This window comes from Pempheris klunzingeri, chromosome 6 (genome assembly GCF_042242105.1).
Source record: "Pempheris klunzingeri isolate RE-2024b chromosome 6, fPemKlu1.hap1, whole genome shotgun sequence".
NCBI lineage: Eukaryota > Metazoa > Chordata > Actinopteri > Acropomatiformes > Pempheridae > Pempheris > Pempheris klunzingeri.
This window is the reverse complement of record NC_092017.1, coordinates 23,731,475-23,875,653: the sequence shown is the minus strand read 5'-3', so window position 1 is coordinate 23,875,653 and position 144,179 is coordinate 23,731,475. Positions and strand designations below refer to the sequence as shown.

Sequence of the window (144,179 nt, the reverse complement as noted above, 5' to 3'; positions counted from 1 at the left end):
TATTAAGATGTGAATCATTTATTTCCCCCCAATATAAAAACCTAATTGAGACTCCTTTAGGACTTCCATTATTCATCTCTCTGCGAGCTCTGGTCAGATCCCAGATAGGCTTGGATTCCAAAGATCAGTGTAATTACAGTGTGAAGAATGGCCAACCGATGCATCAGACAGAAGTGATTTTCTCCCAAGGTCCTGTGTATTATTTTGCTCTTTCATTCTTAAGCCTCCCCTCCATACCAGGTACCTCGTAGATCACGCAGCTGCAGTGTTACTCTGCTATTATAGAGCCTTACCTTCAATAGGTTTCATTTTCAGAATAACAATGGACTTGTGGCCAGTTTCCAGGTTCCAGTGCAACTACAGAGTAAAGCGTGTTTATTATCTCCCATGCAGGCAGTGGGTTTAGTAGATATTAGTCTGCTCTTATCAATGGGAGGCACAAAGAGCTTCAGGCTGGGGTGAGGAAAGGAGCAACGTGTGATCTTTACCATTGTGACACTGGACACAGGCCTTTTCTGTGCAGGGCATGACAGACTTACAGACAGTGTGATCTTTTGCTTATCAGTGACCTGCTTCCAAAAACAACTCACTTGAGCATTTCCTGATCACTGCCCAAAGTGAATATAACTTCAAGTCCTTCGCCAAAGAAGGAAAAGAATATGGTTTTGGAAAAGATTGACTTAAAGGTGAGAAGAAACCAGCGTGGATTGCTGTTGGGAGATGGGGTGTCGACATCACAGTCTCTGTGCGGCCAACAACCTTCCAAACATCCGTCCTCAATGATGCAAATGCTTCCTATTCTGGCTCCCATATCAACAATAACTGTGTCCCCCAGTTCCTTCTTGGATAATATGTGAGTTCTTTTCTCTGCTCCATTATCTTTACACGGTATGTCTATTGTTGCTATAGCAGCTTACATCTCTGAAGGATTAAATTCACTTTTATTTCTTTGTTTACCCACAAGTGACATGAATTTATTTGATGACTCTTTGAAAGGGTATTGATTTTTCCTTCATGTATATACATAAATATGATTTTTTTTTTTTTTTCTTTGTTTGAGCCACATCTCTGATGTCGGTGATCTAGGAAATAGAATGCTAGTGTTTTCCTTCTGCTATTGAATAGGAAAGATAAGACAGGATGGTGAGTGCAGCAACTGAGACAAGGTTAGAGCAGCCAGATGTGCTTGTTCAATGCAAAAAAATTCAGCTGTGATAAAACATTAAGAAAATATCATCAGAATAACAAGCACCTCTCTATGTTTATGTTTCTTAGCACACAGTTATTCTTTTTTTTCTTTATTCCAAAAAAATGATGGTCCATTCATCATAATCTGTTGCCTTCTGCACAAAGGCACAGATGGAAGCAAATATTGTCAGCGTCATCCAAAACACTGTCCTGAGTTTCACTGTCTGTTTGATGAATGAGCCTATTTGATGGTCTGCTTCCGTATCAGTTTCTCTCTGGCTGCTGTCTGTTTGTGTGTTTACATGTATGTCTTTCCGTCATTCTTCCTTAATATGTTTATGGTTCCCTGCCGATCTTGCACCAACTGTTTGTTGGTCTGCTCGTGTGCTAGTCTGCCCACGGGTCTGCCCTGGTTTCCAAAAAGAATAAAGTCCCACGTCAAAGGAAATCACTTTGACAGGCAGATGGCTTTGAAATCCTCCTAACGACCCTCTTCTGCTCCTCCATACTGCTGACCTTTCACATCCACAGTATCAGCACTTATTCTGTCAGAACAGCATTTTTACCGAGCATCCTGTTTGGTATAGTGTCAGAAAGAAGAGACAAAAAGGGTAAGAGACAAAGGCTACACAGACACAGGAGACAAAGGAACTTTCACTTCTTCAGCCCTTAAACAGGATTCATGGTGGCTGTTAGTTGATTAAAGAAGAGAAGACCTGAGGACAGGACAAAGTTGACCTCAGAGGGGGCTTCAGCATAATACCTGTGCTTTGTCCCGCTAATCTGTGCCTGACACTAGACGGCTCGCACAGACTGTCAAACTAAACTAGTCAGGATGTCTACAGATGCTCAGCAGGATGCCATATCGCTAGCATCACAGGTCCCTGCTGAGTGACAGTTTTTCTCCATGGATTCATTTGATCTGAGAGTCTTATTTGATTCATGTCCTGCACCCTGGGTGCTTGAATAGGAGGTGTCACATCTGTCCTACACATGAATGGGTCAATCATTTTGAGCTGTTGTCTTTTAAACCTCAAAACCAATCTCCAGTTGGACATTTTTGCAGTTTCATAGCCACCGTTTGTATCTCCTGGCAAAATGCAGGACCAAGTCCAAACTTTTGAAAGCAGATATTTTTGTTCTGCAAATCTTTCACACGTGAGTAGTAGTCAAACGGGCTGGCTTGGATGCTGAAGTCTCTTACAATTAGACAGTCTAAAATCTTTCCACTGAAAAATGTAATAACTTCCCCTTTCCTGAACCTCCCCAACAGGAGGCAGCTAATGGTACTTCTGGATTTACTGACCTAATATCCTTTACAGCCAGTTGCATATGTTCATCACTGGCCACCCACTTTGTTTTTTACTTCTTAATTTCATGTGTTGTATGAGAGTGAAAATAAACCTTGCAAGAACTGAAAAGAGCAAAACTTTTCAAACTTTCCAACCGGTGGTCAAATTTCCATTAAAATATATAGATGGGAGATTTAGTACAAACTGACCAAACGTTCACCATTGAGACAGAAGCCCTAATTGTAAGTTTTGAAGTGCTTGAAAGCTACTTCCTGCTTCTGTGTCTCTCTCGCATTTCCTTTCTTGTGAGACTAGCACACTGAAACGTGATTGCGTGGTGAAACTGAAATGTTTTTCTTGAGAACTTCAAGTCCTGTCGCTCCATGCAAGCCCTGAGAAATCCTTTATTTTTTTTTTAAAGCAGCAAATATTTAATCACAAGTACAACCTCATTCTCTGAGTATGCACAGCAACTCTCTATGGAAGAGCGCACTCTCCAACAGCATAATGTATGTTGTATCTGCATTCAGTCCATATACCTCTTCAAGGGGATAGTCAGCAGTGGTCTCAGAAGGATTAATTATAAACCCTCTAACAAAACAATCTGATGAAAGCCTGTCAATCTGTCTGCTTGTCTCTCTGATTCGCTGCCCATTTCTCCTCCTCATTAGAACAACACAAGATAACACAAAAGGAGCTGAATTGACTGTCATGCTAAATCCATATTTTAGTCATGTTCGCGTTGAGAGGCATTTACTATATCGTTGACTGGAGTCAGACTTATTGATGCGTGTGAACATTGCTGTAAGGGCTGGAGCTCAGGGAGAAGCCACAGAGAGGGTTCACAGAATGATTGTGCTGTATCTGTTATTCTTTAGAGTCTAATGATATTCTGTACATCAGGAAAACACGCACTGTCTGCCATCCTGCCGCCGTCCTCTGCAGCCTTGAGCGCACTCGCAGCCACCACTTCATAACACTCTCTCATTGACATTCATTGGAAATGTTTGAGGTGGCCCCCTTTTGCTCGATAGTTTCACAGCAACAAGCTTATGAATTCAGCATCGGTTTTATAGAACGACTCAAACACCGTTATTTCGATCTGCTGGAGAGTCTTTCGTGTGCTGTTTGGAGGAACCAAACATTAAGCTACAGGAATATTGATGTCTCAAAACAGCATCTGGTATATCTGCGTTTACTCTAAACTCTGGTGCATGTGTCAAGTGGTGATCTCCATCTAGCCAGGAACGCTCCTCCTGTGAGATTCCTCTACTTAGAATTACACTCCCATGCCGCTAAGCACCCCAAGGCATCCTAATTGCTCAGGGTGCCTTCATCTCTATGCTTTTCGTGACTTCTGGCTAAAATATGATGAAATAGACAGTGAATGCACTTACAAGGAAGTCAAAAAGCTGGTGCTGGAAAATGTGATTTGAATTATGTGGAGCAGAAGAGGTGCAGAGAATGTGAGAGGCCATAGGTTTGACTGCAAGGCAAGGCTTTGCAATTTTCTATCAGGATAGATTTCCAGGGACTTTACTACAATTTATGAATATTTTACTTTTCATTTTCCTCGGTGTGTCATGGCCCTGTTACATGAGATTTCTGTTAGCAGGTGTCTTACTGTGGTCATGCTCTCTTATTATAAGCAGATCAAGTATTGTACTGGATCACGTAATCATCACTTAAATGTCTTCACATGTCGACCAGGTTTTATCCACGATTTAGTGGAGTTTTAGTTATTATGTATAAGCAAACCCTTCCATAATAAAGAGTCATTTTGTTGTGTCGAATTATCCAAAAAGTATAATAGATAGTCGCTGTAGTTTTTTTGTTTTTCTAGTTATAGTCCAATGTAAATCTATTCATACTTTTTCTATTACGGGCACATTGTGCACGTACCTCATTGTGCAGCCTGCTGATCATTGCAGGGTTACATAACAAGTATGATCAAATATTTATAGTAATAACAGTCAGTATACTTATGTGGAAATTGGAGTTGGTGTATACATATTTGTTTAATTTATCACTGCACCAATAGGTTGTATCTTTAGGTAGCTGCACTACTGTTTATATTATTTATCTTATTTAGAATACACCAACAAACTTAATCTGATATACATAAGCTTACACACGATACTTTGTTGGTAATATTTTGGTGTCCACACGTATACTTACCCCCAAACAGACAATTTAAATATATTAAAGGATACTATATATTGGTATATATTTATACATTCATGCATTTCATGTGAAATTCATAAGAACTGTTGAAAATGGTGAATACGGGAAACACACTGTTAAATTATTTACAGTTAGGTGCATTAGAATTTATATGAAACCGTTATTGGAAACAGCTCATTACTAACAGGTAACAGGATTCACATAGATTTGTTTGTGTTGAATTTCAATAAACATGCATTTATTCATCCAATTGTTCATCATTTGAAGCTTCCACTAAACAACATGTATACAGGAAAGGGACTTTTCATTAACACAGTAGCTACAAGGTGCGTCCTACTTCTAAACACATGTACTTAAATATGAAGTGATGTATACAGTATATTATTTAGATGAGTATATGTGGGATAGTATAGTATAGTATCAGTAGTATAGTATACACGAAGATAAATTGCTCTAACTGTGTCACATGTAGGCTAAAGTCTATTTTTCAGCTGTTGTCCCTGTCTTTGTATTTGTGGCAGACAGTTCCTCTGCTTGTACCTGTGCTTACTGCCTCCTTGTTCCTCTAACTATTTTTACCCCCTCACATTGAGACCAGTTTCCATATAACATGGCAAAGAAGGCTCTTGTCAGAGGCGAGACACTGGCATTGTGTTCAAAAGCAACGGCTGCAGGCGAGATCTGGGAGCTCTGACTGGAGCTGTGAGGAAGAGCGGATAGAGAGGAACAGAAAGAGCTTGTATTTCCTCTGTCGCCAGTCCCAGCTGCTCCATGCAACATATGGACAAAGGAAACAAACAAGACCCTGCAGAAGAAGGTCAGTAAGAGCAAACATTTAATTTTGGTCTCTTCCACACCAGTAAATATGGTCAGAGAAGTTATTTGAAGAATACAAGTTATTATTGGATGATAGTGAAGCTGGATGACCTACTGTCATGAAGTACTCATGAATATATGAGTGTTATATGGATGATGATAACTCAATGTGGCATCTATTGGCAGGCTGTATGTATTGTAGTAACTCTTTTAAACCCTAGATGCCATTGACAGATGAGGTCTGGTCATAGGATTGTGATTGGCTAACGAGGTTAGGCCAACCGAATGAATGAACACATATGTATAGGGAACTGTAATGACCTCTACTTTATCTGGGAGATGTTTTTCTTTTTCTTAATCAGATCTTTGGACCTAAGGGACTCACCTTTAACCCTTATTTTTTTTTTTCCCCCCAGTTGATGATCCCTGTTGCCCTCCCTGAGCTCTATGTCGCTGAGGAGACCTGGAGGGAGCTTGACCTTTTTTTGAGGTCTGGGAAAAATGGAACTGTCTTGCAGTATGAGCTGACCTTTTATCCTGAGATCTCCTGTTTGGACCTCATGCTGCCGAGTTCCCCTTAAAATATTTTGGTGACTCATTCAGCAACAATCGAGCGCTGCGCTGTCTGTAGCTGCTGAGTGGGTGTGTGTAATGGGAAGTGGTGAGGGGGCTCCCAGACAGACCTGGCCAACTTCTAATTACTCCCTAGGAGGGATAACACCGAACTCCTACATGTGTATCTTAGTGTGTGAGTGTGTGTGTATGTGAATGTGTGTGTGCAACACTAAATGAGAGTCTGGGGAGTGGGGAGTTGGATGTTCTCTTTCTCCCTAAACACTTTGAGGTTTTCTGACTTTCTAAAAACAGACTGGATGTTCCGCTGTCCCACTAATGGCAGTGGACACTTTTCTCTCTTGGATAGTTGCCAGTGGCCATGCACAAAGGTGAAAATAACAGCAAAATATCCCATGGATTCCTGTGGGTATCACTGTAAAAATGCTGGTAAGTTTGAGTATTAAGTCCTGCACCTAAAGATTGCCACTAAAATGGTAAACAGAAAGGGCTGGAAAGAGAAGTAGGGAGAAGGAACGAGGACACACAGAATAACTGTGATACTTTCATGCTGAAAACCTATAAGGATATCAGTCAAAAATATTTTCTTGTTTTCTGTTTTGACTAAATGCAGATGTACAGTACGTTAATGTTTGTCTCACTGGCACCGCCTGCTCAGTTCTGCTTGGCCTGTTGACTTTACAACGAGACAACAGCACGCACATAAAAATAACCTCTCTAGGCTCTGGGAAAGTAGAAATTTATATGTCAGGTAAATAGTTTTACGGATGCGTCTTTTATAATGGTGGTGTTTGTGTAAAATGCTTTTTGGACAGCTGATTTTGTTGCAGTGCAGCATTTGGCCACAGTGAAAAATTGGCAGCCTTGATCATTTAATAAATCCATCATTAAAATCAAATCAAAATCCATAAATTCTTCTTTTAGTAAAAGAAAATGTACTTTTAATCCTGTTGATGTTGGTGAAGAGTTCTCATTTGTTCGTGGACATGGCACCCATAGATGTCCAGTGCTCACTTGATGTGTATTTTATCTTTGACAAAAACAAGTCTGCTAGTTTTTCCCAAAATGTGTGTTGTGTATTATTCCAAATTACATTAACAATACAACTGGATTTTAGTTAGTCATGGTCATCATTTTTTACCTGTGATACCTGCCAGACTCTCTACTGTACCTGTTTATGGAGATATACAGAGCAGTAATTTGTCTTGACAAGCATCTACCCTGCTGAAGTGTCCTTGAGCCAAACTCTGACTTCCCTCTAGTTCTTGGATGCTGATGTGTATCTGACCACTGCTATAGCTAAAAAAAACCTTTATGCATTATCATCTTAAAGTAAAGATAAGCTATAACAGACCAAAACATTTCAAGGTTCTGTCCGGATATGAAACATAATGTTGGCATGAATAAGAACTAAAGTTCACGATTTTAATCACACTTAAATACGCTTAATCTTGCTGCTGCTGCAGTCTTAGCTGGGTCTTCTGTGATTGAGCTTTCTTGATCTCACTGGGACTAAGTAAAATTGAATAGAGGCTTAATCAACTATGAAAAGCCAGTTAAACAGCAATGTCAGACCAAATCCATGCCGAGAAGTAAAAGGATTTTGTTGTCCGATTATAATAATATGTGAGCTCCTAATTGTTCACTCTCACCGTTTGTCTGTAGACTCGACTGCTTTCACGCTTATCAGAGCCTCCTGGGGAAGGCGCTGATTAATCTGCCTGCCCACAGCGAGAGTTTATCTGTTTTTTTGGGGGTCATTTCTTATCTTGTATGATGGTGCTCCAAATCACAAGGGCATACTGAGGACAAGTGGACGCTACAATAAGTCATGTCCAGTTAAAACACAAGCACCAGGTTGATAAAGTGTTGAGATGACTCTAACGCTGACATCCTGGCCATGAGTTCTTCTGTTTGGATCAACTCCAACAAACATTTTTCATTCATTTGTTTTTGGATCTCTTTCCATTTCTCTCCTTTCTATTAATATACGATGCTCTTAAACCCAATATTGTGGATGATCTGAACTTATACATGTTTAATTTTAAAGGCTATACACCTGTGTACATCTTAGCTCTTGGAAATTAAAAATGCAATTATACTCTAGTTTAAATCTGTATCAGGTGCATATTAGGAAACACATTTAGGTTCCATTTGAATATATATTCAAACAAGTCTCAACCAATCGTCCTTTTCCCCAATGAGAGTAAGAGATTACATGTATGAATGTTTTTGGTACAGAGGTCCAGTTTTGCTGAGAGATAATAAACTGAGAACTGGTTTAAACAAGATGAATCAGCAGTAAAAAGTTTCAATCTCTGTTAATATTTTAAGCTGAATCAGATCATCAATAAAAACACACTAAGAAAGAAACATTAAGTTCACAAGTGCTTACCGACTTAGTTACCTTAGTTTTCCCTAAGGTTTAGTAGACAACGAAAACAGGGCTGTTAGATGGTATTAATATATAGATATAGATATACATGAATACATTTATATTATTTATTCATATCTAGGCTATAGTTTCAGCGGGAGTGAGAGTGATATCTTTTTTATTCACAGAGTTGAGGCAACTGCAGTACTATGTTCTCTATAACAAATAAAGGTCAAGAAAATGTCATTGGGCTTCCATGGGATTTCACTGGATACAGCACGAGTTAAATTAAATTCTCCCCAACTGTTTGTCTTTGAGTGAGACACAACATATTGAAACATAAATATATCATTGAAGGTCCTTCTTATTAGCTCTGTCCTGTAGGGGAATCTACCCCATTGTTTTTGCTGAAGCGATGTTTCCCAAAGCATTTCAGGGCCATTCACAGTGGTTTGTACATATCCTGTGAAAAAGCCTTAAGAATGATGTCTATACTGGATTACTTTGCACCTCAAAACTCATTTTCAGTGCCAATGCAGGAGGCAGTGTGCCCTTTATGTGGCACTGTTGTGTAGCACAGCTGACTTTCCTGTCATAGACCTGCAGTTAACGTTTCCCCGTTTTATTAACCCATCATCCACACCCACTGCAGATGTTACCAGCCCATTAAACAGCAAGTTATCTGTTGTTGTGCCTGCCATTACAACACTTCAGAGGGGGCCTGCTGCACCTCCCAGTGGGCCTGAAGGTGCAAATCACGTCATATTATCAGAAAGCCTGCAGCAACAAGCACAACTTTACCAGATCTTTGTTGTCATGGTACCAATTATAGACATTATTATAGTTTATTATTATGAAACTTTTGCAGTTCAGTTAAGTTTTGGCAATACTTCAGGAAGTGAAGTTAAGTTACAGATGTGACATAATCTAAATCAGTTAGAATAAGTCCGTTCCTGAGTGAAAGTCCTGTGTTTGACCCATCCAACTACCCTGTTGCCCTCCCTACTTTACTTTACTAAAGGCTTTACTTAAGACTTTCTTATACTATGTCACTAGACCTCCTCCTTTGCTTTGCTTGGAGTTTGGGATTTTACTTTATGTTCACATGTCAGATTCCATATTCACAGATATGACTAATCTTGAACAAGATCAGGAGATCTTTACTGTCATGCAGCACATACAGTAAAATGCAAAGTGTAATATGGAGAGCACATTCTCCTACCTATAGCTCATAGAGACACATACGAGTCTATTTGAATAAGCTCCGCAGCCCAGATCACTGACACCAACTTCACCTGATGTAGCACAACAATAACCCTTAAGAGAGAACCTTCAACTTCAGTAACTGTCCATAAATCCACAGATAAACGTCAAAAATGGTTCACACTGTTACCTTGAAGCATTTATTCCAAAACATTAACCGAGAGAGCGTTCTTCATCACAGTAAATTACTTTTGTTACTGCCGCTCCTTTTCCATGGGACTCTGCTTTGAGCACATCAAGCCCAATAGTAAACAATGCTCACACCTCCCCACAATGCACCTCTCCTCTCATAAAGCGGTGCACCATAACAGTTTGAAATATGTTTATATAAACTCAAGCAGTGGAGAACATAAATTCAGGAGCCTGAAATGTATCATGGTGTGAAAAGTCAGAGTATGTGTACGCGTATGCAAAATCCTTATGGGAAATAATAAATAGGCTGGTTATAAATAATGACCATAGTCAGCTTTGTAGACAGTCATACTGGATTTGAAAGAAAATCCATTTCATCCCTGCCATTAACATGCACCTTTGAACATTTGAATTGGATTTATCTATGGCTTAACCACTTTATTTAAATCCAGATGTAAATGCACTAACTGGCCCAAATATGCACACATAAAAATGGTTTCTTCTTTCTACTCAGCTGCATTGCCTTATTTTTGGATAGTTGTACCCCTGTTGCAGCTAGAAAACTACATGCTGGTTGGTTGTTTAACAGCACCCACACAGAGACACCTCTGTTAGTCTACCTGGCAAATGTCCTATTTGCAACATACCAGAATTGGGGACCTCTTGTGATTTGAACCCCCACAAGGATAATCTCTGGATATAACTGAAACATAATGGGTCTCTATGCCGAGTAGCTATTGAGCTTTTTGAATTTGCTTGCAAAATGCAAATCCAATCTGTCTTTAATGATTTCCATTGCAGCCTTGAGATAGAAAACAAAACAAAAAAAATCTGACAAATACTCTGAGGGCCAGATTTTCTAAGAAAATGGCGCTCCAAATGTGCACTGTGGCTTTCATTGAGTTTGCAGCTGCAATCTATTCAGGCCTGATTTACTAAGGCAGCAGCTCATTAGGCAGTCAGCTCCTGGACTGCACCTGGGCCTGAACCTCCAGACGCACTCTGCAAGTGACAGAAAACTCATGAGTGCAGTTCAGAGGTGGGAAATCAGAAAAGAAATGATAATGTGGAGATCTTGATTACAAAATATTTACTTTAGCCTGGGAAAACGTCTACCTGGGAAAATGGTTACTATTACTCAAAATATATTATAAACGTAAGCATAAGTTGACGCATAAGATGAATTACAGCGGCATGGAGAGAAAGAAAGGTGAGGATGGATATTGTGTTGATATGGATGTTATTGGTGGAGTAAATGCAGCCAAAGGCAAACTTAAATGTCTTTATACAAAGAAAAGTTAAGATGCCACCTGTAGTGTTTTTACAGTTCTTTGATGGTCAAGTTCAACTTCGACTAATACAAACCTCACACCTGTCCGCTACTTGTTTGCATTACATTAATCAGATATTGTGTAAATTTGTAATAGCATGATAGTTTCATGATTGTTCCCAAATCAGTTTTTAATGTACGTATGTAAAGGCCTCAATGTTGCCGTAAATCTGGCCCTGAATGTCCTGTCTGCAGAAATATATTAGACATTCACCCAATCTCTTTGTCTTTTGAATGATTATTACAATATGAACGTAGATTTAGCACGCAAGATCACTCACCAGAATATGGTCATCAGCCACTGACCTTAAATCAACACATGATGAGTTGCTTATCAGCCAAGAGAAAACTGGCAGCGAGACACAAAGAGGGACAGAGAAAGAGAGAGAGCAGGTATTTGAAAATTTGAAGAGTTGCTCAGTGTATTTTGATAAAGCTGGCTGAATGTGAGAGGAGCTCATGAATATTGCATTGGATCCTATGACTCCATTAAGTGTGATATATGCAACTTTTGAGCCAGCCAGCATGAAATGATGCAGTTTCATGCGGCTTTAAAAGAGTATTTATCATGTTCATATCAGGGAGGCCGTCTGCAAGGTAGGGCTGTTTAGCAGGTAGACGACCACAAAGATAGGCTTTGATGAGCCAGTTAAGAGCATAAAATTTCTAGCAACACAATAAACACTTGGTAAGAAATGGTGGTGAGGCTCTGTGAGCTTACATTAAACTTCTGCGTCCAACAGAGAGGTACAAACCCAAGTGAAAACAGAGAGGCAAATCTGCATCTATTTTTCTAGCACTTTTCTGACTTTTGTGTCATCAGGTGACATCAAACATCCACACATGATATAAAAATATTGTGCTTGGAATAGTAATTTGTGTGTGGTATTAACTTTAGAATTACATCCCCTTGTTCTCCATCACTGAAAAATCCACAAGCTATGAATATGTTAATAATTCTAATCAAATTCAAAGGTCTGAAAAACAGAAGACGACTCCTACCGCACGGAAACGTCTATTCTCAGCATATTTGCAGTGGAGTGGTCGTGTTTCCACATCACTCTTGGACCATGTTTGGCCTCCAAACTAGTTGTGTTGTTATGAAATTCCTCTTGTCCACACACGCCTTAAACTCAGCCTTAAAGTGAGCACAAAGAAGCTCTCCACAACTGCAGCAGATGAATGCGAAAACAGTCTTCTAGTGTCATGCACATGAAGGTCAACCATCACAGTGAAGTAACAATAAGTAAAACATATTTTCAAGTTGAAGGCGGGCTTTGATGTTGATGAAATATGTAGACCATACATTTGAATTATGCATGGCTGTGGTTGTTATTACTAATAATAAACCATGAATCTATGTATCATTTACATAGTACATTTGAATGCACACCCTGAGCCATTTTGACACGGTTGATGCATTTAGCTCATCCACACAGTAGCTCAGTCAGTGTTCTATCAAAGCAAAACAAAACAAAAACAACTGAACTGTACAAACTGAGTAATTAAAGTTAATTTCACGCATCTGCAGTTTGTGATCCAGCAGACACTGAGGCATTAATCATAATTAGTTGAGATGCTCAGATGCCCTCCAGACCTATCAATCAGCAGGCCACCTCTGGCCCCGACGCTGAGCTGCAGAGTGTTGTCTGCACTGCTGAGCAGGTCATGAGCTGTCAGCAGCCGTTCATTGACAAGTTTAATGCCATGGGCAGGAAGAAAAGGGCAGCAAAAACTGTCACCAACCTTTTCCACCCAGGCAACCACCTGTTTGAAAAACCTTCCTCTGGGAGACAGGAACCGTCCGGAAAGACCAAGACCACCTGCTGTCTCCGAAGCTTCTTGCCAAGAGCTGCCACCTCACTGAGCCCTCCAAGGATTCATCAAGTACAAGCCCTCACATCCCTGTCAGTTAGCCTTGTTACAGTCACAACTTATTTCATGCCATAAATTATTACCCCTTTTGTGAACAGCCTTGCATTACTTACTGTACAACAGCAGGCCCCTGGTGGGAGGCTTGTAGTCAAATTATATTTGTGTGCTGTAAAGAACAGAAAATTAATGAGACAGGTTCATTCCTTCTTGTTTCTCTCAGTCACACATGCATATCTCAGCTATATTGCATACCTCTGTAAATAAAATCTATAACCAGGTCATATAATGCAAAAATAATACAACAAAAATCTGTTTCCCAATTAAAAATATGAATCACCATGAAGATGCTATTCTCTAAACACAAAGATAAATGAGAAAATGTGTATGTTCTGTCAGTCTGCTGCTTACAGCTTTAAAATACAAATAACTATATGGACCAGTTGCAAATTAGCAACCAGGAAGTTTGGTTAACATGCATAATGCATAATGCTAACAACAAAGAGAACCTTGAGAAATCCCTCAGGAGAGTTAGGAGACCAGTAACCTGGAACAAAAACTGCAAATGCAAATAAACACGGCCACAGAACTCTTACTTAACCCAACAGTTTGTAACCATACAGTGAAAACAGGAGCCCTACCAACCCATTAACATCATAAGGGAGCCTTCAAATTAGACATGATGAGTAAAGTGCCATCATTGCCTACAGTACGTATGAGAAGCTAAGCTAGCTCAAACTGCCTTAGCTGCAGCATATGAGAACAAGTAGTGATCTGACTTTGTGTGGATTCATCCACACTTGTCATCACATACAGAATAAACGCTGAATTGAGATTGTGGATTGCAGCACAGAGCCAGTGTCCAGGAAATGTACTGTGCTATAAAAGGAATAATCGATTGTTTAAATACAGCCAATGTTCCTTCTTTACCTCTCTGAATCGAATTGAATACATTTTTATTCTAAAGTGCATTCTCCAGTGTTCACAGCCAGACTTTTGAATTCATGGATTTGAAAGAAATCACATATATGGTATAAAAACTTTATTGCTTTTCATAACTGGTATACAGATCTTTTTATATCCTGACAATGATACTGATAAAGATTCCTGGTTTATACTCCCTGGTTTAAAATTCTCATTCTTTTAGCATTGCAACTATATTTCAAAGAAAGCACACAGGAATACTGTGCTGTGCTGCACACCAGGAACACTGTTTTGATCTTGCTCCACCTGTGGACTTGAGCACATTTCACAATAGAGGAGTTGAGTTATATCTCAACAGGGAATACCGCTGGTGTATTCGCTGGCAGGAGCCTGCTGAGGCCCATCCCACTGTTTCATTTCTTGCCCCAGATTGAGTTTCTTGCTGCCATTAAAGCAGCTATTGAGGAGGAAACAGAGTTTCTTCTGTGTGGTAGGTTTAGTTTCCACGCATAGTTCATATCTGTCTCTGCTGGCTGTCATGTATCCATCTTGCAACAGCAACACCTATAATGGATGTCACAGTTCAGACATGGTCTGAACCAAAGGTCTCTCTGAGTCTCAGTAAAATGTATCTCGATAAAAATAAAATGTACCTTTACTTCAGGCTGTGACTGACTGCTGAGTTTCATATACAAGTGAACATGAAGATGGCAAGTTTCCTAATAATGGATAGAAGAGCTGATCATTTATGAGACCATCTTCAAAAAATTAATAAATGATAAAAAAAACAAACATCTCTTGTTGCCTACCTCTAGCTTTGTAAGTCAAAATCATGTTGCTGTGCCAGTGATTAATATTTTATTGGTCCAAATGATGAATGCCATCTTAAATCAAAACAACAAATTGCTTTTAAAATTCACTTGATAGAACATTTTGTGTCTGTGCAGCTAATTTACTATAGTTGATGCACAAATAACCACTGCTTTCTTTACATTGACTTGTTACATCTTACATCAGATTTTATTCAAGAGAAGGCAAAGACATTCTGGCTGTGTAGGTTACTGTGCCAGAGACAGAATATAAACAATGTGACAAAAAATCACATATCTATAAATGCCTTTTCTTTAAAAAAAAGAAACAAAACCTGACCCCCAGCTCTTGATTATGAGGCTATAAGGTTACTCCACTACTTGTACACTGGACGGTCAGTAAAAGATTCACAACAAAAGATTTATTGAACAAAAAAACCTGTCTATTGAGTCAACTTACAGAGTAAATAAGAGCTCTGAATCCCCCGCCCCCACGCATTAATGATGCATTTTGCCAATTATTTTGAAAAAAAAGTTTCTAATGGCTTTATTTTACTTAAGAGAAATGCGTTTTGATAAATGGGGCTCATTGGTTATAAATACAGTCAACTCTATATGCTTATTGTTGCCGCTATTGATTGCAATGATGGAGCTACATGTTAACTTGTTTTCTAATAACCAACGCCCAACCCAGGACTTGAGCCTGTTCCATATCATATTCAGTCTTATCAGGTTGGGTAGGACTTGAAAGAGTCTGTTTGTCAATATATTTAATACCGAAATGGATCAGGGCGGACTGGCTATGAGCTCTAATCATTTAGTGCATCAATGAAGGTGAAAAAGGCTTTTTTTGGTGAGGCAAAGAAATGTAAAGTGCAGGAAAGTTTTGTTTGGGTTTAATTATCCTCAGGTCCCTTTTGGCGTTCTCTTAATCGATGCACATCAGAGTTCATTTGATTTTGAATCTGTGAGGACATCTAAATAAATAAGGGGAGTGTTGCTGGCCATGCAGTTTGAAGTGCACACCAACAATGAAATAATAGATAGTTGAATGAAACTCAGCATGTTGTAAACGACATGTTACTTTGAGCAGCGTGGTAAATGCAGAGCTAAATATTCAGACATGACATGTTGACTAAAAAAAGAATATTTACCCAGAGAGATCAATCAGCCACAGTGTTTGGTTGCGGCAAAATAACCATCCAAGGAAACTGTTTTCATAAATGTTAACATTTAATTTCGGAGGTTCTCAACAGCTCATCAGGCCCCCACTGAAACTGCACTTTGCTTGAAATTGTAATGTTTCCTTCAATTCAGCTGAAAAAAAAAAGAACCAAATCATAGACAAACAGAACAGACAACACGTCTCTTCAGTCAGGCTGAAATTATTACTCTTGCTGGAGGAAATCGTCCGAGTTTTCAGCAGGAAATATGGATGCGCTGCTTATGAGGACAAGGAGATGAGCAGGATGTATAGGTATGTATGGATTCCAGGAAAACTCTTGGCCCAGTTATTATTCTTATAGGCAGCTGGTAGAAAAGCCAAAACCATCAACACCAGTGACGGGGGAGTTTTGAGCATCCCTGTATATATAAACAATATATATGAAATAATGATATGCATGACTCTTTGTGTGCATTTTTCGGCCTGGCCTGTCTATGTGCCTATTTTATGTTGGTATGTTTACTATCAATCATCTCTGTTTGCATTCTCTCCAGGTATTTTGTTTATAAATGTTGCTCAGCATTTGACAGCACAATCTGTAATAACTCTGTTCCAACTGGCTTTTGTATTTCCATCTGTCTCTTTGAGTAATTCACAGGATGCAGTCATATTCTACTTTGCTGACAAGCGACTCAGACGCCTGCTGTGTCATGTGCTAAGCTTCATGGATTTCCAATGTAATGCCTAATTCTGCTAATGCAGCAGAAGAACACCAGGACCATGTGTGCTGTTCCACAAGGTACAACAACCTGCTCCAAACTATCTTTACAAATGCTGAGAATGTTTCAATTCTGCACATAGTGGCTTTAAACTTTACACAAATCTAGACGAAGCAACAAAATTAGTTAAAACTGAAAACAGCAACCTTATTTTAAAAATTGTCCAATCAAATAATGCAGCCATTTGTAGTAAAAGATGAATCAGTTGTCTTGTTTTAGGCGTCTAATTAGACACCTTCAAATAATTCCGCAGCTTCACCTGCTCCAAGACTTAATTCAACACAGGTGTCCAGCAGATCACATGCAAAAGAGGTTTAAAGTCTGGTTGAAAAGCATCAGCAGTAAGAATTTACTAAATATAAGTCCAGGCAGATATTGACTGTTTTGAATGAAATATATCTTTGGTGTATTTTGAAGAAAAGTTACAGTTGGAAATGTTGGTCATTGTTTGCAACAGTGTGGAGAATCAAAGACGAGAGGCCACTGTTACACCTCCAGGGCACCCTGACAGCCCTGACACCTCATTTCAAGTCTTGTTCCACAGCACTCCTACCCTGCAACTCTTGGCCTGAATCCAGCATCAGTTCTATGTCCCAGCCCGAACTCTCACTTAGAGCTCTTACACACTTCTATTCCTCAGGCTGAGGCTGCTGATCAGCCATTTCATTACACAGAAAACTACTACACACTCACAGGTTTCTTCCCAAGTTTCATCTAGAGCTGCAGCCCTCACCTCTGGCCCTGCACTCAAACCACTCTGAAGGGACTCATTCCTATAGGCCTCACTGCTAAGCCTGTTTTTATTTTCCTCTCTCTGTAGCCATAAAAGAATCTTTTCTATTGTCCCTCATCATCACAGGTCAAGCAGAGAGGAGATGGCACAAGAGTACGTATTATTTGTCCCTGGACTGTAAAAACTGTGCTTTTTTTTGTTCTTGGTAGTTTTACACAAACTCTATTTCTTCAGAATCTGAAGGTCCCAGATTTTTCCTTTTTTTTGTGTGAATATGTTTTATTCCATTTATATAGCAGTCACAATGACATTGTAGGTCTTACTATACATAGTGCTTCATGCAGGCCTTGGCCTTGAATTGTTTTTAAATGTTTGCTTTTTTGCACCATTTAATGTATCTGATGATTGTGTTTGGTGCTCAGCCATGTTTGTAAGAATAACGACCTACCTCACCGTCAATGCAGCCAAAATTATTAATACAAATTAAAAATTGTTGATAGACCGAGACAGATTATAAACAGGACAGGTAGGGTAGATTCATTTGTAATATAGGATTATGAACCCTAATAGTATTCCCAGGAACTAAACTCATAAAAGATACATAGATCGTTTATTAGCTACATGACCAAGATGGACTTTGGTTTTGGTACAGTATGTTATGTTATGGTACAGTATCTGCTGCACAATACATACATACATACATACTCTACATACACGTGGAGGATGATCATCTTTTCTTCCTTTATGGCTCAGTAAGTATGTAAATATTCAACTGAAGGGAGTGATGTTTGACTGCCCGCGCTGCTGTACCATAGAAATAAATAGTGATAATAAATAAGTCATAATACAAGCTAACACCGCCATATTTTATTATTAGGAAAGCCAATTAGTACAATTTAGTCATAAACATCTTTTCTACCTCTTTCTTTATATTCTTTATCTTCCTTACAGACAAATAAGACAGTTGGGCAGATGGCACAAGCTCCCTCCATTAGCAGAGAAAAGGACAACTAAAGGTGATTCAGACTTCCCTGGACATGAGAAACCAGATGTGCTCTGTGGTCTGATAACAGGTTCACGGTTAGGGCATTCTGAAGCTTTTTGGTTTTCTGTGATGGACAGGTATGTCAGCAAGCCCGAGGGAGGATTGTTTCTGTGTTTCTATATTTTACTCCACAGAGGAAAGACAGTATTAGACAGGACAGATGAAGAGAGGGCTGCAGCTGTGGCCAAGGCTGCAGTGGACCAAATCATACTTCCATGTACTATTGTTGTTGTCGTCGTTGTAGTTTATTTGATGTTCTGATGTGAGGTCGTGTGGGGGATTCATTTATCATTATTATTATTATAAATAAAGCAGCAGCTTCGTTGATATCTAATTTGGGCTTTTGATTGTGATGATTCTCCTGATGCAGAATCGCATGAGGGTTTCCTGAACAGGTACACAGTCCCACTAATAAATCCCTTATCCTGCATACATTCCCTGTCTATCATACTTGTATCTTTCATATACCTGTCAGGCGTCTTGATCCCTATGTGAGCGCACAGTCCCTCCTCTAGAACCTGAAGGTCTCTTTCCAAAACAAGAGTTGAGTCTTTATAATTAGTTCGGTGTTTTTCCACCGAGATGGAAAAACTGAAAATTTAACTCTTTGTCTTGGTGGATTTTATGACAACTTTGGTGATTTGGTGTTTTCGTGCTACAAATGACAGCGAGCCATTTGGAAATAACTGAACATGAACGCACATAAAATGTCGTTTACAATCAGAAACAAAAACACACAAAAATAAAGTTGCACAAAGCCTGTTGGGAGCTGTAGTAGTTTACCTGCTTTAGTGACATGGGACAACTCCAGCTGGTACTCAGTTAGACTGCAGAGCACCAACCATCGCCACCACATTAAACATACTAAATACTAATAAACCAGAAGAAGATGAAGAAGGAGGGATTATAAAGATTGATAACGGGACAAGAGAGACGAGTAGAGAAGAGGAAAGACAACAGGAAAGAGGAGTGAAACATAGTACCCCTAGGCTGTTGGTCACATTTTAAGATTAATAGCTATCAATCAATAGAGCTGATATGACTGCATTTTGTATATGAATACTGTACCAGTTTGTGCAGGCAGTGGTTCAGTTCTCATCTTTACCAGTTTGGAGACCAGTCTATGCGACTCTCTTCCAGTTTGCCTTTATTTCAGTCGGCCCCCACAAGGTGTCTGAATCCAGGGTCACTCATCTGTGCACAGCGGAGGAACACACAAATAAGCCTCACAGTCAGACTGGATGGCCATTTTGGTACCACTCAGACATCATCTTTTTAAAAAAGCAATCACTCATCTCTGCTGTTTTATGCAGCAAACACTTCTTGAGCAAGAGCTGCTTCGTCAGAAACACAACAGAGGAGCAACTGAAGTGTCTGTTTACAACCAGCCGACCTGTTTTAATAAAGAAATCAATCAAAAATGGCTGAGTACTACAAGTACTTTTCCACGCATCTTGTGCAATATCACAGCGATTACCTGCACTTTATCACCACTCATTTTGTTTTCTTACTACTGCACGATACTTGCAATATATAATGCATACAGTATATTATGTATTTTTTCTCACATTGTTATATTTGCATTTATTTTTCAATTTTGTTATATTCCTTGTTTTTGCAATAATTCTGTTAATGACACTTTATTTCACCTTTTCTGTCTCCCTAACATGTGAATTTCCCTGGTGTGGGATAAATAAAGTTTCTTATCTTATCTTATCTTGTCTGGTTGAGAGGAAAGGCTAACTGTCCATGCCCACAGGCGACATCCAAAACATGAGCGGCCTCTCGACTCCTGTTGAAGATGTGATGCTCACGATTAAATATCTAAACCCAAATCCCACGCTTTAATCAGCAGTCAGCAGGTTCTTACAGGTAAGACTGTGAAAAAGAGAGGTAATTAGAATGAACAAGTGTGTTGTGTACACATCTGTGAAAGAGGGACAGGATGAGAACCAAAGAGACACTGTGTATGAGGAAACTAGCGAGAGGTGACATTCAGCCTATTGCCACTGAGAGAATTGTATTTTGCAATTTGAATACATTAAATGGTTTGTTGGAAAATGGGAAACATAAGCAGGATTTGTTCAACTAGCCAAGCACTATGCATACAGTACAACATGTAATGGCTCCCCTGTCATCCTAGATGACTAGGTATGAAATGCTGTTCCTCTGGGTGCGCAACATAAAGTGCCGACACAAAACAAAACAAATAAAAAAACCCTGTAAAGAGTCATTAAGGGAATGTAGAATATTAGAATTGTTAAAAAAGTGACGGCACTGATGAACCATTGAGTGTTTGTGTGTAGGTGAAATAGTTAAAACAGGTTCTGTGAGGATGAACTTAATGTCTTGAACTACAACAACAGGATCTAAAGAGTGAAACATGTTGGCTTTTCAACGACTTAACATTTCTATAAAGGCTTTTCATCAGTTCCCTCCTCGTTGCTGTATTTTTACCTTTAGAGTACCTGGATTGTCTTTCGATAATAGTGCTCTGTTTTAGCTGTTTTCTACAATCAAACATCACACATTTTTGATCTATATCTCTATTATATTACAACCCCTCAGTTCTTTTCATAACATCAAAACCTAATTAATTATAGTTTGCAGCCCATTTGTCACAGAATGTAATCACCTCCTCTCCATCACACTCTCTGAGACTGAATCGTCACATCTTCAACACTTCTGGTTGAGACTGACATGTTGATTAAGTTCAACTTCAAACCTGGCGAAGACAGGAGACACAGTGTATCCTGGATCGGTGAGTTTGAAATGACACTGCACCCAAAAAGATTTGAAACTGTCATCCCCTGAAGAGTGGCTGAAGGTGGCTGTAAAAAGTTTGAGAAGTTTTACTGGACATTTTGATGCCCTAAAAAAGTGACCACTGCGAAACTGAAGTTGATCCCCAACAAGACAAAGGAAACTACAAATCGTGCTCCAACACATTTAGATAGCTCTCATCTAATGTCTATCAATAAGCAAAAGGCTTATTGCATGTACACCACCACCCTCATAGAATATATATAAATACATATAAAATTTGCATCCAGGAGGTAAATATAACACATTCACATAGACTCACCTGTGACTGAATGCACTGATTGTAGAAACAGATCCTGGGGGCTCCCAAGCCAGATGTATAGCCAAGTATATCATTTTTTTCTTTACAAGTTTATTTCGTTAAACTGCTGTAGGTAATGTTACATATAGTCAATAAAATGTCACTACTGGCATTGAAACAATCACACAAAACTTATGTTAGATGTAGTGGAAAAATGTAATTACTGGACAAACAAGCTTGTCTCCCTAAAAAGTACAGCCAATATATAACTACAAGCTGAACATTTTACTTTACCCGACTGGTTGCTAAGCTGTGATTTTGGCTTCAACGCTTGTTAACAGGTTTTGTTTAATACCCTCCTGAGATTCACACTCAAAGCACGTATTTGTTCCACCTAATTCCTGCATTTTTTGATGTTTTATGCACCAGTGGTCTGACATTTCACTTGAACTCCAGAATCCAGCATTTGTATTGACAGAGCTGGGCGTCTTCTGGTCTGCTGTCCTTCCACTGAGATAGGGTGGAAACTGATTATTAAATAAATGAGCAAAGGCTTTCTTTGAAAAAAACAAAACCAAACAAATAATGTAAAATGAAGAAATGAGAAAACATTAGAATCTGGTAAAGCAAGTTCCACTGACCCATAACCTAATTGTTTTAGATTGGGACACAAGTTTAGAGGCTTCAGAGGACTCAGAATGCAGCATTGCTGTGATTTAATTAACCATATTTAACAGTTATGCAACCAGTATTCCACAGAAATGTTTAATAATTACATGCTAAGTTGGAATGACATGAAACTGTGTAGGGCAATGCTGCTCATCCACCACTGTGGTTAAGACTGGATTTCCATGATAATTTGAGCAAACATTCATGGTCACCCAAGGATGAATTCTTATGACTTTGGTATTGCCAATCACATTTTTACTTTGTCTAACACTTTGGTTCATGATCACATACCTGCAAAACTATATGCTGTTGATTAGTGTCTGTAATGAGCTGAATAAAAGCCATGCAATTTTGAATGAATGTTGTGCATGATTCTAAGGTTTGTCACATGAGAGAGAATCAGGCCAATGTGGGCCAGACCAAACAGATGTGCAGTTTCTGGTAAGAAAATGGTACAAAAAGTGTTGTGCTTGTTTTATACCATGTGGTTTTGACAAAATAAAGACTAATTTGTCGGATTTTCCAAAATCCCAGAGTGCCTCTTCAATGCACAGCTGTAAACGTTACCCTCTGCTAACCTTTATGCTGCACACTCAAAACAAAAAAAGACAGAGCCCACCATAACTGCAGAGTGTAACCATGATTTCATGTATAAACACTTGCCGTCACTTTAAACATTGAGTCGGTCCCTGCCACCTCACCAATCACTATGTAAGTCACTCAAGTAGAGAAAGACAGCAGGCTATAATTGATCAGGGTTCAAGGGTACAATCACGCTTCTCAGCCATTTATGTGTGGATACTGTGCTGTATGCGTTACAACCAGAAGCACGCACAAGAAAACGGACTCAAATGCTCGACAAGAGGCAAACAGATGGTAATAATGTGCAGTTTATTGTTAAATATGATCAATAAAGACAAGGCACCAAACACAGACACAATCCAAAAAATACTTACTGACTAGATTGTAACACTCAAGACACAAACACTGACTAGCAGGCTGGACCACTTGATGCAAGGGCACCAGACGATCTGGCACAGGACATGGTGAGGGGCAGACAATATATACAACAGAAAAGGGAGCACAGGTGGAAACAATCAGGGAGGGGCAGACGATCACAGGAGGGGGAAGCACACAAGGGCAGGAAGTCAAGGGGCCACGATACACCACGATAAAACAGGAAACACATGAACTAAAGTTAATAAACTTGACGAGACTAAACAGTATGATTCTAGCATTAGAAAACAGGCCATCATAGAGCGAGAGCTGGGCACAGAAAATCGATGAAATATGAAGCAGCATGCAGATATGTAAATTAAAAGGCAGAACAATAACACAATAGTGCATATGTGATTATCTGTGCAGACACTTCATGCTTAAATGATTTCTGATGTGAAACATGGATAATGCCATACCATCTGCTAAAAAGTTCCTGGGAATTGATGTCAGCCTCTGTGATTAGAGGGAGAATGAAATCAAAACATAGCAGCCTCCCAACTACGACTGGGAGAGTGGAGAAAATGGAAAATTGTGCAATGAGGATGAAATTAAAACTGATCTGGGCAACCTCGGCTCAAATGTGGTTAGTTCCACATATAAAACAAGAATTTTACAACTAAGGGATTCCCTGGGGAAATGAGGTCTGTCAAGGCCGATATTAAATCCACACTTGAGGCTGACCACTTTGTTGGTTAAACATTTGGGATTTCAGTTTAACAGCAAGGTGGACCCCGGAGGAGACTCAGGAGAGCATAAGTGAATCCAGCATGGAAGAGGTTCAGTTCAAACACAGAGGCTTAAAATAGAGGTGAAAGAAAAAATTAATGCTTATGCGGTACATTAGTAATTCAAGAACATTTTTGTAACCTTATCCTAAACCTTTCTGACTCTGACCACATTTTTTTAAACACTGCAGTATGCACAGTTTATATATACAGTACTATCTGTTGGTGGTGCATGCCATGTAGGGGCTTGTCCCTCCATGAAGGTTCATCCTCCTCTTCTGCATTATAGAGTTTCTGCTGCCTTCTGGATCTTGGGTGTTTTATCCTGGACGGTGGACAGTCCCTAGACTCACTTAGTGTACAATCTGGGGTGCTGGACATGGGATGAAAGCCTTCATGCATTATGAGGAGCTTTCTTGTCATTATATCAACTGCCTCTATCTCCTCTTCCAGCTTGTTATACCAGCAGGGTATCTGATGACTGACAGGGCATATGTGTTGATGGTTCGGACCTTGTTCTTCCCATTCAGCCAACTTTTCAGGACCTGTCGTACTCTGTAGGTATTTAGCTGGTGCTGACTTCCTTGCGGCCTCCTCATGCTTACCATTTGCCTAAAGGATCCAAATGCATTTGAAGCAGTCCTGAACATCTGCAATCCTGCCTTCTCATAGTTCGACCCTCTTAGTTCTTATCTTCCTTCTCTTCGATACCATCCGACCATCCTCATCCACTCGAATGACATTCCAATGTCGTTGCTATAGATCCTATTGATGTGGATCACTGAGTTGACGTCTTGCTCATTCTTGGCATACAACTTGATGTCATCCGTGTAGAGGAGGTTGGTCTCCGTAGCCACTCTTTGAGATAATCTGGCTGAAGGGGTTAAGGCCTATGCAGAACAGCAGCGGGGAGTGCATCGCCTTGGTGGGCGCCGCACTTGATGGTAACTTGTGCGATTGGCTTCGAATTGGCCTCGAGGCTCTTAGTGTCCTACTGATGTTATACATTTCCAAGCATTCCAGTATCCTTCTGTGTGGCATTAAGCTGTAGGCTTTCTTGCAGCCATCCAGGCGGTGCACAGGTTGGTCTGCCTGGTCTTGCGGTCTTAGGTGAGTGCTCTGTTGAACAGTAGCTGGTGCTTGGCTCCCCTGGTATTGCGACCTATTCCTTTCTGGGCAAAAATGAATTTTAATTTTAGTTTTATTTTTCTTCTGTGATGATGGAGAGAGAGAGAGAGAGAGTGAGTGAAGTGAGGAAAGTGTGTGTACGTGTATTTGTGTGTACGTGTGTGAGATAAATGGTCCCAAGAAATGAGTCTCCCGAGATTTATCGACATACTGATTTCTCTGAAAATCATTTCTCTCTGCCAACCTTTAATGATTTGACTCCAGACTCAGCGGGGAGATGGAAGATGAGGAATTAGAATCCCGAAAAGGAGGAAATCTGCATAATGAAGTTAAACGAGTGCTCTGAGGCAGAACGCTACCTATGACCCTTCCCTCCGTCGTGGGTAACAAGAGAAGAGGGACCACAGATGAGAGGGCCAGCGAGCAGCAGTCAAAGTGAAAGACACATCCTCCATGTTTCTTTTCCTCAGGCTTCCTTGAGGGTTTGGCACACTAGTTTGATGAGGAAGCTTCTGTTGGTAAGATATCATGCTACAGATAAACATCTCAGAGAGAGTTCATCCAGACATGAGGTTGTGGAGTGGTTGTGTTCTCTATTGCATAAATAGCAGCCTTCAGTGTTTCATCTGCTCACCTGCTTCATGTTCTTATCTCCTCTACATCGGGAGAATCCAGTGAGGAAACTAAGCGACCTCTCTCTTGTTGGTTACAAATATATGAACTGACACGCAATTTTGGCCGAATTGCTTGGACGTATCTACCCTCAATTAGCTGGCTCAGATTTTGACCAAATTTGATAACCACAGTGTGAGAATGCTAAATGGGTTATACACATATGTTGTGTATGATCTGCCCCATTCTGTATGTGCAAAGTGCAAAAGGCACAGTGCACAGATTTTATTTAGCAGATATCACGTTTCACACATTTTTTAAAAATGTTATCCTGAGTCCTAATATATACTGTGTACATTAATTGTTTCTTCTTGACTGAGGCGCCACCTGAAATCTTTAATTTGAATCCCCGTTTTTTACTCAGTCAATGTATAAAATGATTTTTTTAAGGACAATCTCTTTCGTGACAACAAGACTAATGTTACAAGTATGAAAGTCAAATGAACTGATTCAACTTTGAAAAGTCAAACTCACCGAGCAATTATCGTCTGGCAAGTTTTAACCCCCTGGGCAGCTTTTTGCGTGCTTTGGGCCTGGCAGTTGGCCTTTGATAAGTGTGCTGGTCGAATAGAGAAATAATTACCGCATTTGCTTTCACTGTACACCCTGACTGGGGACTTCTAAGCAACACTCAGTGGGAGTGGACTTTGTGTCTGAGCCAGAGAAGCAGAGAGAGAGGAGCAGGATGGGGTCTTCAACAGCAAGCTGCACAAATTCATGCTGACAATGATGTGAAACTCACTACATTGTTACCGAATGGAAGCGTGATTACAAAGAAAGTCTAAACTTCACTGCCAAAGAGCAAACTGCGACTTGGCAGACTACACTGCTGGTTACTGTTTCACCTATAATTAATTCACGACAAAGTTGTTCTCGTTTATTCTGTCTGTATGACATAACTAGCACTAATTCTAAGATTCAGCGCTACACTGCTAATGAAATCTTTATTTTAGAATTGCGATGTCATCTGACAAAATCAACAGAAATACAACATTTCTGCTGTGCATTCGACTATTTTGGCATTTAAAATGATTGATCACAGACAGCACACAGACCCTGACCTTCACTTGGCTGGCTCATGTCATCGTTTTGCAAAAGCCCTGTTTGCCCTGAACACACTGAAACGCCAAGCTGGTGTTTTAAGACTGAAGTGTATGAACTTCACTGCTTGTGGTGACAAGCAGGGTGACAGATGTCTCATCATGAATGCGTCCAATGCAGCGTGTGTTGAGTAAACATGTACAGTGGGGCAAAAAAGTATTTAGTCAGTCACCAATTGTGCAAGTTCTCCCACTTAAAAAGATGAGAGAGGCCTGTAATTTTCATCATAGGTACACTTCAACTATGAGAGACAAAATGAGAAAAAAAAAAAATCCAGAAAATCACAATGATTTTTAAAGAATTTATTTGCAAATTATGGTGGAAAATAAGTATTTGGTCAATAACAAAAGTTCATCTCAATACTTTGTTATATACCCTTTGTTGGCAATGACAGAGGTCAAACGTTTTCTGTAAGTCTTCACAAGGTTTTCACACACTGTTGCTGGTATTTTGGCTCATTCCTCCATGCAGATCTCCTCTAGAGCAGTGATGTTTTGGGGCGGTCGCTGGGCAACACGGACTTTCAACTCCCTCCAAAGATTTTCTATGGGGTTGAGATCTGGAGACTGGCTAGGCCACTCCAGGACCTTGAAATGCTTCTTATGAAGCCACTCCTTCGTTGGCGGGGGCGGTGTGTTTGGGATCATTGTCATGCTGAAAGACCCAGCCACGTTTCATCTTCAATGCCCTTGCTGATGGAAGGAGGTTTTCACTCAAAATCTCACGATACATGGCCCCATTCATTCTTTCCTTTACACGGATCAGTCGTCCTGGTCCCTTTGCAGAAAAACAGCCCCAAAGCATGATGTTTCCACCCCCATGCTTCACAGCAGGTATGGTGTTCTTTGGATGCAACTCAGCATTCTTTCTCCTCCAATCACGACAAGTTGAGTTTTTACCTAAAAGTTCTATTTTGGTTTCATCTGACCATATGACAGTCTCCCAGTCCTCTTCTGGATCATCCAAATGCTCTCTAGCAAACTTCAGACGGGCCTGGACATGTACTGGCTTAAGCAGGGGGACATGTCTGGCACTGACAGGATTTGAGTCCCTGGTGGCGTAGTGTGTTACTGATGGTAGCCTTTGTTACTTTGGTCCCAGCTCTCTGCAGGTCATTCACTAGGTCCCCCCGTGTGGTTCTGGGATTTTTGCTCACCGTTCTTGTGATCATTTTGACCCCACGGGGTGAGATCTTGCGTGGAGCCCCAGATCGAGGGAGATTATCAGTGATCTTGTATATCTTCCACTTTCTAATAATTGCTCCCACAGTTGATTTCTTCACACCAAGCTGCTTACCTATTGCAGATTCAGTCTTCCCAGCCTGGTGCAGGTCTACAATTTTGTTTCTGGTTTCCTTTGACAGCTCTTTGGTCTTGACCATAGTGGAGTTTGGAGTGTGACTGTTTGAGGTTGTGGACAGGTGTCTTTTATACTGATAACGAGTTCAAACAAGTGCCATTAATACAGGTAACGAGTGGAGGACAGAGGAGCCTCTTAAAGAAGAAGTTACAGGTCTGTGAGAGCCAGAAATCTTGCTTGTTTGTAGGTGACCAAATACTTATTTTACCGAGGAATTTACCAATTAATTCATTAAAAATCCTACAATGTGATTTCCTGGATTCTTTCCCCCCATTCTGTCTCTCATAGTTGAAGTGTACCTATGATGAAAATTACAGGCCTCTCTCATCTTTTTAAGTGGGAGAACTTGCACAATTGGTGGCTGACTAAATACTTTTTTGCCCCATTGTATATATGCACATATATGCATCTGTTGTCTGAAAGGGGCATTCATTTCAGTAGACAGTCTGACAGTCAGCATGGTCCTATCCAGACTGAAACAAATAAAATAATCTGGGATCCATAATACCTCAAATTTATTTGAAAATATTTCTAAGCTCCAAATGGTTAGCTATAGTCTCAAATATTCCTTTATTTGAAAAACATACTTGGCATTGAAGACATGACTGTCTGTGGTTGCTGCCATTGCTGCAAAGAGGGAGGTATTGGTGTGCTCAGTTGTTTGCCTATGCAGTATCAGTTTCTAACAGTTTGTAAACATGTCATTTTCCCTCTAAGAGCCTACACTGAATAAGGCTTCTGGGTATAATTATAATTTGTTGGTTTATACTGAAAGATGCATTGTTGGTGTTTCATATCACAGGGTTACTTTCCCACACAAGCTAATATTTGCGTCTCAGTGGTGACATTATCAAAATATGTAAATAAACAGCTTTAATTCCTGTTCTGTGAGGCTTTTCCTGAGATCTCCTCTTCTTTCTTTTCCTCACTAGGGTTTAATAGAATGTTTTTGTGTTCCCCAATAAGGATGAAATATGTTAGTTGTCATTTTCACATCTTGTTTAATGTATTGTGTGATAATTTGATAAGCAGGCGGGATCTTTGTACCTACCCAAAGTAAATTCCAACTGATTGTCCGAGAGGCAGATAGTTCAGGCAGTCAATCAGGTGCAGTGACCTCCTGAAAGTGCACATGACAACCTATGAGGCAGAAATTTGGCTTGCTTCTAATGTTAGTTGTGTGAAAATGACTAATTGACAAATTAATATGGTATCAAATACATGGAACTAGTACAGATCACAGAAATATGTGTGTCCACTTACCTCCAGTGGTTTATGTGGATCATTCAAGACTCCCGTGGACCAAATGTAAATATGTTATTGAAATATCTTCAGTACTGTGAAAGCTTCTGGTGTTATGGATCTGTTTATAGACCATTTGCAAATAAAAATTCCTATCCTGTTTTTTTTGTTACATGTAAGGACCAAATATACTAAATGCAGGAAAGTTTGCCCTCCATCCTATCTATTGAGTCCACTTTCAAGACAAAAACTCATGGCCAAAGGAATTCTGGAAACTCCAAAGCCTTGTTCATCAGTTCCTGTCAAGCTGTCCATAGAGCTATCAAAGCCCTGCGGAGCACTGAACTGTGCCAACTCAGGTCAAAACCCAGGAGACTGCAGCTGCAAACAACAAATCTAAACTGCAGCAAGGCCATGAACCACAGAGGGAGATGTTGGAGGCGGAGGTAACAAGCTCCTTTATTTTGTATGTGCATTCAACGGAACCGTGGCTGAACAAGAAGCCCAAAGCAAAAACAACTTTCCTTTCAAGTTCAAGGTGGTTTCCAAATGGTCTCCCATGGCATTTTGATCATCTTTTCAGGCAAATTGAGGCTCCGCACTTGATTATTTAGTTGTGAGTAAAAAGAAGCACAAACAAGAATCAATCTGAGATGGAACAAGGTTGAATAATTAGGCATTTAGTAGTAAAAAAAAAAAGAGGTGCAAGGCAGAGTCACTCATGGATGAACTGCATGAATGCTCTGAGCCCTCAATAAGCATAATGAAGTGTGAATGAAAAGGAATTGCTAGTTTTACAAATTCTGTTATCAGTGGGTCACACCTGTGTGTTTTAATTAATTCTGAGATAATCATATGGATTTTGAGTCCTGACAACAAATCTTGAGTGGATATGTTCCTTCTCACACACATACATCACATCACCCTCCCTTTATGACATTGGGGAGATGCTCTGTGTGATTTAGCCCTCTGTTTACTGCTTGGTGAGTGTTCAGATCGCAGTATTATAACACTCAAAGAAACAATGAGGCCATATTTTCACCCCGCTCCTCTCAAGTGTCAGAGAAAAGGAGTCTAAACAGGGGACCTTTCTTGATTTGCTGAAATGTGTCACTGTCTCAGAGAGTTCAAAGCCTTGGAAACTATTAATCCATCACAGGCTTGGCTCCCTGGTCCCTCCGCTCTGACCTTGGGCCATAAACAGCATTACTGATGTATTACAGGAGCAGAGGCTGAATAATTACACGGAGGAGTTGAAGGAGCTTGACGTACAGCACAACAGGCTGTATGTCAGCGTAGATGGGTATAAACACTATATGTTATTTGAATCTAGATAGGCCTACAGATGTGATTCAGTGAGGGGTACAATCACAGTGTGGGTGATGATTATTATGGGTCTGGAGCAAAAAAACAAACTAGATGGTTTAGGAACCATAAAAATCACACTGCAAAGGAAAACACTCCATGAAATTGCTCAACCGAAAGACATGATAGATGTAGACATATAAATATAGAATACCTGAGCACATTATATGTATGACCAACCAACAAAACAAACAAACAAGTTAAATTTTAAATGTTTTCATGCTTTATTGCTACAGTGGTTTCAACATCAAACTGTGTTCTCTGCAAACTTCTAGTATACATAGAATTAGTTTGCTATCACCTTTTTAAACCGTATGTCTCTTTACAACATTAAATATCTAGGATGACCCATATTCTAATTGTTATAGGGATTGTATTTTTTAAGTGGGGTTATATGAGGTATTTACCCAGAGTCAGTGCATTACTTTGATGGCAGTCGGTTCAACTCCAGCAGGCAGGCGTCATGGACGATAAGCAATGCATGACTATGGACGGGCGCGGCAGTAAATTTTATTAGCCATGTAAAAGAAGGGCCCACCTAAAAAAATTGACATCAGTGTAAGTCTACGCTAAATTTAGAATATTTTCACAGCTTTACCTTCCATCAGACAGCCTCTCTGACGGACCTGAAGCCGTTCTCTCACTCTCTTCATCCTCTTCGAAGCAGCCAGCTTCCATTAAAAAAACAAACAAACCAAAAAAAGTAATGTGTGCATACAACCTCTGTTCAAAAAACTCTGAATTATCCTAACCTTCTTACCATTTCATTCATACCTTCTCAATATCTGCTTCGTCATTGGCAACTTCAGGCTGTTGGAACTGCAGTGATGTAACAAACTACTTACTCTTATGTAAAATACATAAAAGAAAAAAAAATTGTCAACTCCGTCAGCTCTTTGTGTGATCATTGGCAGAGTCTTATTCTATTGCCAGCTAATACATCTTTAAGTTCCCAATGAGCTTCATACTCGTTTTTGTTAGTGTGTGTGTGTGCTGGTGAGCAAGTGCACATCCAATTGCAGCATTTCTGCATACATATTGATGTGACCTTCTTCTCCACACGCAGACAGAAAGAGCAGGAGCAGCATATATTGTTCAATCTGCCTGATGGCGAAATTAAATTCTTCAGCCCCACCTGGGCCAGCTTGCCTCTACAGCTGTGCCTCCATGTCTGAACAAATTAACCAAACAAATTCACCCTGACTTATATATTTATTTATGGTTGTCTGTGGCTGCTTCTCTGACATCTGCTCCAGCGATGCCACGGCTTTAGGAAAATCAGAACGGACGACAGGAAAAAAACAAACATTGAAAATTCATAGCAATGATAAAATATGTATTATGGAGCTTGAAATTGTGCTTCTAAAATTCATCAAAGGAGATCTGATATCAGTTATTGTAAAAATTTTCATGGTGACCTTTTTCGAATGTGGGTGACACTATATTTTTTGTCATGTACTGGTATAATTTCTTGTTTTCAGACCTGTCAAAACCAAATTTAAGAAATATTGATTCCTATAAAATTTTGCTGAGAGAATCTGATACCGATATCAAAAAAGGTTTATCAGCTAATGCACATTTTGACCCCTACTGGCACCCAATTTTAGCCAAATCTGACTTCAAAGTGTATCTTCCAACATATGATTTCATGGTCTGGTTGACTGAGGTCCCAGTGCAGTGATCAAACTTCTGTTATGCACGTCCAAGACACATATAGTAAAGCTCTTAAACAGAAATAATTGGATTTGATTTATCTAAATACAGCCAAATAGCTGGACCCTTTTTAAAAATTTATGAAATTAAATTTACAAACCACTATTTCACCCTAACAAGTGTATAAAATGGCGATGTGGAAACAATGTAAATAGGGGTCACTCACAATGATGCACCAACAAGGATCTCCTTAATCAGCAGCTCCCCTTAGCGATGCTTTAAGCTGCCCAGGACAGCTCTTTTCAGTGACAATAGCAGACAGACAAAGTTAACGGCTAGCTGGTGAACATCGTGGAGCATTTTGCAGCTTAGGAGCCAGATAGTTTCTTCAGGAGCTGGCGGATTTGTCAGGAGGTCAAAACCAGGACTCCGGATGAATGATGTTGTTGCTCTGTAACTGCAGAAGTATAAATAAGCAACTGTTTGCTAACAAGTTAATCATGTCAACTTAAATGATGATGATATGTGAATGCTGTATTTACAACTTGTTTCCGTTGCTCCTAAGTAGGAGAAAATCAATTTAAGATAAATTCACCTATTCCACCTGCTCTATTTTCAAGACTTTTAACAACTTTCTATAAACCCTCCATTTGAAGTATAATGGTTCACATTAAACTGTCCTTGGAGCTATGGAAGGTTTGAGACACACTGAACTGTGTCAACTGAAGTTTAAAACCCTTGGGACTGAAGCTGAAAACGACAAATCAAACCACAGCAAGGCCACGAGCTACAGTAGGAGACAGTGGAGGTAGATGTAACAAGCGTTTTACTTTTAGACATGAAATCATCTGCATATCTATTCTGTATGTATACGTTATGTGGCTAGTTAAAAGTATGCTGTCTAGACCTGCTCTTGAGATAACGCTGTTAATGAATTGCCGCTATAGAAATAAAGATTGATTGATTGATTACCATTGACCATGGGAGCACAGTGTCCTTTTTTCAGCTTCCTTTTTTCTCAAGCTCCTTGAAAAGTTCCTGATTTAGACGAGATCTGCTGCTAAACAAACATTACAGGTTGTAAAAAACAAACAAACAGACAAAAAAATGTTTTATAGAAGATGTTTCCACTGTCTTACTGTCATACTTTGTCGTCTAACTTGTTATTAGCCTGTGAAAAGTCCTGTCATAACTACAAATTTCTGTATTTCAAATGCAATTTTAATTCTGTTTAAAATAATTCTAAAGAAGACAAAAATACAGTTCAATGTTAGTCCTCTGTAAAATGATAATAATAACTCCTTTGTATTGTGTTTTTGTTTCAAAAATAGTTTTTGCCCTGGATATAGACCTCTCAGTGGGATAAATGGAACATATTTCTAAAATACCTCCCACAAAAAATGAGTCATTTTGTCTGAGAAAGTGAGCGACTCAGTGCATAATTTATTGGAACAAAGCGTATGTTATCTGAATATAAATCCAGAATGAGCCATAATTGTACTGCATATCCACACAAACATAATATATCTTAATAGTTCTTGATGTGCAAAAAAAAGATTAAAAAGGTTGCAAGGTTGTTGTTCACTCCTTGTCCTTGCTTGTGCAAGTTCAATGCTTGACACCTATAAGACACAATGTTCAGAGTCGGAGAAAGATGTTAAGGTTGGCCAGTATGACCTTTTCAGTGCATCACAAGCAAACAACCGAGCAGCTGTCGCACACCCGTGCTGTATGTCACTGCAAAACATTGAGTTTCCATCATCTGTCAAGACATGTGGAGGCTGGAGGGGTGAGACTGAGGTCCTGCTGACATCCTGTGAGATGAAATGAGGCGGTGAATGGTCTGAGGGATGAACTCTGACTGTTTTCACGCAAAATATCAATAAAACATGAGGTGTTTAGAGACTTTGTGTCTGCCAGATCGCTTTTATTTATGGAGCTTCCTCTGCATAGCGCTGCTGAAGATCTAATCAGCGGAGCAGCAAAGCCCAGTGATCTATGTCTGTACTCTTATCAGATCACTGAAGGGGTGAGAGCTGGCTGGGCAGGGACGAGGCCTAGCAATGTTCCTAATTAATAATCTACACTGTGCAGATGTTGCGGTGTCAAAAACCAACCAGTGCTTTTAACCTCATCCCCGTACGCCTTCTTCCTCACGCTTATCTGGCAGGGTGATAAGAAACAAAGGTGATGCTGAAAAATGTTTAAGAGAAATTAATTTACTATCAATCGCTGATGCCCCAAGGTGGCTTGGTGGTGATAACTGATATGTATCCTGATGTATCAGGGGGAATATTAAACCGTCTTGAGGAAGCATGCAGAGAGGAGACTATGGAGGTGCTGAGATAGGTAATCTTGAAACTCCCCCCCCTCATCTTCAGAATACCCTCCAGATGTTCCTGACCACTGATATGTCTCCAAATTAACTTGCATTGTTCTGATCAAGAAGCATTGTTCTGATCAAAAACTCTAACCCTCACGTTTCTTATTCTTGATAACATTGCTTGATGGCAAAGTGAATAATAAATGAGGAATGGTGTCCCCGGAAAGTCACAAATCTCAAGTTTACAAAATTTCAAATCTGTATTGCTGCACCACTTGCTCTGTGCATAACACAACAGACACAATAATTTGCCGCCATGAAAGCCACATTGCTATGCCTAATACATTTTCCGGAACAATTATGATGGATACAAGCTGACAACAGAGGTCTACGATGTCGTTTATAATCAGGTGGGTGGCCATTCTGTTTTCTGCTCGTAGCGCTGCAGTCTCATCAGATCACTAATCAGGGAGAAGGCCGCTGGTAATTATCCAGCCCACCCCCAGAATGCAGCAGGAAACAGCAGCAGAGAGTCAGCGAACTCTCCGCCTGCCTCTTCCCTTACCGCTGATTGCTGCTGTTTCATCTGCGTGGAGAAGCATTAATCAACTCTCCTCATTCAGGTGAGAGCCCATTTATTCATAACACTTGACACCAACCTTGAGTGAGTGGTGTGTTAAATTGAATTATCATTTCAGTGAGCTGTGGAATGCTTTCGCCCACATGTTAAATTAGAGACAAGTAGAAATCCTAATGGTATTTAGGTCATTTTGAATCATATAAGCGTGCAGTGATACTGATAAAAAAAAAAATTCTATTCAAAAATTATGGTAGATTTTAAGGAAGCTCTAAGGGATTGTAAAATAATCTGTTGGGCAAGTAGATTGAAATTCATTCAGTGGAGCTGAACCCTCAGGAATGTCCTGTTAGAGTGATCAAATGGAAAAGAACTTTGAACATTAAAATGTCTGCATGTGAAGTACCAAAGCGAGCAATGACATGCATTGAATACACAGAGGTCCACTTTTCAAACTTCAAAGAACTAATCCTAAAGCCTCTCTCCATGTCAAGAAGACAGGGTTTAATTTGTAGATGGATTATCAGATGAAAAGTCCCACATAGTCTAACTGCAGCAGGCTCAGACTCCCTCCATTATTAGAATTCAACCCAGTTCTTTATTTCAGTGCCACTTAAGTAGCTTCTTCATTCTGGGAAACAATGAAAAAGAGAAATTTGAGAAGAAGAAGAGAGCAGAAGGAAAATTTGTTAGCAAATTTTTACCCATAATTTCCAAGTCCAAGTATGATGGTGGCTAGAAAGTCTTTTGAGGAGGAGTTCAGCGGAAAGTAACAATTATTTTTCAGTTAAAGCTGTTAAAGCTGTCCAGTGTTGTGTCAGGCACTGTGACATTAGAAATAAAGAAGGAGATAAATATACACATCACTTGGGAGTTGAGAAACAGGGAAGAGGAAAAGAGGAAGAAGCTGGAGTCACTGAGATAGATGCATTGGAACAATTAAGAGAGTACTGCAGCGCCCCCGCCCCCGCCCCCTCCCTCCCCTTTTGTTTTTCTATTTCTTTCATTTTTTTGTTCTGTCCAAAACACATCGGCAAGAATCCTCCTCTGGATATTTGGCTTATTCTGTTCCGTGCCCAGGGAGCTGCTGATGAGAGGCTTGAATGACTCCCACTGGGTAAATAAGATTCCCAGAGCATTCTTCATCATCTGATGAGGTCCAGAGGGAGAGTGGCTCCTCTGCATACTAACCACAGGAGAGATGAGAGAGTGAACAAGCACATGGGTGCAGTGGCTTGAGTCTGAGCTTCATTTCAACAGGTCGCTTACCCCTCTGAGACTTCACAGTGCGTCTGTCACACAGAGGTATATATTTTGTTATGTGGCAAAACATTAGACTACTGTGGGTCTAACTCTAACTATACTACTCTAACTACATAACATGCCAAGCAAACCACTGGTGTCCACTGGGTCAGTGGATTCTTCGAACAGCACCCTGCACACACAACTGATGATCAGCTGTAAAAATAAAACGGCCTCTTCAGTGTAACCTCACTAGAATAAGGCCAAACCAGAAACAACATGAAAATCGGACAATTAAACAATAACGGCAAACAATAACTGTAAAGTCTGTGGCAGGTACAGGAAGCATTACTAGGCTGTGCAGAAGTTAAATAAACTGCTACTTTAACAGCAGAATAAAACATTATCAAGGCAACCAACACAGAGCAACACCTGCATGCATCTGTTAGTCACACAACATTTTGGGGGTATTTGTATATTTATTATATCTGGTTGTGCAATAAATCTGTGATTAATTAAGGTAGATTTGATCTGGACCATGTCGAGGTACAATAATGCTGGTAATAAAAATAGTAATAATCCATATTTACATAATCCTTCATTTCAATGTATCTTTATTTGTGCATTGTTGTCCTGTTAACAAACTCCTGACTCTGGACTCTGGAAACTCAAGCTGTAGCGTTAATGTCAAGTTCTCCAGAGAGTCAGTGCAGTGTCACTGAGGCTGCAGACACGTGGCAGCTTCTTCTCTCCTGCGGCTGCAGCTCCTTAATTTTTGAGCCCATCAATCCAAATTAGATTAGTACAGGTCACAGAAATGACTCTGTAGGATGGAAAACTAGCAAAAAAGGGTGAGGGACAAAGATCCAGAAACACACAATGTCCACTTCATTTAGTGTGATCATACCCCGAGTTCAAATTACCCCCTTGAAAGGGAGTTTAAGTACCTGTGGGGTGTATGGAGAATACTGTATTATTAATTTTTTTGTAAATTTCTGCTACAATGGACACTATCAGCTCTGCACTCCCCATGGTTCTGTTACAGGATAATTAGATGTCATCTCCCTCTGTACATCTCCATTTTTAGTCTGTCTTCTTCAAAGCAGGGGGCTCTATTAACCCCATGCACATAATGAGCAAACAGTAAAATGCTTTAGATAGTGTAATCTTTTTAGGAAATCCGTGTTATTCATGACACTGGTAGTTTTTAAGTGAACTGCAGTCAGGACCCTGTTGCACGCCTGTGCTGCACTGCTTTGTCCAGAGAAGGCTGCAGTTGTTCTCCACATCTGATCGTTAGTCTTTGTGCTGTTTACTGATGTCACACAATATCTAAGTGTTAGCATGATTAGCATGTTTAACAGAATGCCACCAACCAATGTTGCTCAGTGCACCTTTCTGGAAATATGATAAAAACATTAAAAAATGTCACGGAGTTGACAAGATGTCCGTTACGCAGCACCAAGTTTGGCTGTGACTGATCTGTGTCAGTATTGTTTGCCACAAGCAGCTGAATGTCCAACTCAGATCTAGTGACAGTGGAATAATGTTGACCTTTGCACACTGATGGTATACAGAGATTCATCCACACAGGTGCTTTCACTCTGGCTGATCAGACCTCTCTCAGGACTCCCAGCAATTCCATCCATTGTCTATACCGCTTATCCTTAAAGGTCGCAGGCAGGCTAGAGTCAGTCCCAGCTGGCTTTGGGCAGACGAGGTGGGGTACATCCTGGACTGGTTGTCAGCTAATCGCAGGGCCAACACACAGAGACAGACAACCAGTCACATTCACACCTACAGGCACCATTTAGAGTCACCAATTAACCTAGGGAAGACAGAGTGCCCAGAGAAAACCACAGAGAGACAGACAGACCCCAGGTTCAAACCTGGATTTGAATCTGGGACCTTCTTGCTGTAAGGCAACAGACACCGCGTCCAGCAGCTCCAGCCAACTTAAATCTGAACACAGGTCTGATCAGAATGAGTGAAAACACCTGTGTGAAGGTGCAGGGCCTTTGATTGACTTCCTTCGGTGTTGACTCGGGTCAGTTTTGTTGATGTTGTTATGGGTTTAAGACTCATTAGTATTAACAAACAAATATCAAGTCATTGAATGCAATAATAATTATACAAATAAACGCACAGTGATTTGTGTTGGTAAATCTGTGTCTGTGCCTCGAATTTATAACTTTGAAGAGATACTTATATTTGAAGGTCCTTTTGAGACACAAAACCCACAAACGCAGGGAGCCTGTGACTCGTGTCTCATAGAGCACAATGCACAAATACATTGAGAGGAATTTGTCCCTTTAACCCATCATTTGAAAAAACTGACTTGAAAGATATATAACATTCATGTTTCACTCTGTCTCACCCTCTAATTTATTCATCATTTGTCAATGAACACAAACATATTGTTTTTTTATTTTTACTGTGCCTTAATAAGATTCACAATGATTAAATCCATTTGCAAATGATTAACTGATTAACACAGAAATGTATTTATAAATATCAACCTATTCGTGTGGATACTTATGAGACTGTTGTATTGCGCCATGTGTCACACACAATTAACAAACACAGGGAAGACCAAGTCCTTTCCAGTAGATGGTGGTAATGCAGGATTTATGAACACCAACCACTGTTAAACTAACAAAGAAAGACCAAACCAAGCGCCATCCTGTGAAGTGAAGGGGCGGCAGCAGCATGGCTAGCTAACTAAGTGCTACTTCTTTGGAAATGTGCTGTTTATCACAAAGATCTGTTTTTTATTCACACTATTAATATGAAAAGTCAGATATTTATCCAACTAGTTATGAACACAACCCAACGTACTCTCCATCATACTCCTTTGGAGCATCAGATGGACATCTTGACTCCCTGCCAGTTATCAAATAATAAGGAGGATGCCAGGTTGTGAGCTGTCTTTTAGTCCTCGGTCTAAACATTGTGAAAATCTCTGGGCAGTTTAGCTCCCGGCTGTGACAATGGTGCTGAATCAACTGGATTTCCCCCCTTAATAGGGTACCTTTCTTGCCTTACAGCAAGCAACATTTCAAGTGATTTCACTGTTGCAGACAAAATGTGTTATACCTCAGTTGATCCTTTAAATGAGGCTGCAAGGTACGGCTACATTGCTGAGTTGTCGTTGTTGGTGGTTAAGTTGCTCTGGGTTTAGGGTTGGGGTTACATAATGGGCTGTCGGACAAAATGGGCCTTCAGTCAGATGGGACCTTTTTCAGACTATTGGGGTTTCAGAATATTGGACCGTCTGAGCAAAAGCATGGCACCTATCTATTATGATGGTGTACAGGATAAACTATTGGTGATATTACTAACATATCTGGTCGTTGTAGCATAGCGTAATGATAGCAATGACAAGACATCCCCTGATGAGTGGAAACTCTAGTAACATGGGTCATGGGACGGTCGATCCATCTCTTTGATCCAGACTAAATATCTTAACACATACAGGATGGATTTCCATGAAATTTTCTACAGACCATTAATTGTTCCCACAGGATGTTTACTAATGAATTTGGTGACTCCCTTGGCACCATGAAGCATTTGTGGTTTTGAGAGGAATGTGTTGACAGCCATTGCCGTGAAATTTGGTGCAGGCGTTTATTCATTTCCCTCTCAGGAATTGCAATGACACTTTGATGACTTTGATTATCAGCCTTACACTCTCTGCACTTTTTTTCTATTGAGCTGAGTTTGCATATATTTGCATATATTGCAATATATTTGGTAAATATCAACATGTTAGCACTGTGACTGTGTGAGCTGGTCAACAAGGCTTGTAGATTGTGGGGGAGTTTGTATTATAACCTTGCATTGCTGAACTGCTCATAATTGCAGGCGTACGGTCTGTGGTCTGAATTTGTATAGTGCCTTTCTAGTCATTTCGACTACTCAGAGTGCTTTTACATCACATCTTCATCAACCCATTCACACATCATTCATACAGGAGGAACCTAAGTTGGAGGAGACTATTCTTTCACACACATTCACACACTGAAGCTATGCTTGGGGTTCAGTGTCTTGCCAAATTCAGCTCCCTCTAAATTCAGCGCAGTTGCACATTTGTTTATTTCCACTGCAGAGCTTTGAACAAATTGAATTGATTGGGACGAAGTTCCCTGACAAGGTAATTCTGACTTGTCTACATAATGGTCTGATTGTATTTTTGTTTTATGCGTCCAATAAAAATGACTTTAGTTCTTTGTCAAAGATTTACCAGCACTGCCGTAGCTTTTTGCTTATAAGTTATATAATAAGTCCTAATGCTAAACTTTTATTGGTGATTTGATTTATTTTCTTCATTATTTTTCCAAGGCTTAGATAATATATATTGCTGTTGATGAGAATGTTTAGTGCAAGAAAAGTTTTATCACAGTTTTATCTGTTTAGATTCTATTGAAATTCTCTCTGTTGTTGACTCTTACGTTCTGCTTCACCACTGTGAATTAACCCCGGCTGCATTTCAAGTGTCACTGCTGTTTCTGTCTTCAACTTCCAACTTTTGGAATTAGTAGTGAATTTCTTCATCACTCCTCTGTGTTCACTAAAAGTTGCTTTAGTACTTTGTTGAAGATTTAAAAGTACTAGTTACAAATTAGGACTTATCAACTAGTACTAGTACTAGTTAATAAATCCTAGTAATAAGCTTTTAATGATGACTGAGATAACACATATTCAATAATACATACATACATATTCACATCTGTTGAGCGGATTTCTTACTGTACAGAAAGTTTTATTACAATCTGGTGTTTCTGAATCTGTCTTCAACCTCCAACTTTTTCGTCATCATAGAGAAATACTTCTCCTGGATGTTTTTCGTTTTAGTTATTTAGTCAGATGCCTTTATCTCCTTTTTGCAGACAAGAACATATTAATACCGATTAATAATGTCATGTAGTGCATAAAAAGAACCCTCCCCTGAAAAGTTTAGGAGGAACAATAATCTGTGATGTAAATTTATGTTAATTCAATTTGCTCTAGAGACGGAAAGTGTTGCTGTGTTTCAGCTTCATTTAACAGGGAAACAATAGACCTCAGCTGCCTCTAAACACTGTTTTTCCACCACATTTTCTGCTATAGCAATGATTCTTTTTTTTTCTTCAACAGGATTTGAATTTGCTCACAATCCATGAAAATTTACTTTAAGGCCATCAGCGATGATTATGGGTAAATCCAACAGAAATGCAGGTCAAAATATACAGTAACGCATTTTCTGTAGTTGTATCTATTGGCAGCATTCTTACATTCTTCATTAAAGTCAAGGCCTAAAGGGTTCCACCAGTAGACTGATACAAATTAGATAGATAAAAAGCTGCACATCACTTCAGTCTGATCAAAGACTCAAGTCTCAAAGCTAAACCTACAAAAATCGAAAGCGAGTAGTTATGAGCTATTGTGCCAGTAAAGGAGGGTTTGAACAGTTCATATCATCTAATTCCCTCAGTTGGGCCCAGAAGGAAATTTATTACCCTTTAGCCCTTTTAAGCACCAGAGAATAAAGCCCACAGCAGACTTATCATGTTCAAACCATGTGAGCTGCTTCCAACAACTGGATCCACAGTAACAACAAGCAGCTGTTGCAGGACATGCGTTACATCAATACGAAATGTACATCTATGCTAAGTAGGTGCAATTGTTGTGCAAGTGCTTAAATTGATCAGCACATAGCTATATGCAAATGTACACACACATGGAAACACACTGTTCAACTTAGTATTTGATAAAAAAAAAATATATATATTATATTATAATGGAGAAGGAGTTTGCAGTTAACCAAACAACTGTAATAAAGAAATAAAATGAGCTTGTTTTGAAGAAATTCACTCAGACTACAATTATTTACAAATTCAGCATTGTTATATTATTGTGGTTACAGCTGTTCACTTTAATTGCGCAGGCGCTTGTCAGCACAAAGTATGGAACAAAAATGGACCATAACTACTTAAACGTTTACAAAACCGCAGCTCATAAGATAATTTAAATATGAAACTGTGACTACATGCGCACTGGTATTGGGATTGTGTGACTGAGACATGACTCATGTAAACACCTTGATAGTTTAATGCTGTCAGTAACTCTGTCAGACATGCTGAGTCAGGTACTAGTCACATAATCGCAGGATGATTTGTAAATGTAAACACCATGCTGTTTTTGAAGTTGCTATATTTCCTCACAGCACTTTGATTTTGTTCATTTCATTTAAGTGAAGTTAATTGAAGCATGTCTTCAGCCATACTTGAATGAGTTGTTATACATGTGAACAATAGACATTGTATAAAAGGAACAATACTTGTCAACTACGCTGACATTGGCCAGAGTGGCAATTTATCTTTGACAACCAGTCACGCTGGCAGAAAGACGATGAAAATATGTTGCATGCACTCACTTGTTAGTGCCCACCAGCCAAAGTGTGTGATTATAAAAGCCTCCGTCGTGCATCTACAGGGTGCTCGTACTTGAAGCGCATGTACACCTGGTATAAACATGAGATCTGAGTCTGGATAATGACATCCAATCAATGGGCCTTTATATTTACACCTGGTATTATCAAGTGTTCTCCTTATCTCAATCCTCCATCATACAGCCATAGTGAAGGCAAACTTTGATTGTCATTGATGGGCATCATTAATCTAGGAGGTAGCAGGCCTTCTCGTGCAACTTTTGCTAGACAGCTTAAATTAGCAGGCAGAAGCAAAGTTAGGTAATTTTTCAACTTGCTGAAGGATTTCTTTCTTAAATGTGGTATGGGCAATTTTTGAGATTCATTCTGGAGGCTTTATCAGTTCTGCTGACTGATGAGAGTCAGTAGAGACAAAAAAGTTTCAATTTATTAGTACTAATAAAACTTTTTGGATGAATGGTGAGGTGCCTTCAAGAAAAACAGTTTTGTCTGTGCACTTCTAGAAAGAGTAATATGTTGGACCTTCAGGATAAACACACAGAGTGTAGCAGTGTGCTGTGATTGCCCTCTTTATGAAAGTGGCCATGTGCATGGACACCTTTAGTGCTAAGCAGTCATTGCCCTGGTGATTTTGCTGTACATTTCTGGTCAATCACAGAGTTTTCTGTGGAGCTCCTTTCATTATTCATGCATGGTGGTAATAACGGCTCCCATGAACTACCCAGGAAATGTAAAATGCATCGCTTTATTTAAACCACAGGAAGCTATCAGACAGCAGGTGTTTAGAGGAGCAAATGTAAATGTTCCCCTGAACTGTATGAACTGAATGGATAGGATAGGATAATGTTGCACGTTACTACTTAACCATAAAAACATCTTGGCACCAGAGTTGTGTGAGAGAAACAAAGAACAAAAAGCTTAAGTCAGCAGTAATGAGTGGAAATCATTGAGCATTAAATCATATTAAGATGGAGAAAAAACATTTTCTTCTTCTTTTTCTTTTTTTTACTTCCTTTAAAATCCCACCAAGGAACCAAAGTTTTGCAGAGACTGAAATAAATAACCAACATTAAAGGGATGCTGATTTTTGACAGGCTTAACTGTCCTCCACATCGCCTGCACCAAGAGCTCCCTGGAGCTCCCCATGCAATGCGTCATCTGGCAGACTGCTGGCTCTGTGGATAATAGTAAATCAACAGGAGTCATTTTATTGTTAGGTCAGTTACTCAGTCCTCTCCATGTCCATTAAAGGCATGTAGACAGGATGGGCGAACCCCTATGAACCCCCCCAGCAACCATGCACAGGTTAGCTAGTCCTCTGGTCAATGCTCTCGTTGCTCCTCCTGAATCTGTGGCTGCAACAGTTGGTTGGAGTCTCCTTTCCAGCTCCCCGGAATAAACTTTCTTATACTACCCACATTGTAATGATACAAAGCTTATAGCTTACAAAGCAAATTATCCCTTTAGTAAATGGATGGCTGGTTTTCACTGCATCATTTATGTCTCATTGTCAGCTTCTTCAATTCCTTCTATTTCCTGGTCTGATTATCTCATAGTCTACCTGTCAGGCAAACACAGATTAGTGCCTCAGCAAAAACATATTAAATGTCTGCATAGTGAAGTAAGTGACAGTCTGTGTTTTATAGTCAGTGCTGCGAGAAGCTTCACTGTTGAAAGCTACTTAGAGAGTTTCTGTGTCAGCTACTCACTGCAGGTGGTGCAGGCAGGGAGCAAAAGTATAAGAAATATCTCGGTTTTATTGTAAAGCTTTTATTTGTTTTCATGATAATAAAAAAGCACAGCGAGTAACATAAAAGGCTTTCTGACTAACTCAAAGACAAAGTATGGAAGTTAGGTTTCTAGAGTGGCTTTATTTTTGGAGTCATATATACAGCAGGTGTTCAGTTGTGTTCAATCATGTTCAGTTATAACAGATTGTAGTTGATTACGGGACTGTGCTATGGCTGAGCTCTGATGTATAGATGTGACAAATTTCAATCCTTCAGTCAGTTGAATCCATCTTCCCATATTTTGACACCGTATGGCTCTGACATCTCGGATTTCACAGAAGGTTCATTATCATTGTAGAAAAAGCGCTTTTTATAAATTAACACAAAGTCCAAAAGTCTAGTTTTACTGGAACAAAGTTGCATTTTGATCATCACAACATTCTGCGTGTCTCCATTTAATTATTTTAAAGATTTCAACATGGCAGACAAAAAGTTATAAGCACACAAATTTACCATTTACATTTTTAAATATTTACATCCTCAAAATGACAGCAGAAAGGAAATAAGGGAAATTGTTCTATTTCTGACTTCACATCTTGTTGATCCACTGGCTGAGGGGCTCTGTGTGTTTTGTAAAGCACTGAGCTCTCGGTAAATTGTCCCGCTCTGTCCTGTCAGGTCAGTGGGAGGTCAGGGCTCCTGCTATATGAAATACTCCTTTTGGTTTTCACTGAGAGCACTCTGACAGTCCGCCTGACTGCTGAAGGGGAACTCGTGGCCGTCTTCAGGCTGCGCTGTTTTGACTTCCTGGTTTCGATACGTCTCTTTCCTGCTGCACATAAATCTGGCCATTATTGCCAAAGCGGACACGGTGACAAAGATCACCACGGCTATCACCCCTAAAACCACAGAAATACACAGAATTACATACATGAAGGTTAATCACCAGGCTATTGTTGGCTTTCTGCTGTCACCTGATTTCTTCAAGGTAGAATTCATTTGCGAAAATCCAATTTTTTCTTGCTAAGAGCTACATTGATGAGGAGGTCAATACCACTCTGAAGTTTGTGCATTAATGGTACCCTGAGGAGTTTCTGACTTCTAGTAGTTCTCTGGAGCATTTTCCCGGTGAGTGAAGCCCTATTTTGGTTATCTTAGGGCATGTACACAAGGATCCACAGGCTGTTAGTGGTTTCATACTATTCCACTGATCTACAGGTGGAGGTAATGTGCCACAAAACCCAGCAATGCACCAGGAAAGACAGGGAAGTAGACTAAACATGGATGGGAACAGTTCACGATTAAAAAACTACTTTGTAAATGTTTTATTGGGAAAGCCATACATTCAAAATGTTGCTTAGACTTCAAGGAGGTATTTTGGTTGGAAAACTATTTAAATAGAACTTTTGTTAACTTCACAGGGCACCTTTTCTATGGAGCTGAAGGTGGGAGGCAGTTTGCCTAATGAAGCGTGATGACTGCAAGTAAAAAATGGGTAACTTAAATCTTTGATTGTTACAGATTAGACTGTGTAATTTACTTTTCTATGATTGCTGTTTTTTTTTCCAGGATTCATATTTTTTGTAAAAAGTCATTTACGTGTAAAAGACAAAGCTTAAAGATGTATTCAGACTTCCTCTGTCTTCTATTATGTGTTAATTCATGCATCCAGTGACACTGTCCTCACATTGCAGAACAGCACTAGATGAGTACAGTATTATTTTGGGTCTAAGTCTAGAATAGAACAATAAACGTGCCATCGCTGTGAAGAGAGATCTTTAATACGTGTTTTTCCATGTCTGTTCTTTTCATCCTCCAGAGGAAGAACGTGCATCTGTAAAATCTGTAACATTCTTCTACAGCAGTTTTGAATTAAGTATGAACAAATGTTATGAAGTTTCTAAATGTGTATCACTAAAGCTTCTTTAGTTTTATTTGTAAAGCAAAGTACATTTGAGAGACAAAATACTGCTTCACTGAATTGAACACTGCATAACGCTGAATTTAAAATGGCAATGCAAGTCTAGGAATCTTCTGTCACTGAAGTGTTGGGGCAAGCACTGTGTGAAGTCAGACCCAGAATCTTCATCATTAAACTGCCAACTTCTCCTCACTGCCTCCTCAGCCTCCAAGATCAAAATGATTCCTTCCTCGCTAGCATCCTCCTCAAAAACTGAAATCTGCATCTTTCCCGTCCAACATTTCTCATGCTTATTCTCTTTACAGTGTCACATTCTGTTTTTTTATGCTTGATACTCAGTTGAATCTTCCAATTTTTGGGTCAGCTGTTAAGATATTTGAAAGAACTGTTCTCACTCTTGCTGAGATGGATTGCGTTACCTCCGATTAGAGCTGAGTCATTCCTGATAGCGTTGACTAAAGGTTGACCTAGATCCACTGAACCGGGTTGGTCTGTAGAGAAAAATGACAGAGGAGGAAAAAAATAATAAAAGCAGAAATGTCCAGAAATGGAGTCCAGAAATTAAAGGCAAAAGGTTAACAGAAACGTACCAAAAAAAGATGCAGAGAAGAATGATTGTAGTGCAGAGATTAGAGGTGGGAAAAGAAAGGAGAGAAGTTGGAAAAAAATGTGAAATGGAATAAAAACAAAAGGTGAGGTAAAGAGGTGTATAGGGACAGGTGAGGAGAAGGTATAGGAAGTGTGAAAACAATCAGTCAGTGCAGACAGTGCTTGTTGAAAGCCTCAGCACAGCCTCAAAGGACTTCACTACAGTTGTCTGACTAATCTCATCTGTCGTACTGCCATCACCGCTTACCGAAGACGATGGTTAATGAGCCCATAAAAAGTTTAATGAACAACCTTAAGAATAATATTAAAGGCATACTAGAAGAATTCCCACATTGGGAGAAGGTTGGCTGGTTACCTAATGATTATAGTCTGCTCCGTGTACCTGATAAGGAGTGTGTGGTTTCTGCCGTGTAGGGATTGGCTGGAGACGTGGAACCACAGCTTGACTGGGCCAATGGGCCGGTGACAATGACAGGGCTGTCAGGGTGCAGCAGAGCAGCTTTCAGAGGACTGATGGAGTTAAAGCGAACACCTGACAGACAGCCTGTGAACCCGAGAGAGGCCAACCCGGCCAGCTCTGCATCCAGCTCATCAGACTCTGAACACAGGGGGAGAAACACAAAGAAAAGAGGCACATTTGTTATCAGCAAGTTCCAATTACACACTTAAAATACAGCACTGATAAACATTACATTTATCTTGATGAGACCACGGTTGTGATGATAAGTGGGATCTATCTACGTCTTAATAATTTTAATATCCATTTTGATGTTACAAAAGAGGATTAACCAGCTGGAAATGAGTTTTCTCCAACCCATTTACCAAATACACTGATGGAGGATGATTCTGATAAACCACACACTAAGTTTTTGAATATTAAAGACCATGTTTTCAAACATTTGTTTCTACAATATTCCTGCATGCTCACTGGAGTGTGTGTTAAGGTAACGGAAGGTTAGTCAGCTGAAACACTTGATTAAAGTTAAAGGACACGGGTCGCAGAGTCCAGGATCAAAGACGAACATGTTGTGATCTCCACCCGCGCCGTTTGTCATACTACATAAAGGTCACACTACTTCCTGCATTGGCACTTAATGCTGCCATTGCACATAAGCTGTGTCCTGCAGAATCCACCAATATGAACATTAATTTTAAAGAGACTGGCTTATTCTCCCACAGGCTTTCTGCTACATCTGTCATCCCTGACGTTTGAGTTAGGAGATAAGCACCCTCTCTCTCTTTTTTTTATTATTCACATTTTTTTTTTTTATTCCTTTTAAAAAGGTTGGTCGATGACAAGTTAACATATCAAATGAGACATTTCATTGGTGACACCATTATTAGGAAAAAATGACTATAAAATAAAATAAAAATATGAGACGCACACATTAGGATACAGGAATAGTCATAATCCAGAGAAAGAAAGAAAGAAAGAAAAAGGAGGCCACCTAGAAGAGCGAAGATTGGATTCATATGAGGCATTTTTCAACATATAATTAGGTTTATAATTAGGTTTTCCAATACCAGAGTAATGCTGTGGTAGCCGTAATAGCCCAAGCCATAACAACCATAAACCAGATAAAGTATAAGAATAAGTGACCACTCCTTAATACGGTGTAAAAATGTGTCTACTTCGTTCTGGTATTTTAGAGCACTGGTGAGATACTGCACAGCAGGTTGTAATATTGTGAAGGAGGGTTGTACGGTGTGAAGTCATCATGGTGGCCACCATTTTAACATTTGCCACGTATATTGTGAGGGGAATCAGCAGAAATATGATGTTGTATTGCTTTTCTGCAAAAGTTAACCAGTTTGCTGAATGACTTCCTGCGTCAATGGACTGGCCTCATTCAAATGAATAAGATGGGAAACGTTTTTTCACGTATTGTAAAATAAGATGAATGTTTTGTGGAAATGGAAGCTACTTTTAGATCGGAAAACACCACATGTAGCAGCTTTTATAAGCAGCTAATAAGCAACAAGTGTAAAGCCACAGTTTTGGAGACTGAGATGTAAATTTAACTGTACAATATGAAAGTGAACATACAAACATATGCAACAGCTACTTTTCTATTTCACCTTTAATGATGGTGTTAGAGGGGATGCACTAGGCCCTTTTAAATCAAATGGCCATCACCAAAACATTAGGATTCATCCTCTGGGGACCAGGAGTATCCTCAGCAAAGTTCATAAAGGTTTGGCCATTCTTTTTGAAATACCTTCATGCTCCAAAGTATTGGTATTGGATGTGTGGTTGAATGCACTGCAGCTTCCTCATTTGTGACACCTGCAGGCACCTTGGCAGTAGGTTACATGCTTTTAAACTTCTGTTCTGCTCTGTTAACTTCTGATAACATATTCATTCATATACTTAGATGTAAAACGTAGAACTTATAACAGACCTGTGTATGCACGTACCTCCTTAAGAAACTACCAGTAGGTAAGACTCACTTGTGACTAATGAACTAACAACATCACTATTTCTGACAGCAGGTGCTAAATATAATCTTCAGCACCTCTAAATGTCACTGTGAACAACAATTATTCCTGCAGGGCAATTTGATTACATAGTACATCATTGGCAGTCATCTAAGTTATTACCAGAGAGAAACAACTTTTCACCACATAAATGGAGACACTGCAGAGTGGCCTGGCTGGAGAGGACTGTTTATCAGCCGTATATATGATCAGGCTTTGATTAAGTTTTAAATTGAATGTGATCCTCTGAGCAGTGGGAAATATTTTGACTTTTATTCACGCAGCATATCTCATGACACGTGTATATCTACTGAGCGGCCTGAAAGACGGGGAGCAAATGATTGAGAATGGAGAAACAAGTCTACCACTGTATTAGTGTGCCATATTTCTCCCTGTTGCTTGAGAGGACACACCTTTCCTCTCTCTCTTCCTACAACCATTTCTTTCTAATTCAATTCATTATTATAGCATTTTAACAAATAAAACTCTTCACCCGTGTAAAACATGTCGTCTTTGTTATAAAGGAATATCCAAGAATATTGTCAAAACAAAAGCCAAAACATTTTGAACTTATCAGATAACATTCAGCCTGACATCCTAGAATGCTGAGTTCCTCTTTAAATACAGATTGATTAGAAAATAGAGTATGTTGAAGAAAGAAATACAAATTCTAATATTGTTCCTTACAAAACAAATGAATCACCAGTAGTAGGCGTCCAAAGTGTTGAATAGAGTCTGTGTATTCATGAGGAAGGATTTGGATGTCAGTGTGAGCTGTCAAAACCCACATGGACTGGCGTTGTATCCATGGAGGGACGATCACTGTCCACCTCCGCCCAGCTGGTGCCCTTTACCTCCACCTCTCTCTGCATCACCCTCCCCCTCTCCCCCTCTCTCTGTGAGCATCTCAGTCTCTCCATTCTTTCTTGGTCCATTAGTTTGGCTGATGGATGGCAGCGTTGGCAGGGAGTGACAGCATATCAACTATCTTGCTGCCTCTCTGATACTGATATGACTGCCTGAGTCCTCTGGCTCAGCAGAAGGAAGGCTGGGTCACATATTAACATGGCCTGGGTCAACAACGAAAAAAAGATGAAGTTGAAAACAGCAACAGCATCAATTTGTGCTTGTTTCGTACATGTGCACTGTGTGTTTGTTCAAGCACAGTGTGGCACCTATTTGGTTTTTTATGTTCCAAATGTTGTTGAAAGGTCAAAATAAATATTCCACTTATTATATAGTAAAAAATCTTGTGTTAAAATATGTGTCGCATACGGTTTGAGAAAAAAATAAACCAAACTACTGTATTTGAAAAGCAAGCAACTACCCTTATTTCAAGTAGAGCTGGGCATCAAATAACAGCCAGTTGGCCCAGTGTTTGGCAAGCATCGTGTACCCTGGCCCTCACCCAACGTGTGCTAGGACAGGCTCCACCACCAAGAGACCCTCGACATGATAAGTGGGTTAGAGAGCGGATGAATGGATGAACGGATGGGTGGATAAATGACAAGATGTTGTGATCCTTTCATGTCGCCACCAGCAATCGACTACAATTGCTACCCAAAGTAAACTGACTGTTTTCTTCTCTGAATTTTAACGGTGTCTGTAACGTGTGTTAAAACTAACCTAACGCTGCTGGCTGGCCTTCCTCCAGCTATTGACTCTAATTGTGAAGGAGTTTCCCAGAGCTTTGCTCAGTCATGTTAGTGAATACTCAGTACTTGGTGTGTAAAATAGGAGAAAATAGGAGGCAATGTCAACCCTTCAGCACCAAGGTAAGCATCACTTACTGTGCCATTTCTTTTGACAGCCGATAGAGAAGAAGCAGAAAGGCAACAAGGGGAAAGAGAGGCTTCCTGCTGGAATTGAAGCAGTGATGTTGTAACCATTTGGTGGCTCTATGCTTCCTCTTCCCATTGACACAGAACTATAAATCAAAACCTACATTAAAGCTGTCTATGGTTACCTGGCGAGGCAGCTGGATTTGCAAGATAGTGATGTTGTGAAAATTCATTTTGCACCAATTTATGTGCCTTGAGCTAAACCACAATGGTTTGGGCCAATCAGCTTAGGCTATGGACACGCTTTATATGTGATGACAGCGAGAAGCAACCGTTTGTTTCAAAACAACAATGTTGGCTCTCTGGAGAGTGTTTCTTCATTGGAAAAAAAGTAAAGGCCAGTTCAACTGACTGGCTTCGGCAACAGTTTTGACTACATTATATGTTTTGTTGATCTGATTGGGTAAATTAGCACATGCTAGCGGGCGGTAGACAGATGGTTCATCCAATCATCTGCCAAGTGTTTTTTTTTTTAACATGCCTGCTTCTACAAATGACTTCCCAGATGGTTCAGTGTAACAAACCATCTAGTGCATCAGGTTATAGCAATGCTGAGATGGCTATTAACGCCCAATGTCAAGTATAATTGCAGCTTTAGGCTGAGGGTTATCAAATCACTGAGGCGTGTTTTCAGATATAAGTAGGATATTTAACAAATCCCTGGTTATTTCAACTAGTTTTTCGGTTTGCCTCAGACAGCACTATCCAAAAGTAAATATTTACTTAGAGAGAGGAGGAAAACACAAAGGCATCACAACGATACATTTTTTTCCCCTTTAAGAGAAAGAAGCATGAGGAAGACAGATCAGTCCTGTAGGGGACGACAGGAATGATGTGGAAGTGAAATGTTCTGTCAGGCAGAGAGATGGATGAACTGTAGTGTCTGACTTCCTGGTTTAGTTTGACCCTACCCACAGCAGCTCAGACTTATTGGTTGTTATGCTGAATCGCAGGGTGCTGACTCCAATCTTCTAAGTAATTTGTTCTTTTCAATCTCTCCTCATTACCATAGAAAGTGAAGGACCTTTTCTAAAGTTATTACCATTAAAGCTGTATGAAGCCTCGCTCAAGCAGACAGACACAAAGACTGTATTACTCACGACTTCGATAACACAGATAAAAGTTCACCAGTGTATATTGTATTTTCTGAACTTCTGCATTAGTGAAGAAACAATGCTATTTACCAAAATACTTTACCAAGCCATACAGCTCTCAGATGCATCTAATGCACCATAATAATGACATAAGTGGGCGGCTCCACCTTTAGTCACTTCTGAGGCTGTTCTTATTTTGCTTCTCCGCAGTAAAGTGCTCTGTTACTGACTATTTGAATAAGGATGTCAACTCGTTTTGTTTTTTTTAAAAGAACCACAGCTGTTGCTCAGACTGCAGCTTTCCCTCCGGTCCACCCAATCTGATGAATAGAAAACAGCAGAACGCTCCAGAACAACGTTTTGTCGCATGAGGCCAAACACTCTGATGCTGTTATTCAAATGAGGCAGTCTAAGTGCTGGAGCCTGCCTAAAAGAGCCCCACTTACCCTGCACTCTGCCAAGAATGAGTGATTTGATGCTGTTGAATTCCACATCAGATGTCAAGTTGAAGTCCTCGCTGGTATTCTGGTCAATCTGTAAGATAATGTATGTTGCATCTGTAAATGTGGAAGCTTAGCTGGCAGAAAACAAAGACTATTAACCACGACAAACTGACAAGGACAGATTTCTGTTGTTTAGTGTTAAAACAAGGGCTGCTCTGTGGAGAAACTTCAACAAATGGCTGCAGAGGAGCTAGCAATTAAACACGAAAAGCTAGCCGGAGGCTGAACCTCTGGTCTGACCTGCATATTCAAATATGATTCAGCCCTCGAGCTGGAAACCAATAGACTCATAAGATGCAGCGGTTCACAGTATTTGAGCAGAGAAGTCTAAGTGGAGCAGGTTTTGAGGTGGTAAATACCGCAGAGAGAGACACTCTGTATAATAAAACACAGAGGGGTGATGTGTTGCTTGCAAACATGGAGATTTGGGATTTAGTGAATCATTTATCAATGAGACATCTGCTAATGTTGATCAACCGGAGACTAAAATGGAGCCTCAGAAAACAGAGAAGTGGAAAGTAGCTTGAAAACAGAGAGAAAATGTAGCATTCATGAATTCTTATTCTACTACAAACGCTTTCCTGTGGTCGGAGCTTCTGGACATTTTGCTGCCCTATAGGCAAGATATTTACTGGCACATCTGGGGGGATTAATCTTTAATCATTATAATTTCTCTTGTAATATAATCATTTGAAGTTTATTGCTCTCTGATGCTCAATCATTAATTGACTGGCTGCTGTGTCGCTCAGCTGTCATTCATGGAGCAAACATTTAGATTTATAGCCGAAATCTGTTGATCAAAATGCCATCATTGGAACATTTTATAAAATAACTGCATGGAACACAAATAAGCTTGGTATTCATAGTCCTGTGTACATGTTTTGTCAGCAATGGGAGGATGAACCCCAGAGTCACAAAATAAGCAGCAATCAGCAATTTCAATTCATGATGTGACAACGAGTGTCACCCCTAATAGTGTCTCTGTGCAGACTGCCTGCAGATTCCTCTCATCATCAGGTGTTCAGAACAGTATGAGCAGTGGCTTTGCAATGTAATGCAGAATTTAGATGCCAGCTTGACACAGTGTGAATTATTTGTTGTGTGTGTACCTGAACAGAGACAGCGTCCGCCAGTCTCCGGATGGTCACTGTGTGCAGACGTCCATCAGCCAAGTTTGTGACTCTGCTCCCCAGCAGCTCCACATCTCTGCCGCTGTGCAACTTGTACCTCAATTCCAGCTCATCTTTGCAAACACAAAAAAATACAGTATTACTCTTTAATCCTTCGGAGTCTAGGACCGCCACACGGCGTCAAAGTCACGTCGCACGTTTGAAAACGTAAAGCTGTGACACAAGCACGCAGGTGCTCAATTCAAAGACTTTTGGAAAGCGGACACTTCAAACTTTTTACAAGTGTTTGAATTTTGTCGATCGGCCTATTAACACTAAAGTTATGAAGAGCTGAAGTCGCGCACTACAGCTCTTCTACGAGTTAGAAGATGCTGAATCTGGGGAAGAACGTTCTGATTCTGAGGAAGACTCCTTTCAGAGGATGAAGTGGATGCTGCGCGTGAAGACGAACGAGAGGAGGTGTCCGCGCAGACCCCCGCTCCTCCAAAGATCCAACTAGTTCCTACTCGGATTTTGTGTTTCTTTTGCACTTTTACATACAGTGTGTCCATATATTATGTCAAAATAAATAAATACTTGTAGAATCACATAGGTGAGGTTGTGCTGAAAAGAAAGACACAAAGAAAGGCAAGCTAAGCAGTTTTAATGGGAAACGCAAAGGTAAAATGAAAAGTAGTAAAAAACGCTGTTTTACCCCAGACTGTGAAGGGTTAAAGAAAGCACATATAGAGTTAAAATACCCAGTCTGTAAAAAGATTGTTGTTACTAATGGAGCCTTGTTTATAGTACATACTTGAAAAGCCAGTGGTCTATTACTGTATATATATATATTACATATTAGATGACACTTATTACATTAAGGTAGAGCAGTGTATTATCATGTAGTCGCAATAGTAGTAGTATATTTGATATCATATATAATTAATTAGTTTTATGAATATTATTCATGAGATGTAAAATAGATCTTGTACAAGTTGTTGCCACAAATGATATAAGCTATATAAGTACCGACCTGTAACATTTATTGCAAATAGTAAAAGTACTGTCATTGTTGTCACCAGCAACAATAAAGGAAAGCCCAGACTATGTATGAAAAATGTTAAGTTTCCTGATCTTATTTTTACAAACATGTCAAAAGTTAAAGATCCAAGCAGAGTCTTTGATAATCAATTAAGCAGTCGAGCCATTTAACATTCTCATTATGGGCTCTAAACCTGTTGGCATGCATTCACTCCTTCAAAGAAAGAACATTTTATTCTGATATCTGATGTTCATAGATCCCAGCTACTGAATTAAGAAGCAACAAACCATTTAATACTGCGAGGAATACTTTATCTCTATGAATAACGCATCGAGATATAAAATTAATTTCCCAACTTTTTTACAATGTTACACTTAATAAATTCCACAGCGCTGAGATAATTTCAATGCTGTGAGATGTCTGCAGACTTTACAGATCAGCAGTAATGATAGGAAATAATCTTCTTCTAATAATCCAAACACAAAAAAACTTTTTTTTTTCCCAACCATGACTTACGATGTTACTTTTATTTCAAACACACACTAATAGGAAGCAACTCCTCTATCATAAGAGCACATATTGGCAATAAAAAACGGTCTTGCAGGGAGCACAGGGTGTTTATGGCTCTCAGCGAGTAATTACGTTTCTTTGTGTGCAGCAGCTGAAGGCTCCTGTTACTGCAGCAGCAAAAGAGAGAAACACGAGAAAAGCCTCTCTGAAGCATTCAAAGGAAACCTCTCTCTGGGATTTAATTGGATACTTCAACAAGAGTGCAGACACCTGACGACAACTTCATCAACTACTCAGAAGCTGCTATCCCTCGTCACAGTCACCGAAAAAGCAGAAAGTTCTTCTACAAACAGCCAAATTAAAAAATGTAAAAATACATTTCATCCAGTGGGGTCAGGGTACCTTGAATATAAGGATCACAGTTTGCCAGTTTGTGCCATCGTGATGATGGATTGTGGTCAAAATTGCAAAAGAAATCACTTGAACTCGTCTTCATAATACTTCAGCTATACTTACAAGTTACAGACGCTAGATAACGGCAGTGGCTGCTAACTGGAGTCGCGTGTGCTCTACAGTGAAGCCAGTGATGAAAATTTGAACACAATAAATAATCACTATGGGAAGAACAAGGGGAAACAAGGCCCCCGCTGAAAATAGAATTATAATATTATAAATAACTGTACCAAATGTTTTCTTTGAATGTGACACTGTGCATAACAATTAGCTTGGCTAGGAGAGGAGAGGAGAGGAGAGGAGAGGAGAGGAGAGGAGATGCAGGTAGGATAAGATGAGAAATTAAATCGCAGATTAAATTTGGCAAAAATGAAACCAAATGAAAATGAAAGAGAAAAAAGAAACGGTCCCCCCATGTGTCCTCACCCTGTTTGTTGATGAGAAGAGCCAGGTATTCCCAGTAGAAAGAGCTGACGTAGAGCAGCAGAGCAGGACTCTGACTAGTGCTGAAACTCAGGGAGATGTTCTCTCCTCTCAGCGTCATATCAGAGTAGATGGAGGAGGGCAAAGCACTGCTGTTCCTGCTCAGTTCATAGGGCTCCTTCAGGATGTAGGTGATGGATGTTGTCGCCTTAAAGCTGGCTGAAACCTCTGAAGGGTGGAAAGTTACAGTATAGGACATGTCAGTGGTGGAGCTGACTAGTGAGCTTCTTTTGTCTGGCATTCACTGTGGCTTGTTCTCTGCTGCTCGATGTCCCTCCCTGCTGTATCTCTAAAGGTCATTATGGAGGGGAAAACAAAAAGGTTTTGCCTTAAACTGATAAATTAAGAGTTTCACAAGTAAAGCTGTTTGAGATAAGTGTATGAGTAAGTGTATTTCCCAAAATGTTGATCTACAACAAAGCACAACATTTCTCTCTAGTGCAGACTGAGTTTGATATTACTGTATGTTGACTTTTAACACTCCATCAAGCCCTTGATGCATCACATGGTGGACAAAAATCCTTTAAGATAATCCCAATGCTTGGCCTTCAGGGGAGAATGGACTCATTATGACTCTCTCAAAACGAGTGTCGCGAGGACAGGCTGTGCAGACAGTGAACGAGACAGACAGTCAGGGTCAGTCTAACGTCTGCTGACTGAAGGAGCCTCTTCAGAAGGCTGAACTTTGCCCCGTCTTCCTCATTAAAGCATCGGGGCCTGATCGGTCATAATAATAATATTGTAAATCTTTAACATAAACCTCTCTGTTGGCTCATAAATGAATAAAAACTCTCTGAAGTTCAGTCCTCTTATTAGCAATTTTATTCTAGTTTGTAAGAAAAAGTTAAGATAGTTAAGATTAGAAACTTTGAGGCATTTGAAATTTGGTTTGGTTATAATTGGCTGAGGTGAGACCACTGCTAAGCCCCTCCCCTGAAGAGTGACTGTCCAATCATAGCTTAGCAACCCTAACTAGGCGCAACAGACCTGTCAAATTTTGGATTCCTCCACGTTTTTCAAACCAAAAATGCACCAGTAAGGGTATAAGGACTGGATTAAGTGGTGTGTTTAACAGTGTGCGGCAAAAACAAGCAGCAAACTTTTGCATGTCCAGCTAAGAAGCTTTACTAGACAAGTTTACACTCTATTAGCTAAACTTGTTAAGAAGATATTACATTTACAAAACACACTGGTTAGTCATCATCCCAAACACCTTTTCTCTTTTAACTCTAAAAGTGGACCTTACTGCTTGAAAATACAAACAATAAAGCAAAATCTAACCTGTCTGGCTTTTTCCAAATATGTAAACTTAGCCTCTAAATACAGGATTTTCAGTACAAAATAATCTAATTCAACATTTTGTTCTTATCATACTTGTGACAATATAATTAATTATCTCCATACTGCAGTCCAAGACTAATGCTGTTTCTTTACTGTCATGTCTTCTACATGGACCACTAACTGTTTAGAATACATGCAGGGTCTTTTAGCATAATGTCAAGTGTATATTTAAGGCACTTGTACAGGATTCTCATTTTCAAAGTCAGCTGGAAACCTTATTGGTTAGAAGATGAGAGACCTGCTTTTGTCTACCTGTGTCTGAAATCACTATTGGGAACTAAATATATGCTGTGCCAGAAGGAAAAGCGTGACAGGCATAGCAGCAGTAACTAAAGATGGAGGGGCTTAGTGAAACTGTCAATTACCTTTGTTTGTCATTAGCTACACACTACTGTAATTTTTCAAAAATGTAAAGAAATGACCAGAAAACATATGTTGCAGAGAGACATTTTTGTGCCAGGACCATCGCATACTGTAGCACTGCAGTGTGTTGCTGATGTGTTATTCCTCTGTGAGTCTGACTAATGCATCACCGCCTGTGACTGCCATATCTAACGGGCAAACAAATCTCTTCCTCTTTATTTGGGGAGCCTCAGAATAGGACGCGCGGACTGAGCTGGCAAAATAAAATGCAATAAAAAAGCAGGAGAATACGCTGCTGTTCAAATCAAACAGCCACAATACTATTATTATATTCATACCATATGAGAGAAATATTATACACTCACTATTGAGTCATAAAAGAAAAGTAGGTGTAGGTGCCATGCAGCATATGATGAGGAAGAAATTAGGGTACTAGGGTATGAATTCAATATTGCGAGACAGAAAAACACTGAAACGTTTGAACCTATTACTGCTGCTACTAAAAATATTAGTTATAGTCTGGCCTAGATAATTCCCAGGTCCCTTAATATTATATATTAGATAATAAATATATGAGAGTATAGAGCTTGTAATGAAGATATTTAAAATACAGTTATATACATATAGAAATGCTATCTTTAAAACGTAAAATACTCCACAATGTTAACACTCCTTTTCATTCTTTACCCCATGAACGATGCCTGTAGCCATTTTATAGCATATCTGCTTTCCTTAGACACAGGCCTATAATGAAGTCCATGATAAATTAGCCTATCATCTCTTATGCACAAGGAAATTAAATTGCCAAGGCAATTGCGGGGACGACAAAAAGAACTCTCTCCTCCAACTTCAATTTGGCTCATTCAGTTTATTTTTAAGATGACACTGGACCATATTTGTCTCAGGTTTTTTTTTCACCCGCTGTGTAAGTCTGTTTGTCAAATATAATTGGATCTGTCTGGAAGGTGCTGGATCATGAAATATTTCCTGAAGTTAAAACTTTAAAGATTTTACATAATGTTGTGTGTAGTTATGATAAAAGGTCACGGAACAAGTAGCTTGAAATGTCTTCATGAATTGAAAAACTAAAACAGTAGCAAAACTGTCTTTGATTGCTACTTCAGGGCTGTAGTCTTTGGATGTGGGTATTTACTGGCAGACAGTCTTCAGTGTGTATTTGAATGTCTGTACCTTTGTGACAGAAGGCTCCAGTGTAGGCCGACGGGCCACAGTCACAGGAGAAACCATTGGCTCTCTCCGCACAGCGACCCTGGTTCTGGCAGAGTGTGCCGTAGCTGCTGCAGTGGCCCGGGCATCCAGGTCGGACCCCTGGGGTGATCTTCGCCCTCTCCTCCAGGTCCAGGGTGACGCCGTTCAGCTGCAGATAGCGGATGCAGCCCAGGAAGCCTTTCTGTCTGGAAGCAGTGCCTCCTGCCAACAAAAACAAATTCTGTACCCATGATACACTTCTAGTAGTAGCTCTCACTGTCTTTGTCTTCTGTTTTAGAAGTATAATAAAGCCAACGTTACCCCCAAATTCTCACACACTAGCCGAAGCATTTTTTCCTTCTGCCTATCAAATAAACAGTGGCCTAATTTAGCAGAAACCACCCAATCTGACAAGAATGGACACACTTTTCTATATGACTGTAAACAAATAGTTATTTTGCTATATCTGCAGTAAATTAGGATTGACAGCCACATGTTGCCACTGCAGCAGAACAAGTTCATGTCCGTTTAGCAGGGCATGAGACAGTGACACTGCCTGTATCACTGTGTCGGCTGTTGATTGGCTAACTGCACGGCTGATGAGCCATCTGGCGTCTGATATTCATCCTTTGCACGAACAAGCACGAGTGGAAATGTCTTCCTCCTTTCACCTGATATTTACCATTCTAATGTACTGCAGCAACCTCACACGGAGTTTGGCAAAATTACACTTCTGATGGTTCCAAGCTGGCAGTGTCTTAATTTAAATATGCACCCATGACAGCTGTTATTGCTCCTGGAGACAAGAATTGGCAGGGTGTTGCTCCTGCAGTTTGAGAAAGCTTCAAATGTTCAGCCAGGGTAGCCTTCTCATAGCACTAAATCACAAAACTCTGTGAGGCTCTCATGTGCAGCAAGCGTTATGAAACACAAACACACTAAGCACACAGAGTGGGAAATTTAATTAATGTGTCTAAACAACTCAATTAAAAAAAAAATAACACCGACTTCACTGAATGAAACACATGCACAGCAAACTTTTTTATACATTAAATGATGGTTTAACCAGCAAAAGCATGTGGAGTTTCAAATAATACTGGTTGTGACTCCAAAAAAGGGTCAAACCCTTAGTGCACTTTGGCTAAAGGACCAATGACAGACTCCTGAGGGAGAGAACCTCTGACCGGGGAAGAGAAACAACAAGGACAGGAGCTGCCAGGGAAAGACGTCCTGCGGGAGCCAAAAGAAAAACTATGTATGTGACAGTGAGAATATCAGCCACTTAAGCAGTTTCACCATGAGGCTCACCTCATGGTGTTTGCATAAAAAGCAAGACATTGCCATACTGTCAAGGATGGAAAGAGTAGAATATTATAGTAAGGTAAATAGCAGGTAAGTTAAATACTACCGTGACATTTTTTTTTTTTTTTTTAAATGGGGGTTATATGGTGTGATGTGATGATGGTAATGTGTATTACATTAAAGAAATGTCCAAACCAATGATGAATTCCTATTCTATGGACGGACATTTGCAGCCTGTTCTCAGTTATAAATATACAACACCACACACACACACACAGCCAACAAACACACACATCTTCAGTGTCCCCTGCTCCTGTGCTCCTGTGTTTTGTTTTTCTTACTATTTTTATTTTCAACTAATGCTGTTTTTGTTGGGTGACACACACTCACACACTACCACATTATAGCCACATTACTTACTACCTCATCATGAATTCTCCTACTTACTTATATCCGCATGACTTAGTCACATTTCTAATTATTCACTTATATCTTAGTAACTAATTTTGTACACCGTTCTGTGTCACCAGCATAATTTGTTACTTCCCGTTCCTGCATATATTTTCCAATGTGACACAAATAAGGCAGGAGGACATAAACATCTTCACATCAGTCTATACAGACACATCAAGTATACATTATCAATTCAGAGACCATTGACTTAATTATATATCAATGTCATTATAGGATGTATGCTACAGTGTGTATGCAAAATAGATTATCTCCAATGGCAATAAATGAAGATGAACTAGAATAACTTTGTGGCATATAAATTCATCCAAAGCTATATTATGCCATATTAATTCAAATTATGGAATATCCTGTCTTATTAAGTTATACAAGCCAATTTCATATCTTACAAATGGGGCACGTTTTTCATAGCTTTATACCGTTTGCAGTATTGTGAATTGTGGCTAATAACATTATGGATTAATAATAACACCTTCTGGTGCACATGGCCCTTCACTTTCCAAAACAAGAGAGTAGAGACACCCAAATGCATTTTGCTTTAAATCAAGTCTTTGTCAAACACAAACCTTCTCTCCCACAGCAAGCTATTCGATAATCCCATCACATTTCCATTCAAATATATGAATCCCTCTGCATTGCTGGTAAACACCAACGAGGACAGTGCTGCCCTGGGGACACCGACTCGTGGTCACTTCATCCTGGCTGTTCAGAGAGGATTATTAGCTTAACACAGCCAGCCAATCAATGCCCACCTCCATCTCTCTGCATCTCTCCAATCTCATCATTATTTGTTGGTTGATTTTCTCTTCAAAATGTTTGTTTACAAATGAGCAAATGTCCATAATATTTGCAGAGAGATAAAGCTTCGTAATACAAGATGGATTTTTATCCCCTCAAACACAGTGGGACAGATAAGAGTGAGAGGAGAATTATGAAAGTCTGTGGAAGAGATGAAGTGAAGATAAGAAAGTTTAAACTGATGAAGTGAAGGAAAAACAGAGAACAGTGAGATTATTGAAAGGACTTGCTTACTTAATAATAATCTATCCTTTTTTTTTAAATTTATGGCCAATGGCAACAGTTAGTCACAGTTCAAAATGCTTATATGTAGTTTTTAAACCAGGGAAATGTTACTCCCTCTAGTCATTCAGCTAAGTTTATCTTGAGTTTAAAGGATAAGGATGGTGCCATTCAATATTTTTCTTATTGTAAACAAACAACAATGAATCAATCCTTCTAACATGTTTCGCCTGAGTATCCTTAAAGCTCCATTGTTGTCCAAAAACACATCAGTGAGCCACATCTCCCTTCACTACATGAGCACAGCCACTATAGTTTAGTTAGAGTTTAAACCACATACACAGTCCTGTTGATGGTCGTTGTTGTAAATACTCATTAGAGCCATTAAATGTGTATAAATCCACATCTGAAAAATCCCCATCAAATGGGCTCTTTTTCTCTTGTTTGAGTGACTTTTGCTAAAGAAATACATTGCCCAGTATGAACCATACACTTGTGACCTGTTTTTAAGATCGATGTCTTCAGTAGGAATAAATGGACGTGTGGCCATAGACGGGGTAGTGAAGTCAGAGTACAGAGAGTTGGACTAACGTTTGTGAATGATAAGAGAATCATAGAATTACAGCAGTTTTATCCTTTTACTTTAATGGTGCCAAAGTCACTGCATCATTGTGTAAATTGCTCGCGCATCTTGTAAACATTGTCTGGCTAAGGGTACAAAAACAACTCTGCCTTTGAGTATCTGCTGAAATGTGTCTGTGTAGAACAAGTAATTGTGGCTTTGTGAAGAAGTAGGCACGCACACACACACACACACACACACACACACACACACAGCACCAGTAACACGCGGTTACTTATCAAAGGTAATTACTGTTCAGTGTTTATAAAGCAGACACCATCTTTCCTGTCTCCAGTTTTTTTTCTTATACAGTCAATTTGAGCAGCACTTGTTAACACTTCTCCCCACTCTCTAAGCACCTCAGGCCAGTTGGGTTATAAAGGACTCTGAGGGTGAGGTTTACTGTTGTTCGACACATGCAGTTGTCTGGCTTCCTGAACTCCAACAGCTGCCATGTGGGAATTCTGTGGTGCATAGCAAAACTTTTATCCCTGCATAGCAAAACTTTTGTCTAATACTGTGTAAAATGAAAGGAAAAGTATGCACAAATTTGCAGAATGTACACTGTAAAAGAACTAGAAAGGTCCACTGAGGTTTAACGTCTCTGAATGGCTGCCTACTTTACGATGAGTTGTTGAAACAAAAAGACCCTCTAATCTTCTGGTTCCTTCCACTCCATAAAATGTGTTTTTCTAACTAAGTCTTTGTGTATGTGCGATTTTGGACACATTTGCATGCTTGTCTGCCAATGTGTGCATGTGTTGCTAGAGTCACAATCTGAGATAAGAAAGGATAAGATGTGACAGCAATTATCACCAGCACTCAGCTGCTAATGAGGTTTATGCTCAAACACTGTCGACTACATGCCTCATCTTAATCCTTACCAAAACCTCAAACTAACCCTGAAACTACTAAGCCTTTTGAATTCATTTTGACGGCATCCGAACGCACACACAAATTCACACTCTTGCTTCTCACCTATGAACAACTGGCTGTTGAGCTGCAGATGAATGTGTCCATCAGCGGGAGCCTCCTGGGTGGCGGCAGGAAATTCGTCCACACGTAGTGATGCCTCCTTCACATTTCGCTCGGCTCGCACGCTGTGCCACCGGTTGTCGTTCAGTGGGACGCTCGTCTTCACTCGCACCTCCAGCGGCCCATTTCCCACGTCGAAAGAGAAGATGACCTCTGAGGACGCTAGACAGGAGGGTAAAGATAGATCAGATAAGGTAAGAGTGAGAAAAACACAGAGGAGAGTGATGGTTGGAAACACAGAGCTTTTGGATTACTTGGCGACTGCCACGCCAGCAGAGTGAGTTTGACTTGTCGGCTGATAAACAAACCTTCCCTGACACTTTGAGATAATTGTGTCCTCTGATGAGTGAGACATTGCAAATCCTTTATGTCACTTCCAAAAACTTTGTAGCTCCATCTTTGCACAGAGAGAAACACATTTTACAAACCAATCCATCATGGCACGATGTGTAATTAAGTTGACTGTCTGAAAGCTGCAGTTTGTTACATAAGATTTATTTACTTTTACATTTATTTACGGATAAATTAATTTGCTCACCCAAGATAAGCAAGAAAATGTTAGTTTTAGATCCAGCAGTTTCATCATTTTCCTGATGTTCTAAGTGAAATGTGTATAATCCATCCAACCAATGACGAACAGTCTGTGGCAGAAGTATGAAGACCCAATTGTTCCCCGGCAGTTAACTATGTGGGTGGAGTAGGAGGGGAGAGGCTTGACATTTCTCTCTGTTTTAAAAAAATGTCTGAACAAACTTAACAGAAAAGACCTTTAAGCATATTTTTTTTCATTCAATAAATCTCATTTTGTTTTCTAGCCATGTTTTAGTGGTAAAAATGGGACCGACTTAGAAAAATTTGGGTCTTTTTTTGTTACATTGTTCATTGGAAAAGGATTTTCCTCAGTTTGGCTCCAGATTGCACCATCCTTCACTGAACCCATTAGTCAGCCGTGCTCCTCCATCATCATATGTTGACAGAAGTGTGAAGTGACTTCCTCCCACCCGTCCATCTGTTGGCAGGACGGACAGACAGCTGGACACAGATCTGAGGTGATTCAGAGACCAGCCCACGGCAGGAGAGAAAGGCTGCAGCTACAAACTCACATCTGTTAGTTTCTGTGTGAAAGTGTGTGTGCGTGTGTGTGTGTGTGTGCCAGCACCGCTAAAACCAAGTCTCAGCACAATTCAGAGATCATACAGTTGTGTGGTATCAACCGTGTCTGTGGCTGTTATCTTCCTCAGTCTAGCTCTGCATTGTCGGCACACAAGTATTTCTTAGCACTGTTGTTGCAAAGAGTGAAAATATGAACTAACACTATGAATGAGAAGCAATGTGTAATCTGGTTTTAATCTTCTTAATAATCTAGTTCCATGTGGAAAATATAGCTTTTTCTGGTCAAGCAGTAGCTTTTGAAATATCTCACCAAGTATTAGACAAAGTGTCCTGAAATGACTGGATGAATAACGACTTTTGTGACGCTCTGACTTTTCTTCTAGTGCCATCAGCAGGATGACATTTGTAGTTTTGAATGAAGAGCCTCAGTGACTATTGTATGGATTGCCTGTAATCTGGTACAGACATTTATAGTGTGTTCCCGTCAGAATGAATTATACTTTGATAACACTGATCATGCCTTAACTTTTAATCTAACGCCATCATCATCAGGTGATCAATTTGTCCAGTACTTTGGTTTATGAATGAATATCTAATGACCAACAGCCTCAGAGAGCAGACAATACTCTTAACACTAGTTTAACCTGTAGTAAACCTGAAATGATGGTAAACCATGAATGTTTGGGCACTTTGATGATACACCAGAAAAACAACATACATTTTTTTGAGCAGCGAACAACTTAAAGACATGAGAACACTAATCCAATGCAATGCCCTTTCTTGTTAGGATGTGCATTATAAGTATGTCCTATCCCAATGGGACTGAACCTCCAAACCTAATCTAGGCTAGGATACTGTAGTCATTAATCTTCACAGCATTTACACAGCTATATTAGGTTAAAAAAGTTAACCCATACTGAAGAGAGGTGAGCTGAAGGCCACATGGAGTCCGTTCATCCATCATAACACTACCAGCATGCCTACACTCCACATCTAGGGGTGAAGTTGGCAGAGTGGTGACATCTGTGCATGAACGCTACATCATCCCTCATGGATGATGCTGACGGTGGAGGGAAAGCCGTACCGCTGTGGGATTGTGGAACCGCTTGATAGAAAAGAACGCAGAGGCATAACTTAATTTAGATGCTGCTCTGTGGCCGAGCTCGAGTCATGTTAACAGCAGTAATAATGACGCACAGTCATCTCAACAGCTGCTGTCATAATAACAGCAGAAATGGTGCTGCTGTGAGATAAGAGACGCACTCCGCTGTAACAATGCTGGGGTTTCCCCAAGGACAAGGGGTACCGTTTGTCCTGTGTGTTTGTGTTTGCATGTGTGAGTGAGATACAGAGAAAGCAAGAAAGGCAGACAATAAAGAGAGATTATGCTTTAGTTCCAACAGATCACCCGTCGAACACTGACATTTGTTCCTCTGACTTCCTGCTATAGACTTCTTCTGCTTACATCAACCCACTACCAAAATCCTCTAAATAAAACAAACAAAAAAAAAATTTTATGACTGCGCTATACAGAACTTCAAGTATTTTCTGATCTAACACCCCTGACACCAGGATATCATTTATTAGATCTTGGATTTGGTTAAAATAATTACTTTGTTAAGGTTAGGGGATGTTCATTGTCCTGGTTAAAGAAAACTCTGACTGTCAGTAGAAATCAGGGATAGAACAGCGCTGTCCCACATCATCATTATGTCGACCCCTACATCCAGCCCGACATCGTTTCCTCCTTTGCTTCAGACGGTCAAAAATGATAATTCCTACAGCCAATAATTTTTCTATTTCTAGAGTTTAATCTCTGGACACAAGTTGCCTCCTGCTCCACTGAAAACCTGTGCTCTGGAAGTTTTACTTGTGTAAGTTGCATGTTGGTGAAATAAAGATTTTTCAGTGAAGGGGGACTTTGACATCTTTGGTTGAAGTTGTCCTTGGTCTTGGGAGGACAGTCTCTCATTACCAGGCATTTCAAACAAAACCAGAAAACCAGAACATGGTTGAGGTCTCACTTACAGCTCAGTTCGATCCTGATGAAGTCCTTGATGCCCAGGTTTTCCAGGAAGACCCCAGAGGAGGACGGTGTTTTGAACAGGAAGGAAATGTCTGCATTCAGCTCTCCATGGAAGGTGGGAAAGTGAAGGTAAGATGTCTCCTTGTCAAAAAATGCAGCATTCCAGAAGTTTTCTGAAGGACAAACAAAGGTCTCACTTCATAAATAACTCATATTCTTAGAGGTTGAAAATCTTTTTTCTATTTTTGTCAAAAAATAGATATATCACTCTGGAACAAAGCTTATTAAAAAAAACCTCATTATGACGGCTGTATAATGAAAATTGTTCAGTAAACAAATGAATCAAGTGTTCAGCTAATTAGCTTGGAACAAAGGCATAACTCCAGCTATGCTAGCTCATTTGGGTTGATTTATCTCTCAAGACATTTATTTTTTTATTTATTTGCTCATTAAACTGAAGGCTGAAATTAGAAGCAATTACAACAAGGTAAAATAACATTATTTAGGTTTGTTTATTACATATATTTTCATTAGATGTCGTTGTTAAAGATGACAAAGGGAAACATATTCTAGCTACTGGTCTGCTAATTAGCCCGTGTAATTAGCGGCAGAATATTTTTCCACTGGCAGATTAGATGGGAGGAGAACGACTGGATGCAGTTCTCTGTACAGTTGAATAAAACCTGAACTCTCAACATGAACACCAGCATGAAGTGAAGCAACAACCAGCAAATGAAATGGACTTACTGTCTCCATGACAACGGAGGGGTCCCACCCTGTAGGCAGCCTCTGAACCCGGCCGCTGGATGTCACCCAGCACCAAAGACCTGACTGGGAGAGTCTCCTTATGGGTGAGCAGGCCTGAGTCGTTAGCCCTGCATGAGAATGAGGAGGAGGAGGAGGAGAAAAAAAAAGAGAAGAAGGAGAAGATGAGCAAACAGAAGACATGGGGAACCAGAAGGAGGAGGAAGTGACAGACAAGAGCAATAAGGGGAGAATAAAAAAGAAAGGAGGAAGAAGGTGGAGGAATAGGGGGGAGGGAAGGAAGGGAGGGGCAGGAGGGAGACAAGAAGAAAAGGACGAGGAAAAAGAGACAAGAGGGGAAAGAGGAGAGGAGTATAGGAAAGAAGAAGAAGAGTAGGAAGAAGGACAAGAGGAAGAATGAAGTGCAGAGGACGAGGAGAAGATAGAGGAAAAGAGAGGAAGAGGAAGGAAAAGAAAAGGGGATCAATAGGGTAGAGGAGGAGTGCAGTGAGGACATGATGGAGGAGGTGGAGAAGGAGAAGAGGGATCAGTGGAAGAACAAGAGACAGAAAAGAAAAAGAGGAGGGTAAGCAAGTAGCGCAGAAGAAGATAAAGTAGAGGGAGGAGGAAGAGGGAGGAGTGACAGAAAAATTAGATGAGTTGGATTAAAAGAGAAGGAGGAAAAAGGACAAGGGCAAGAGAAAAAAACAAGGAGTGGTGAAGGAGAAACTCATGAGGCAGGTGACAAGAAGAAGAAGGATGGGAGGAAGAAAATGGTGACAGCAAAGAAGAAGGAGGAGGAGATGATTAGGACGAGAGAGGAGAAGCACAGAAGAAGATAAAAGAAGTAGTAGAAGGAGAAGGAAAAAGAGGAGGAAAGGAAGGAAGTAAGGAAAGACAAATGAAAACAAAAGAGGAGGGAGGAGGAGGGACGTGAGAAGGCAGAAGAAGAGGACGGGGAGGAGGAGGTGAATGATCACGCACACCCAGAAACAGAGGAAAACCTGAACTCAAACTAAAGTGTTAGAAAAAGTGGGACATACCTTATTTAGATTACTAACACTTGCTGGTTTGTTCTCTGAGGTTTACAGGTAGACGCTCAAATGAAGACGAGCATTAGAGCTGATAGATGTCTCAGCCGATGTTTTGTGGAGCCCTTTTCCAACTGAACATAGGCTGAGTGATTCATCTGCATATTCACCAGCTCTCTCAGCTCTGCCGTGTTTCAGATTCCAACAGTCAGCTTTGTTGCCATGAAATTTTCAAATCAGAAAATAAATCTAGGACTGTCGGCACACACGGCGCCTGATGAGATATTGACGGCAGGAGCAGGTCTATGAAAATATGAGTACAAGTTGCATGGATTTAGGCAGGGAGATAATAGAAAGAAGGACCTTTGGCTGTGCAGATGGTGGCAGGATTGGTTACGACGTTGGAAAATGGGTCTAGCTGCAGAATTGGGGAAGGTGACCTAAATACAGAAATGCCTACAGCTTGGATAAAGGATTTAAATACAGGATTGGCTAAAAGGTGGAGAGGGATGGTTGAATATCTTAGGATTTGTTTCGGATGGCTCAGGCAGGATGGGATGGTAAACACTGAATTGTATGAATGACTTAATTGGAACATTTCATCGAATCATTTAATTGAAGAGTCTTAGAAGCAATATGTGTCTTTCAAAATACAGTGTACACTCTAGTGTTTTATATCTGCCCTTAAAAAAGATATTGAAACAATTGTTTTCAAAGCTGATCCAACTAAATCATTGTTTTCAGTCCTTAAAGGTGAGTCATAGTGACATTTTTAATCACTTACTGCACTACAAATGCAGTTTTAATGGTTTGATTTAAAATAAAACTACAGCAGTGATAGTGGATGGGTGGTTTGAGATAAATGGTTACATCAACATGCTAACATGCTCACAATGCAGGTCTAATGTTTACCATGTCATCCATCTTAATTCACCACGTTAACATGGTAACATTTGCCAAGCTCCACAAAACACGAAGTTCAGCTGTCATTGGTTTGGCAGGTCATAAACAAAAGCATTGGAGAAATTGGAGTTTTGACTTGAATATAGTGCTACATGGAGTGTATCTACCAAATTTCATGGCAATCCATTGAATAGTTGTGTCATAGTAGACTAAAGTACAGAACTAACCAACAGACAGAACTTACCATTTATCCTCAGCAACCTCATCATTTGTTATTATATCAGGGCTATGGGACGTGATTTCAAAATGGTTGGCAGTGTTTTGTTACCACATGTAGGATCCCCCTTTCAACTGTTTTAATTAACAAGTTAAACACCATTCTAAAGAATATCTCAAGGTATATGATAGTATAACTATCAGTAAACTGTCACTGATCAAACAAAACTAACCATGGGTTTGAAGGGCTATACAAACTCTCTCTTTTCTTTTTCATTGGTGAGTGGCCATGTGATGATAAATGTGATGATAATACACTTTGAGGAACATGATGTGGAACATAATCTACTTGTTGAGATGCATATGTATTTTCTTACAGTGCATCAATACATCTTTATCATACTGAAGTTCTCACCTAATGTTGAGAGTCAAAAGGTCAGATTCTTCATTTTAATGAAGATATACATTGATCAAACTGTATTTTAGGTGATGCAGGATTCATTAATATTTCTGTAAAACTTCCTAATGCTTTCTTCACAACAGTTATTAAATAATGGATTTGAACAAACGGACACAGGAACAGAATAAAGGCAGTACCATTGATCGAAGTCAGCATCACAGTTGCAGTAGTGATTTGAGTCCAGGCAGTTGTTGTGCAGGCCGCAGGCACACTGCCGGCTGCCCGGCAGAGCCCCGCCCCAGTGCGACTGGACCTGACCTGGGCCCGGACCTCCCACCCACCAGCTGAATGCAGCACCATCTGAAACGCACATCCACAAATACACACCATTAACCACTAATTCCTTTTTTGCCTCAGGGATACAGCAAAACAGAGATGAATTTCACATGAACCGACAGAGAGGTAAGGCAATGAGTCCCATAGTAACTGACAGCTGAAATGGAAAATGTTTCTGTTTTCATCACAACACATTTTGTAGATGTGTCTGTTTAAGTCTGTTAAGATCTTCCTGTCTTTTCCTTTCCCCTCTTCTATTTGTCTTCTTCCATCTGCCTGTCTAACAACACCCATCTCTTTAGGATTTAAACACAAACCACCACTCCTCCACTGCTGCTCTTTATTAAACTCTTACATCCAGGCTGCCAGGATTGACTGTGTGTCACTGTTGATTTCCCTGCTAAAATCGGACAGATAACGGGCAGCTGCTCGATCAGAACATCACTCATTCTGATAAGCAGGCTTTGCGGTGTACTGTACACAGCGGCAGTTCACAGGTCAAAATAAGACTGACTACTTTCTTCAGTGCAATGTGGAACTATTTTCCCCTTTATATGAGTCAAGGTAAGAGGAAGGTAAAGTTTAAATTCTTCTGGAAAGAAGACGAGCATAAATCATAAAGTGGCTACTTTGAACCTCCCCATTGTCCAGCACGATTTATTGTGTATTAATGTCATTAAAAAAAAAAAAAACAACAACAAGAAAGCAGCAACCCAGAAACAAAAGCAGCCATGATTCACTCAAGAAATAAAGTTGTGGTGCAGAAAAACTTTTCGCTGCTGCAGTGGAGTGAGGAGGAGAGAATGCAACAACAGAAATGTAATTGATCTTTTAATTAGTTACTAAAATGAAGAAATCAGCAATTCACACCACTCCTCTGTTGTTCCAGATATAGATCCCTCAGATGCAGAAAAGCTTGCTTTGCAAAGAACTTTGTGCCTGCTGCCATTTAACACCACGACACCCTCCCCCAACTGAAACACACACAAACACACTCAGAGTGCTTAACAATAACAACTCAAAAAAGTGTACTCAGCAGAGAGCACCTTTTCACCAGGCACCGCTACTGGAAACACTATCTGGCGGGGGATCAGGCTTCAACACAACAGCTGTTTGCATCGGCTCACTTATAGTCAAGATGGTGTTGGATGGCATTTATTCATGTTGTATCATGCATAATGTCAGTGGATCATAACATTTTGGGTCTGGAATTAATCTGCAGATGCTCCGGTGCAACATGAGAGCAAGCTTTTCTATGGCTGTCAGTTTCTGAGCCATGAAAAAGGCCAAAATGTGGCCTGAACAGATGAGTTAATGCCTCTTTTTAGCCAAGCCGATTGCCTTTTGCTCTGTGATGTCAAACTGAAGCAGCTGTTGATGACTTGCGGCTCCTACCAGCCAGTTTAGAGGCGTGAGGAGTGAGGAAAAGAGGTTGTTTAACACTAAGTGGTACATAGGCTAAATGTGCACAAAAAATATTAGGCTGATCCTTCCAGTAGTGTGTGAGAGTAGATGTGGACAGACCAATACTCACATGCACACACACACACACAACCAAATGTATGATCCCTTCTAGGCTGGTGGAAATAATAGCTTAGAAACCTCACTGTCCTCCAAAATATCCCATTTCAGTAACTTCACAAACAGACACATCAGCGAGCTGAGGTCTTACCTGGTGTGTTGAGGAGGCGGGACTTCCTGCAGTGGTAGGAAAGTTCCTGCTCACAGTGCTCTGATTGGGTAATGATGGCTGCTAACTGCTCCTCCTCAGAAGCATAGTCAAAGTAAGCTGAAAGTTGGTTTGTCTCAGGGGATGAATGCACTGTGGTCAGTTCAGTGTTATTGTGCTGGATCACCATCCATGCTTTGTCCTCTGGTGGAGACAAAAAGAGGACAGACAGAGACAAAGGTACAAATGAAATTCCAAACAGGATCTCTTCCAATAAGGGGTGTGTATGTGTCTTTGTGTGTTACCTGTCATGTTACAGTAGATGAGCTGGGGTTTGATTGGTCCACTGCCGTCCACGTCTATGTAATAGTATCCTGATGTGTTGCCTTTGTGTTTGTACGCCTCACATGACTGCTCATAAGTCGCTGTGACAGAAAACGCAATAAAAGTATGTCAACAATAGTAATATCATAAATAACTATCCTACATCTGTCCCGTCAAACACATTAAATGGACAGCAGGTAGCTAAACAAGTGATGTGCCAAAGCACAGATTGTGTGGTTATTCATTACACATACGACTGCAGTGATACATCCAAATGTTATTCAAATAGTTTGTTTCAATAAAAGAGCAATCCATCTAATATGACCAATACTTGTCCGGTTGTAACCATAATGGTTTTTCTTAATTAAGTTAAACAAGTGGAAGTTCAGTGAGCATCCAGTGATGTGCATCACAAGATAGAGGATATTCATATTTGTCCACAATATCAAACATGTCAAAATACTCATTAATTGTAATTGTCTTTAGACCAAAGTCTGATTAAAAACAATATATGCCTTTAGTAAATTTGGGCTTCTTTTATCAGTGAAATACACACACACACACACGCACACATACTCAGACTACACATGCACTCTACACTATAGTGCAGGAGAAGAAGCCACAGAAGTGAAGACAACTTGTCAATGTGTTTTTTTTCTCATATCAGTCAAAGATTTTTCCCAAAACAACGGTTTGATACAGCTTGAGAAAGGTTTGGACCCAAATTTAACTAATCAACCTCAGAGGTGAGCAGTGCATGTGTGGGAACCTGAGAAGGTCCCGTTCCAGCCCGGAGCTGATCACACCACCGGAGCGCACAAAGATTCAATCAATGCTCGGCAGAGTAATCACAGCTCGAATCTCTTTAATTTCTAATTTGACTCACCTAAAATACTGTAGGCTATCTTAAAGTTGAAATCCATTTATGTAGAAAGAACAATCTAGGACCCTAGGCCCTAGGACTCCCTCTCCCTCTCTGACATGCTTTCTCTCCTGTGCTGTATACCTTCCTCTTGCTCCTGTCCTGACTCTCCCTTTATCCACATCTTCCACCAGTCCTCTTTTTTTGTTTCATCTTTCTATCTTTTTACCGTTCTCTCCTTTACATTACTATATTATTATCTTCTGACTTTGGAGGGAATTTCACAGTTTCTGAGCCTGACAAGAAGTCTTTCATTCCACTTCAAATCACTTAATATTGTGTGTTAAATAATATCTGTGTTGCAATATTATTTATAGCTGACTAGAGCAACAATTGTTTCATATAATATAGTGTAGTTGCAAACAAATAACAAACTGAGGAATTGTTTCAACCCACACTCTGAAAACTCTCACATAAAAACATTTTAATTGCTTCTTTTTATGATAGACTCTTCCAATGAGCTTTCTGGAAACCTCGCACCTCTTAAAAATCTAAATACTAAGCAAGCTGAAGGGCGTTCACTCCACTTGCTCTGACGTGGTTGATGTGTGCTGTTTGAAGTGGAAAGTGGGTGAAAATTGTACTTTCATCTATATACCAGGATGCCATCCCTTTGTTCTTCCTTCAGTTTTCTCTCTGTGGATAAAGTGACATTATTTTTCTACACTATGCATTACCAACCAGGCTGTTTCTGTTAAGAAGGAGCATATCAAATTTGGTGCAAACCTATCTGCACATCTCTACAGGCGTACAGGTTAATGTATGATGATGTATGGAGCCATTTTGTACTGAAAGCATGTTTAACTTAATTTACACTTGAAGTGCACGCTGCAGTTTGGAGGAAAGGGTGTACTCATTCTTAAGTTACACAAAGAGTTATTCTTAAGTTGCTTCAATCATTGTTTTGCGTATTATGTAAAACTGCAGTAGTCACAGTTCAGAAGAGAAATATCTCAAAGATGACCAATTTAGCCAGCCATCAATTTTAATACAAACAAAATATAATGGTGTATATATATATATATATATATATATATATATATATATATGTGTGTGTGTGCAAATTTAAAATGGACAAATAATAAAAAAAGAAAACCATTGATAGTCAGCCATTTACAGGAGTCAGCAAGGCTAAAATAGGACTCTTTAAGACTTTAAAATTAAATGGAAGTCTAATTTACTCAGCATAATAAAGTACCACCAATCTGTTTAGTCTATTCCCGATTGAACACGGCTAATTAAAGTTCTGAAACAATGGAGTTGGAAAAAAAACACGAAAGGAAATTAAGTGTTAGGGGACATGGGGTCTCACAGTTATTAAAGCAGATGCAATGGAAACATGCCTGGAATGCTGTATTACTTCTCTTCCTATTTGATCGAAAGTTTCATCCACAGTTTGTTAGATCCAACATTTCATGATCAGATGAACATGAAATGTTGCACTCTGAGACTAAAGGGTAGAAATGTGATGACTCTAGTTGAGTGTAAATTATGTACAGCCTATCATGTACATGTTTTACATCAGCAAAACTAGTGATGGCAACTTTTTTTCATTAAAATAGTGAAATGGAGTGAAATATATTCTCAACTATATTTTAATATTAACAATTCAGTTGGTGGGGACCAAAATCAGAGCTAGAAATGGAGTCAACATTAGACTTACATTGACTTGGTAGCCAGAAACACAACTTAAAATGAATGCAACATTATCTTTGATATACAGCATTTGTGTGTGATCAATAGGTAGATGAGCAACTGCTGGCACATTCAACATAACTTTGATGATGAAAACATGTCAATATAACATTTACTTGAGCTGCAACGATTAGTTGATTGACAGAAAACTAATCGGCAACTAGTTTGATAATCAACTATTCATTTAAGTCCTTTTTCAAGCAAATATAACAAAAGTTAGATTGTTTCAGCTCTCAAATGTGAAAATAATGCTTTTCTTAATTTATATGCTTTTCTCTGCATTATAATAAAGTGAATATTTGGGGGTTTGGACTATTCATAAGACAAACAAAGGCATGGTTTTCTAATGTTTTAAAGAAAACATGGCTACTAAAATAATCTCTCAGTATCTATGGTGTGTGTCCTTACAGCATGACGAAGGTAATTGAAGTTTTCATTCACTTTTAGGCTTCAAGCATTTGAAAGACCTGCAGATGTCCTGCTGCTGGTCACTTACAGCTGTGGCATGTGGCTCCTCTGTAGCCGCTGTTGGAGCAGTTACAGTGGAAGGTGGTCCAGGACTGAGTACATCTTCCTCCATGTTCACAGTGACTGGGGGAGCACCTGGGACACAGACAGAGGCACAGATCAGACAGGGAGAGAGAAACTTACCGTCTATCAAAAGTTCACCAAAGAGTTTCTCAAGGATGTCGCTATGAGAAAAGGAACAACAGGCCTTCAGCACACCTGACTGTTCTGATGAGCAGGTGTGTAGGAGGGACCTGAATAAAAGCAGACTTGAAACAATAAAAGTCTAAATCTTTTAAAGGAAATTTGACAAGTCTTTATATACGTGACAAGTGGTGTGTTCTAAGAAGTAGCTGGTTTGAAAAATCCTTTTGTTATTATTGTTAACTATTATTAACTCCCACCCAGCATGTCTCTCAAAGAGAAAAGTCACATTTTATTATTTATTTTTTGTGATTCTGGGTCATAAAAGAAACACCTTTTCTGGATGGAACCATATTTCTTCCTTAAATCTTCCATCAGCTTTGCCAGCAATCACTCACTTTGGTAATATTCATCACTGTTTCCTGTGCTATGATGTCTTTTTGTTAGATTTTCTGTAAAATTTGAGTGTCCATGTCTGTGGACATCACTGATCATGCCACCTGCCCAGTTCTTTCTTTGAACAGTGGGTAAACACCTGAACCTCACTCTGTTCCGTGTTACTGCTCTTAAAATCCCAACACAACGTGCAACCACAGCAGCAAAGCTATCCATCCAGCCAGTGCACTGGACGATGTCCACTGTGTTTCCCACAGGATGAGAATGTATTTGTGGTGGCTGAATTGGTGCTATTAGAGGTGAGGGTAGACCATTTGCCATTGGGAGCCTACAACATTAAGAAGTCAGTTGCAAAACAGTTCAATTTACTGTACATTTAGCTGAGACCAAGTGCAATCAAATCAACTGTAGCTGATGATAAGCTAATTCGTATTTGCAGTTGTGTGGACTGAATGCACAACTCACAACAGCAATGCATTAACATTAATTACAGCAAGAGCCAATTCCAGCAGCATTTAACAAGAAATAAATGTAACAACATACAATTAGCCATCCAAATTGTAAAGTACATACCACTGGGAAACACTGGTGCATACAACATAAACAGAACATCTGTCCATCTAATTTCCATAGATAATAACTGTGTTGCCCAGAAACAGCTTGAGTTCAAATAACCTTTTATCAGATAACAGCAGTATAGTGTATGGTCTATAGTGTATAACAACTGGATTCAATATTTGTTAGGTGTGAAAACTAGTTCCACAACAACATTCCTCACTTAAACTATTTTATATAGGTGCTGGAAACACACACAAGCACACACCATCATAACGTCACTCCTATAAACAAACCAAGGTCTGAAACTCACAACTGTCCTCACAAACAGAGGTATAAGAAAGTATATACACACTCACACAAAATCTTCCTTGCGCAAAGCTAGATTCCCAAAAGGATGAAAGAAAGGAGGATTGGGAGTTGGATGTTGCAGTATGGAAGGAGAAAGAAGCAGAGAAGGTGGGAAGGGAGAGGTGAGACAAAGGGCTGAGGCTCATGTAGAGACAGATGGATGAAGAGCAGCGACAGGATATCAACTGTATTTGGACTTATGAACCTGAGGAAATGAGGTCAGGGGACTGTAACCAGAGAGAGACGGAAAGAGACGCTGTGTTCACACCGTGATGCTGGCTGGAATCATGGCAGTCAACAGCAATGGATAAAGTACTTTATTTTTCTTCCACATCCCGATCCTGAAAGTTTTATGGTTCCTAATCCTGTTCTGTCCCGGCCCTTTACCTTTTTCTGATGATCTGATGATGACAGGAAACGGAGAAAGAGAAAGACTGGCTTGGTTCATACAAAAACCAAAGTGTCAAAACATAAAGCTATGGTTTGTTTTTTTTATGGGATATGTACTGGACTGTTTTTGAACATGTGCAGACTCCAGGAATGGTATCAACCAAGAAATAGTTTTTTTGTACAGATGCAATGCAAGACATGACATAACATAGTTCAGACAGAGCCACACTAGCTGTTTCCCTCTGTTTCCAGTCTCTGTGCTAATCTAAGCTGTAGCTTCATAATTATCACACACACATGAGAGCGGCATCTTCTCATCTAAGTCTCAGCAGTAAAGTAAATAATGTTTTCAAAAATTACTTCAGTTTCAAAATTGTTCATTCAAGGAGATCACTCTAAATCTTGGAACCGCGATTGAAACGCTATAATGAAATATCTCATTCATTCACTTTCAGTTGAAGATGACAGCATTCTGATTTAACAATTGAACCCAACTTCCTGTGTAAATGAATTAAAAGCCGAGCACATACAAACACTATGATTTACCATCAGGCCAATTCTTCTCCCATGCAGGCTCCAGAATGAATCCCCGGAGAAATACTTTATCTTCATTGTAAGAGCAGACAAGAAGAGCAGGCAGACAAATGTCTGTGCATGCACCCATTTTGTTGGATCCACTTAGTCTCTACTACCACAGCACCCGGCAAAAGTTTGGAAAATTTAACTTTTCTTGGCAAGAGCCATCTGCAACCACAGTAGGCAACTCTTTCCAGCAGTGTTGGCAGAGTTTTCTGTCATTGTCTCAACATCCCGTTTGCCACATGCAGTCGTAAACAACACAGAACACAGAGAGAACATTACAGCAAGACTCAGACACACGAGCCTGGGTCATGAACGGTGAACCGAACTGTAGCCCGTATCACCAAATCCACTATAAATCTGTCTGGGCTAAAAGTTTTGAGTTTTGCAAACACTTTGTCCTCTATAATTGTCCAAAGGGCTCCTAGCTTGACTAACAATTTGCAATGCAACGTGACAGCGTACTGCAGCACAGTTCAGATCACAGGACTCCTGGATTAACTCAGCGAAAAGACTTTGTAGCTTATCTAAAAGTTTCTAGTGCAGTGTGACAGTGTCCTATAATGTAGCTTGGATCACAGGGTTTGCATCCAATCTCCCTGGTTTCAATTACTGCCTCTGGCTAAACCAACACAGCATAGCGCCTGCCGTGATCTGCACACTATTACTGGGCCGGTAGACTGGGAAGTCCTACAAAGGCTTCAAATAGCTGCTGTCTGCTAAACAGTGTCAGAGAGAGAGACAGAGAGAGAGAGAGAGAGAGAGAGAGAGAGAGAGAGAGACAGAGAGACAGAGAGACAGAGAGAGAGAGAATGTATGCAATTTTATCCTTTCAGTGCACCTGGTCCTGGATAAGCTGCCACATCACACACACAGGAGAGAGTTTGGGAATGGCACACCAGTCTGAAGGGTAAGATGTGTGTGTGAGTCTGTGGCCACAGTGAGCTACAGACATGCCACAAAGCCACTGGCTGACAGAGAGACACACAGACAGTCAGACACAACAAGATGAGTGGACCTCTTGGTGACCCGTGTTTCTTTTTTTATTTGTAGCTGTGTGAGTCCATCTTGACAAGGTATATTATTATATTGTCAGGAACGTGACAGAAGCGAAGAGGTCAGAATTACCGTCTTCTGACAGCTTAATCTGTCTTGCTTCAAAACATGCACTCACACTAGTGAGGGGAGAGGTCGGTAGGAGGGAGTAGTACAGTTCACTGTGGGCCTATGAGACCTCCCAGACTTGGAAAGTAAGTGTGTCCTGTGTTTCAAGTAAAGCAGGTTTTCCAAGTCAGATTTTCTCTCTACATGACAACTGAGGAGGAACCTCCTTTTGTTTTTGTGTTAATCACCTGAAGCGTACGAGAAGATGAAATACATTCGCCCCTCAGTGCTAATTAATCCACTTTGTACCAATCAATCCCTGATTTCTCTCTTGCCTCAGGGAAGGATTTTTCAACGTGATCTTTTTCATTCTGTGTCATAAACAAGTGATTTAGCCACCCAGAGAAATGCTTCAGATTTGGAAACTTTTCCCAGCTGTTTAACTGTGTGTGGAAAGAGGAATGTGACAATAAGACCAGTTAGCAGGCTGTCAAATCATATATTTTGACATCACAATTTCGGACCGTACTGCAAAGTGACACCTATTAAATGCAATATTTTGTATTCACTTTTCATTTCCGTAACCACTATAGTAGTCAATGTGTATTTCATTCCTATCTACCTGTGTATCTGAATACACTGACAACTGTGACTTTGTATGCTGCACTAAAAAATGACACAATACACCCATTACAAAGCAGACGCAGTTATCTCTGAAATGAGTGAGTTTAGCTTGCACACTGCGGCGCTCTCCGAGTCCTGATCCTGCAGTTAGTCAGCAGCAAGGGAACTCTCCAAGGTACCAGCTTCTGTCCAGGCCAGCAGCACTGGGGCCTTCTAGCCAATGAGTGCCATCTCTAATATCGATTGCATCTGTTTGGTAGGTTGAATATATCCTATTTCTGTTCTGGGTACTGAGTCGCTTCCCTTGTTTAACACCCTGTCCCTCTGTGTTTTGCCGAAATGTAAATCTTAATGGATGCATCATGAATATTTTTGTTTTTAAAAAGGTATAGAATAGTGTATTTGTTGGGGACTCCTTTGAGTTCCAGATTTGGTTCACTAGTGTGTATTTATGGCAGCAGGACGGTGTATGCAAGATTGAAAATGAAGTACAGTGGCTGAGTGTATTTAGCATGTGGCTGATTGCACAGAGGAACGAGCCATTTCAGGCTCTGGATACATAATCAATACTTGTTGGTAGTTCACTTATTGTTTTTTTTAATGCAATTTGCATTCAATGAGAAAATACAGAATATCAGTAAACTTATTTATTGTTTTCTGAGTCATAGAGAGATAATTAACAAATCTAGTTAATTAGCCTCGCTGGCTGTTTTGTTTTCTTGTGACTTGAGAACGTCTATGATTGCCTACATCTGGACAGCACCTAATGAAATTACATTTTCTAAAGTGTGGTAAAAGGAGAAACAATCTGTAGGCAATACAGGTATGATATCATTTTCCACCTTGAAGCAAAATGTAAATAAATTACAAACTGAGAACTTTTTCCCATCGCTGTTTTTACACACCTCAAAACGACGGTGAAAATCACTTTGAACCAAAGCAACACACAAAGAGGAACATCATAAGTGAAATTAAGGCAAAAAAAAGAGAAAAATAAAAGTGGATTGGTGACCCAGAAAATGTGCATGTTTGCCTGCATGGGATCACATCCAGACACCTGTGTGGGTTTCACAGCAGGAGAGTAACAGCAGTTAAAAAAAAAAACAATTCACACGTTACTTTTGGAGACAAACCTGTCTATGATGCCACACATGTCAATCTGCAAGTGGGTGTAGTTTCCCAGCAGCCTCTGTTGCACCTTGATCAGGTCAACGGGTTGACTATCCAGATTCAAGAGACGCATACAACCCTGAAAGACTCTGAAGGGGTTCCTACAGTCCTGGCTGCTCTCCTGAACGGGACAACCTGAGGATGGAAACACGTGATGAATGTTGGGCTACAGCTCTGTGTTTGTTTAGATGCTGTTTTCTCCGTAGGATCATCAATAAACATGCAATTGAAATTGAGTGATCCCCCCCCCTTTTTCTCCGAGAGGCCCCAAACTGTGTCCCCTATATTTTATCTTGATTATGTTTTCATAACTGATGGAAACATAAAAACATGGATTCTATTTAGACCCAGCTTTTTTTTTTTTTTTTTTGGCTAATTTTGAGTTCATGTGTTTTTCGTTCTCCACCTAATTATCTCAGTATACATGATGAAACTGATTTTGAATTCTGTGTTTATCCTCATTTAAGCCATGACATAGGCAGACCTGAGGTGGCTGTCCTATTAAACCCCTCTTTGCCAAAGCATGTGAATGAGCTCCATATCTTATCCATCAGTGATCCTGGGTGGTGGCATTTTTTTTTTAGCCAAATACAGCATTCCTGCTGGAGGCTCTGCATTGCTCTAATTACAGTCAGCCCATCAGACGCACAGTTCCACACCTCCCTGCAGAGGAGGAAGGAAAAATGACTCACTGTTTATTGTCACTTTGAATTTTAGGAGCTCAAGACAAGATTTTTTGCAGATGTTTTCCCTATGGCAGTGACAATGATACATACAAAAATGTTTGAAATAAAGTGTTAATACACTACTGTAAGTCATGGCACCAAAGTAACGTCTGCAACTATCACTGTAAATATCACTTGTAAATAGACTGTTCAATGCCATAATCTCATTAATAGACACTGAGATGTGTGTAGTGGGTTAATGTATGTATCTGAGGCACGAGTCTGTTTGTGTGTGAGTGAACAAGAGTGTGTCTAGACTAGCTGGAGAGGGGAGAACGAAAGACAAGCTTGAGTAAAGTTTAAATAGACGGTGATTTGAGAGAGAGAGGGATACATCGAGAAAAGGAAAAAAGAGAACGGAAAGAGGCAAGAAAAAAGGAGAGGAGAAAGATCTCTTGAAATAGGGAAACATCAAGGAAACGGGGACAAAAGAGGAGGAGGAGGGAGTGGAGAGGGAGAGACTAGGCAGCTTTATGATTTCATCCCTCTCTGGGTGGCACTAAACCTCCAAAGGAGATCAGGAGATGATAATTATTACCTGAGTACTGCCATGAATTTTAACTAGTCCTAAATGTCTATGTCAGCAGTTTTGCCATCTTTAACACCAAAACACTTGAGGTGCAATTTAAAATATCTGACCAGAGAAGGCATTCAGTTGAAGATACACACCTTTTGGCAGATGTCCTCAACTGTAGCTAACTGTGAAATGAGTTTTTTTTTTTAACTGCACACATAATGCACGTGCTCTTTTATGTCTTCTTACCACCGAAGAAGAGTTGACTGTCTGTGGTTAGAGGAAGTGGGATGCTGGTGTGAGCCGTGGCTCCTTCGTCTTTGTCCACAGTGATGCTCAGGTGATCTTGTCTGGACGTCAGCTCCACAGAATGCCACTGACCATCATTCAGACCTGAGCCTGTTTGTGCACACAGACAAAAACATACATGCAAAAAGGAATTAAACTGCAAAGTTGTGATTTAAATAAGGGATGTGTTAATGTTATACTGAACTTATTGTAATAATGAGTAGCCAAGTCTGGAGAAATATGAAATGTAAAGATTTATATAAGCCAGAAGCCACATTCTGACCACTCAAGGTCCAGTTAGAGTATCAGCTTTTATTTGAGCTTTTAATCACATCTCACAGTCTTCCTTCTTTGTGCTTAGATGGAACAAATTTGTTTGGCATTTTATGTCTGTGGTATAAATCTGAGCTACAGTATGAGAACATTCCTGTTATATAAGTGGACATCATGGTCGATAGATTCACACCATGGGTGTATCCTAAGATTACTCAGTCCCATATGACCTGCTCGCCTGGAGCTCGCACAAAAAAGAATGTTCCTAGCTTCCAGATTAGGGTTAAACCCTCATGGCTTGAAATAAACAAAACAAGGTGTAATAGCTGACCATCTTTTTAGCTGGAAGTGTCCTGCCAACAGTTTCAAGTGTGTCTTTTACAATGGTGGTCTATGGGGAAAATGCTTTTATGCACAAAGAATTTCACATTGCAATACTTAAAGTGGCCACTGGGAAAAATTGGAGGCGGCTGCTGTGCAATATCTAGGTCTAAAGAAACACCCGTGATTCACACCCCTCAGTAAAATGCCTAAAATGTAAATTTGCACCGACCTGCGCTGAGCTCCAGCTGAGCTCTGCCAGTTTTATTGATCTGTAGGCGAAGTCTGGCCTCGCTCAGGTATAGCCAGACTGTGCCCTCCTGCTGCGGGAGGTCAAAGGTCAAGAGAAGCCCCGCTTTGTTCCACGTCCGGAACTGCAGCGCTACAGAGACAAGCCCCGATGACCACGATGTCAGTCCTGGCAACTGGAGGAAGCTCTGGGAGTCCGTGAACGTCACAGCGACTGAAACTGGCTCAGCACAAGAAAAGGTCACATTGCCCTGAGAAAGAGAAGAGGGAAGGGGGAGAGATAAATGATTATGAAAGAGATAATAAAACATGAATATTCATTAGTTGCAGAGGCTGACTCGGTCTGACTCGATGTCACACAGGTCTCATCAGCAGCTCTCTGAAAAAGGACATCTGTATTACCATATTGATATTAGCTGAGCAGCTGAAATAAGATGGAAAACATGTAGCATCAGGGTCACATAGCATTTGCACCCACTTTCACTACTTGTCTCACATTTCCTTATGCCAGTGTGGCATCGTGGAACAGAAATCATACAATGGATAAACTGATACCAGACTAGTATATAGAATAGTTATTTTCGGGAATCAGTTTAATCCACAGTTCAGAGGCATTAGCGTGATTAAAATTTCATAACAAAAATTAAATAACCTACGGAGAGAGAGAGAATACTCTTTCACAGCGTATCCAGGGAAATGCAGCACAATACGAGGCACAAACTGTACATTCCCATTATCATGCAAACATAAAACTCATGATGAACAAACTTTTCTGTCAATAAACCTCGATCCAGTCTGTCTCTCCACCTCCTTCCATGATTCACTTTTCCTACTCTCCTCTTTTCATCTTTTTTTTTTTTTCTTCTTTTTGTTCGCTTAGGGCTTTGTAACTCCAAAATGTACAAGTGATGACACTGGTGATGATAATGAAGGAGATTATAATGATGCTAATGGCAAGGATGGTGATGATGGCGGGTATAAAATAAAGAGGATGATGATGCAGATGATGAAAATAATGATTCTGCCAATAATAATCATGCCAGTGACCATTAGTATAGTAATGACAGAATGCAGAAAAGGAAAGAGGAGAAAACAGTGGGGGGGGCACAAAAAATGATGATTCTGATAAAGGTTTGGAACTAAAAATCTATGGGACAAAAATAATGACTTACTAGTGTGACGGAAAAGATGGATTTTTCAACACTTAATGTTTGTACTGATGATTCAACACAGAAAGATTGACACCATTCAAGAGTTGGAGGTGCTCCTGCAACCATCTCCAGCCTGCGGATACGCATCTCGACTCTGTACTTCTGCCACTCTAAACTAACATACCCTCACAAGCACTTGTTTGTCCTTCTGATGACCGCTGAATGGTACATTTCCATAATGACCTTCCAAAGATGCTGAAACACAATAACTTACCACTTCAGAGACCTGATTGTTCTTATTCTTTTTAGCCAGGTCTATCAGGTTGAGGTCGTTGTAGACAAGGTTTTCCAGGCAGCCATGGAAATTCCTGTTGGACAGGATGGGTTTCTGAAGTCCATGGCTCTGGACAGCGCCGACACTTAGCTGCACAAGGCAAAAAAAAAGCATAAGTATCCACCGTTTCCTGTAGGTTTCTAAAGTTACTGTCAAAACTTTTTTACATTATTCACAGAAGATGCAGTTTTGGTGCACTTGAAGTTTGAAAGCTAAAAAAAATAATCAAAAGATTCATTGAAACACAATCTTCAATATGCTCAACAGTGACATTTCAGCAGAATACAGCTAAAGCACATGTTGTAGCACGACTTTGGTCACGATACCCATGCACTAGCTTGTCAAGCTTGTTAGTGGGTTAGTTGATTTTTGCACATACACTCCCCACATTCTGACTCTTAATTTGTCAGGAGAGCTGGCTGTTTTGAGTCTAGTGTTGAATGTATGTAAGGAGCAAGTTACTCAATAGATCAAATAACAAGTGAGGAGCCAGTCAGTAAGCTACCATAGGAAACTAGGCAGATGCCATACAATATTTCATCAAGAAGAAAAGAAGACTACAAACTTTCTTCAGCCACATTTCAGGTCAAAGTATTTGACACTATAACGATATTTTGACAGGGGCACCAATTTAAAATGTGTAAATGCTGCCAATGTCCCTTCACTCACCTGGTGAATGTCCCAGTGGCTGAGCTCAGCCGGTATGTGAACCTGATGCGTGTTTTTATCCACGGTGAGGTTGAGGTGAGTGCTGAGCCGCTCCAGCTTTACATGGTGCCAGTGCTGGTCATCGAGCAGACTTCCCACAGAAACAAGAAGCTGCCCGCTGAAGGATGAACTCACACCTGGGAGAAAGGTGAGAAAGTGAAAAACAATACATGATAACGCCACAATGGTGAATTTGATAGCGGAGCAATGACTCCGGCTAATGCAGATATCCTCTCATATGCACATCCTGCTGAGGAACTTTGATACTTTGGTTCTACCTCAAAAAACACTTCAAGGTCAGCGTTCTCCATATCCTTTTTCTAACAAGAACAAATGTGCTTGAAGAAATCATTGTAAAATGCCTGTTATTTCTGGCACTACGAAAACCTGAAGGAAGGTTTGTGTTTGATTTACCAAAACAAAAAGTCGTAGAAAAGTTGCAGCTTCAGTTGAATACTTTTGAATATATACAGTATGTTTTATTATCTTCTTTGTTTCAAACAGGGTGCGGGTAATGGAGGTAATCCTCTCTCATTAGAGTGCACATATCTGTATACTAGCAGGGAGGAAGGCCCACCACTAATAAATGATGATGCTGCAAAAATACAGCAGGACATAGTTAATGACAGACACAACCAACCAAACTGGTGGAGAGCAAAGAGTTTGTGCTGACAGACGCAGATACAACAGGAGTGAGAGACACTACGTCATTAATTATAAAGAAGATAAAAGTATAAACATTTTCAGATGGATGGAAGGAAGGCTGAATGAATGGATGAATGGGGTCAGTAGGGAAACTTTACATTCTTAAGTTGAACCAGCTTAAAATGTTTTGCAGTGTACATATCTGTATGCTTTAGATGGAGCCGTGCTCTTTGTTTTCCTCCTGCTTCCAGTCTTTATTCTAAGCTAAGTGCTTCCTGTCTCCAGCTCCACACCTTCTACCTCTAGATATGAGAGGTGAACAGTATTTACAAAAATGCCGTGAATGATTAGGCCATTTAATGAGGTGGCATATTTGGTTACAGCTTGTGTATTTGGTTACAGTGGAAATAGAGAAGGACGGATCAATACAAGAAGTCTGATTGCAAACAGTTGAAGAACAGTTCACTTTCAGCCGTGAAATTCATTCTCCCTTTCTTACAGTGCCATTTTTAATTTCACTCATTTTTCCTGTTCTTGCCTACATGCCTGTGAGGACGTTTTGAGGCAATAACCACTTGATTTATCCGTACTGAGTGGACTAATATTGAATGTTCTTGTCTTTAAGCTGAGGAGTCTGCACTGAACACTAGTTTCCACTTTCCAGGAGTCTAGCGTTGCAGACATCTCCCTGGGGCAATATCACCTCATCATATTCTGTCTGCTATTCCATTATGGCTTTTTGCTCAAGCTCTAAATCTGTTTATGTAGGACGACAATGACAGGTCTTATCAGAAGACAGACTGTTATAATTGTTTCAGTATTTCAGCATCATGTGGTGTAACTATTTGAAATATAGCTTGGCTGTAAAAATAATGTACTTTCTCTAAACCAATTCTCTGCTTTAGTCACAGAAGGGAATTGAGTTTATTACCATAAAACAAACTGAAAACTGTCACAGTGATATTCATGGTAAGAATGGCACTGTCAGGTCTCTCTCTGTTTCCTCAATTCATTTCTTTGGGTCTTGATTGGCAAGATCTTGTGTTCACAAGAAAAAAATACATGAAAGCATGTCCTGCTTTATAATTTGCAGTTATATATCGGGATGCAGTAGTCAGTTAATTGATAGAAAATTATAGTAATCTTTTGAGCAAAAGTGCCAAAAATTCTCTGGTTTCAGCTTCTCAAATGTAATGTGTGTGATAATAAACTGAATATATTTGCTTTTGGACCTTTGGTTGAATAAAACCAGCAATTTGATGATGATCATGTTGGGCTAAAAGAAACTGTGTTCGTCGGAATTTTTACAGTTTTTTTTTTGTTTGGTTTTTTTTACATTTTATGGATTGAGATTAGTAGGAAGAGATTAGTTTATTAATTCAGGGAATAACCAGTAGATGAACTGATAATGAATATAATATATATTATATATAATATAAATAACAGCTGTAACCCCAGTATTACCTTGCCAGTTCTGCTACATGAACAGATTGCCTCTTGGCTCTAGTATTGGCTCTTCTTCTGGAGGGGAACTGATTTGTAAATTCTGTAAGAAGATTAATTTCTGCCCCCTGCCCCATTATAATGAGCCAAAGAAGTAAACTGCTACATTACATTTAGATGCTGGTGACTTAGAGGTTTAAGACGCTGACCATATCATCATGGACCATTCTTCCATGTCACCTCTTATCTCTCCCATTATTCTCCTCTTTTACCTCTGTATCTAATATCAAAAATAAAAATGAACATAACCTCATCAAGAACATCTTACAGTGTCTTATTATTTGTCAATTTTAATTGCATGTGCTCTCTCTCTCTACCTTCTTCAGAGGAGAGGAAGACAGAATGGCCAAGCATTTGGATTTACATTCCCCTCTTGACTATGCTGCTAGGTATGTAGATTACCATCCTTTTTATTTTGAGATACAAGCTGTACTGTTGCTGCACACATGGGGAATTGGCAGTAAGCAACCCATGATACAGTAGTAGAGTGTGTTACAGTAAGAGTCCCATGGCTCTCTTTGCAGTTTCATGTCCCCCTGAAAGCACAGAGGCTGCACAGAGGCTCTTATGAGTCTGTTTACAACAGAAACTCCTGGAGGCTCACTGTAAATCACCATAGAAAAAGAGGAATGAGTAAGCAAATGCAACAGTAATCACCACAATTCATTGTCTTCTATTTTCTCTGCCAACTGGCACAATTTGTCCACAGAGATTCATTTCTTTTCAAGAGTGCTCTGCAGATGCCTCATGGAAGATCTGGTTGTAGCTTTTGTTGCTCTGTGCGATTAGTGAAAACCTTTTGCAATCATGCTGATATTTTCTTGCATAAAATCGGAAATATTCTGTGTTTTAATGCACCAAAACACAGCCAGCAACCAGAAACCAACCACAGCATGTCCTTATTATTGGATATACAGACAGAAGACAGGGCTTCACCTGACATGAAGCCCGGCCCGCACGCCTCTCTGATGCCATCCTAATTTAGTCAGCAATTCGTCCAAGACGCACTGGAGCAGGACACACTAGCCCTCAGTGTATTTATCGCTGTGTATAACAGCGTTCCAGTGACAGTTCAGAATTGGTGGGCTACATTATAGCAAACTCACATTTTGATAAATGCAACGCAGAGAGGAAATGAGATGGTTTTGGATAGAGGACATAAATCTTAATGAGCCAACCAATTTATTCCAACTACTCGGACAGCCACAGGGAGATAGAGTGGGCCTAACTGTCTCGCTGTCAGTCTGCCTGTGTGCTGCCTATTGGTCCGTCTGTGTGTCTGTCTCTCTGTTTTCATTCATCATTAATTTATCCTAATGGCTGCTACACTGTACAAAAACCCATCTGCTCCGGCTGAGCTCTTTATGTTTGCGTGTTTAGAAGCTACACAGATCCCCAACTCCCAGTGTTAGCCATCATTAACCATTTTTCGCTCTTCTGTGACTCAGCCAGGTTGTGTTCCTCATGATGCGACATGTATCACTGTTAAAGAGAGGCCTGGGACACACGGGGGCAGATAGCCAAATGGGAGAGATAAGTATGAAGAGCCTCAGAGAATAGCTGACAGTGTGGAGCTATGGAGATAATGCCTCTCCTCTCCTCTCCTCTCGTCCTCTCTTCTCCTCTTCTCTCCTCTTCTCTCCTCCTCCTCTCCTTCTCCTCTCCTCCTCCTCTCCTCTCCTCTCTTCTCTTGAGCCAAAAGCTGACTGTGGAGGTGCATGCTGTGGCTGAGGGTGGATGCTTGACGCTATTGATCTAAATTACACTGTCTGCCGTCTGCAAACTCCTGGGAGAATGTGAAGGAAGGTGGGGATGTGTGAAAGAGAGAGAGAGAGAAGTTTGGGGGAGGGGAGGGGGGGCAAAGAGCATGCAATTGAAAAAAGGCAAATAATCACCCTGGAAAAAAATCTAGCAGGGGCAGAATTGCGGTGACATATGAGAAAGGCTGTGATAAATAACAATGGAGAGAGAGGAAAATAGAAAAGGAGAGGATGGGAGACAGCCAGGCAGGCAGGCAGGGAACCAGAGAAAGAAGTATGCAATGACAGTGCTGTGATTGAGCCAGAGGATGTTTGTTGTTTTTTTTTCAGCATTGGCTGTATCACTGGATTATCATAGCTCAATCTAATCTCTGCTCCATTTCAAAAACGAGCAGCACTTATTTTCACTCCTGATTTTTCAGACTTTTTAAAGCCGCTTGTTGACTATCAGCTCTTATTTAGCTGGAAGATGTGACAGGCGTCACTCAGAGAGCCGATGTCAGACTGATGGCTTCTGCAGATAAGACCTCTCTACCACTGACAGATAGATAGTCCACCAGGGAATTAATACTCTTCCACTCCTTCCCAACTAGGGGGAATTGGACCATATCCTGTTTTTATTGTAGGAACCTAGAGAATGTAGAGAGGGAGTGACAGAGGGAGGTTAAGTCAAGTATGGAGGATACAAGGAGTAAGTGAGATTTACAGGCTACAGCTGAATACAGATTCTCGCAAAACCAACTCAGTATCCTCATGTGTGCACATACCAAAGAGTATTGTACGTACTGAATGAAGGATGTCTACTCCAAATATTAGAATACATCATGCAACAGTTGTAGCTACCAGTTTAAACTGAGCTCCAACCTTGAAGTCTTTTCTTTCAACTACTTCTAATGCCAAAATCGCAACTTAGGGATGCCCCAGTGGCCTATGGAGGTTAAGGTAGAGACCAACATCCCAGGTTCACATCTGGCAGGTAGGCTCTTCCTAAAGAGTCATAAAATACCACCCAAAATATAAAAAAACAGATAAAGATAAAGATGTCTAAAGAGTGTAAAATCTGTAAAAATAAACTGTAGTTTAACACATGACTTAATTAGACATACTGGAGTGCAGGGTGTCATTCAACAAGTACAGTATATACTGTAGCTCTAATGTTACAGCTAAAGAACATTTCTTCAATGTTTAAAATCACTGAAAAAACATACTAAAATGTCTGCATGCAACAGACTGTCCTAACTTGTTACTGCGTGCAACTCTAAACTCACGTCTGCACCATAATAACGGTCATATATTACATAACATACTCTAAAACTGCCTTTGAATCCTACTCTCTTTTTGTTCTTCACCAGGAATCTCTTGTGGTCCAACACATACATATGAGTTTGTAAATATTGTTGATATCATAGCTGAGACTTGAAAAAATGTGAACTGATCCTTTATCTATCCAAAGTTATTTTTCTGTTGTGTTTAAACAGAAGGAAAGGAAAAAAAAATAGTTCCTCCCAGTTTCAAAATGACAGGAAAACCTAAATGAAGGAAGGGAAGGAATGTTTGGAGAGCAAAGCAGCAGAGTACTCAGCATCCAGATGGCACGGTTGATGAGAGGTCTGCCATATGGCGATAATACGATGCCCTGGCTTTCCAACAACACCTCAGGTTTAACCTCGTTTGCATCAACACAAACACACACACACATTTCCTCCCATAGCCTCCACAGTGCTCCATTCTGTGCCGGTTGAGGCCATGGATCATGCTATGCTGTGCTAGCCCACTGTGCTCCACAGGGTTCATCCTTAACACATGTTGCTAACATCCATCACAGATTAAAAGAGAGAAAGTGAGAGAGGATGTCAAGCTGAGATAGAAACGGGACGAGAAACGGAAAGGCCCAGTTGATCGAGGGAGAGAAGGCAAAAAGTCTTGGAAAAACTGAGTCCACAACAAATGATGCTGTTGTTCACAGTCAGTCAACAACACGTGTGTTTTCTTGTATTGACCTCTAACAAGTGCACACTTGCAGCGCTGAGCTACACCTATTCCCCAAGTTTCTTCAAAATCTCATTATCTTTATATGAGATGCAGCTTGAGACATATGGATAAACAAATAAACACGGCAGTGGACTCATCAGCATAAGCAGAAAGAAGAATAATTACTCAAATTGGATCAGTAGCGTCTTAGCAATCACAATGGACAAAGACGCAAACAAGCCAGCAGATGGACAGAGGATGAGGACAAAAATGTGTTACCTATGAAATTCCTTAGGTAGACAAAAGATGCGGAGCCTTAGTGAGTGCATAATTACACAGTACAGTTTAGGCGTTCAGCTGACATTTACTCAGAGCAACGAACACGGAATGAACAGATAGATACAGCTGTAGGGTTTGCCAGGAAACTTGTGGCAGAAAAGTTAATAAAATTCAAATATCCAAGTTTTCAGCCACCCTGCATCACACACTTTCAATCCTCCCTTAGGAAGTCAACTACTGCTGTTTTTTGTCCTATCAAAAATTGCATTTACTTAAGTGTTCCCAGTATAAATTAGTCAATATATTAGTTACAATATCTCAAGACGGAAAACCAGCAGGACCCAAAGTTATAAGTCAGAAAAACACAAAATAACAACCAAACAATAAAAACGGACAGCCTATTGATCTTTTAATATCTATAAGATACATAACTCTCTCTTGTTTGTGCTAGTTTTTTCAAGAAGACTGCAGAATTATAAACTGAGTAACGAGGAAGAAGTTCTGTCATGTCTGAGATTCTACATGAGTAAGAAGTTTGATCACGTTCACATACATTTGACTGGAATACAGCACCACTACTACATAACGCTACAGTGTCACTATTACAGTATATTATTGTTGTCGTTATGGAGTTCTTTTTTTTACAAATATTTGCATTGTTGTATATATGTTAAAGATGTAATGTAAGTGCTCTCCAAAAGTCTGAAACCACACTGAAAACCTCTGATGTTTTCAAGTAAACTGGAAATATCAGAAAGTTTGAGGATTCAGAAACATTTAAAAACACAAGAAGTTATGATGTGTAAAATGAGAAAGAAATATTTAAGATTTTTCAGTGTTTCTGGCAATCAAATTTAAGCAAATCTATGGCATTGACCAAATTAACTCCTTTGTACAAAAGGTCAGATCTCATTAAGTTGTATCCCTTCCACTGAAGCACGCCGTGAAATGTCACTTAGTTGGACTTGATCTGTGTTGGTCAGTGTCACAAATTTGCCTGCGTTTGATTGCTAGAAGTAGTGCAGTTTCTTCTTCATTTTGCACAGCATGACATCTGTTTTTATATCTGTTTCAGCGTTTTATTCATTTAGATAGTTGTATTTCTTTTTATTGTTTCTTGGCCTGTATCTGTGCTGATGTAACGTGAATTTCCCCCAGAGATCGTTATCTAAATGTTGGTAGAATAATGTTGTACCCTGTTGGTGGTAGAGCAGCAGCCGTCCTTTCTCCAGCAACAGAGTGAGGCTGTGATCTCTCTGTCCCTCCGCATGGAGCAGCGTCCCAGAATTCTTCAGGGTTTTAAACTTCAGAGAGATGAGCTCCATCGTTGTCCAGCTGGGCCTCGCACTCAGCCTGTAAACCAGGCTGCTGCTGCCATCAAAGTTGGCCACGTCAGAAGCTACGGAATAAGAAAGAGAAGGAGGAAGAACAATTATACAAACAGCTGTAAACCTCAATATCTATGTGCATTTGAGCAGACATCGTTTTTATTTTAACACAAGCCAAAACTGAGACACAGAGCTATACTTACTGTATCGACAACCATATATCTCCAGTCTGAGTCCAATCCTGCCGGTGGGGTTCCAGTCCAGTGGAAGCAGGCGGAGGAAGCGAGCTATCACCGGCTGTTCGAGTTTGTACTGAACCACAGTGTCTGCGTTACTGTTACCTGGAAAAGCCTGACACAACAGAGCAACAAGTTAGTTTGCCTAATTTTTTTTTTACTTCCAAACATCCATGATTTACTGGGTGCTGCAGCAGCGAAGATCTCACAGCAAACCTTTTTAGTTCCTGAAATATCTTGCACAGGACCAGAGGATCATTTTTTTGTACTTTGATCCTCATACGCAGGCTGGGGAATGTATTCTCTTTTGAAGTTTTGCAGCCATCCTATAGGCTGAAAGCTACAACCTTCTTTGATATGTAGATAGTAGATAGCATGATGTGGCGAACGTGATATGTAGATAGAAACATGTTTATGATGAGAAGCTTGTGTTGTCAGTGAAATCAATATTTGGAGTGTGGAGAAAAAAACTCTGCCAACCCCCCAGATCCCCAGAGTCTTTTTGCATTTTCAAACTTTGAGCTCACAGAGGCCATTGATCCTAACTGCTGATAATGTCCCTCCCCCTCTCTGTACAGGATCAATAACTCTGGAACCTATTCTGTCTCCGTACCAAGCCTCTCCCAAAAGACTAATGGCCTCTATTTGCCCAATCAGCTGCATGTGGGGATTCTCTGGTTGACAGACAAATAGCGCACACAGACCAACACATGCATTTGTAAGGAAAAAAATAAGCTGCATTTGTGGTTATGTGTGCATCTGCTTTGCTCGTGTCTGTCCTTCCTACTTGAGTGTGTCATTCTGAGTGTGTGTGTCTGCTGAGTGTGTACTGATGTGGCTACGTGAGGGAAATTGGCTTCCCTGGCACTGCATAATTGTGATCTCAGTGCCGTCTTCAGTGCTTTGAAGGGCTGAGCTAGCTGGGCAGCGAAGCGTTAAGCTCAACAAACGGCTCTGTTTCCTGCTGAGGAGGCTAAGGAAAGTGGCATCTCATTTACTTGCCCGAGCATGTTTTGAAATATGAGTAGCCCCTGACAAGACCTCAGTCAAGGAGAGAGAGGAGGGTAGAGGATAAGATGAGGAGGAGGAGAAGGAGAAGGAGGAGGAGGGAGGGAGAGCATGGGAAAGGATCAGAGTGGTGGGAGAACTCAGGTCCTTTGCTTAAGTAAAAGTGAAAATATTCCATTACAGGCAAAACATCTTATTAATATAAAATTACAGCTCACTGACTATGTGCAACTTCAAACATGTCTTAGTTTGAAGGTAACTGGGGAGTTATATTATGTATTACTTTACAAGTTAGTCCCAACATAGAGTTATCATTGCTGGGATTACACAGCAGAGACATGTCACTGTTGAAGTATTGATATCAGCATGATCTTTTCACCAACATGGAGACTTTTTCTACTATTTACGACCATACAACCATTCCCGTCTTAGCTTGAACATCAAAGTGCAGCAGAGGCGATCAATAAATGGTTGCTGAATAATTAATGGGGTAATGGACAAACACTTAGTATCACACATTAGGTAGCTAACACATTGCAGCATATAGTACCTACTCCTTATTTAATCCTATAGTTTCATGGGTCTTTTATTTCAGAATTACTGTATTTTCTCCCATTTTACCCAAATGCAGCACTAGTGAAACATCACACTAAGCGAGAGTAGAGACGGTGCTACTGAACACGGTGGTGAGTTTATTGTGCCAATGAGCAGCTAGCAGTTAGAACTTAGAGCAATTAGTGTAACAAGCCTCAGAAACACTAGCATCTCATGGGTGACAGTTGGGTGGGCTATAAACACACAATAATGTGGTTGGAAGCAAAAATATACCTGTTTTGAATATTCATTAATGTATTTGGCAACAATTAGAATCCCTATTTGAAACTTCTGACAGGTGTACAAACATATTATGACTGCTTGACAATATAATATGACACAGGAATCATTGAAAATTAAAATATAAAGTATTTATGTATCATATTCATTAATTAAGTACTGAATATAATGGCATATTTATTATCTATAACAAGTGAACAAATTCCATCAAGCCAGTTGCTTGATGGTCGCATCAAAAAGCCTGAGAAGAAATCTAGTTAAGAGTTAAGAATTTTTTGTAAAAATGCTTTTTCAAAAGTCAAGTAATAACCCTCAAGCTCATCATGTCTTTATGAGCCATGTGAATGATGTGTGCATGCATGTGAAAAGCAAAGCTAAGCAAAGGTCAGCTGTTATTATGGACTAATTCTTAACAATTCGTTGTACAAAAAAATCTAATGCTGTATATACAGAATTCATCTAAGAAATAAATGGTGACTATAGCTGTCAAATAAATGAATTAAATATATAATACTTGCCTATGAAATAAAGTAGATTAAGAGTATAAAGTGGAATTACCCAATACGGGAACCTCAACATTGTACTTAAGTACAGTAATTAAGTAAATGTGCTCATTTATTTTCCAGCACTGGGAAGCAAAGAGAGAAAGACAGAGCATCTAAGTCTGTGAGCAGCTGAGACTGATACAGCTGTTTTTGCAGTCAAACCTCCTCAGCTGACACACTAAGCTGGCCTGACTAATATATGGAGCTTTAAAAACACTCTGAGAGCTGATCTGGGTTTATCACCTTTCATGCTGAGTGTCAGATCAACAAGTTTTTAATCTGCAAGAAGTCATACCCCTGTTTTCTCTTTTTTCTGATGACTCCCAGGCGTCAGAGAGTTTGTATCCTTCGCTGTGAAAAAATCCTATCCTGTCAAATCGGAATCAAAGGCTGTTCTCCGGGCTGCTACTGTAACAAGAAGGGTGTACTGTCTTCCACAAAGGAGAAGGGAGATGCTTGACTGCCTCTGAATCATATCTAATGTTGTTCAATCAACGTGGGCCTGCATAGCTTCCTGTCATTCTGACATAGCCTACAGCAGTTTGCTCGGTGGCGATCAGTCATTCTGCAGTCTAGTATTCTAGCTTAAAAAATGCTTTAAAATGCGGTAAAAGAATGATTTTAAAAAAAGAGACTTTGTGAAACATGCGCAGACATGAAGCAACTACAGCGCTGAAGGAGAGCAGATGAAAGCACCTCAGCTTTGAATTTCTTCCTAGTGTGCAGGGGGAGGGGGATATCTTCTGCACTACAAAATATTTAAGTCACCACATGCATGTCTCAGTCAAATTTACATTTTAGGCACTGAGCTGACACTCTTATCAAGACTGGCTCACAATGACTGAGCTTGCAAGTGTTCCATCAGCGATCTGCTTGGAGACCGCTGATGGACACCTTCGACGCTGCAGGAGTCAAAGCTGAGGCTTTTTGTATGCCGTCTTTTTAACAGCAGCTCCAGCCTCCTGTCAGCAGAGGTTCAACTGTTCGACAGCAGCTCTGTGCAGTCGACAGAACCCTGCCCAGGTTCCTTTCATTGTTCCATCAATTATTAATAAAGAGTGAAAGGCTCTTGGTGAGCAGGCTTGACGCTGCAGGCAGTACCAGTCCCGGCAGAAATGTAAATTAAATCTATGACAGTAAGGCCAAATGTATTTTAACTTCAGTGAACCTAAGTTCAGAGCCGCACTCCCTCCTAAACTGTCTTCATAGCAGTTAAAAAAACAAAATGTCCACATAAATGTGCAACGTTTTAATCCGAATAACTACAACTGGCATAAAATACACTAAGTCATTTTTAAAAGCGTATTAGAAGTTTCTAGATAACTGTTGCTTTTCATTAATTTCACTACAAAATCTAATTGTTTTGTGGACACCTGAAATTGTTTGAGCTAGGTAATCCATCCCAGCAGATATTCATGGCCTGTTTTGCCAAGCTTGTTGTTTTTTATTTATTCTTTTTTTTCTTCTTTTGATCAAAGTTGCTTCATTCACATTCACAGCAACGTTTTTGAAACTCTCTTTCATGTTACATCGAAGGATGTTTCAACAGCCAAGATAAAAAAAAAATGTAAAAAGGCAATTTTCATAATAATTGTTTGAATATGGAGATCACTGCACACATTTTCTGACAAACATTTCTGGGAGGTATTCGTAGTGTTGTGCTTGTTTGCAGACATGAAAAATGATAGAAATTGTTGTGTAAAGAATTTTTTTTAAAAAGAGCTTGAGAGAAAGAAGAAGCTGGCCAGTTATGGTACGTGTTGGATTGAGGGTTACTTAATGGTAAACTGGTCATCTAATACATTTTGTAACACCTGCACACCAGGAACGTGCAGTCAGGGGAGGAAGAAAGAAATAAAATAATAAAATAAAATAGTTATTGATATTTTTCCTCTGGCCTATGCTTTAATGCATTTTCGGTGTGGTTCCCACAAGTTTTGATCATTTTTATAGTCAAAATCGCTGAAATCCTGTATTTCCTGTTCACATACAGCGCGGAGCCGTGCCTCCCCCCACCTGGCTCAATCCCTCACAAGGTGGATTGAGCGCGTGCACTTGGCGTGTGCTTGTTGCCATTTCTCTGTATGTTTCCAATATCCTGCTTGAAGACACTTTGATTATACGTCTTAATTGCCATAGTGTTCGGTAATGTATTTCACATATGTGTGTAATATTTAAGTCTTGTCGATCGGACAAAAATCCACAAGCAAAAAGCTTGCTGTGAGGCAGCCAGTACCTCTGCCTCACAGAGGGGGCGATAGTGAGCCTGGAGGTTAATAATTTAATAGCGAGTTACTCTTGCTAAAGTTAAAACAACAATGTTTTTTTCACTAGCTTGAAATGGAGGATTTGATTTCAAAGCTAAGGAAATTTTCAAAACTGGACTTTCAAGCAAAGCAAGAATTAATAAAAAACTGAGAGACCGACGCCGGACCTACGAGGTCTGCTTCAAACAGCGGGAGGAACGCGCTCTTTTCAAACAGAATGGTAGAACAGAAAAGATCGGCTTTGTGGCTGTGCTGCAAAAAAACACCTTTTTGCTTTCCTTAGCAATGTCTGGACCAAAACTGGATTCTGTGATTTGAAAAACTTGCAGAGAAGTTTCAGCAAACAAGAACGAACAACTACTCACATCCAAAGTCAGATTTCTTAAAAGACTTTTGGAACATCACGGATCGATCTGGCTATGAATGAACAATATCTTAATATCAGCATCCACAGTGCTAAGGTAAAAGAAAACCGTGAGATTTTGAGATGAGATTCTTTTTTTCCTTTATTCATAAAAAAAGGGTTAAAAAAACACAAATATGCTTCTTCCGAGCTGCTATAAATTTTAAATTCTTCAACTGAATTGTGAATTTATGCTATTTTATTAGAATATATGTTTGTAAATCTGACTTTGAAAGTCAGTGCCTCCCCAACCACAAACCTCACCGCACGTCACTGCTGCACACTGACTCCAGACTTCAGATTTTCATTAGTTAAAAATAAAATTGGATCAGAGTGGCACAGAGCAGTTGCCTATTCAAATATATGTGTGGTTAGTTGATATACTACTAATGCTGCCTGAATAATGGTCACTAGGTCATTTCTTTTTTCTATAGGAAAAGCTTTATTTATGTAGTGCATGCAGAAAAAGGTGTGGGTTATTGTTAACGTCTTCAGTTTTTAACCAAAACCATCCTCTTTCCCTGCGCTTCAACATAACCATAATATGGTTTAACAATGCTTTTACTGCTATGAGCAGATATTGTATAGCAAGAGAAAATGTTGTGATGACAACACAACATATTTGTTGTTGCAAATTATTTTTTTTTTGTTGTAACATTTTGGGTACTGATTATTGCTGGAGAGTTACCCCTAAGCTGTCTTCCTGCCGGTGTTGCCTCCAGTTGTGCCCTGTGTCGCTGAACATCAACAGGTAAGCCGTCAGCCAATCAGAGCTGCCGTAACGTCCCTGTGTGGCAACAGCAGTGATTTGGGTCCGCCTCCCAAGATCCACCTCCAGCCACTGGTACCTGTCTGAGACGAGGGGAGACCAACCTCCAGCTCCTGCACAGTGGACAGAGACAAACAGTGTGTTTTAATGCTGAGAATCACCTTTCGCTTCATGCAGTGGTGTGTGAGTGTGTGTGTGTGTGTGTGTGTATGATGGAGAAGAGGGGAGATACAGAGGTGACAGAAGAGAGAGCGAGGATCCAGAGACAAATTGTAGAAGAGAAATGTGATTCATTACATTTTAATCTACTCGAAATTAAACAGTGAATTTATAGTCTGGAGTTGATACTCCGTGCCACGATTTTAAAGCCAGCCAATAATAAATCTCACAGTTTGGGTATGAATGCAAACTGCTTGTTTATATGTCTGAGTAATGTCCACAGATTAGGGGTGGGGAGTTTGAAGATGACAGGAATACCAAAGAGAAGTGTTAAGGTAGTGAGAAGCAATTTTAGCTAATGGTCTGTTAGTTATTAGCAGTCAGCACATTCAGTGGAAAACCTTACTTCTAAGCTGAAATGTTAGATAATACAAAATAAACAAAGTTTTTCTGGCTTTGATTTAAGTCCACTTTTATGCTCACAGATTTAAAACCCTGCAGTATGTCAGACACTTCTCCTGGTTTCATGATGATAAAGAATAAATCCTCATAATCAAAGACATTAAGTGGGATATATTTGAGTCACAAACAGTTGAAGGAAATGGATTAGACTGTGAAGCACCAGGATGGTATTTTAATCAATTTGATGACTCGCCACAACTGAGTGTCAAGATGTGTCCCACCATTTAATGCGTTTGCTCTGGTTTTTATGGCCCTAGCAAGGTGACAACGCTCTCACGGTGAGTGGAATATGCTAGGAAATAATTTAACAGCTTGTTCAGTCACATTTCCACACAGATACGACCTGAATCACTGAGCTGAAGCCTTTGTCTTTTGAACAATGATTTGCAGAGCTGACATCCCACCTATGTTTTTCAGGGTAACATGCTCTCTTTCTGTCCTGGAAACAGCTGTTGCAGCAGCTGGACAGGATATTCAGGGATGTATGAGATTAACTCACACTGTGCTCACTGTACAGCCCCCTAGGATGTCTGCCACTGCAGTGGCACACTCAGTATGAAAGCTGCAACAAAACCTTTGCTCTCTAAATAAGAAGTAAGGTGGAAGTAAATCTATCTTAATACCAATTTATCCATATAATGTTTCCATCCCATCCCACCCTGTTGTTGTTTCTTTGTAATTATTGTATTGTGTATATGTTTCTTTGTGTATATAAGGTTTTTTCTGTATATATTATGTTTATTTAATTTTCTATTTCTTCAGCTGTGTGCTTTGTCTGTCCCCTTGAGCTGCAGTAACGGCAAACTTTCCTCACTGAGGGATCAATAAAAAGTTTTATCTTTATCTTTATTTGCTGTATATATCAAAATATTCTTTTTATTGGTCCAGTGTGTAACTGGTAATTTTTAACATTTTATTTTCTGTTCTCATATTGTATTATCTTTGCTTGTATTCCTTTGCAGTTATCCTGGGGTCATAAAACAGCAAACATTTCAAAAAATAAACTAAAAGTTTCATCAGCAGACAACAACTCTTCATAACAGAACTAAGAACATAAATTGACCCTGAGATGTTTTCATGTTTCATTGACTGAATTGGCTTTAACACTGAACTGAAATAGATTTAAATGGAGAAGGGGGCAGATTTGTGACACTGATTTCAGCTTGATTTTATGTTCCAAAGACTTTTCTGTTTCAAAAAGATTTAATTCACAAAGTTTTTAAGTAAATACAAGCCTCTTGCTGTGAAAATAGCCGACTACATGCTTCTATTAGAAGAAACTGTGAGAAAGCACAAATGATTTGTTGATTATACACAACCAGTCTATAAAAGATGTGGAGGTAGAGAAGGGAATGCTGTGCAGTTTGTGTCATGGCAAAAGAGGAGAGAGGGTGCATTTGTGTTTACGCTGCAAAAAGTATTTTGAAATATGATTTCCATCCTGATTTTTGGATCTATTCAATCACCTTCAAACATTCAAAATACATTCCTGGTTAATGATTAATTTGACAATTCCAGGCAGCTCCAAATATGTGGAACATTATCTTGCTTGTTTCCAGTTAATGTCCTAAACTCTCATTTATAATTCAGGTTTTTAGCACTGTAATCCTTTTAAGAAGTGAAATAAATGTGCATGGTATTTAAAACTGATGGCTCAGCAAAAAGCCATGCAAGTAAGAAAATGGCTTGATTTGAAAGAAGAAAGGTCTCTGTTCTCAATTAACCTCACTGAGAAGTGTAGCTTCAAACAGGAAACAAACAAGGAGCCTTTTGACTTTACACAGTCCGAACTGGATCCTGCCACACACCAGACACTGTATTCATGGGATGCGTTGTTGAACCTCTTGCAGAAAGTCAGAGGGTCAGAGAAGGCGAGAGAAAAGACAGCTGTGTGGTTTTGTCATGCAAAGAAAAAGAAGAGAGACAGCAGGGGACAACGAGAGCGGGAGTTATTCTTTAAACCAGTAGCTAACCTTTGAAGAGACATCGCCAAAATTCACCCAGCTGCAATTCCAATTCTACTTTGGATGCTGCTGGCATTCCCTACCCAAAGTAGAAGTGGTTTACCTGTGTGTGTGTGTGTGTGTGTGTGTGTGTGTGTGTGTGTGTGTGTGTGTGTGTGTGGGAGTGTGTGTGAGAGAGAGAGAGAGGCAAGAGCTATGTCAGAACCTGATTATGGAGAAACATTGGAGGTGATGGAAAAGGCTGCTACAAGATAACGACACTTTGAATACTGAGAAGGGTGTGTGTGTGTGTGTGTGTGTGTGTGTGTGAGCATGTTTAAGTAAAAGTGCTGAATCAGGGCAAAGCAAATCCATGGCACCCGAACAGCAGATGGAGGGATTTCTCCCCTACTGCGCACACACACACACACACACACACACACAATCACACACACACAGTCACGCATGATGAAGCAACCAACCTAAAGAGCACTTGAGATTGTGTTGCCAAGGTGATGTCATGCTGACACAAGGCCAATACAAATCAATACGACACTCCAAACATAGACCCTCAAGTGGACAGTCCCTCAACTCATCACATCTACTACTAAGGTTAATTTAAACTTAAATAGATTGTTCCACTAACACCCAGCGCAGATGTACAGTATCTAATGTTCAATCAATGCTTAAGTGTCGTTATGAATTACAATGAGCAAGTATCCATGACACCAAGACCGTGGAAGTCTGTCACCAAAACAGAATGTAGGGCAACAACAGTTAGTCAATTAACTGATTAGTTGGTTGAATTTTAATCATTCATTAATAATTTTCAAGCAAAAACGATGACAATTCTGTGGTTTCAGCCTCTCTAATAAGGATTTACTGCTTTTCTTTGTCATATATGAAAGTAAGTTGAATATCTAAGTTTTGGACAAAACAAGCAAATTAAAAGCGTCACAGTGGGCTTTGAGAAATGTCCAACATTTCATCCACTTGGTGATTAATAAGTGAATTGAGAAAATTGATATAATGAAAAAAATAACAATTTCCAACACTCATAGAATGAATCCATTATTAATGTTATTAATTACATTTTGCTGTGAAAATGTTATGATGGATACATTTTTCACTTAATTTGACTCAGGCATTCATGCTAAAAAAGAGTTTTAATGCACCTGACACTGATAGGGCACAGTTTAGTTGAGCATGACAAGCTGAGTCTGAAATGTCCCAAAACAGCCACCATACAAATGAGAGAACATTTTTACTCTGGCACCACCCTCGAGAAAAATGTTACATATTGTCACAGCATAAGCCGACTACACGCCAATAGGACTTTTTTTTTTTTTTTTTTTTTCAAAATAGCCATGTCATAGTTGGAAAAGCACTGGTGAAAATATTAAAATTCATAATAGCTCTTTAGCTGCTTCACTTTCAGTGGTGTGGTATTTTGCATGCTGGCTCCCTGTCACAGTTTACTGGGGTACTTAAAGAGAAAGGAGCCGTCATTAATGTTGTTAGTAACACTGGTACTTTTCCTATTAGCCTGTTAAGTCTGTCCCACACTAATCTGTCCTGTCCATTACCTGATTCTTACACCTACCCGCACACCTAAATCCCATTCATCTAATTGTCTTCTAATATATTTAATCAGTCTGTTTCCACATACTATGTGCCTGATTGTCTATTGAACCATCCTAGATAAAGAATTTAAGATTCCCGCCCTCCATTTTTTTAACCCTGCCTCCCTTTTTGACTCTGCTTTAAACCTACCTGCCTCGTGACTCTTGCTTTTAATGAGTTGAATGAATACAAAGTCTTATCCATCCAAAGAAAAAAAAAATGTGTAATGAGCATTGCGGTCCCTGGGGCTGGCTATGGAGTTCAGCCTTGCTATTGCCCAAATCATTTGGACATTTTGGTAGCTTTGTGTATTCTACTGCCAGATTAAAAAGGTTGTTGGAGCAAAATATAAATGAAGGAGTGAATATTCAAAACCTAATAAATGCTAGAATAATCATAATGTACTAATGAAGACGAGCTTCTAGAAGACAATTCATGTGTCTTTAGGGAAGGAAGCAGGTTTTGCCAGAGTGCTGTTGTTATTTTATCACTTTGAAAACTGTGAATTTGTTTTTCATGCCATTGTGACTTTAATATAAAGATTTTTGTATTCGAGGAAAAGCACTATTATCTATCTAAAAACTCAAAATTCATCATGATTTGATGTTTTGTTTCATTGCCTTTTTAAAACCAGATCCGTGGAGGTTGGCTGTGTCTAAGGTCATCTTCTTTCCTCTTGCTTCTGCGTTTTTTCCCTGCCAGCTGTTTCAGTGCTGTGCTGCCTGCTTGTTAGGGTGGCAGCTAAAGGCCAGGGCTAATAAGTACCTCAGTAACAGACATGACCACTGACAGCACAACAGGAGAGAGCAGACACACTGACCTTTACTCATTACAGCTGGTTTGGAAAGAAAGAAGTGACGAGCACAGACAGAGGAAAGAAAGAGAGTGAGAGAGTGATGGAGAGAGAGAGAGAGAGAGATGACATGGGAGGAATTAAGAAGAGAGGGAGAAAGAGGGAAATAGAGTGAGAGACACAAACAACTTTGCTGTTCAGGTGCTAAAATAGGAAGCAGAAAGAGCCCAAATGATGGAGAGCAGAGTTTACAGGAAAATATGTGTGGGAAAATGATTTACTAAATCCACAATGTTAGCCACACATTACTTGTTTGATCACAAAAACAACAGTTTCTGTAATACATAGCCATCACTTCTGATCCAGGAAATCTCCTTGTTTTCCCAACCTAACTGTCTGTAATGACACCAAAGCGTTTTTCCCCACTCAGGAAGGTAATTGAGGTTAAAGACAGGTCAGGAACAATGTAACACCACTCTGCTGGACATTCAAATGAGCACTGTGCCACAATGAATTAATCAATCAGGAGGCCATGACTTTTGGGTTTAACCACATCAGAGGAACATCTGATCAAATGCCTTCAAGGGCGGCGGTGGTCAGAGGTGGCCTTGGAGGAGTGGGCTTGAACGTTGTATATCCAGAAGAAAAAGTGTGGCTGTATAATGCCCCTTCCGACACCTACAATAAACCAGAAATGCCCTTAAACAAGACATTCAACCCCTAACCATGAAGAGCTGTTCACTGTCAAACATCAGAGGCTGTAGATCACTTTAGCTTCATGAAAACACTTTTGTACGTCCAGTGACCTCCAGAAACAATAATACACTACTAGATTGTTTTTTCCTATATACTTTTAGTAAGAAAAGTAATTGCTGCCTGGATTATGTTCATAGGCAACCAGTGCCATAGCCAGATGAAACTTCTTGGACAGACAACCATTGATCATTAAATCCTTTAACCAATCAGTAATGATGAATGAAACAATAATGTTGGAATTAATAGACTGTTACCTTGTAGCTGGATGTAAGAGATCACACTAATATCCATCTTGCCATTCGGCCACAAACGCAATACGTATGGTGAAGAGAAGCAACTGTTCGCTCAAAGACAGCGATGGATACTCCTAAAGAGGTTTTCACACAGATGCTGCTTAAGAATTAGTTACATCAGAACTGAAGATTATTTCTTTATTGACAAAAAGAGCAAAGAACTGCATTTGTCCCAACTCCCTTCAGCAAAAGGTTTTTCCACATGGTTCACTGATTTCATTGGCCTGTATTTGAAGGTAACAGACTCACCTACCTAAGTATTTTTTAAACAAATAGTTTCTATGAACACCTTCCCAGATGGCTTCGTGTAGCAAACCATCTGATGTGTCAGGTTAGATAGACTGATGAATTTGTTAATTTAACTTTTGCAAGAGGCTGCTTGTGAGTCTTATGTAAGATTTATTATACATTTTCAATGAACCACAGCATTCAGTTACACTTAGTTACTGTACATTTTTGCACAAATGGCTTTCCTAATGCTCTTGCAACCTTGTAAACACTCTAGATAATATTATTGGGAAACATCTGGAAAGCTTGCAGTACTCGCAATAATTAAAACAAAAGATTCTGTAGGTGGCATACACAGGAACAGGTGGGATGTAACGTAACTAAATAAAAAATAAAAAAAAACAAATAAAACAATACCCATAATTCAACTCAGCCATCTGTGGGTGGAGGTGATGTAGCAACCTCAGCACACCGGCTTATCACAGCTCTGGCTGAGGGTGACGTATGTTAGTGTTGAATCTCCTCAAGACCGGATGCACCTTCTGTGCATTATGCATCAATCAACAGTGGTCAGTGAATCATTTTCATTTAGTTCAGCAGATGCACCAATTGTTAAATCAGTCTCTCTCTCTCTCTCTCTCTATCTCTCTTGTTTTATCTTGAAAATTAATTTTGGTTGGTTGAGAGGTGGTAAATAGAGCCATAAAAAAACATGAATTATGCTTTAGTTCCTACATGAGGATATTTTTTTGTAATGTGCTGTACAGTAAATTAGCAAATGCAGTAAGTACTGTGGGAAACTACAGACCCAAAAGTATTTCATCTGTAGTCCTTCTGAACAAGGGACATACCCCTCTGCACCCCATTTGGATTTCACACCAACTATTCAACAGACACAACAAAATGCTACTTTCTTGAAAGTGTGTGTTTTTGAAGGTCCAAATTAGAAGATGGGGAAATAGGTGCACTTTTTCTGGATTTAAAAAAAGGATTTTGACACTATCCTGTCACTACTGGAAAAATCTTCTTATTGAATTAAGAGAGCGCTAATTACCTATCCTTTGAACATAATTTCAAGAGACTGCCTAATGCAAACAAAATTTTCAATCATGAGTTATAATACTACCATCAATATATGTCACTGCCTTTACACACTCTCATTGGTTGTACATATATTTGTTACTTTAGTAATGTACTCATGCATTGTATTTTATTGTAGTGTATTGTATTATGCTGTACTGTGGTGCTTGCTGATTGTATTGATAACATATTAGGCCACCAATTTGTAATAACCTTCCCAGGGACTACAAATGACACATTAATAGTGATGTGGAAACTGAAATGTTAATTATTCTGCACTGTCCCTGGTAAATAAATACATTTAAAAAAAAATACTGCTTGACAGTTAATGATGCTCTGTGCTATAGACACTTCTACACAATCTATATCAACAAGGTATTGAGGTTTGATACTAAGCCATACCAATAAAACAGATAAAGAAAATCAGCTGAATAAAACATTTCCTGCTTTGAATTATAGCCCTAATTTCACAGCAAAAAGTCTCTCTAACCATAAGCTTTGGAGTGTGACCTTCTTAATTTCAGAGGACGTGTACGTGCTGGTTGATGGGAGCTAAAATCAATACAAATGTGATTGGTACATGGTTGCTCAACAGAAACAGATTTTAGAATAAACCTAGCTAAATTGCTGTATTGACTGTGGAATGTTTTATTATTAAAATGTATTTATTGAGAGGCAAATAAAAGCAAAAAGTTTTCTACTACAAGGTCAATTCTGTGCTAATCTACTGAGTATACATTGGGGATTGTGGTGTCCATGTTCTCATTTACTTAAGTTTTCCAGCAAGTTCCCTCCCAAAATTAGTGCATGCCTTCAAATAAGTAAATATGTGTCATTGCAGCAAATCATACATTGATTTATTTGGGCTACCATGAAAGCATCAAAGGCAAGGATATTTTGGATCCTTCCTCCTGGCACAGTGTTAGGATACAGGCCAAGGACGTGTGGCATCAGGGTTGGATTATGACTTTTTTTTTATGGCAGCAGGAATGAGACAAGGAAGAAAAACTCAGAGATAACAACTTCAGCTCCGACAACAGCGAGTTTGTGCTCAACAGAAACCACGAATGTTTTACAAGTGTCCTTGATTTTGTCAGGATAAGAGCGCCATCTCAGCATGTATCATTTTAAGTCAAAATAAGAATCCGCATTTGTGGCATCAACTGGGAGAATCTCCATATGGCAATGAGATTAGTTTCAAGTGGAGCAGTTTGTAGTCGAGAACAAACTCAAGACACCGTGAACCTTTTATTTTAAGCCCTTCAACCCTGTTAAACCCATGTATGTATAGCACATGCTTATGTATATGGAACTACTACTTAAATGCCAAATGATGGCATTTCTGGAGCATCTAACCTGTCCTGATATGTTATGCCTGGCTGAAATATAAACTGAATATGTAATAATCTTAGAAAAAAGGAGTAGAAGATGAATAAAAAAACCCAGCCTCTGGTTCAAGATGTTAAAGCAGCTACAGAGTTTTGTATGATATGAAATAAAGAAATCTTTAATTTCTCAGCTGAATGCATTCAAGCTGTCCTGCAACACTGTGAAGCTGTGAAAGCCTCTATTTCCTACATGATATTGTGAACCACAAAGCCAAAATCAGACAAAGAGCTCACCCAGTTTTAGCTAGTTGCACCCACTCTTCATATGTTTGAATTTAGCCTTGCTGCTGTATAATGTACTGAAAGTGTTAAGAGGGGAATTGGGCATTGCTGAATTGCATCTGGATTGCATTACCCAAACTAGTTCTGTATTTTCACCTCTAGTAAATGAGTGCAAATAGGCAGGGTGAAGGGCAGGATCGTCAGGGTATATGTGGCACACCTGCACAGATTAGCTCACCTGTATTTAATAAGGCAGCAGGACCATGGTCTTGCTCTCTCACACCATGCCACATCCTATGGTCACTGCAGCGCTACATTTTCACTATTTCTTGATTCTTACTTTTATACACCTCATGATTTCCATGTTTTGCTTGGTTTTTGTGTTAATCTGTATTTTAGCTGAATAAAACCTTGGTCACTATGTATTGCAAAAAGGAGCCAGCTAGTAACAAATGAGGTATCATTTACAAAACAATTATTGTATTGTGATATATACCATTATCATCATATGAAATTACAAAGGGAGACTTTGGAGAAAGACTTTCAGTGGATCTCAGTGGAAATTCTGGCAAACCATTTGGCAGCTCAGGAAGGGAAAGCAGGCCTTGGCCCAGGCTGTGTTCAGTAGGGGAAGAGGATTGCTGACCCAGACTGGGGATATTGAAGAACACTTTGAGGAACTCCTGAATCAGACTAACACGCCCTCTGTGGAAGAGGCAGAGTCTGAAGAATTGGGGGAAGTTTCTACTATATCCATGGGAGAGCTCTTCAAGGCTGATTGTTGAACCTCAGATTCAACTGTGTCCATATCATTGGCACAAAGTTAAATGCATTTTCACTGGGTGTTGGACTCTGTCAAGGCTGTTTCTTATCATAGATTCTGATTGAGATGTTCACGGACAGGATCTGAAGGCACAGCCAAGGTGAGGAGAGTGTCTTGTTTAGGAACTTTAGAATCGCGTGTCTACTTTTTGCGGATGATGTGGTCCTTTTTGCTTCTTCAGACTGCAAACTCCAGAATGCACTGGGAAAGTTTGCAGCTAAGTGTGCCTAGTCCACATCTCCAAGTCTGAGGCCATGGTTCTCTGCAGGGAAAATCTAAATTGCTCCCTCTAGGTTGGGAGAGAGTTGCTGCCCCAAACAAGGGACTATCTTTGTTCCAACCCTCAACTATGACCATGGGCTTTGGCTAATGACCAAAAGAATGAGATCGCAACGCAAGCATCTGAAATAACTTGTCTCTGCAGAGTGTTTGGGTTCAGCCTTAGAGATGGGACTTGGTGGGAGCTTGGAGTACAGCCACTGCATTGAAAGGAGCCAGTTGAGGTGGTTTGGGCATCTGGTTAGGATGCCTCCTGGGTACCTCCCTTTGGCGGTCTTTCAAGCATGTCCAGCCAGAAGGAAACCCTGGAGCAGATCCAGGACTCGCTGGAGAGATTATATATCTAATCTGGCCTGGGAACGCCTCAAGATCCCCCAGGAGAAGCTTGAAAGTGTTGCTCAGGGGAAAGATGTCTGGTATACCCTGCTTAGTCTGCTGCCACTGCTACTCCACCTTGGATAAGTTGAATAAAATGGATGAATGGGTGGAGTTTTATATAAATGTTTATCTTATTATTATTATCTTATTTTGACTTTATATGAACAGTGCTGTTATTGTGAAAGTGTTTTCGTGATGCACACTTAATTGTAACATTGACATCTGTTGACCTACATGTGGCTAATAAAAATCAAAACTATAACTGAACTGAAATTCAGATGGGGGTTGGGTTACATATATATATATATATATACACACAAACACACACACACACACACACACACACATACATAGAAGCTATTGTCTGGTTTGGTCCTGCCAAAAGGATGGCTACCATGGAGGATTTTGTGCAGTGTCCACATGTGGAATTGTTGGATACATTTACTAAAAACCAGTCACTGAAATTAGCATATCATTATGAAGTTGGTCTTCCTAAACAGGGTTGTAAGGAGGCTTTGTGGACCACTTTAAAGGCCCAGTTAGGACAACTTAAAATGTTGCCAAGCCAAGCACTGCAGAAGCTTATGTGATGGCCACTGAGGAAGCAGCTGCTGATCCTCTGTTCCTCAATTTTTCTTTTGTCTCATTTTGGTGAATAAACATTTGAACAGAAAAAAAGAAATCCTGCAAGTGAGTGATCGTGTGGAATAAGCAAGTGCCCATGAGGCTCAGGTTTGTGATTGGGAGCAAAAACTGGAGCACAGCTAATGGTAACTACAAGGTTGTGTGAGCTGAATTGCCACAAGTGTTACAAATTGAACCTGATTCAAGAGGATACGTTTTCCCCACTTTCTCCTCGCATTTGATAGAGCTTAAAACTTGTAGCCAAAATTCCATATGAAGGGCATGGATACTTTTTTTAGGCTATTTGAACATCTTAGTCAACCACAATGGTAATCTGATGTAGAGAAAACATTGCTCTTACAATGTATTAACCAAAGTCTGTACTGTAAGTAATAGAGGCTGGATCACAGAGATACCCTTTAAGCTATCAGCCAGCTTCTGTATCACCACACCTAGAGCTAGACAAGTCCCTCCTGGTGTTACAGCCTTCTCCACAAAGAGAATTAACGTCAGCCTTTGTCTGCTTTAATAACACAGCAAAAGAACACAACATCCGGCCCATTATTACTATCTACTCTGTTGTAATTGCAACCTCCACCGTGTTAGTGTCGACTGGGAAATAGAGGCTGACACAGGGCTTGTCAGGGCAATGGCTTCACCAGAGGGAGCAGATGTGTGCGCCAAATAAAAGTAATGTTTGGTTAGCACTGATGCAATGTATTTCCACCCAGTGCCGGGTGTACGTAAGGTGAAGACACTAAAGGGGACAGAAAGACAAAAATAGGACAGAGAGGGGGGTATAAGTCGTTACTTGAGCAAAAAGTCACTCAAAGTCAGTGCCTCTGAAAGAGAGGCAGCAACACACAGACAGCCAATCAGAAAAAACAAACAGTATTACTAGGTCAAAAAGCATCTGTGAATGCTTTAGGGAATTTGAAAAGGTTTTAAACTGATTTAAGTCGTATAGTTACAGTAGATTTTAGGAGCAGCTTAAGGTGTTTCTGAAAACCTGGGAGATAAAATGCAGCTATATATAGAAATGTCTCAGATTGGAGCAAAGAAACAGTCATATTAACATTCTTAGACATGGGAACCACTAAAAGGATGTGGAGCATGTGTATGAGGTTAAGGTGATTACTCCATTATCAAAACCACTAGTTGACACTGTAGATCGTTGTAGACTAATTGTTCATCTGTGTTTTTAGCATTTTGCAGTAATAAGGCAGTGGAAATGCATCTACAGCAGACATGCAGCTGGTAGCGTTGTGGGTAGCTGAGCAGCGGCTCTCACTTGTTCTTGTTCCTTGTGTACAATGTTGTGTAATACAGAGAGAAGAGACCTGGCCAGGGAGCCATGGCAGCAGCTACGGTGCACATATAAACTGAATTTAAAGTATTTGTACATCTCCAGGTCAGACAAACCGAGGACTATTTCACCCACCCCCCGGTTTCACCTACATGAGTTCAAACTTTACTGGTTGTATTTGAGAGCTCATTGGTATGGGGTGAAAAAAAATATATCTCCTGTGATTAATCAGCTACTCAACTACTTTTTGGGAGTAGTTGATGATTAGTAGAATGCAGCAGTAATGACTGCTCTAGTGTGCTGTAATGTCCATTATAAAGACCTTGAAAAGAGGTACAGCAGGGAAACCAGTTTAAGGGATCTTAGCAAACTGCGGCAGAGTAAAATTAGGGCCGGCCTCTGGGGATGATGGCTTTGGGGAATTTTTACAAAATGTGGTAGGCAGGTGGAAGATGAAGCAAAAGAATTGTTAAGTAATGGGACTCAGACTAACACAGAGTTTATAAAGAAGAACTAATCAATGAAATTTGCAGTTGGCAGGAGCATCAAGAGTGGGGTTTTTGTAAGAAGTATATGTGACTCAGTGCCATCCAACAAATCATTGTATCATATTAAACATACTCAGAAAACGATGTGAAAATGTAAAGCAGATGTCAGCACGGTGCCTTATATTAACCGGAAACAGAAAAAGGAATGTAACAGCATGGATAACTTGCTCAAAGAATATATTAACGTATCAGTCGTGCAAGACAGACAGAGGACCTGTGACCAAGTTTCTGCACTAACATTGTATTTGCTGACAGTCTCCACTTATTGGGCTTTTAAATTGTTTTTTTTTCCTTCCCAAACTACTTTCTCTCTCTCTAAGTATTGTCAACAATTAAAGCACTTTAAGCTCATTCTTTTGTTTTAAAAATGAAGTTTATTATCGTGCATTTCATTAATGTGACTGAATACAGGTAAAGTAGACATGACCACAATGAGTTAAATAGGTTGGGTTGTCACAGCATAGAAATCTCAGTTAATTTTTTTTTTTTTTAAGGAGCAGTCATGGATTTACAACTCGGGCAGTAAATTGAGTGAGAGGTGTAGAAGTAAAGCAACAAAGCTAAGGTGTGAGGTTTTTAGCCACATTTTGGAATTAGATAATATTTGCCCTTATAATTAAATTTATGGAGACTGACTACCTTAGATTAAGAGGATTTGAGTGTTGAGTTGTGGAATTTAACCTGATGTGGTGCTTAAGAGCAGTATTAAATGGGCACCTGGAGAGGCAGAGATGGCACATAAACATCACACAAAGATCAATACCTCATTCTATGGTTCCCTCCACATAATTAATTTCAACCTACAGCCTCCTGCTAATGTTTAAATCCCTTTTTCAAATCTAAATGAGTACTTCCAGAAAAATATTACTAAAGATTGATGAAATGTTCCAAGCCTATTTCCAAGCCATAATTACAGTGGTTCTAATGGGCAATTATAAGTATGGCCCGCTGAAAAACACAGATCGTTTAGATGTTAAATACTGACATTAACATTTGCCAATGAATGTTAAATGCTGTCATTAACATTTGGCTATAAGATGGAATGAAGTTATCCCAATATTTTCTCGGCAGCTGGCATGATACTGAGTTTAAATTAAAATTACAGCAACCGCGGCCTGGATACGGCCTGAAAACACAGAAATAAACAATTAAAGGGAAGAGTAAAGGTGATAGTGAACAGAAACAGCAAAGGAGGGAAAGGGAAGAGGAGCATACAAGCAGCAAAACATAAATAGGACATAAATAGGGAGAATTAAACATCCATAAAAAAAAAAGAGGAATTTACATCACATCCAGCCAATGAAGGTCCTTACTTGGAGTCACGCTCAGTGCTGTGATGCTCCCACTGTGATCACTGAGATCTCTGTGTGAGTTGTACATACTGTAAGTGTGCAGACAGTTAGGATGTGCCTAATCAACCCTATGGGGAATGCCACTCAACACTTACTTTTCTCCAGCTCCATAACAGCGGCAGCACATTCAAGATGAGTTTGTTAACTAACTGAGTTGGAACACTGATCATTAGGCGCACAAAAAATACTTTAAATGTCTTGGCACAGAGCAAGCTGCCACTGGGACATATGACAAAGCAGAGAGTGAGGACTGTGTGCTTTATGAAAAAGAGCAGTACGACAGCCTACACCATATGTTGAAGGCTTGCAGAAGCTCCGAACAGCTTCTACAAAGAGCACTGATGGAACCCCATGTTCCAAAAAAAAAAAGCTATGGGTGAGTAAAGCATAATAAAGTGACCCAATCTATGGTGACCCAATATGCAAGAGATGATGGCTCCCTTCCAGTGGAGAAAAAGCAATGCAGTGCCTTATAGGCTGCACTCTATGTGCCGCTAAATGGTTAAACAGTTAATAGTTCCCTTTGTGTTTTTATGACAGTCACGCAATGAAACTATTTTCTCCACTAATGGCTCAGACAGCCTGATTCCTGATTGAACACTTGTTGGTAGTCAATGCACATACGGTGCCTTTTTGTGAGTGAAAACCAGGTTCCACTCTGCAGGAGATTTTTAGCATGACTGTCCTGATTATTTTGTATTTTAAGGAACGGCACAGTTAAGGCCCAAGAATAAGGGAGGTGACTCTCAAACTAACAACTAGTGCCATAGATTGATGTGATGTAGAAGCAATAATGGTTGAAGTAATTTTGGATAAAATACCACGAGTAAGTAAAAACAAATCTTATCAAGCAAATGCTCAGATTTTCTGTACTGTGAAATTTGAGTGTGATCATTTATCTGCCTCTACTGGCTTTGTCAATATTATGCCAATATTATCAGCCTTGTATTTTTGACATAGAAGCTGCTCCAAATATTTTTCCCTTGTTGGAAACAAAAAAGTTGTTCATCTGTTGCAAGAAAACTTGTTTGTGTCTGAGCTGCTTTAAGCTCATGTTTTCAAACCGGACTTGTCTGTCAGACCCCCTGCCGAGCTGTGTCAAGGCCCCCCCATCTCTGGCTTCTTTCTAATTTGATGACATGCTACAGTAGCTGTCCACTTTGCACGTTGTTATGCTTCCACGTGTCATGTCAGTGTTGGGCCGTTGCCTCCTCCTGTTGCTGCTGCCCCACTCAGTGTCCAGCCATATTAGGGCACAACACCGGAGGTGGAGGCAGCACCGCGGTGGGATTAAATTGCCACCATGTGTGAACAGTCCTGCCAGTGCCAGCCCCCACATGTGCTGTGCTATTAACTGGCAGCAACAAGGGCCAAGAAGGCATCTGGGAGTTTTGTAATCTCTACATCCCAGCTGGTAACTTGGCCTCTGATAGAGATTTAGATATTGAGTCTCTTCTAACTACATTTTGATGGACAGGGCACTTTGAATGCCTGTTTTCTTCAGTTTTGGTCCTGTTCGCAGGTGAGATGGAGTCAGTGATGGCTACTCCTGCTGAATACCTGTTGAGCAAGTCACTGGTGCACTGGTACACTGAGAGATTCAAAAGCTGAGGAAATGTATTACGTTACAGTAATTTCAAAAATATAGACCCGTTCTCAATTAGAATAAAAGCCAACAGGTAAATTAAATACACTAGTGTTAAATGTATTTCTCTCATTTCTTTAAATCTAACTTACTAATAATTTCAAAGTATTATTATTAGTAGTAGTAGTACTAGTAGTAGCAGTATAGTAGTATAAATATATTTTTTGCATAGCACCTTTCAAAGTAGTTTCAGTGCTTTACAGTACAAACAATTAAAACTGAGTGATTAAATAAAATCTAAACTAAACCCCATAAAAAATACACTCATTATGAATCACAAAGGTAGTAAAACGCAAGGTTAGAGACACTAAATAATAAACATGAAATTAAAAACAAATAAAATATGCAGGCAGGCAGGAGATGCTCTCCCATAAAAGTGTGTTTTGAGTAGAGTGTTGAACGAGGACACTGCTTCAGACAGCCTTATGTCCTCAGACAGGTCAATCCAGAGCCTCAGGACCAGAACAGCCAAGGCTCTGTCCCTTTTTTAGTTTTCAGAATGGACACTGGACTCTGCCCAAGGATCACAAACTACACAAAACTAGACTAAAATGTCTAAAATATGAACTGGAGCCAGATCATGAAGAGCCCTAAAGGTGATCAATTAGATCTTAAAATCGATCCCGAAACAAACAGTGAGCCAGTGTAACGAGATTAAAACTCCTGCGATGTGATCGAACCTCCTAGTTCTGGTTAAAAGCCTGGCAGCTGAGTTCTGCACAGTCTGTGATTGTTTGTCCTCGTATAGCCTTTTCTCCTGCCTTAATCAAAAAACGGTAAACAAACAAAACAAAACAGAAAAAAAGATTTCTGGCATTTTAATGGGACATGTGAGCACACCACACTCTCTGATGTGGGGAGAGACAACACCCCGCTGACTCCACTGCCATGTGGTTTCTTGTCTTGTTTTCATGTATTTCAGGGATGACAGAGCCAGATCACACAAATATGATGTTGGAAACACATAATACCGCAGTGAATGCACTGCGCTACACAAACAGGCACTTAGCTAAATAGAATTCAGTCTCATTTTAGTTTTGTGGGCCAGCTCATTTTCAGTCATCTCAGATTGCGATGATGGCAGAGATGTAGCACCATCTCTGTTTATCAATCAAGGCTCTCTGTCTCCTGCTCTGATGGTCACTATTTTCTGTTCCTGAAAAGCTCTACTTGTGTTATTGTGACAAGCAGCAGCCATGAGTTGTCATGTCATTAGCTGTGGCATCACTGCATATTAAACTTTTAATATGGTGATATTTCTCTGCTTGACAGAAAACGTAATAGGAAACAGTGATAATGTAAAATGCCACACACTTTGTAAAGTAGTGAAACATTATTTAAAATGAGCAAATAATTGAACAGTAATATGATAAATCTTGCGGCATACTTGGCCTCAAGAGCTCAAGGCACCCTGGGGTGCCGCAGCACCCATTTAGGGAACCACTGCTGTAGGCTGCTGGAGCTGGACCAGCTGTATGATTGGCTTTATGTTACATCAGTACCTACAGACCCAAGACATGAGGAAAACAATTTGTCTCTCTTATATTCATTCCTTGCATTGTGTTGGAATGTGTTTACAGGAAACAATCTGTACAGCATTTACAATGACACTTATTCAGAAAACAATACTCCGCTGGCTTATCTTCAGTTTGTCTCCACGTTGGTTAAATTATAGAGGAGTAAAAGAGAGAGAAATCCCAGACTCCCTGATGATTCTGTGCTCTGGCACAACACTCAGCCACTGTGCTCTCTAAATTGAGAAATCTGCAAACCGTTCCTTCCCAAAAAAAAGCCATGATAGCCCTTCACAAAGCCCCACATCAGCATCCAGTTGAGAGCTCCCTCTTGAATTTTTATTGTGGTGGGTGAATCACAAGTCGGATTTATACCCCTATTGAGAGGAGGTGGCCCTGTGGAGAGTTTTTGATGTACTAGTCTAATATAACTCCAAAGCATTTCTACAATACAGACGGTTGGCAGTAACCGCTGTCTGATCTATCTATCTATCTATCCATCTATCTATCTATCGCCCACACATCTACCATCACTACAGAGGTATCTCTCAGACTGTGTGACTCCAGCTGAGGGCTGCCTTTGATGTTTTGGGCTCTGTGTCCTGTAGAGAGGCAAAGACTCTCTCCTGCACTAGAGGAAAAATGCACCACTGCAGTCCACAGAACAGACCAAGAGGGAGATTCAGTCGAGGGACATTGCCTTTTTTTCACTGGCCTGAAGGTAAGGTGTTTCTTGACAACTGATGTCACTGAGTGCATAAAAAGGTAAAACTTTTTATGGATGGCCCACTCCCCAAACCCCTCACTGTGTGTGCTTTTAAATACAACTGTGAAAAAGTGGGAAAAGGTCACAGCTTTAACAGAAAAGGGTAGAGTTTTAACCATGGAGCATGAGCTAACGGGAACCTCTTACATTTAGCATATTTCAACCAAGTACTTCCAGGAACTGGCGAATCTTGGGGGCAGAGATCAGAAATCTCTTTAGCACCTTCCCATTTGCATGAAGATTAGGTAAATTAATGATGACTAATGATGAAGACATCATCGTTTGAGAGACAATTTTCACCTACAAGGAAAGAACATGTCACCCTGATGTTTTTTTGCTGCTTATCATTGCGTGACTCTGATGTTTCAGATGGATGAATTAATGGAGGAGACACACAGAGATGGAAGAGGGGACTGAAATCACCAGATTATCTGTCTCTAAGGGGGATGTATGGTAAATACATCTTTGTTTTAGTATGTAACTGCCATGAATGTTCACTTCTTGTTCCTCAGCTGCTGCACGCTCTCTCTCTCCCTCCCTCTCCCTCTCTCACTCCATCCCTACTTCATTTGTTAGTCAGGAAGCTAACAGCAAACCCTTTTTAAAAATGTTGTTAAGATTAATGAACATCAAGAAATGCCGACCCCTTGGGCAATTGCTGTGTGGTCCACAAGATACAGGGAGCACACGTGTGCAGCCATGGAGTTTTACATTAAAACTATGCTTTTAGACAGCTGGTTTAAAACAGAGTGGATTGACATTCAAGTCAAATTGCACAATTTAAATTGAAAATGTAAATATATGGCTGCATAACAGAGAGGTGTGTCACGTCCCCGTCATATGTTTACCCAAGTACATTTCTGCTCTGGTGTTTGCTTGAGAATTTATCCCATCCAGTGATAAGTCAAACAGAAAAAAGTCTATTAAACTACAGTGAACTCTTTCTCTCTCTCTCTCTCTCCTGGGAAAACTATATTAATCAACACGACTGAACATAATCGTTGTCCCACCGTCTTTTACACAGCAATTTTACTGCAGGATGTTTGTTAGATTAAGTCTGAGTAATGAATTCTGGTAATGAAGTCACTCAAACTTTTAAAGCTTGAAATACTCAGGGTGCTCGAGGTGTAAAGCTTTTGAGCGTAGCTTTAAATATGAGACACTAAAAGCCCTGCACCCTAAAGTAGGCCCTCTTATGTATCACAGTCAATAACAGAATCAGCTCAGTCATTATTTACGACAATGTCCCAGGTGTGAATCCATCTGGCGCAGCGGTAAAATATTTCAGTGGGACAATGGAGATAGCAATGAACGATTCCTCACCTTCTCTCCTGTTGACCTTTGCAAAAACCGGCCCATGGCTGCTGGTTAGCTGGGAGGAGCTTCTGAATGATGACTGAGGCAGATTGGTCACCAGTGGGCTGTCACATACCTCTGTTAACCAATCACAAAGCAGAAAACACAGGGATCACTATATATACACAACACTTGACAGTGATATCTCACAAATAATGTTGGTGAAATGCAGCCTGAAGGAAGTGACAAAGTCTTCTCCTAATTGAAAGGTTGAAGTTGGAGCTCTGTTGAGTACCAATAACAGATTAGTGTTGACTGGGGCAGATAATGGGTCACACGGAGCAGGAACAAGAATGAGACAACTTGGTTTCAGTGGAAGAGGAAAGACCTTTTCATGCCTCATAAACTTTGATGTTTATAAATGTCAAGGATAAGAACTGTTGAGAACAAATTGACTCTGAATTAGTGACCCGTGAAGAGTAAGTGTCTGCAAAAAATGATTGTATAAAATGTGCTTATTTTGAGGTTATTGATGACACATAGCAAGCAATTGCAACCATCAAAATAAATAATACTTATGTTAAATATGATCAAACACTTGATATTATTAATGTATATGTATATTAATGTATCGCTTGATGAAGTTATAGACGAAAAAACAGCAATGATTTTATCCTACTTACACACATATACATAGCTTTAATATAATGAACACAACCAGCCACTTATATGTGATTGTGTACAGTTGTGGGTAGTGTTTAAATGTTCACTCATTTTTATCATCATCAATCAGCAATTAGCAGTAGAAATAGATTTCATGAGTGTCTATGTTTGACGTTACGATTCAACAAAAACACAGAAAATCAGACTACATGTAATTGCTGAAGGGGCTAGTTTACATGGAAAACTGCAAAAGTACAGAGAGGGAAGCTGTATTGGTTTAAGGTTTCAGAGTTGCCAACCATCCAGCGGAAGACCCAGATTTAAGTTCTCTGTGTCAGCCAGTATCCAGCCTGCTAAACAGTCCTTTAGCAAGAAACATTTAGGGCTGTTGTTCTGCAGCTGACAAAAGCAGTTTGTCAGGAGATGTGGCCAAATTTGTCATTTATAGGGGAAGCAGTTTCTCCGGAATGCTTTATTATTTACTAATTATGAAATGTTCCCTGGCTTCCATGATTACTGTGTAAGTGTGATATAAAATCTCTTTTTTAATGGATGCCGTTTCCCACCACTGCGAGGAGAGCCAGTTCAAATTATTCACAATCCATTCAGAGGTACCCAGTCCTGTCTCCCTACTCTGACAACGAGGCTTCAGTTGAGATTACTTTGTCAACATTATTGAACTTCATTTCAAGCACAGTGGGATTTTCATTACCTCAGACTATAAACAACAGGCTTTTGACAGTTTTGAATAGCCTGTCATATCCACCTAAGTCTAGCCGCTCTAACTCCTCTTTGCAGACATTTCCGAGTTTGTTTTGTTTGTGCATTTCCATGAAGTTCAGGTCACTTGCTGAATCTTCAGATTCTACCAGAAACTCTTTTGAACTATCAACTCCTGCTATAGCCACTCTAAAACTTCCTCTGCTCACCAATGTGTCAAACATGTGAAATTGAATATCCTCCCAGTTCTCAATTTTCAAAACTTTGGCTAATGTTTTTCGTATGTTTTCAGATGCAAAACATATCTGTTAAAATGCAGCACTTTTCCAAGCAAAACACTGCTCTGCCTGTTTTGCTTATTTCAGACATACACTGTTACCCCGAATTAGTTGAGTTTACTAGAAATTTGCGTGGAAACCCGTTGCCTTAAACCACTGTAGTTTTTACACATGCTGAAACTAAACAGGTTAAGTTGTATTGACAGACGATCATTAGTCTCACTTAACTAATTTTCTTTGCACCCCCAAGAAATTAAAGAAGAGGAAGAAAATTAAACACATTTAAATGTTGAGAAAAACATTTATTTTTTTAAAAAAACAGTGCAAGATAACATTCTGCAGTCTTGCAGTATTGCACAAACCCTGTCAATCAAAAGACAAGTAAATTAATTCCTTAAAATTGCTCGGCAACAATTTCAGCCACTTTTCCATTTGACTGGAGAAGACAAATGATCAGAGCATTTACAAAATATCTGCTATATCCTGAAAACTGGACACATACAGACAGGCATTAAAACAAGCCTCTCAAACTTGACTGGAGGTCACATGATCTGTTAATTTGGGCTTAAAGAACATTATTATGCAGTCCTGATCTAACCCTAAACCTGTGTACCCAAGCAGAACTACAGAACAGAGGATGGCAGCAGCTGAAAAGCAGTCGCAGGTGCCTGCATGACTTTTGTATTGTACTCTGGCAAAGTAATTTCCTTCTTATCTTATCTTACTACTCAATGTGCTGACTTCTCTTTGATAAGACCTTAACATTAAATACTAACATACATACACAACATATTGTGCTTACACATTTCTTACGTACTCATAAATCTAAACATATTGGACATACGAAGTTCCTGTGTTCCTGTGGGTCCTGGTCCCGGTCCCGCTGATGTGGTTCTCTGGTTCCTGTTGATCCTGGTCCTGGTTCTGCTGATGTGGTTCCCTGGTTCCTATGGATCCTGGTCCTGGCCCCGCTGATGTGGTTCTCCACCAGCCAATGGATGTGCGTCTGTCCAAGGCTACAGCCTGTCCGTCCTTGGGAGCTGGATCTCTCCTTCACTGTGGTGCTCCCGGAGGTTTCTCTTTTCCCACTGGGTTTTTTGAGTTTTTCCTTCCCGAAGAAGGAGGGTCATAAAGGGCAGGTGATGCCTCGGACTGATCCACCGGACTGATCCATTGGCCTCATCGACTGCTGGACTCTTTATTAGATTGTTTGTTCGCTTACACTTGTTTATTTCAGTGAACTTTGTAAAGCACTATGAGACACTCTGTTGTGATATTGGGCTATACAAAATAAATTGAATTGAATTGAATGAAGGGAAGGGCATCGTTACATGAATATGAGTGATTAACACCTCACAAATCACATGAAATGCTATGAATAAGAGAAATCATGCCAGAGCATGCTATTGCCATGGGTTGAAACAGCTCCCATGTTTTAACCTGTAATGTTTTAACAGGTGACCCCTTTTTCTCTGATACAAACTCACAATACTTCCACTGCATCTTCACAAGAACCTGACTGACAGCCCTCTGCTAATGAAAGGGTCTTAACATCCACACAATATCACCCTGGTAGCCCTGCTAACGCTAACTTTGTTATGTTAGCTAGCCCGCTAGCTTGTGGTTAGCATTAGCCACTAGCACATGCAAACAAGTGCGCTGTTGTAAACGTTGAACCGACAGATAACCTTCTTCTTAACACATAACACACTTAACACTAAGTCATTATCTGGACTGGTCTTGTGGGTCAATCCAGTAAAATATCAACTTTAACACTCACCGGCTGTCTTCAAATACACGTCCGGGTAAACTGCTCACAGAGCGGTTGAACACAGACACCAGCCCCGCCCCTCTGACAGACACATAAAGTTCAGTTATCTTTGCTAATCTGGATTATTGCAAAGTATTACAAACAATTTATTTGGTTTAGTAATGAGACACTGTTTATACAAAACAGGAAAGAATAATTAATCACTACTACACAGTTCATGTTCAAACAAAATCCAGGTTTACAGTGTAGGTAGACAAAAGTAGGCTTCTCATTTCTAGCTGGCGACCATCTAGGTTACTACTGCAGATAGTAACCTTGTTAAATGAGCATGTTAACAATCGTAACTTACGATAGATCAGATAAACACATTGTTTGATCAATCAAAGACCCTCCAACCTCATCAAATTGCTCTTATTACAGCACCATGTGCACCACTTCAACATGTGGGGAAATCCAAGACCTCAATGGCCTGCTGTGCCAACAAGTGGTGATCTATGTTTGGATGATTGTTTTATCCAACAGGATGACTTCGAGTTACCCCCCCTTCCCACCAAAGATGGAGTCCCCCTCAAGGGGTGATTAAAAAAAAAAACCAGTATGAAGTGGAGCTGGAAGTTCAGTGTTCCCTCGCCTTGGTTAGGGAAACCAGGGCCCCCTCCAGGAGCCAGACGTGGGAGGGGAGCTCAGCGGCAAGCATCTGTTGGCTGGGCCTGGATCCAAGGGTCCAGCTGGGCCAAGCCTGAATGAATAATGTGGAGCCGCCGAGCTGTGGGCTCATCAGATGCAGGGGCTGTTACAGGGGTCAGGTGCATGGCAAGCTGGGCGACTGGCTGAAACAGGGTCCTGAGCGTACAGACTGGCTCTGGGGAAGTGGAACGTCACCTCACTGGTGGAAATGGAGAGGAGCTGATGTGGGAGGCTGAATGGTACCAGCTAGATATAGTTGGGCTTGTCTCTACACACAGTGTCGGCTCTGCAAACAAACTCCTGGAGAGGGGCTGGACTCTCACTCTGGGCAACTTCAGAAAAGGAGAGAGGCGCCGGGCAGGTGTGGGGATACTCTTGAGCTCCTGGCTGAGCACAACAGTGTTGAAGTTCTCCCCAGTGAGCGAGAGGGCCGCCTCTATGTGACTACAGGTTGCTGGGGGGAAGGCTCTGGTTGTTGCTTATACACCAAACAGCAGTTGAGAGTATCCTAAAGTCGTCTGTGAGGGAGGCCGTCAAGCTAAAGTGGGAGGCCAGAAGGTTTGCGGCTGCACGTCCCACGGGTAGGAGACCCCCGGGCAGACCCAGAACTCGCTGGCGAGATTATATATCTCATCTGACCTGGGAACGCCTCAGGATCCCCCAGGTGGAGCTGGAAAGCACTGCTGGAGAAGGGCGTCTGAGCTGCCCTGCTTGACCTGTTGCCACCACGACCTGACCACGAAGAAGATAATGAATGGATGGATAATTTTGATCCAGTGCAACGTCCAGTGCCTCTATCCATTATCTATACCGCTTGTTCTTAGCAGTCGTGGGGGACTGGAACCAAGCAGCAGACAGTGGGCGAGAGGCAGAGTTGCACTCTGGACTGATTGCCAGTCAGTCTGATACAAAGAGGCACCACTCACGTAACATGTCTTTGGACTGTGGGAGGAAGACAGAGTACCCAGAGAAAACCCACCCAACTCTACACAGAAGGGTTCAATGTTCAAAGAGCAAACCTACCAGACAGCTGATTTGAACCTTGACCCTTCTTTCTGTGAGGCAATAGTGCAAACCATTGCAACACCGTGCACCGAATAAATAAACAATAGAATTTCATCAAGTTACATTTTTCACTCCATTTCTGACAAACATTTCCAGATGTTGGTGGATCATAACACAATTCATACTGCGGCTGATTCTTCATCTCCATCCACCAGGCCTGAAACTGACAGACTCACAGAGCAAACTTGGGATAATAGCAGAGCACTGACTGCAAAATACACCTGAATTAGTCTAAAGAGGTGAAATGAGCACTGTAAAACCTCAGTGGATAATGTGTTGAGAGAGCATGGCCTTGGCCGAGAATAACTGGATAGAAGAAGCACAGGTGTTTGAACAGGCAGCTCTGATTTTCCTCTGAGGAGTGGTGACATTTAAAAGGTGACTATGACAAAGAGGCAAAGCACAAATTCAGAAAGCTCCGAGGAAAATGAAGGTAAAGGCCTGCTTAACAGCTGACTGGGACAAGTCAAGCATGGATACATGGTATTACAAAACATTTCTAAAACAAGGAAGTCACAGTTTCTTTACTCTACTCTTGATAGTAGGCTAGACTGACAGCAGAAGTGAATTCATTTACAATACTGAATGAATCGACAGCAGTAGACACCTCATGTCACTGTTTCCTATACCAATTGCCTTAAACTTATCTTTTTTAACTCATCTGGGTGGGGGTGTATACAGAATGGTTGTTTGTGGACACACACATCTCCACCAACACACGCAATTCAAAATCATCATGCAGGAAATGTGAAGTTTTTCCAGTGTAGATTTTATATGATCAGAAGTGTTTCTTACTTTACTTCATTATTCTTATCTTCAATTGATTGTTACATAGAAAACAATGGTCGCAGGTGTTATGCAATTGTAAGTCTGAACACTGGTGGCATCATGATGACCATCAGCTTGTCAGGCTACACCACTGTGATATCCGCAAAACTTTTATCGCACTCTCGGCCTGGATCAGCACATTGCCACTGTACCTTGAATACCATTTGTTTGTTTGTATGTACGTCTCTTTGTATTAAACATCAACTGATGGAAGTCAATTGACAACGCAGCCGTTGTGTTTTACAATTGAGACACAGGGGTACAGAGACAGAAAGTCCATCTATCCGCAATAGATCATCCAGCTCACTATTTCAGTGAAATAACTGCACCGCCAGAGAGACAACAACAGATGCAAAGATGCTGAATACTGATGAGTACCATCCATCACTGCAGCAAACTAAAGGTAAAAGAGTTTAGAGCAGTAGAAGTGTCCTAGACAGTCAGAATCAACTTGTTGATCAGTGTGATCTCTCCCTCCCTCTCTCGCTCTCTCCCTCCCTCTTCCTCTACCCATCAAGGAAAACAGTTGTGCTTGTTTGTTTGTCTTTACAAACGTCTCAGCGTTTACCTAGGTAGACTGTAGCTGTAACTGTAGAAATAATGCTGGAAACCAAAAGGTGCACAAGAGCACTAACTTCTGCCAACAGTAAACCTTCTAAACACTAAAATAAAACATTTATAAGAAATTCAAACTCCAGTTTATCACCAGGATCATCCAGCATATCCATAAGGACATAGAATCAGACCTCTGCTCAATAGGTGAGATGGTGACAGACACACTCAAGCTAAAACAGGTCAACACATGATGATCAACATACACTCAAATAGGTTTACACTGTACACTACCAGAAAGTAGTGTTTACACTTAGAAATGTCAAAAACCACATTTTCTACAACTCTGTAGTTGACGACAAGGTGACACCCTGTATTCTAATAATGAGCAAAAAATCTCTGCCTTGCCATCTGTGAAATTGTATATTTAGTGTATAATTTAATGAGAACCAAGCAGTCTCTTGCACATCAGTTCTTGGACAGACGACTGAGATTTCTGTGACAGCATGATGTCACATTGTACTTTGTACTATGTGTGAGGTCTCATCGTCTCTGCGTGTCAGCGTGTCTCCCAAGGCATGTCGCTGTGGAAATGTCAAGGAAAAAACAACTTGTTTATAACATGGGCTTCAAAATGGTTAAAAGTAACACTAGAGAAATGTTCTTTTTTAGCCAAGTTAGCAGCTTGGCTCTAGGGATGGCATGTTGGTTGATCTAAACTGAAATATCTCAACAACACTGGACTGCCATGAAATGTCCCGACATTCATGACCTCTAGAAGATGCAGCCATATGACATTGGCGATGTTTATCATGCTCACCGTCTTAGTGTACTATCATGATTAACTAACATTTTGTTATTAGTACTAAAGGCAAAGCACATCTGAGGCTGATGGGAATGTCATTATTTATGTCGGTACCTCAGGTATTTGATCATAAACTAAAGCATTTCACACATTCATACTAAGAACCGATGATGGCACAAGATGAAAAGTCAGGGAAGCAAACAGAAGCATTCATCCTCTGAGGACTATGAATATTTGTACCAAATTTCACAGAATCTATTTTATAGTAAGAATATTTCAATAAGAACTAAAAAAAAAATTAACCTTTTGATGCTAGAGAAAATCGCAGGCGATCAACAATGTCAGTGGGATTCATCCTCTGGAGACCATGAATGTTTCTTGAAGAATTTCATGGCAATCCATCCAAAATTTGTTCAGTCTGGACCAAAGTAGTGGACCATCTGATGCAGCTACATTTCCATCCCAAAAACACAGATTGGACGGAAACTTTGACCTTTCAAACAGTTTGATTTGTTTATGATGAACATTACAGCCTCACTGAGGAGCAAGCTTGGCTGTAGACTAGTCTTGTTTCTAATTAACTACTCTCAAAGGTCCCTTTGTGAAAACAGACTAAATAATATCCACTTTGTACTAAAAGTCAGCTCTGATTAATGGCTAATTTCCAAAAGCCTTCATTTGTAAATTATCTTTTCATTTCTTGACTTATCTGAGTTGCAAGGTGTCCTCATTAGTATTTTATCAAACCAATAGTTTGCCAATAGTTTTTAGTAAAGCAGAGTTTGTCTGCGACTGATGTGAATCCTGCGCCTGCTTTGGCTGCAGACTGCAGCCTGACGGTCTGACAGCTTAAGTGAGATGCTCTGCTGCCGTGCTGTAAACACTAAGAGAAATATTTGTTCCTCATTTTCAGCCCTTCATCTGTCTGATGGTGACACACCAGGTGGCCAGTAATTCTGCTGACTCACCATCTAAGACCTCCCTAGTTGGAAAATTACATTACATTTACAGTACACTTGTAGATAAACTGTTCTCTATGCAACATAATTACCCACTTTTTCTGAAATGTTATAAAAAAAACAATGCTGTAATTTCTTTTGTGCTAACTACATTAAAATGTGGCTCCATGGGAGGCAGACCTAATCAGCAGAATTAAATGATCAAAAGAAAACTGCATTGCAACAAAGCAGCAATTAAAACATTTATCTGGAGTCTGCAAGGTTTAACCCTCATCACATTAGCACACATGCCGAGTGCTGAGACAAGCACAGAAGAAATGAATGCAAACACAACATTAATGAGAGGGAAAATTCAAAATCATTCACAATGAAATATGTCAGTCTTATGTAGATTTGGGAGGATTGCTGCAGGTTACATCACTTCGACTAATGGACCCAGGGGGAGATGTGTGGAGTATGTGATGAGCATTTCATTAATGGATCATATTTGCATTTCAAAATAGGAACGAGAAATTGATGGCATACTTTTCTTCTCAGATATTCTCATTGAGAGGACATTAAGTCACCAAGAAATGCTCTTTAGAAATTATCATGCTCTTCTTTCTCTCTGTTTTGCCTCTAGGGCTTAGGGTTTGCTTTCCCTATAGGTGGAGAGGAACTGAAATTTCTGAAAGACATTTTCAGGAATCAAGCAAAGCATTGTCTTCTTTTCTGAAAGACAAAAACAGCTTGTGCATGACTTGAGCAACATAGATTTTGTAGGACTGTGTGGGTGAATCGCAACAATTCCACTAAATTAAACCACAAAATAATTGACCTGCAGAACGATACATATGACTATTTATTTATCTTATTGCCTAGATGACATCATTTAACTGTGCTTTGCTAAACCCTTAACAAATCCATGTAAGGTTAAGGCTTTGGGAGAGGTTAAAATAAATACTTTGTTAAGATTAGGGGCTCTTTGAAATACTATATCTACAGAGTGCCGCGGTAATCGCGTGGTCATTGTGTGGCCTCATGATTGTGTGGTCACAACTATTGCTGGTTTAGTTCAAGTCAAGCTGTGACCTTCATTGCGTGTCATTACTGTCTCTGTCGTACTGTCGTATCCCCAGTTTCTTCTGTGCCTCTGTTGTCACTGTCTAATAAAGTCACTAATAATACTAGATCTACATGCTCCGGGTATATATTTTGTTGTATTTGCTGATTTTTTAGCAAGGATAGAATTTTTCTCAGTTGAGATCCTGCAACTGAAAAGTTACACAGTTCCCCAAGGCCTCTTCAATTCTTACATAATAGCCCACATTGATACATGCATGCTGTAAAAAGGAGGGGTCAAGGTGTCTTTCACAAACTGGGTCATTGTTTTGTAGTTTTGGCCATCATGCAAGTTGATTATAATAAAATAACTGGATTTAAACTAAACTTGTTTAAAACACGTCATAAATTATCAAAAAAAACATGGGATGATGACCATGACAACAGAAATAAGACCCAGGAGTGTTGCATCGATGGTGTCTGGTTTGGGCTAAGCAGAAGTCCAGTATCATCACATACTGTTAGGCTCTTTGCATAAAGAGAGAGTGGTCAAAATAGAATCAGTGCATGAACAAGTGTCCTGACAGTTACGATTATTATTTATTTCAAGAAGCACACATATGGCCCACTCCCACTGCACCACTCCACTCAACACATCAACAAATACAAAGGCTGTCATTTAATAGGAAAGAGGCAAGGTCAAGGCAGGTTAGGTGATTATTAATTGTATTCATAACTAATTTGCTGTTTAATTGATTGAGATGGGAGTAGCAGTGAGGGAAGATACGTGAATATGTGAAATGTGTGAAACTGCCAATAGGAACTTATTTCTATAATTTATGAGCTTTTCCTTCCTCATAAAACATTTCCAAGGCTAATTTTCTTAACATTTTGAAAGCTGCATTCCGTGTGTAGTAGCTTGTGGGTTTCTTCTTCACTGCTTTTCTTAGTCATTTGCAATAATTCATGGCAATTTACAGCCACCTCTAGATCTGTGAAACTATTGAAAGAAACTGCTTCATGTACATAATGCACACAAAACAAACAAAGAGGGACCTCTTTAGCTCCACAGCACTACTAATGGTCAAAAGTAGCATATTTGATTTCATTGCTATGCAGATGACACTCAACTGTACTTTCCTGCAAATCATTGGAATTAGCTTAGTTATCTTCCCTGCATAATTGATTGGATGGCAGCATAACTCTTCCAAAACGACAATCTTTATTCATTTAAAGGTTTGCTCAGTTGTGTTTTTTCCACTTGAGGAACATCTCAAGAATGAGATCCATTATTACTTTTTATAATCTTCAAAGAATTATTTAAGCTTTTATCACTTCTTGATTGGATTATTATAATGCCGCGTTTACACAGCTTCAGGGTGTCCAAAACGCTACAACCAGACCTTTAACAAGAACGTGAAAGCAAGATCATATCTTGTCTTTTTTAGCTTGCCTTCATTGCCTGTCCATTTTAATATTGATTTTAAAATCTTAATCTCGACTTTGAATGCCTTGCATTGTATGGCGCTGAGCACCTGTAAGCTATTCCCTGATCATGGCTAAAGCCTCAGGTGTCAGAGCGATCACTGTCAGGGCCTCGACCCTTTGGAATACCTTACCTGAGAGAGGCTTTGACTAGAATATTCACTCCCCTCAAATCATCTCTCAAGACTTACTGTAGCCTGTGGCCTTTTCTTGATTATTTTATCTGTTACTTATCTGTTATTTTATGTTTGTTTTTTTTATCTTTCTTTAAGTTTAGTTGTTTTATTTGTTATTTTTCTTTGGTCATTGTGCTTTTGTATTTCATTGTACTGCTGCTATCTTTTATTTGTGCTTGTTTGTGAAGCACTTACAGTATTCACAATAACAGTAGCTATGAAAGGTGCTATATAATAAAGTTATTATTATTATTGAGTTTCATGAGGACACTTGATATTTTTGCATTCATTCATTTTAATACTACAAAATCGCCACAAATGTTTATCAACATCAAACCACAGTAGCTTTCCCACTAAACTCTCCTTTCCTGATTTACTAACATAAGCACGCATCTTGCACCTTAGTTTGTTGAATGAGCAACCAAACAAATATTCACTTGTGATTAAGTGCAGTACATAAGAGGTAGATTGCTCATTAGCGGATCAGCTACAGCATAATAAACAGCATGTAAACATTCCTGCAAATGTCACTTTGGTTCATTTGTGTGTGGTTGTTACTCTTCAATACCACTAACAAGATGCTGCCTGCCTTTGACATGTAAGCTACAGTATCTCTACTTTGACTCTTGCTCCCTTCAGTGGAACACTGGCACTCTGGCATCCTGCTGCTGTCAATGAACACCATCACGACCCTCCAGAGACTAAAAGGATTGATTTTAATATATCCTATTCATTGAATGACGGTCATAGTGGTACAGTTAAAAACATGTTGACATATTTCACTGCTAAAAGGGATAAAACATGATTTCACTCTGACTTCATGGTCATTTTTAGAAGAGTGGCCAAAGAATAAGCAAACAAACAACCGTTTTTCATGTAACTTTTGAGGCAACCCACTGCTACTGTGGTTAGGAGACATTGTTAATATAACTCATACTTCAGAGGATTTATCTTCAAACGCCATATTTGTGCAATTTCACCCATTTCATATTCAACCAATACACACTGACAAAAGCTATTAACGTTCTTTACAATAAGACACAATGCTTGTAGTCTCAGTAACAGATAATCTGTAAGAGAGTAAAATTAGAAAAATCCAGACTGAAAGAAAAAATGTGATGGCAGTTTTCAGCATAAGTAAAAAGCCAAAGATCATAGTCTATTACAGGCACATGAGATCCATTAAAATGTGAATTTTATAAAATGTTCTGCAATATGTGAGTACCAATGTCATTACTGCAATGTTAGACATATTGTTCCATCCTGACAGGCCATTTAATATTGAAAACACATAAAAGAAACAGCTTTTAGTTTTTTTTAGTTTTGCGGAAATTGGTAATTGTCATGGAGAAAGTAAGAATGTCATGTATTTCACAACTGCAGGATTCTCTTCAAAGAAAAGGTAATTGTCCAGAAAAACCATGTTACAGTAATGTCACCCCGCTGGCTGGAAAGTAAGATTGTGATACCGGAGAACACAATTTTATCGCTGAAACTTGTGTTGCTGTGTGCCACAGAGCTGCAGCTGTGTGAAGGTGAGATGAGGGGAGTTAGGCGAATGAATCTGACATCACACACACACACACACACACACACACACAAGAAAACCCACTGATGGGTGAAATGAGAGAAGGAGTTGGGAGTGTCACTGCATGGTTTAAAAATGGAGGGCAACTACAATGAATGTCCACACAGTGCACTGAACCAAACTCCTCCACTTCTTCTACCTTTTTTTTTACACTCATCATTTCTTCTTCTACCAACTCCTGCTCTAGTTCTTTCTAGACCGTTGAATTCTCCACCTGTTTTATTTCAGATGTTTGGCTTGGGCTCAGTTTTGTCCACTGCTACCACCTGTTTCCTTAACAATGAAGATACTTTTGTATTACATTGGTTTCCTCCAGTTGAAAAAAAGCCATAAAAGACTGCTGGAAACAACAGCAATGTGCTGAAACATCGTTCTATGCAACATGGGATTAAATTCCAGGGATGTATTTGACACACTATGTATGTGTGTCACCGCTTCCCAACCAAGCAGCACGTCTGTCACTGATGGTAAATATCCTATGCCACACAGGCGGGTTTAGCAGATTCTTTTTTCCTCTACCCCGTCTGAGAGGGTGTTCTCCATAGCTGGAGTCATCATTAGCCCAGAGAGATCTAGGATCCTCCCAGAGAAAGCAGACATGCTCATCAAGAATTGTTGTATTTATGTGGCAGTTTTAGTTCAAGCTTATTCCCTTTTGAATAGGAGTATTGTAATTTGTGTTATTAGATATATATGCATATTTTCTAAAGAGGAATTGTGTATTTTATCAGTTTTATATTTATTTTCCAAGTCATATTCTTTCTTCTTCATTTTATTTTTAGCATGCTCATATATATAAACCTGTGTATGCCTCCTTTTTTTCCGCAGTGAAAATTGATCTGGAATCCATAAGGAATCTGACCAATAAGGAGAATTGAGTTCGGTTCTCATCCCTGCAGGGGACAGGGAGAAGTATGCTGGGCCTAAATGCTTGGGATGCATATGATGTTATTCATTTCAGTGGCTGATTATTAATGCAGTCCTTTTACCGTGCTGTGGGAAACTCATATGGACTGCAATTGAAATATTTAAGTAGATCTTTCAATTATTGACAAGTTTAAAACTGCTATAATCAATATTTTACATTGACAATGGGTCAATGACTATTTGTATTTCTAAAAGTGGACATTGGATTTGATATTTGTAAAGTGACCAGAAAGACAACTCCGAATGGATGCCAATGTGCATGCTGTCTGTTGGAGGAGTAAATAGGCAACTGTTTGGTAATGCATGCACCATATCAAATATACTGTATAGCCCATCAAGTCAGTGTGGTGCTTATTACTTCCTATACTGCCCCCAACAGTCAAAAAACTTGCTATGCACTCATTACTCTGTTAGCACGATCAAACAGAGCAGTGTGTACTTTCTTCTTCCTTAAAATTTCAGTTGATGAAAAATTACTTTTTCACAATTTTAGTGTTTTGGTGGTAGCTAGTGTTGCTCTACAGAACCTCCTGGGGGGTTACAAGGTAAAAAAAAAAAATCCATGCACACAGATGTAAGGGGAAATTATTCATTTGGAATCAAGAAGTCCTTAAAAAGAATTTCACACAAGTGCACTTGTATAACCAAAGTGGCAATAAGCATCTTGATTAAACATTTTCAATCATGATTCTTTAGTAGCTTCTCTGGGGCTTTTCGTCATATCCATGATCTTAATCATCTGATCAAGTTTGCCCATTTGACATGGAGTTTGAACTTTCTGAATTTCAACTTAATTTTAATTTTCTACACTACTTACTCTACTACATTTCACATGGAAATATTCTGACAGCTACTGTTGAATGATGATGAATTCATAAATGATGATTTTACAACCCAAAGAGCAGATGATTGTGGACAATTCATGAAAATATATAATAAGTATAAGACTAAATATAAGACTAAATGTAGTCTATCTCAGAGATGATAATCCAACAACATAATATGAAATAATATAACTCTCTATAACACTGGCAGAGCCTGATATGAGTACAGAATTTGAATGCTGCCAAGTGATACCTGAGTGTAAAGGCACAGGTTTCTTAAGAAACATATTTCATCACTTTGCTGTTTGGCAAAGAAAAAAGTGAACTTTTAATTTATTAGATATCCACTGTCACTGCATTTTTATGTTAGGTCGTGTTACAAGAAACTGACAAACTGACACAAAGAGTTGATGAATTTATATTTGCGAGTAGCTGATGGCCATAGTTTCTACTTTTCTCCTTTAAAAGAGAGTGACAGTGAATAGTGACCTCAGCAGAATGTGGCTGATTCTTGGACCAATAACAAGTCATCGGGTATAATGACAGGGCCATTTGATGAATGAGTCTGTTTGTAGGGAGGCAGACATCCACTGGGGAGCCGGCCTTGGGCAAACACAAAATCCCGCAGGTCACAAAGGCAGATGGATGGACTGCAGTTCTCTGTCACTTTTATCGCTTAACTACTTGTCCCTGGATTAATAAATCTAGATTCATGACTGGCAGCTCCAGGCTCACACCACAATGCCACTGCTGCTGTAACCTTGCCTTAATCAGAACCTTTTCATGACTCTGCTTCTCCTAAACACATTGTCATAAGTGACACTTAAAAAAAAAGTAAGGGCGATTTATCCTCCGCTACTTGGCTCTTTCCTTATGGTGCTGCTCTAAGAGTCCACCGTCTCATGAAGCATACAGGACAGCATAGTTTGCAGAGAAAATGTCTCACATTCACACCAAATTGATTTTATTCAGAGTTTTATGTTCTCTCAGTGCAAACCACCAGCTCATTGAAAAGTAATAAATTCTGATGAGACTGGGCTGTTTGCATATGAAGCAGGGAGCTAGGCTCAAATTTAAATCAACTCCTCTCCCAGCATATTTCTTACCAACTTATTCTCTGTCTTGCTGTGAACTGGAGGAGATGAATTTCCAGCAGTCTCTAAAAAAACAGCACCTTAATGTTCCCCCCCACTCAGCCTCAGCTAGTTAAATACTCAAACACATCTACCCAACCCACAATCTCAGCCTTCCGAGACAAGAAACACTCCTGGAGTTACCCTGCTGCTTCCACCAGAGCAGTAGTTAAAATGAAGACAAAATTGTGTAACATCTTAGGAAATGCAAAAGAAATGAGTCTACCTGTACACTGCTTGTGGTAAAGTAGCACAGACTGTAATTGTAAAATGAAACTAGAGACCATCTTGTGATGGGATCACACCACCTGGGAAACCAAATTGGTGTGTGGTGCAGTGGAACACATACTGAGGAAAGTGGGTCGTGGTGAAACAGGTGAACTGCGCCAGACTTCCATGTGCCAAACATTGTTTTTGGTGAGACTTCCAAATGGTCCTAGTTTGGCCATTGAAAAAGTCATTTTCCAATTCTGTGGAGTGGCTAACACTAAAACTATATGTACACACTTCGCTTACATGTATCACAGAGGCTTTATAAGGTAAATGAAATCCTGCCATTTATTCTCCAGCTTACTGCAACCTAATGTGTCTTTTTATAATATATTGTGTTTACCAATCCTGTCACCAACCCTTGCAACCAAAAACAGTCAAGCCCACCAGGAATCTCCTGATTGTCTCCTGATTAGACTCTCTTATAATAATGATAATAATACATTTTATTTATAGGCATCTTTCAGAACACCCAAGGACAACGTACAAGACACAGATAAAAACAAACAGATATTAACATACTCTCTCTGTCTACTTGTGTGTGTCACAATTTAGAAGACCCAAGTGCAGAATCACAGGGCAGGGAGGCAGGAGTAAGGCAACACAGAGATTTTACTGATAGTTTAAGCAGAGCAGTGTGCAGTCTGTTCCAGAAGTCAAAAAACAAAACTCCAGATGATCAGGCAGAGGTGCAAAACCGACAAAAAACCCAAGAGGCAATACAAACAGACAAAGCAGACGGCAGCACAAACTACAATCAGGCATCAATCAAGAATAAAGGCGAAATGAATGGTGTGAGTACTGGAATGAGCAAATCAGCAACAGGTGTGTGGCAGAAAGAGGGTGGCAGCTGATTGGTTGACAGATAATGTGGGGGGAGTGGCAGCATGTGTGGGTGGTGCGCTGGTAGGAAAAGCTGGTCAGCAGGTGCTGACTGGAGGATGAGCAGAGGTGTGTGTGCAGGAGGGTGTTGATCAGGAGCAGGAAGTGTGTCCGTGACATGAGCCTGAACTTCACTCTCACTGTCTCATGAGACACAACTGATAAAGAGGTGGAATGAGTACGTGGATTAAAAATCACAAGTGCAAACAGTAGTTGAATTGGTTCATATCAGCACATAAAGGAAGTGAGCAGTGCTTTGGGGAGCTTCATGGCAAACAGAGGAGGAGAGTATGTGAATGTGTGAGGCTGATTTCCCCTCAGGGACAATAAAAATGAAGTTGAAGGAAAGAGGTACTGACCAGAGATATTGTTTATGATGATAATGGTTATGATGATGATGATGATGTTTTGAGTATCCTCAATAGAAAAATGGCCGCATTAGTGATTTAAATGCAACCTTTTGCAGTCATGCAAATAATTTTTTCTTTCTTCTTTCTTTTCTTTCTCACTGGCAAAGGCACCAGTAGTAAGACAGTGTTATAGTGCCACTAAACCAGTTAGACAGAGGCCAGAGTGAATGGAAAACACTGGAGGCAGTGTCACCTCTGACCAACTGTCACTAATGGATTCTTTTAACCATGAAGTTTTTTTATCTGCCCAAACATAACCAAACCTTAACCACAGAGGCTGCAGATCACAAAAAAAACACTCAAATTAGACATTTTAGGAATGTTCATGAGTGTTTCGAGGGCAAACAACGTCTTTTGTCATTAGGGCATGAAGGCTTTTTGGATTTCACCTCAAACTGTCCACTCCTCTTTGCTTTTGATACTCTCTGTAAAACAAAGTCTGCAATGGGATAAATAAAGCCTAAACTGGAGCAGCTGTATGTGGTTTTGTTCTTCTAGACCACACAAGTTGGGCGAGGGTTATGGTTACCCCATATCCTTAAGTATAGTCCTCAGATAAAAATTGGAATGCAGGACTTTTGGTAGTAATACTGTATTTCTACACTTTGGTATTGCTGCTTTTACCTGTAAGCATAAGATCTGAGTACTTCTTTCTCTGCTGCTTACTCTTTCGACTTCACACACCTGGCCAGTCATGGCGTGAGGTGGGTGTTAACATTGGATTGTCAGTTTTCAAACAAAAAGGAAGGAATTGATGAAAAAAACTTCCGAGTTTGGAAGCTGCACAGCTATCCACTTTTAATTAACAGCATGAGCAGCTTTGGTATAAACATGTGAGAGAGACAGACTGTAAACTAACAAAGACAGACAGAGAGAGTATTGCTGAGGAGGGTGAATTTGACAGAGACAGAAACATCCTGTCCTCCATACACAAAACAGTATGAATGACATGATAGCTCTTTGCTGGGCTGAAACCTTTTCATTGCTTAAGAAGCATAATCTGGACAGACGACAGGTCATTAGGTGGATGATAAAGGCTCTGACTGATATACAATACGCTGCAGAGCACAATATGTAAAAAGCACAATGGAGTGATACAGTAAAGTCTTAGGTTTTGTAATTTGTCTCTTGGTGTTTGGCTCTATGCACCGAAGGAATCGCTGTGTCTGAGTCAACAAAGACAGTGTAGCCATCTCATCTGCATGTGGGTCACTTTATTTCCATACTATCAATACCTCTTTATATATACAGTTGTTGTCTTTCCAGTTAAATCAATGTAGTTGAGAAACCACAATGCCTATTAATGCATCCATCCCTCTTTCCTATCCTCCACACCCGGCACCATCATCCATCCGTGCTTCCATTCAACCAGCTGATTAACAACGCGTGTGAAAACCCTCCGATTCATCAGGCTTGTTAGTGATTTTGTTGTCGATCTGCCTGCAAAGATGTTACGTAGAAGGTTGCTCTTATTTACAGCATCAGTCTCAGGAAGTACAGTATAATTACAGTGGGGAGGGTCATCAGATTTGACAGAGCCACTACTTCAACAGTGCAGCTACTGTACGTATTCATTAAAACCTCTTGAGAGGAAAATAACAGTGCATATGCACACATGGTGGATATAAGATCTGTATATTTCTAAAAACGTGTAACATGGAAGACACTACTATAACAAATTTTTACAGTAACTGACAAAGCACCTTGTAATTTGGCCTCTTATTCAACCATTCACACACAAACACACACACTCGCACACTGATGCCATGTGAGCCAATAGCTTCTCATTCATAAGGAGAAGGACACACCGACATGTGGGCAGGAGGAGCCAGAAATCGAACCTCCAACCTCCTGAGCCGCGGCCGTCCTAATTCTGGTACTCATTAAAATCTATTTTCTCACACAGCCACTAAATAAGCAACTTTTTCAGTTCAGTTTCAACTTCACTTCCAAATAGTAACAATACAAGTACGGCTGCAGGGATGTGACAGCATTTGCCTCCAAACATTCAATAATGAATCTATTATTTTATTTATCTATATAAAGAATTGATGCTTGAACTTCTCTAGTACTCTTTCATATTTCCTTCCAACATAAAGGATATGGGTTACACTTTCATAGCACTGTGATGTTTCAGAAAGTATAAGCCCTTCTCCTTATGTGCACGTAAATGCAGTCTGATGTTGTCGCTTATACGCACAGAGCAGTTTTGGCATGTAAGCACTTTTGATGCGTGCATACATTGACCTGGTTAGCTAGCAAGTAGGGTTAAATTATATATGCTAGTGGTTCAAGGCGATGTGACAAATCCAGGTATTGAATCAGTGAAGTGCCAGAGTGAGTGAGAGGGAGAGAAACAGCAATGGCAACTGACAAGTGGACACCAACACCTCCCAGATCTGTGCCAGTAGGCGACAGCAGCAGCGAGCCTCACTCTGCAGTGCTAGTCTTCCTCGCCTTCTGAGGCTTCTCAAAAGGCAGGCGCAGCCGGATGTGCAAAGGTCCACCCGCCAACTTTTTCTATTCTCGTCTGTTTCTCATCAGCTTAATGTTCTTTTTCCCCACAATTTATTTTTGAGATTTGTGACTTTATGTAGTAGCCAGCAATCATTCAGAAGCGATTTGTTACTCAAGTAAGCAACAAATATTTGTACCATCAAGGGCCTTTTTTTTGCAGGATTTTATCATGATTGATATGAGCGTGCGTGACAAAGGCTATACCTCTTTGATATGAGCAATTACTCATACTAATAAAGATGCTTTTTAAACTTCCAGATACCAAATAAAGGATACCAGAATTTTCCCTCTGGGATCAATAAAGTATTTCTATCTATCTATCTATCTATCTATCTATCTATAAACATCTAAAACTTGCTTTTTCTTAATTGCTACATGCACCTTAGTACTGGCCCTTGTGCACAGCACCTCTGTGTTGGACAGTGGTGACTAAAGGGGGCACCCCAGCACCGCCCCCAAGAAAAATAGTGCCAGTGTCCCTGCTTCCAAAGTCATCTCTTTACCCTAGAAGCCAATTTTCAGGATCTTTCCTGAAACCCTCTCTGAGTTTAAAACTGGAGCTGAAGCAACAGCATCCTCCCGCGCTGCTCTCTCACATCTCCACGGACAGACCACAGTCTCTCTCTTTCTCCCGTGAGAAAACATCAAATGCTGGAAAAGCAAAAATAAGGACGCAACTTGTGGGATTCGTTGTCTCTTAAATCTTGACAGCCGTTAAGTCCCCTGAGGGTGTGAGCTCCCTTTCAACAACAAGCCCCCGCGGTGGTCTGATCAGCCCCAGCCAACTGTTTAATTCACGGAATTCACGGAATAAAGTGCACAGCACTTCTTCTCAAAGTGGAGAAACGGGTCGCGGCGCAGATCAAAATCGACTCCCAGCTGCTGCCTCACCCCCTTTTTATGCTGCATGCGTTCACTCAGGGGGGAGAAAAAAAGTGAGAGCTCGTACATTATGAATGAAATGTGCCAAAAAGAGGGATTTCTGTACTTTTTTGAGTAATATTTTAGAGGTGGTCTGGAAAAAAAAAAAAATAGTCAAGTAATCAGTAGTTGAACTTTTTAAGTTGTAATAGCAGCTTTTGTAACGTGAGGATTTGTTTCGTTTCTTTTTTTTGTGAAATGAACATCTTTCGGTTCCATGAATGCTGGTCAGAGAAAAACGGACATTTGAACGCATCATCTTGGACTTTTTCTACGTTTGTTTATTTGGTTTGTTTTCACATTTCATAAATTACATCGATCCAGAAAAGGTGTTTAAGATATTTTAACATATTTCAGTCATTTGGATTTATTCTAGCTTTTTTTTTTTTTTTTTTTTAAAGTAGTCCTTATCTTGGTTGACCAATTTACATGATTCCACCAGCTATTATATCAAGACACAGACAGAAATCATCTTTTTCTCTCTTAAGGATCTGATTTGGATTTAGTTAGATAGTTAAAGGTCTCATCAACAGCCGCGTGTGTCACTAACAAGCCAAACAGCCCCCATCGTGCCCCCACATTGTCAGCCCCTACCCTCACAGCCCAGTGGTTTTTTTTTTTTTAATGCAATGATGAACCCTTTGAACAAACAACGCACTCAACAGCCCGCTCTCCCTCCTGGGCAGCGCACAGAGCCGCTCACCTTCTCCACCTGTCCCACAGGAGCCGAGCAGCAGCCAGGCGATCAGCGCAGTAATCCCTGCGAGTCCTTTAGTCCCCAAAGGCATGTTGAAGTGACGGGATGCTGCAGAGTATAATCCCGCCTGTCGGAGGGGAGACAGTCCGTCCTTCCTCCTCCTCCTCCTCTTCTCCTCTCCTCTCCTGTTCGCTTCTCTCCTCTGCTCTCCTCCAGATCCGCTCCGGTGCGCTGCTGCGCTGCAGTAGTCCTGCTGCCACAGTGTGGAGGGGCCGTCCGGTGCCCGGTGGGGAGGATGCTCTCACACTGCCAGCCCTCCGTCAAGTGATGGAGGGAGAGGAGGAGGGAAGGCTTTTACGAGACAGTCGCGGGTCCGAGTCGGGCGCACCGCCTCTCTCACTGAGTGTCCAGAGAAGGCTCAGAGTTCCTGGGGGGAGACCCAGGAGTGGTTTCACTTACAGCGCAACTCTCGGTGAATTATAGGTCTCAATGATTTAAAAGTACAAATACAATTCTCACATTTCCTTGCATGGGACCAGGGATGCAGAGGATGAGCTCACAGACAGATTATGAGACAGTGGGCTCCATGGGCTGGGACATATAAAGACACCCCCACCCCCACACACACCCCTCCTAGGGAGAAGCGAGATGCCTAGACTGAAAAAGCAGAAGTAGTTATGCATCCTTTGTGCTTGTGTTATGTCTTTTTCTGGTCGTTTGGTATCACTTTGTCGTCACTTTTGTCACTTCAAGGTAGTTTTGTGTCACACATTTGTGTTGCATCTTGGTAGTTGCTATTCAGATCATCTCTCGTTTGAAGCTGTTGTGTGTCTCTTCATAGTTGCGTCTTGTCTTGTGATTGTTTTGCATCTCTCTTTAGTTGTTTTGCATCTTTTTGTGGTAGTTTTGTTTGTCTCTGAAGTTGATTTTGTCTCTCTGAAGTTGTTTTTGTATCTTAAAAATAGTTTTTTTTCTCTCTTTGTGGTTGTTTTGCATCGCTTTGTAGTTGTTCAGAGTATCTTTGAAGTAGTGTTGTGTCTCTGCAGATGGTTTGTGTCTTTGTAGTGTATTGCATCTCTTAATAGTCGTTCTGCATCTCTCTCAGAGGTGATTGAACCGTTGGGCTCCTGGGCCTGTGTCCATTACACCCACTTAGTAACCCATGTGAATGGGCTGTGAATAAACTCAACACAACTAAGTTTTTAATCAAGCTTTTCACAGGAACATGACACCGAGACATCAAATGAAACAGTTCTAAGATAAACGAGCAGAGTATCAGATGATTTACTGAATGTCCCCTTCAGGCATATTTTAAGTGATGTGATTTGAATAATTATTTGTATCTTAATACTGCTTTCCCTCAATTATGAATCCAGATTTCTGCAAATGTGTATCTTTGAACACAAAATGTCTCTTACCACTTTGAGAGGTCTATTCTTAATGTAGCTTTCAACATCATACTTGTGTAAATTGCTTATTGGACCACAGGTTGTTCATAAACTATAGGTCAGATTTAAAGTGATCACAGAGAAACTTTTCCCCTTCAGCAGATGAATGTGAAAACAGCCTTCTGGTGTCAAACTCTGGACTTTAATCGTTCTGCACAGTGAAGGTCAAACATCCAAGTTAGTGACACAATAGGCCATAGACATTTTTGAGTGGAGGGGGTCTTTAAATTTATCACTACATTAGTGCTTGAGGACACTACAGAGTGGTTCTATGTCAGTGTTTAATCAGCTCTTCTTAATATTTAGCAGAAAAACAAAATATACTACACTGTTGCCCATAAAGTTGGAATAATTGTTCAATCCCACCAATTTTGTTAAAGCCTGAATAGACAGTTTGCAAAGGTTAATTGTGGTTTAAGTTTCACTGTGATATGTTTGGAAGAGTTTGATCAATAAAGTTGAGAAGATATACACTTTATTTATCAAGAATAAATCACATTGTCACAATCATTTCATGAGACGAGGTAAAAAACATTTTATTCCAACTTTATGGGCAACAGTGTATATATCATTATACCTCCAAATACCACTCTCAGTCTACAATATAACTTCAAGCTTTCTCCACAATCAACAATTCAAGGTCAAAGCTTCCCCTTCACTCTCCACCCCTCTCATTACTGAAGCCGGTGTTCCACAGGGTGTAGCCGTCAGTCTTCTCCTTTTTCTCTACTAAATTTCTACTACAGCCCACTCATTATAGGATGTCTCACATTTTTCTGAGGACATCTATGTTCGGACTCATTCCAAATTAATTCTGCTTGCTGCTGAAACACTCCAAACATTTGTCATTACAATAGAAACTTGATCCAAGAGGTGTCAAATTAAACTCAACCCCACCAAAATCTAGCTCATCCTGTTCACTGGAAACCTGAGACTCAAACCGTCCTCACCCTGGCCAAAGACAGAAAGTTTCTAGGCACCACATTCTTAGGAAACATGACACGGACCACCAATCAAAAAATCAGCAGACACACACACACATAGAGCATCACTAGTAATCATCTTCAAAGGTTTATCAGACATATGTCAGATCAATATTTCAATATGTAGCACCAGTCTGGACCACAGCACCAGTTCAACATCCAAAAAAAGATGATAAAAATGGCAGATAGACTCCCACCCCATGTCAGCACCCACTACATTCACAATATGTCCAGACTCAAATTCATCCAACAAAGGCAATAAAACATTTTCTCACAGAAATACAGCACTGATGCAGTCAGTCCCAGAGACACAGTGAGAAACACTCTGTTTCAGAAAACCCTCCTCATTCATTCACATTTTAAGGTCAACGTGACCTATATAACACGCTTATTGTATTAAATTTCATTTAATTCTGAATTTAAATGATGCTCTTTCTAAATCTTCACCTAAAAATCTGATTAATGCACAGTTTTATGGTGTAAACCTAAAAGGTGAGGATTGCATGGGATTACTCTCATAAAAAGGCATTTTTTGAGATTTAAAACCCTTTTACTCATCCATCTGTGGAGGTTAGAGTGGGCCACATGGCCCCAGGTAGAGAAGAGAATAAAAAGCCTCACACTGAACAAACCTCTCAGACATTCATTTTGGGTGAATACAAGTGTAGATGTTTTGTGCAGACCAAGTCAAGTTCAAGTTTATTGCCACATACATATACATGAAAGTACAGTGAAATGCTTGTGCACTGGGACTGTTGGTGGGTCCAGACATTAATCCTGCTATAACATCAACCACACAACCCAACCAGACCAAATTGAGAAATCAAGAAAGATTACTATCTTAAAATTATGTTGGAAATTATTTAAGCACACAATCTTTATTAGAAACTACACTACATATCAATGTCAATAAGAGTTTCAGTAGTGCAAGCACACTGTATATCCGTCCTTGGAAGGTCATGTTCACTTTGAAAAGCAGATTTTCACCCAAATAAAATCTTCTATGTTGTTCTCCTCAGCTTTTCTAGGGAAGTGCTCCATTACATATTATTCCTCCAATGTTTCTGCCTTGATACAAAATTCAGAGTGAAGGGAGATGAGATTGAAGGACACGGAGAGCACAGGCTGGATCTGAAACCAGAGACCTCACAGCTGCAGTGCACCTAAGCCAAATAAAGACACCTTTTGACAACTAAAGAAACTGTCACCTTAGAGCCGCTCTCACACACAGTCCACACCGCAGTCTGAATATCTATTAAGACCTCAGATTAATGAATAATCTTGTCTGACACACCTCATCAGTCATTTTGACTTCAATTAGGATGTTTGGCATAAAGTACCCAACCACTTTTATAATTATGTTTGTACTCCAACATATATTCAGTGAATGGTCATTTCATTTTAAAATGATATGTCCGCAAATCAATCGAGCCTACATTTATCTCCCAGGGTCACACATAGGCCAGCACAAAGACGCTGTAAATCTTAGATAATCACCCATAAAATGTCCTCCACAAATAACACAAACCCAAATATACCACTGACCTTCAAATATGGAAGAAAGATCAGTGGGGCTTCTGTTTCCTGTGAAGGTCGT

The 144,179-nt window shown here is 40.0% G+C and overlaps 1 protein-coding gene across 1 annotated transcript; it reads right to left on the bottom strand.

Annotated features, from left to right (window-relative positions):
* Positions 1 to 45,460: 45,460 nt before the first annotated feature.
* LOC139202269 (contactin-associated protein-like 4) lies at positions 45,461 to 140,257 on the bottom strand. Its single transcript, XM_070831662.1, has 24 exons — positions 140,158 to 140,257; positions 118,980 to 119,090; positions 99,394 to 99,587; positions 93,616 to 93,763; positions 93,280 to 93,483; positions 85,888 to 86,063; positions 85,159 to 85,308; positions 83,717 to 83,984; positions 82,852 to 83,001; positions 81,327 to 81,498; positions 76,040 to 76,146; positions 72,908 to 73,027; positions 72,606 to 72,806; positions 70,795 to 70,957; positions 68,051 to 68,178; positions 67,306 to 67,476; positions 64,108 to 64,326; positions 59,697 to 59,936; positions 56,745 to 56,969; positions 54,314 to 54,447; positions 53,148 to 53,235; positions 47,671 to 47,886; positions 47,099 to 47,170; positions 45,461 to 45,657 (listed from the first exon to the last, which is right to left on the bottom strand). The coding sequence occupies exons 1-24, from the start codon at positions 140,240 to 140,242 to the stop codon at positions 45,461 to 45,463; spliced, it is 3,939 nt and encodes a 1,312-aa protein (XP_070687763.1). The 5' UTR covers positions 140,243 to 140,257.
* Positions 140,258 to 144,179: the final 3,922 nt, after the last annotated feature.

Coding starts and splice junctions, on each gene's coding strand:
- LOC139202269 (XM_070831662.1), bottom strand. CDS start 140,242: ATGCCTTTGGGGACTAAAGGACTCGCAGGGATTACTGCGCTGATCGCC. Junction 119,091..140,157: donor CTGTGGGACAGGTGGAGAAG/GTGAGCGGCTCT, acceptor ATTGGTTAACAG/AGGTATGTGACAGCCCACTG. Junction 81,499..82,851: donor CAGTCAACTCTTCTTCGGTG/GTAAGAAGACAT, acceptor TTCCATCCTCAG/GTTGTCCCGTTCAGGAGAGC.